Source organism: Eulemur rufifrons, chromosome 30 (genome assembly GCF_041146395.1).
Source record: "Eulemur rufifrons isolate Redbay chromosome 30, OSU_ERuf_1, whole genome shotgun sequence".
NCBI lineage: Eukaryota > Metazoa > Chordata > Mammalia > Primates > Lemuridae > Eulemur > Eulemur rufifrons.
The window spans coordinates 41,047,160-41,191,338 of NC_091012.1; the positions used below are offsets into that span (position 1 = coordinate 41,047,160).

Genomic DNA, 144,179 nt, shown 5'->3' on the forward strand with positions numbered 1-144,179 from the left:
GGTTCCTCATACTCCATCCCCTACCCCGCTGTGATGTCTGATACCCTGGCCTGTCTGCAGCAAAAATCCCATTAGGTTTAGCCAGAATCCCCCTTACCCCTGATGTTTCCTCTTAGTAATTTTCCATCTACGGTCCTTCATCTTGCTACTTACCTATAAATTCCCTCTTTTCTTTGTTATATTTAGAATTGAACCCAGTTCAATACTGAGGTCTCTTTTCCCCTATGGCAATGGTCCTGAGTACAATCTGTTTTTACTGCTTTGAAGGCTATCCAGCTCTGCTTTTCTTTGACAACAGGTTACAGAAGGCAGAGGAGAAAGGTAAAGCTAGAGGGCAAGCCTAGGGCCAGAGCCTGAAAGAGTGCTGTGTTAGAGTGTAGACTTTATTCTATAGGCATCGAGGGGCTATGGAAGATTTTTAGGCAGGGAAGTAAAATAATCGGCTTTTAACTTTAGAAAAATGACTCTGGCAGTAATGTGGAGGACGGACTGGAAGAGAGAAGGGTCAAAGAGCATAGCGGAGAGTCATACACAATCATAATTCTTAAATATTATAATTTTTAGTCTGTTATTACTCAAAAGAGTTATTCTTAGACTGACTTTTCCTAAGCCACTCTAACAATATCTGAAGTTGTACGTTTTTAAACCATGAGAACATTTCTCCAGGATGTGGAGAATAGAGGAAAATGTGTCTGCATGTCTGACACTCCTTGCCTATTTTTCCTCTGGCCCTAGAATCTCATACCAGTGACTCTTGGGATGCCAAGAATCTTTAGGATCTAGAGTATTTCTGATGGTGTCCATCAGGAGAAAGGAGTTGCCTACTATGTTACAGCAAGTGTTACAGCGAGTGGTCCCGAGGACAAACCGAGCGGCACACGGAGAGTCGGAGAATCAAGGTTTATTCGCCGGCGGGCTCAGAGGGGTCTCGCTACTAAATTCTGAGCCCCGTCTACCCAATTTTTCCCACTTTTATTAAGTTGGGGTGATCTAAGGGGTGAGGTCTCAGGTGACTAATGTCTGCCAGGTAATAGGTTAGGTTAGTTGTTGTACCAGGTAATAGGTTTAGTGTTATGCTGATGTGCCAGGTGTTAGGTTAGTATTATATTAATGTGGGTCTTCTGTGAGGGGCGGGGGGGGGGGTCTCAGGTGGCTGTTGTGTTAAATAACAAATGGAGGTTTTTCTTATCAATTACAGCATTGGCTGGTGGCTCAGGCTTATGGTAAACACTTGCTGATCAGTGAGGTCCTGCACACTGTTGTGAAATTGGGGTGTGACTGTTAGCACAAATGCCTCATTTATTGGCATCCCCTACTGAGAGCCCCAAATTATGACCATTGATTGCCAGAATTCAGGTGTGTTCAGGTTTCCCTAGTGTGACCACCTATAAATGGATTTATTTAACTTGGGACTTTTCAAGTAGAAATTAAGAAGAACCAAAACACTTTGAATGAACTACACACACATTTATTAAATAGTTGAATAGTTAACAAAGGCACATCAATAACCACTTACAATATATATAAATATATATAATTAACACAGATAGAATTCTCTCTTAACTGCCAGTTTTCCCAACAAAGAATTACTCAGTTGCTCAAGCCATGAAGGCTAAAGGCAAAGTTTCAGTCCCGATCTTACTCTTTCCCACACTCTTCTCGAAAACCACACTGAACCTCAATGGGTTGATCATCATCTTCTGTAGCCACAAGGTCTCTAGAAGCATGCTGAGTGCATATACTCCTCAGATTCTTTATGCATTCCCTCAAGTCCTGTTTTTAAAGAACAGGCTGTCTGCTTTAGTAGGTGCCATTGCTGCTATTCATCCAGTCTTACTCTATGATTTTTTATCAACCTCTCTTTGCACTTGTACATGCCTGTGGCACCCCCGACCCTCTCATCAGGAAAACTTGTGATTTTTGTGTGTATGTCTGTTGCACTTTCCACCAAGTGCCCTGCCTGCCTATGCATTGTGCTGTTTTCATGTACAACACAAAAATGCTGGGCTACACTGACCACAACTTCCTTCTTATGCTGATTTCTGCATCCACTTTAGAAAAGGCTGTGCCTTTGCATTGGACATCTGTTTGTATGGAGGGAATTGACATTTGATACCTTTCACAAACCTCACTCTATATCCTGATGGCTGCCCTTTCTATCCAAAGTATTCTGCTTGGAGTTCTTGCCTTTTATTTCCCAGTCACCCACTGTCCTCCTGCCTTAGGGAGAAGTGTAAGTTAGGCACTGAAAGGAAAATCTGGGAGGGTTCAGTTAAATGGGCATTTCTAATCCAGGAAAGACCCAAGTACAAACTCAGAGTGTGTGTGTCCATCTGTTGAATCTTAGCAAGTACAGGCACTGGACTTCCCCAGAAATGTAACCATGGATCAGGCCTGTCACTATGTCCTGGTCTCTGCAGATGCTGACCATGTGAATGGATGAGGAGTATATGCACTCAGCATGGAATTCTGGAATGTTCACTATTTAGCCAGTATTTTAGGTTCATGATTCTACCAGAACTTTCCTGACAATAACAAAATTACGAGTCTTCATTTTTTGGCCTTTTTGAGGTGGTGAATGACCGTACCACTCATCCATAGGAATTCCATCACTGTGCCTAACTATTGAGATTCAGTGATTAGAAGCTTGCTTTAGTAAAACTCATTTCTCTTATGTATGCATGTGGCTATCTGATATTTGACCATTGGAGAGTCAAGCCTTTTTAAATACAAACACTCCCAGGAGGGGCAGCACATTAAGCACTGCCATTCTTGAACACTGTAGTGTGATTTGTCTCTCCCATGTCAACAGTGAGTTGCTTTCCATAGCCAGAGATGGCCAACAGGAAAGTTCTGAAGGGGAAAAATCCAGATCTACATGAGGAAGCAGGCCTGATAAGTTGCTATCATAGGGCTTCTACAGGGCCACAGGCCACCATGAGGGATGAGAAAAGGAGGGCCTTAGAAAGATGCTGTAGAAAGAAGTTGAAAAGTACCCAAGACAAACTTGGTTTATATCTGGTGTTGCCTGTGGTTCAGCTTTTTTCCAGCCTACAGAAACTCCAGTCTCCATTTTGAGGATGGTCGGGAATGCCTGCCCTGAACTCGTACCTATCATTCAGCAGCTTCAAGGAGAAAGACATCAACTGAATTCTGAAGAGGCCAAAGACCTCTTATAAATGTCTGTATACTGAACTGGTTTTAGTGCTGGTATCATCAGACTCACATGAACATGTATAATGCATCAAAAGGGTCAAAGTTGGCTTATCAATAAAAGCCATGGTGGGAACCACCTTGGAAATAGTAAAGCAGGGCACAAGGGGTAAGTCTGGCTGTATCCGACAGCTGACACTGAATAAGGACCCAGCCTCCTCCCTGGCCCTCTTCACTGTTAGAGACACGTCAATAATACTTTATTCTGCCACAGCCTCTGATCCAAACTTTCTTCACCTCAGTTTTCTATCAGCCCAACTCCGGAACGGTGGTTAATGCAGAGAACTTCCAGATTAGTATTTTTGAAGTATTTTTGAAATCTGACAGAATAAAGTATTACCAAGTTACATTTGCTTTCTTAAAGAACAAAAATGGTTATCCTTTTTATTCCTGTGCCAGTTGTTGAAAATAACCAATTTTTAAGTGAAAGAAAACATTTTAATGAAAAAATTCATGCATCTCATTGTTATGAAACCATTGATGCCCATCTTGAAAAGGGTGAAATGAACACTGGTTTCATATGTTACACTGAGGATGCAGGATAGAAATGAATAACTGGGAAATATAAACTTCTAATAATGTATCTTAGAATATGCCTTAGGGTTTCTGAGGCACAATAGAAACCAGTAAGCATTATTTAAAAATTCTTAGTTTTCTTTTACAAAAATACAAGTGTCTTTGTTGTGTTAGTAACTTCAATCTTATAGGTGTAATACATCTAACACAATGGATGTATTATCTACAAAATTCAAAATACTGAAGGTATATTTGGAAATAAATTTACTCTATGTATGAAATATAATATTAAGCCAAATCACAAATTTAAATTTTATATTAGAATTACTAAATATTAGGATTAATACACTAGAACATGAATAGCTTTTAAGTGAACTCCTAATGTGTGAATATGGATTCATAAAAAAAGACATAACCAAGAAATTTATACATTTTATTAAAAGAACAAAAAATAAACATGGATGTAGCATGCTAAAATGAGTTGCATAATGCATACTTTTAAATACAAACAAGCACTACAGCACTATAACTTGAAAAAAAACAAAAAAAAATCAAAGCATCTGCAGTTGAGGTAATGAGCTATTGAATTTTGGAGGCACAATATTATGGGAAGAGTTTATAATCATGAAATATTCTGGTCATTATTTAAAGCTATAATTGTTACACAAGGGCGATAATTTTCTTAACTATAAAGTATTTTAAATTGCCATTTTTTTCTGCCCAAAATATGTGCTTCTATATTCCACATTATTCCAAATTGTTGTCATATGAATGCATAAAATTAGCTCTTAAAAAAGAGTATATTTAGGAGAATCCTTTTTTCAAAAAAATCTTAATTTAAATGATTATAATTTGGGAGCATGGGAACAAATGGCTCATCTTGTAATTAAAGCAGAAATAATAATAATAAAATAAAACAGAAAACTTATTTTGAAATGGGCATTCCCAGAATCCAATGGTACGATGGTCATATCATTCTCTCAACTGCTAGACACAAAAGACATAGCAACAAAATAATTTGTTTCCATCACTAACAAATAGCATCTATATACAGAAATAAAGCTTTGGAACCATGCCATGACAGATAAATCTTTAGATTGTATGTTTGGGAGGAAAAAAGCACTGCCTAATGGTTAGGTTACTTTTAGGTCTTATTACAGAGGTATTTTAAAAAAGTAATATGACGTAGAAAATGACTAGCGAGGATTTTTGTAATATCTGCAAAGAGCTGTGACTTATTTAATAGTGATGCATTTTTTTTTTCTTTTAGGTATAGCATAATTGAAGATGGGTTCTATTTAAAGATAAAATTTCCTTGGAATAATCCAGCTTTTGAGTATTAATGAGTGATTCTCTTAGAGACAAGAACAAGTGCAGGGGCTGAAAACTATAGGAATTAGTCAAACTAAATCCCTTCTTGGGCTTAATAATAGAGGTTCTTTTTTGGCCTCAGCTATACACATCTGTTAAACTTCACTCCCTAATTCGTTTTACTTATTTAAAGATAGCCACTGTGTTTAAGCTCCAAAGAGTGTGATCCAGTGATTGTCAGCATGCACACCATGCCATGAATTCATTGAATATCTTTTGTGATGTTTCCAGGGTCATTCCCACTATTTTACAGATGATTTTTTCCTGACTTAAAATTTCTTATCTCTGTTGACCTTATGAAAATATATTCCTGGTGACTTACAGATTCACAAGGAAACGTCAAAACAAGAACATGGGTTAAATTGGGAAATTACATTGGTGATAAGGCTGAAGTTGGAGTTCCTAACTACAGAATGAATGAATGCTTACATTCTGTATCATTGGAAATGCTGGTCAGATTGTCAGGCTGTTTGTTGTATGGCTGGCTGACTCTAAGGAATTATGGGCTGAGGGGAAAAAAAATCTAGCCAAATGGCCCTGAGCTATTGGACAACTCTGTAAGGCTTGGATTGCTTTCTGGCTTTGGCTTATTTTTCTTTTTCTGTAAGTGAGAGCTATCAAAATGGGTAGCAATGCCAGTACCAGCTCCCCCAACCCCAGGTTGGGCTCCTTCTCTAGGGCAAGAACAACATGCCCCAAGATGTGAAGGACTCAAAGTACCTGCTGGTGATCCGATACTTAACCTTTCTAAGCTCCACCTTTTCTAGGCCTTATTGCCTGGGGCAAAAAGAAAGTTAAATGGCTATCTGTAGGTGGTATGGGAGCTAAAATTGGCAGAGATGGTCCAATTGAAACATTCTCTTCCAGCTCCTATAAGATTTTGGCTGGTTCTCTTCTGTTTAGTTAAAACAAAACAGTGGGAGGCTGAAGTGGCACAGTGAAGTACTTTGTAATCTGGTAAAGGCAGGTCAGAAAACAGCTTCTACTGAACAGGTATAATGTAAATAAAGCCATTTATAAAGTTGTGCCAGGAGCATTTTTCCCTTTGTTAAAGGGAAGGAATTGCCTTATGCTGACCACACTTAACTGTTAAATGAAATCTGTCAATGGTTGCTAATTTGCCTTTGGTTACTGAATCTTGAAGGAGGAATAGTGGTCAATGTTAACAATTTGGTTGTCACTTAAATACATATTAATTGATATACATATCAGCTAATGTATACAGCAGTTGATAAATTTCTGGGAAACATGAAATCTGATTCAATCATAATGAGACTATCTATCTTGTAATTTACAGGGAGGGTATTTCACTGCTTGCAACCATTGAGAAGAGAAAACTTCTGCCAGAAACCTGCCTGGTGTGTGTGTGTGTGTGTGTGTGTGTGTGTGCACGCGCGCGCGCACATGTGTTTAGGGTTGATTTAAAAAGCAAACAATCTTTGCTAGTGGTCTTGCTAAAAGACTAAGTACTTCACTCTTGTTCAGTGCTGTTAGCTGAAGTTGACCTGTTACCTGTTACTAGTCTTCTCTTTTGGTGAGCTGTAGCAAACTAGAAAGCCTCCACAACAGCAAAGCAACATCATGCTTTAGGTAAGCCTTATAACAAAAACACCCTCCTTCTCAAAGTCTTAGAAATAACTCTCTCTTACTAACTTTTCCACTATTATCACAGACTTCTTACATTTAAAAAAAAAAGCTCCAAGGATTGCTCTCATGGACTATGTACATAAGTGCAAAAAAGGTGTGTCTCACACATTCGCACCCTAACTGAGGCGATCAGTTAACTGCAGCATATGTCTCTTAAACACTGTTAAGGGGTCATTCCACAGTACTTTTACATATGGTTTTACAAATGTGAATTAATTTCAAACTCTGCTTTAGCCATGCTTTAATCCTCATGTAGATATATTTATGTATGTAATTCCAGAAACAGAATTTTTGCAGCTACAGCTAAGCCACTTGAATAGGGTAATTTTGAATAAAGTTATGAAAAAAGGTCAGGTAATATAAATGTGATGATTGTGTTTTGAAGTCTAAATACTGTGGAATAACCCTATCCACACGACAAATTCTATAAACAATAAAGCCTGATTCTGGAATCCATGTGTTGTAAACTTTGAGACCAAAAAGTCACACAAGGATACAAATTCAGCTTTCACATATGGGACTTTCATATTAAAAAAATTCAACCATATATGTTTTCTGAGTTTTGAGCTGTATCTTCTACATGATCATACTGTCACAAACCAAGTATAGTTTACAAGTAAAATTTTCACATTAAAAAAGTCTAAAGGTAGCCATGTTGTAGTTTTGTTGCCAAAGCAACGACTAAATATCATTAGTTAACAATTATTATTTGTATATAAACTTAAATTTGTTCTTAAACTGTGAACTGTAAAGAATAGTTTTGGACTATAATCTTTATCTTGTCATGCTTCAGTGTCAGTTTAGAACCTATCTAGGTGTGCTGAATATATGTAGTAAAAACTTAAACTTTCTCTAACTCTCCTTCAAAATTAAATCTATTAGTTACTTAGAGATATAAAAAAGTAATAAAATAAAAATCTTAAAAACTAACAATAAGAAAAATGAAAACGTGCACCAATTAGTGAGTTGGTGCTCAGAACCTATATTTGTAGTTATATTTACAGTTTGATTAGGCTACCAACTAAATTTGCAAAAAAGTTGTTATACTCTCTTTATGTGTTGTTTATTATATTGCCCTTGACAGGCACTGGTACAATTAGGCCACTATCTTACTAAATCTATTCATCAGAATTGGGAAATTAGATTTCCCTCATAAATTTTATCTATTTCTATTTTAACGTGTGTGAAATGTATAAGGGAGAAAAAGAATGAGGACTCCAGTTTCTAATCATTCTGTGTGTCACAGCCTTCCCTATAGTCTAAAAGAACTCAGAAAACTTGTCACTGTATTTTACCTAAGAATATCCTCATCTACACTCTCCAAAGAGGGGGGAAAAGAACCAAATAACATCTCAAGTAGCACATGAGCCTTCTCTTTTATTTAATAAAATGGAATGTAAATGTTGGTCCTTATCCAGATACCACTATGCCATTTAAAATAAATTCAAGCTGTAAAGATTAATTTCATTTGGTTCCTGCTTATGGCAGGAAGGAGGTACTTGCTTTGGTTTTTCCCAAATTGGAGAGCAGGTGAGCAGAGGCCTTCCATTAGTGAACACAGCCTAGTGGTGTAAGACAACACTTCTGGCAAGATCAAAGTGCTTTAGCATGTTCAAAAACGGATGGAGAAGATTGATGGAGTAGGGAGAAGATGGCTTTCAACATCACAATTAACTACAAATTAAAAGACTCTAATCTCGAAAAGTGAAATGAAATGCAACAGCTGGTTGTGGAATCATGCTCCAATTGCAAAAGTAAATACTGTATTTAAATAGCAATTTTATGAATCCATTTATTTTAATTTAATGTTAATCCCTCTTTAAAATATACTTATGTTATGGTCACATAGTTCTTTTGTTAAAAAATTGACACTACTAAAACCCTCTTAAGAGATTAGATAACTTTTAGAGTATTTTTTCTGTATATATGACCCATTTTATCCAAGTTCCAGCACTCTTGCATATTTTTGCAAAGGCTGAGAGAAATGGACAAAAGTAATAATTTTGGATAAATAAAAATAGAGGCCCTTGTAAAATACAAAGCTTATAAAATGGTAACTAAGAATCACAAGTGGTTAGAATTTTATATATACAGTTGATCCAGTAAATTTTTGTTTAGAGTCACTGATTAGTTTTGTGACTTGTCTTTTTTAACTGGAAATTTATAGTCTAATGACTTATCTTCTTTTCTTTTCTCAAATAAAGAGAATTTCAATAAGTCATTGCACAACCATGTTAATGAGTGCTATCTTAAAATTGCATTTTTCTCAAAGCTGTTGAATTTGATCAAAACTTTAGGGCTTTGAGCCTTCTTTCTTTAAATTCATTTACAAAGCAACTTTTAAAATGCCAACAATATAGAAAACTGTGGCACCACAAATACACCTACCCTGAATATCCCTCACTGAACCATTTCCTAAAAAATAAGTCATTATTAATGTCTTCCAGTGCTTAAAGCAACATGAAAATGGCTGTACTCTAGGTTTATTTTCTAAGTACACCTTTGCCAAAAGTTGAAAAAGTTACACGAGATAGAACGTTACATCAAAATGTCAAAGTACACAAAAGTTCATTTTGCACAAAAAAAATTGCTGTCTCCTCTCCTTTAATGAATACATCCAGGGTAGCTCAGGTGCATCCTTCCTGGATTTAAGTAATCAGATCTGCCCTTCTGGAGAGGCTCTAGCACAGATTATACTAAACTGAGTTCCATACACAAGGAATTTCAAAAAGGCATACTCTACTTTCTTCTATGGCAATGTTAAGATTTCGGGAAACAGCAATTAAGTGGTTCAAAGAGTCCACAGGTAAAAGGACAATTCTTGATCTCTAACTCTAGGCAACGCTATTAACAGATGACAGTGACCCAATAGAAGCAAGACTGTTTAGATATCACTGTTGATCAGGATTTAGATTGATAATTAAGATCAATAGTACACCAACTACCGGAGAGCTAAATTTGCTCATATATTCTGAGCCAAACCTGCTTTGGCATAGAGTCTCAAATGTTCTTAAGCACAAACAATGTGAAAAGGAAGAACAATGGGAGTCAGTAGATATTCCTGGGTCCCCCAATGGCTAGGTGGCCTTGGTCAAGTCACATACCCTAGGCCTCAGTTTTATCAAGTGAGAAAAGGTTTTTGCCAACTCCATTGTTCTCTGATTCAAACACTACTAGCTGGCTTAAGGTATTCTAAGTCAGATTTTCTCTTTGCTTGTCATTTTCATGAAGGAGCAAAACAACCCTTTTTTATATTTCAAATTTGATGGTTTTATACTTTCCAGTAGGGGAAGGTGTATTTACTAGAAAATATTAAATCTATCTAAGTTGATGTAAAATATGTTTCCACCACTGTATAATAGTAATGTTAATAACTGGCTAGGGTGGAGGAGATCAATTAATTACTATTTTACTTGGTTGTAAAATTATTTCATAAGTATTAGTAATGTGAATTCAGCTCAGCTCCGTGGAGTATAGCCACTGTTTCATCCAAAGGGTGCTAAAACCCCTCTGTATTATAATTTTCAAACACATATAAAGGCAAAGGAATCCAAACAAAAAGAGAGGCTTTGTTATGACGTGAGAAACTCTGATGTTAAAGTTTGGGCAGGAAACACTTGCTGTATACCATGGGTGCTTGTTCCTCCTCTGAAGTGTTTAACAAAACTGGAAACTCAGTTGAACTGAAGCTAAAGACAACTGCAGTTATCTTTCCTAGTTCTTCTGAATAAATCAAAGAATAATTTTAAACCCCTCCTGTCCCCTGTCCCTGCCATTTCTCCAAACTTGTACTCAAGCTCCCTGTGATTAACAGAGAAGATTGTCCATTTGGGGAGGAAAGGCCTCATTTGGAACCAATTCTCTTTCACCCTGACTGACCTTTGCTAGATTGCATCTTATTTATTATTCAAAAATAGTCTAGAGAGCACGAGTCATTTCCATTTGGAAAATGGCACTTGTGTAAAAGGTTACATTGCAATGGTTTTACACACTTTCCTCCAGTATGTATGAACTATCTCCACACCCCCACCTCTCTGTTTGATTTATAATCTGTAATTAGCATACCTTTAAGCTCCCAATACCAGTTTCTCAGCTGAAGATGACAAATGGCTCAGTGTTAGACACTCAACCTAGGAGATAGGATTTGTGAGCCACAAAAAAATGTAATGGGCCCTTTACATAATTTTAAATTAAATGCCAAGAAATTCAATTAAAGGTAAGTTCTTGTTTTTCAAGCTATTTAAGAGGAGTGAATTAGGGGTTAATGTTTTAAGAAGTTCCTTCCTTTGTGCAGGCAATTATTACTCTCTCACAAAAAATCTAGTAATTTGATCGCATTATGCAACGTCAGATCTGCAGGTACAAATTATACACATGCATGCTTATGAACAGGTTTTGTGCATACTCAAAAGTGAGGCCTTTTAAGTGTCTGCCCCAAGAAACCTACAGAATATTCTAAAGAGAGAGACAGAGAACATATTAACATGAAACTGTCATGTTTCTCAAGCACATATACTTTTGTTCCCCACTAATAATGTTTTAGTTGAAATCAAACACCATACATATACAGCAAAACACTACAGTATGTGAAAACCTAACACAACACAACACAATACGATAACAGGCAAAATGGTACTGAATATATGTGTTACATTCTAAATCAACCCAATAGACTATTATGTAAACAAAATAGTAAGGTAACATTTCAAAAACAGATAAGCATTTAACCACCAAGAATGTATAGTAAGCCAACAGTTCACTGTGGAAATTTATTTAGCATAGTTACTAGAAAATCACAAAGAGTAATGTAAAAAGTTACACAATTTTATGGTCATGTTCTACTTGATAATTCAAAAAAGATGAATGGTAGTTATTAGTTTTCTATTTGTGTTTTGTTTTAACATCTCCATTGATTTGTAATGCTTTATTTTTTATCTGAATCTGTTGGCTAGTATCTTTGCTTTGCTTAATATATTGACTGCACCACACTTATTGTTGTGTTAGTAGAAGAAGACACACGAGAATATATATAGAAAGGCCAGACAGAGGTTCTCACGGAGAGATCCCGATACTCCATAATTCTGCTGTTCAGAACTTCAACTGAAATGGAAAACAAAAGAAAGAGTGAGAAATATTGAAGGGTTATTTAACTAGGAGTCAGGAGACTGTGGTTCTTGTTCCAGTTCTGTGGGTGAACTATGCCAAGACATCCCCCACTCTGGGTTTCAGATTGTACATCTGTGAAAATGGAGCTGTTGGAAATGATCGCTAACAAGCTGTACAGCTATGATAGTCTATAGTTCCCATTGAGTGCTAATGTGGAGAACTGCTCTAGGTTAACAGAGATGCACTCCGTTGTTGACGGCATCATCTATTCAATGCCAAAACTTTTTGCTGAACATCCACCCATTTGTCCACCTCCTCCAACTGGCATGTATTGAGAAAATGTGTTTGATACCAAACATTTTAACATATGCAAATATTAAATAAACTTTAAACTTTTTATCTGAATGTTTTACAGCCATGCAGAAATTGCCCAAGTGTGAAATCTAGGTATAAAGTATTACACAAAATTACATTTTTGAACTTTGGAGAAATTTTCAACACCTGTTACACATTGAAGTGATCATGTTCTGCCAAATACACATTTTCTAATGGAACCAAGCAAAAATGAATCACTCTTCCCAAAAATGTTCTGTTGGAAAGTTAATTATATTTGACAATTTTTTGTTTACCTTGATGTGAAGCAGCCCATTAGAACTAGGCAAGTGTTGGTAAAATCCCACATTCTCATGTTTGGTGCTATTCCCAAGTTGCCACTATCCCAAATGACACCCCTGAAAATTACTTCAATTTATAGCCTCTTCAGCTTTCCCATGTACTCAAAGGTGTCTTTTTAAAACATTCCTTATAATTGAAGGGACCTATTTATTTAATGTACAGTCAACTATCAGCTCTGTCTAAAACAGTTAGTGCTCTGGGCCTGTGTGTCTTCCGCAGGAAAGAAGGGCTATCTGGATCTTGACAACTAGTCCATCAGGGGACAGAACTGCTACCTCCTTCAACCAAATGAAGTTCCCCAGGTGTGGGAACTTCAAACTTTCAATGACTAAGGCATACTTATTCAGTGTGGGTACACTATTTTAATAAGTTCCTAGAATTAATTAAGATACCTAGGAGTCTTAAGTGTCTTCAAAAGTCATACGTTCCAAATGAACGACTGAGCAAATTAAATGTGTGTCCCTATGAGCTCTGGACCAGGCAAAGAGGAGATTAAGGGTGGGGGCGGAAAAATCCAACAACAACAATAACAACAACAACAACAAAAATTTTTTTTAAAAAGAAGACATGATTCAAATGAAAATAATGGGTACTAAATTATGTCACTCAAAATTTAAAACAGCTGGAGCAATCCTGATTTACATGGGAAGCAACACAATGCAGCAGACTGTAAAAGCACTATTTTCTACCATGTCATAGGAGAAGCATATTGCTTGCTGTCTTTAAGATGATGATCTCAGTCAAATCCTGACAAAATTATTGTTTTAACTTCAATAAAATAATGAAGCTATAAAAATGTGAAAGAATTAAAATTGAAAAGTGATCTGTTAGCCTTTGGCTAACAAATCATACGCCTTTAATAACAGGAAAACACTTCAGAATTTGTAAGCTTATTGGGAAAATACAGTACCAGCTGTCATTTCCATACTAAAAATTTGTGTATGTGCTCTCACATTTCAGTTTGGAAAATTTAGAATGTGTAAATCAAGCTCTAAGTTACAAGCAATATCTATTAATGAAAAATAAAAATATTTACCAAAGCCTTTAGCAAATGCAATTGTGTAAATAAAAATATATAGCCTATAAATATTATTTATATTAATACTTAAAGAAACTTACTGTTCTACTGGTAACTTCTACATCTGTGAAACAAACATGCTGCTATTCAGTTCATCTACTGATAATTGGGGTATCTATAGTAGTAAAAAAGATTTTAGATTAAAATAGTTTCTTGAGAGAAGTCTATTTTGTTCACTGCTTGGACATGGTAATCAATAACCATAATCAATTTCACAGAAAATTTTAGACATATTAACCGTTTGCACTAATATGTAATTTTACAATGCAAAGCTTAGAAAGTGGTTTGTTCCTTCAGTGAATTAATTGCTCTGTATGCTTTATGATTATCATACTTGTAATTTAAACAGCAGTAGAACTTACAGTCTGTAAGCAGGGTTACTGCTTTAATAAGGCAAAATGGCCATAACATTATACAATAATTATTATCTGTATCTGCTTACAATTTTAGGACTCCCTCCAAATTTATAATTTGCTTTGTGACTCTGCCTGGAAAATCAAAATAATACAAGCACACCTAGTGTCCATATGAGAAGGAATTTCTAATGTAATCACTGAGAAATGATAAGTATATCTATGCCTTGGAAAGAAATGAAATGTGATACCTTGCTTTCTTTCCAGTGGATCTGAAGGTAAAGGTGATGATTGCACTGTTAAAGCTCAAACACAATAACCAAAAATGGCAGTGAACTAAAATAAATTCTTCTCTTGACCAATGAGGAAGCATTTAAGAAATATTAAGTATATATTTGAGGATTGATGCAATAGCAATAATCAGATATAGAATATCAAGATTAACATCTAGTAACTAATTAAAAATGAGTAAAAGTCTGCTGATTAATCTCAGGATGAACAGCAAAGCTCTATTGCTGTTTCATCACTCTAGAATATACACAATAAAACTTCTAAGGCTGGGTGCAGTGGCTCATGCCTGTAATCCTAGCACTTTGGGAGGATCGCTTGAGGCCAGGAGTTCGAGACCAGCCTGAGCAAGAGCTAGACCCCGTCTCTACAAAAAATAGAAAAATTAGCCGGGCATGGTGGCGCATGCCTGAAGCCCCAGCTACTGGGGAGGCTGAGGCAGGAGCATCAGCTGAGCCCAGGAGTTTGAGGTTGCAGTGAGCTATGATGATGTCACTGCACTCTAGCCCAGGCCACAGAGCATGACCCTATCTCAATAAAAAATAAAAATAAATAGTAAAAAACTTCTAAATATGACACTTGCTTAAGAAACACGTAAGAATATGAAGTAATGTCCCTTGCCAATCCAAAAAGCATATACTATGCCTTACCCACACATTATAGTTATCTAGGTCTGAACAGGTAAAATAAATGGCCAAACCTGATTGCCTGTAGCTGTTGCAGCGAAGGGAACGTTGGTGGCAGGTGTTGTTGCTGCAGACACAGTGGTAGGTGTAGCACCGTGCATCATGGGCACTTTCAGTAGGAAACCATGGAAGCAACACACAGGAGAGTGGAGCATTTATGCAACCATGACATATACGATGGAATGGGGCGTGGTAGGTATCACAGCAACAAGCCATGTGACATCATCATGATGGACACATCAGGGTGCAGCATGCAATCACAGTCAGTGCAAAGCAACACAGCATGGAAGGGGGAAAAATTAAAAAAGAGAAAGGGGAAAGCCAATTATAGTTACCATTAAGGAAAACAGAACATTCTCAACATTTAGTAAATTTTTGAGCAGAATCACATTGTAGTTGACTCAAAAGGCCAAATTTTTGGAAGGGGTTATCATTTTAATGATTACATAAGAAAAAAAATCTGATATTACCAGGGCTTTCTATATGAAGCTAGTTAAGCAGACAAGTAACTGGACTGCACATTTACAAGGGGATTAGGGAATTATAAATTGGTGTTTGGCCTCACTGACTTACAGCCATGAGTGATGTCACCAGACTTGCAGGTGCAAAGGGACAGTTATATGTACACTTACCTGATCTGCATGCCAAAAAAATGGTAGTTTGATTCTGAGTATGTGGTAGGGGAGCAGAGATGAAGAATATAGTGAACTATGTGTACAGGTTTTTAAGTACAACTCTGGCAAACTCTTGGAAACTTTGGCTATGTATCAAACAAATACATGGAGTACTTCATAGTAAATCTTGTCTTCAAAGCAAATATTACAGCTACAATGGATAGCAGCTGCAAAATCTCTTTCAGGATGTTTTCTCTTTGCTTTTTCTAGTTTCTATCTCATTTTGAAAGCTTTTTGGATGCTTTTCTAATTTCTAGCTCATTTTGGAAAGCAAACCGGGGAATTAATGTGTAAATGGCAATGTGTGAATGGCAAGTATGCATATATAATAATTTATCATGCCTACATCGATTGAATTCAGATTTTCTGAAAGTCTACAGAGAAAGTGAATGGCCGGAGAGAGAAAAATTGACATATGCAATGTCATAGAAACTGAAAATGTACCCCAAATGGTGATTAAAAGCATCTCTGTAGTAATCTCTTCCACTCATCTCTAGTTACCCATTACCTGTAGCCATCCCTTATTGTCTTACATGCCAATTCTAAAAGCACTCGTTTTCCCTTTGGGATTGTGGCAACTGTACAGGAAGCAGCACCACTAAAGCATGCACTTTGCATTCCTAAGCGGAGCTCTGAAGGTGAAATGACAAAGGAACATCCCTGAGAAAACAATCACAAAATGTGAAGACAGAGACACATTTTTCAAACTTGCAGAAGTCTGTTCTTAGTTAGTTCCTACAGGGGACAGCCAACCCCTTATAACAGAGGTCTCACCCCCATTGCCAGGGTTCAGATATTGATAGGTTAGTGAATGCTGCCACTACGTGGTTGTCATTTCATTTTGATCTTTTGTTTTATCTCAAGAAGCCTGGTAGTAGTGCCTTCTGGGCTCTGCATCTACTCTGGTCCACTAATGGGATGGAGGTCAAGCTGTTGCAAACTCTCAAAAAGGACGGGAAGAACTGGATTGATATGAGATAGTGGGGTGGGGTGGGGTGGGATCATTCCTCCCTGCGTTGAACACAGCTATTTTCTCCTGGTCTGTTCCTGGTGCCCACGAGGACTACAGGAGCTGTGAACTTCCACTTCCTGTCTCATCCTCTTCAGTGTTAGTGATTGTATTGATAGGTAACTAAAAGATCTGCATGCAACTGGTTGTTAAAAATCACATAACACCCAAAGAAATGATTCTGTTGTGCCTAGTTTCTGTGTAGTTGGTGCTTCGGCCTAAAACACTACAGAATTCATAATAGAGCACTGCAGAATGCTCTAGCTTTGTGTAACTTATCCTTTCTCACCATCTGAGTACTGACTGGTTTACACTGTATGGATAACTTTTGGGGGGAGGCATTGTTTCATTTTACTTTACAAATTATACATTTGAAGTATTCTATAATTTTTAAATAATAGATGTAAAGCTAAGAACAAAACTGCCCGGTCTGGCCAGGTAAAGAAATATGTTTAAATATTCCAGTTGCTATTTTTAGGGTCAAAATACAGAAATGACAGGGTCAGTATTTGGCCACAGTGGCAACCAACTAGGACTTGAAAAAGTAGGACTATTTTGATTCCACAAAGACATGAAAAAGAAAGCACCATATTAAACCTTTAAGTACTCAGAAAAATTCTGGCCACATCTTTCAGTTACTCATCTATTTCATAGTCACAACAGAAAAACACGTTTTTCAGATTAGAAAAAGTTGAGAATTTTTATACAAAACCTACCAATACTTGAAGCGGGTGCCATGCACAGTATTGGCCCTGTACACCATGCAGAAAAGCGTGGAAAGTAAAGAAAAGAGATATTTCATTATTAAAGCTTTACTGATAGAAATAAATTTTAACTAGAAAGATATTTTCTTTTATCAATTAATCAGCACATGCAAATCCAGTAATCTCCCATGCTTACAATTACAGATTAGCTTGAAGATCACAAACCCAGGTAATCAAAGTAATTCTTGGATTCTTAGGTACAAAAAAGAGCTTTAATTTTCCTTTAAAGGAATTACATCATTTAAATGACATATTTTGGACAAATATATCCTAAATACTTTTTATCATAAAAAGGAGTATTTTAATTTATTATGTATTTTTTTCAAAATACGCTCCAGGATCTGTTATCTGTGCCCATATTTCTATTGAAAGCATTAATCTGTGAACACTGCTGCCTCCACTTCATTGTAACCGAGAACTTGACTATGAACAAACAAATAAGCTTTCCATTAAGAGGGGGCTCTCAGCTGGATAGCTTTTTATTTTGCTATTAATTAAGGGGAAGAGGATTTTTCTGGCATTCTTGCTTATAAATCTAGATTTTATATTAGCCAAATCTGGAACAGAAAAGTCTAACATCTAAACTAAGTAACTGCAGTATTAAGAAAACCTAGAATGAGCAACATAACTTTTATTACCTTCAACCACCTTGGCTAGATTTCCTAGACTACCAAATTCATTCCATAGCTGCAAAACAAATTGGAAGCAACAGGGGTGGAATGATCTCAGGTTTGGGTAAATTTACCACAATTTTTGAAGAAAAAAATGCCAGAAATAAAGTCACCTCAACTCACCTCATACTGGTTTTCTCTTTTACTCTGTGGACATTAATTTTTCTTAGGTTTAGGGAAAAAGTCTAAATTATTAGATATCAATAATTACTTATTACAAGTGATGTAAAAAGTGCTAAAGAATTCCATTTTCCCCTCAGAAATTATTATATAAATGCATAAAAACTGTTATTTAAATGATTTTCATGAAGAACTATTGTGGTTAGTAACTAAAGACTGGTTTTTGCATGGCTTCATTCAAAATTAATTAACTGATTAATTTACTAATTAACCAATGGGCTTTTTCAAGTCCAAGTATACAATACTATGTGTTTAGCATGTTTATATAATTATCATGGCTTTCTAAATTAATTTTTAAAACATATGTTAGTTTCATTTAATAATAGTTTCCAAACGAGGGCATTTAGGATTCTGGCAAAAAAAAAAAAAAAATCTAATGTACTTCTAGCGTATTTTCAATTTATTCCTAAGAGACTATATGCTCATTCGTAAAGTACTAAACCACTGGAAGAAAATTGTTTCTCCCCATATATGATATTTATTTGAATAAAATTCTGGCTTAAATTTTTCTATTCAATTTGGTGCAAAATTATTATGCTATTCAATATAGTTGAATGTAGGAGGAAATATAAAATATGCTGCAAAGTGTCAGAAAAATATAATAAACTTTTTTTATATTACCTGGTTCAAGAGTTAGAGGCTAAAACTACCTGTTTTATATATACTATACTATACTATACTATAACTTTAAGGGCAGTTTTATTATAACTACCTTTGGCATATCAATGATATGGAGACCACAGATTTTCATAAAACGGAAGCTGGAATTTTTTTTCTTTTTTTTTTTTTTTTTTTTTTTTGGACAGCAGACGACTGTCTGCGAAAGTGATACCTAAGAGTCAAGGAATTAGTTTGAGACTGAACCAAGTGACTCAATCATAAGAAGCAAAAAATAAGAAATGCTAAAAAGAACAACGTTGATACCTTTTCCTTGTTTGATTTCAAACCATTAGTTTTCAGGAATCATAGAAAAACAGGTTGTTCTAGATACCAGCAGGTCAAGCATAACTGACTAGTTTTATTTCTAATCAAAATATATGTCAACAGTCCCCTTGTAAAAGCTCTTTTGAAGCTGCTTTGGATTATATACATTCACAACATTACTAAACTCACCGCAGTGCCCAGAGCTGTGTACTCACCTGCTGGGATAAATGCTGGCTGCGGGAGCTGTAGGTTAGCCAGAGCCTGTTGGCAGTGGAAAACACTGGGATTAAAGACCGGGGTGGCTCCATTGGTCTTTTCAAGTGCCGATCTCTTTGGTATCAGTTGCAGTGCACCAGGCTGTAAAGCCTGTGGGGGAAGGGTGGATTAATCATTAGTACCAGAGAAAGTAAAACACATACACAAACCAAGCAAGCAGATATGGCCCAGGAATCCTCCGTAAGGGTATCCATTGAGTAAGACTTTGAATAAACAGTGGCCCCACAGCAAGGTAACCAACTGTGACTAACCAGTGAAACTAGAAGAGTAGATAGTCCAACAGAAAAAAAAAAAAAGCTTTTCAACTTCACTAATTTAGACCTCATTGAGGCAGGATGCAACAGAAAGCTATTACAGCAAATAATCATTTAAAATGAACATCTCAGCAATGCTCATCTATTAATCTACAAAGATGAGATTAGCAAAAGCAACAGATATAGGAGGAAACAGATTTCTGCCACTTAAAATTCCAACATGGATCTAGGAGAAAAATGGTAGATATGTGATAAAACAGATGTTGGTAGATCAGAGTCTGACACATAGCCCCATAAAATAAAATCCAATTAATACAAAGACTTTAGGTTCAAATCTTACAACTGTATATTTCTTAACTAACATGTAAGGACAAAGCAAATGAATCATTCCTCCCCCACTGCCTACCTTATCCAGGTAGTTAGCAAAATGTATACAGTTCTCATTTATAGTCGCTTACTGTGCATTTCGGTATGTACCATATGGTTTGTTAAGTCCTTGTAAGGTTTAATTCCAAAACTTATTAGCATTTTTAAACCTTCCTTTCATGTCTACAATCCTTTCAAAATCCCACTGTGCTATGATACATAGTCAAACTTGCCGCTGGATCAGATTCACCGGAGAAGTTTAACATTACTTTACATTTTTTTTTCTCAGCAAATTACACATTAGTTAAAAAACATGCCCCAGCAACAATTCAGTATGCTGGAAATTCTTAGGGAGACACAAACACTTTTGGTAAGTAGCCTTCCATGTGCCAAAAATGGTCATGCCATGATCTCCTTCCTGTGGATAACCAAGGCTTCAAGGTATCTCTATTTTCTTCTGGGAACTGTGCTGTCAGAAAACTATTGTGAGGTCTGTTATTTATTTCAGATAATTTTGACTGGTTTCTGACGGTGTAGAAAAGCTTAGACCATTTTCAACCAGATTTGACTGGTTTCAACCAGACAAAGCTTAGACCACTTTCCACTGGACTAAACTGGTCTAGACCAGTTTCAGTGGATTTAAAGCAGATTCAGCCAGTTCAGAACGGTTTCGGCTGGTTAGACCAGTTTAAGACAGCCTGGTCTGGTTACAGCTGGTATAGACTGGCTTCTTTTGGCTTAGTCTACTTTAGACTGCTTTCAACTGGTCTAAACCAGTTTCCCACAGTTTGGTCTGGTTTTAGCCAGTTTAGGCTGGTCTAGAATAGTGACATCTGGTTTCAGCCAGTTTGGGCTGGGTTTAGCTGGTTTGGACTAGTTTCAACTGATGTAGATCAGTTTCAGCCACTTTGGTCTGGTTTTAGTTGCTTTAGACTGGTTTAAACGAGTTTTAGCTGTTTCAGTCTGGTTTCAACTGCTTAACCTAGTTCTCACTGGCTCAGTCCAGTATAGAATGGTTTGGGCTGGTTTATACTGGTTCCAGGCAGTTTAGAGTGGTCCCAGCCAGCTTAGACTGGTTTCAGCCAGATCAGTTGGGTTTAGAATGGCTTCAGATTGTTCAGAACAGTTTCTGTTAGTTCAGACCAGATTCAGCTAGTTCAGAACAGTTTCAGCCAGCTAAATCTGGCCGAGGTTGGTTTCCACTGATTTCAGCCAGGTCAGACTGGTTTTAGCCTGCTTAGTCTTGTTTAGACTAGTTCCAACTGGTTAGGCTGGCTTAGACCAGCTTCAGCCAATTTGCACCAGTCTGGACTGGTTTAGACCAGGTACAGCCATTTTATTCTGCTTTCAGCTGGTTCAGAGTGCTTTATTCCAGTCTAGGCTGTTTTAGACTGGTTTAGACTGGTTTCAGCTGGTTTAGACCTATTAAGTCTGTGTTACACCCATTACAGCCATTTTAGACCAGTGCAGCAGACTGGTTTCAGTTGTTTTCAACTGTACAGTTTTCATGTGGTTTAGTCGTCTTTTGACTAGTTTAGGCCCTTTTTTACTGGTTTCAGTTAGTTTTGACTGGTTTCAGCCAGTTAAGACTGGTTTAATCTATTATGGACCCTTTTCAGCTGGTTTCAGCCAGTATCCACAGGTTGGAGAAATTAAGCATATTTGGCTTAGAGAGGAGATGTGAGAATCACTCTCATATGGGCTAGAGATTAACTTATATTGTGAAGTTCAAGTTGCAGCAAAATAAATTTCAACCCCATATGACATTAGCCTTCTTAATTTGGATGTTTGAAAATAAATGTATCTCTCTTGTGAAAAAATAAGGTCTCTGTCATAGAACTCTGAACTGTAAATGCACATGAGGAAGATTTAGCTCACAGTGCATCTTCTCAGCTTCAGGGTCATATAAGTGTTTTTTCCATAGCCAGGGAACATGAGGTTTCCTCAAGATTTTATCCCCTATTGTGGTTGTTATACCCTACTGCATGTGGAAATATCCAGGTAGAAAAAGAAATAAGTATCAATCAGCACACCAAAATAATTGACAGTTGTGACAAAGTTAAGTAATCATAGTTCTTTGTTCTCAACCTGTCATACTGTAGCATAACACAAATTTTTCCCTACTTCTTACCTTTCAGTATAATTAAACAGAACTAAATTTTCCCCACAACTGACTTGCTAGGGCAACTCAAAAGGCAGGCCTCTTCTCCTAACCATGTAGAAATTTTCCCCCAGCCTTAGCAGGCTGCTGCCTTTGTCCTCAGTACCATGCCTCCAAAAAGGAGAAATAATCTCAAATTAACCTTTGGGAAATTATAAACTACTTAATATCCCATCTTTCAAGTGCTCTGTTTTGGAAAGGCATTAAAGATATTAGTAGCAAAGTGCCCATGAAAGTGGCTCATGGAGCAGAGAGGCAACTTTCTGCCTTTCTAGGATATTATGAGTAGTTAGACTATAAAAGCACTCAAAAATAATTTACTGTTTAAATCATATAATTTAGCCTTTCTCTGAAAATGGGAGAAAGAACACAGTAAGTTAAGACCATTAGTAAAGCTTTTAAATAATTATCTTTAGAAAATTGTAGCAAATAAAGTAGAATAAATAGGTTCCCTCTTTTCTAGTTTATAACCTTGACTATTCATATTAAGGTCCACTCATGACTATCTAAGATTATGGTTACAGGATATTAGACAAATTGGGGAATATTTGAGTCATTTACCCTAAAGAGGCCACAAGTCCAGGCCTGTTCTTACCATCACAGGGGCAGCTGAATGGTTCATCTGGTGATGAGCTGCCTTGAGTTTGGCTTGCAAGTGTGCAGGAGGATGAAAGTACTTGCATTTCTCCCGGGAGCATCGACCTTTGATGTAATCCATGCAGATTGTCACAGTATTATCACTTGCTTCAATCATGGAAACATCTGTAGGGTGAGCATAGCGGCAATCGTTCTCCCCACGGGTACAATTTCCACGCTGAAATTCTCGGCAAACCTTAAAGAGAAAAACACACACACACATACATACATTGATGACTGGAAGCTGACTGGCTTATTTTGCCAGTGAATGTAAGAGTAATTGTGTATATTTTGTATATATTAGTTAGGAAAAAATCTAGAAAGATGAAGGATGATGTATAGCCATATTCAGTATGAGATGTAAACACAGACAGAATTTCTACTCCTAGAAAAAAAATTCCATTCTTCCCAAAGAAAAGTTGCCTGTTTTCCTTACACTGAAATAAGAGTACTGAAAAGTATTATCAAAAACCAATTTTAATCCTCCAGTTAATACACACCCTAAGTGTAATTCATTTTTTAAAGGTCTAAGATGAGTCTTTATCACCCAGCAATGCACTGTTGGTTTTCCACAGCCAACTTGTCAACCGTGACCGAGTTACGTGTACAATCAGATTCTACTACAATACATTAGCCAGGCATTTAAGGGGCTGCCAATGGAGCTGACTTTGTAAGAAATCAACTAATTATTTATTTCAATGTTCAAAGAATGACAAGGGAAGACTAAAAGATTTCAATAAATCAAAAAGCTGTTTGAAATTTCTTTTAAATTTTCTTAGGCATCAAGGGCTATTTATCATTTAGTGCATCATTCTTAAAATGGAGAAAAAGGTTTACACACTATGAGATTCATTTACATTCTGCATTCCTAGAACTTTACATTCTGCAATCGTAGAGATTGCAGTCTACTTTTTTATATCAGTCTACTTTTTTTTTCAGTTTCATTGTTCCAGCAAGTAAAGACTCATTAACAAACATCGTAATCCCATTCTGTAAAGCTGGAGTCTGAGTGCAAGGAGCATTTCCACTGAGACTTCCTGTGCCATAGCACCCAGAGGTGGGGAACCTGCAGCCTTAAGGCCACATGTGGCCCTCCAGATCCCCAAGTGCAGCCCCTTGACTGGATCCAAACTTCACAGAACAAATCCTTTTAATAAATTTGTTCTCTAAAATTTGGATTTGGTCAAAAGGCTACCAAAGTATACTATGGCTGGGTATATTTAAAACATTGTTTCACCTACTATATAACTGAATCAATGTACTTCATAACAGGGTATGATTACAGTAATAAAATGTTTAACATTTTTCTGAGGTTATATTCCATAAGCCCTCTGTAAGCTAAAAAACTTGGGTGCACTTATTTAAAACACTGAACACACTGGGCTCTGAGAATATTACTTTATGCATAAGGTTAATATTTATCTTACAGATATTTATATATTTTTTCATAAATACCTCCAGTTTATCTGAACGCATCACTTTTGGAACAGGAACTCCTGGCAATGCGAGAGGTGGGTTTCCAGAAATCAGAAAAGGTGTGTTTGGTAGAAGTTCGGCAGGAACCAGGCCCATCCCAGGATGAGGTAAGTAAGGGTTGAAAGCCATGGCAGGATTAGCTGCGAGTGATGGTGTCATAGGAAAAGAAGTCTGTATGTTTAAAAGAGAAAAAAAAAAGGTGTTAGATGCAAACAGATTCTTCCCATTATTACACAAGGAGGCATTCTTTCAGAAATATCAGAATCCTAAGCCATATCAACATCTACCATTGTTTCTTCTGATTTATTTTTAGTCTCATACTAATTCCCATACAGAATTTTCTTTTAAACCAACAAATCTCTTGAACAAATTTATTGATAAGTTGTTAAAACAAGCCACATGGTTTTTTACCAGTTGTGAATTGGCCAAATTAAATCTCATTGCTAGAGTATGTTCCACATGTATTTCCTTTTTTTGCTTAAAATCCCTGTCACCAATGATATCACATATAGGATGATCTTCCTTGTCTCCTTACACAGGCATGGCCTTTGCAGGCAGACTTCAGGTACTCCTCAATGCCCCCTTCCTTCCACCTTCTTCCCCTTTCTTCCCCATCAGTACTGCTTGGCTCAAAAAGGCCGCCTGTCCTACCACAGGTCCCATCTGTACTACCAAACACTGGCCTTGCTTCTCTCTTCTTGGCCCACTGACAATAAAGAGAACAAGAAGTCAAGGAAGAAAGGGATAGATTAGAAAAAGTGAGTGCTTTAACAATTTCTTGCCATCTTCCTATAATAAGATTGGTATGGTCATTATATGTCATTATTTTTTGATTAGATGTCCTGTTTCACAAACTAATCTGACTTGCCTAGACTTCTCTTTATCTAGAGGGCCAGATGAGACTCACAGTTCAAAACAAGGCCTTGGAAATGCCACAAGGATCCCTGCCAGGCAGGAAGAGATAAGATAACAGGATTATATGGTACATAAACTACAGTATAACATGTAATGAAAAGCCTGAGAAATGCAAAGGCATATTACCGGTTTTTCCATTTTTAAAAGTCCTGGACTCAAAGAGTTGAATATGTATATTGCCTTTATTATCTATAACTACATAATGTATCCCTTTACTGTACTGTTTTCCGGTTTGTTCCACATGTGAGCATCTTTTCTTCTCAATGTGGTTATACTTTCTTTGATTTCTCCCCTATATATCCAATATTTAGTGAATGACTGACAGATATAATCAATGATAAATTTTTAAAATAAATTTTAACAATTTAATGAATGAATAATAAATCATGATTAAATGTATTACATTTCTAATAGTGACTCTATAAGGTAGTTATTGTGGTGTCTGTGTATTACATGTATGCTTTTTTGATTTCCTTTCACTAAAAACATAATGAATCTGTTGCATTGTCAAGCTGAGCCCACGCCTGCTAAATCACATTAACATGAACAGCTCTAAAGACAAGTAGAATAGGAGGCTGTGGACTACAAAGTGAGGGGCAATATTGCCCCAGCCCCACACAGACTTGAAATTGTCAGCAGCACAGCATTCCAAGAAGCCCCTGTTATGAACCACATTCAGCTTGGAAGGAAGTCCTCCCACATTAGCACTCTACATTACAAGAGTTTATCAAATTAGCTGATTGGTACATTAGTAACGGTAAAGAAATCTAGCCCCATAAACTGGCAAGACTCACTAGGGTGAGTACAGAAGGCATGGTGGCCAAGAATCCGAAGAGGAAAAGGACAATACCATGTGCCAGAAAAGATGATGAGTAGTTAGAGGAGGGGCTATAAGGTTTGGGGCACAAATAGCCAAGGGCTGACGCAGCCCAACTAGATATTATGATTTAAGAGGCTACAAGGATATGGGATACTTTTCATCCAATGAGAAGTGAAGCTCAGGAATTAGTTGATGTGACATTATTTTATATGAAAAGGAAATCTCCTGGAAACAGCCACCCAGGCATACTTCAGCAATAACACAGACTTTCTCAATTCAATAAATCATAGTTGTCTCAAAATCAGCAAGAATGTCTGATGATAAAAACTCCATTTTTGAACCACACGATAGTACTCTTCATTTGACTTTCTGTTTTCTCTGTTTGTCCTAGTAAATTTCTCACTAAAGGCACCATCCCATTCTCCTGGATACTTTCTGCTTTTGCCTTTTACAAAACTGAGGACTATTATTGCATCTATCAATTATTGAACGGAAAGAAAGCCCTGGAGGTGGGTGAATTTTCCAGATTAAAAACATCATTAATCAGTAATAAATACTGATCGATTAATAATATTTAAGCTTAATGTACATGTAAGCAATGCTTTCTGTTTATGGTAGCTCTGAATTTCCGTAAATTTTTTCTTTCCTTTTTTTGGGGTGACTCACCAGGGAAATTTTCCTGGTTGAATTCTGCTTTCTTCAGAATACATTTTAACCTTGTTAGGTTTGTTATATGCTCCAAGTGTATGGGAAAAAAAGCTGTAAGTTAATTATTAGTCTATATAGAAAATGTAAGAGTCTTGCTGAAAATATTTAGATTTTTCTAAGGTTTCACCACAAACTATACTGTGCTATCTTTAGGTTTTAAGACTAGTATCCTAGCTTTTATAACCATTTCCTCCTTGAGTATAAATTTCATTCTATAACTCTGTTTATTGAGAAAAAGCAAGTTCTTCCATTCTCAACCCTGGGGCAGAGGCCGGAAGTCCTAAGCTGCTTATTTATTTTCAAATGGACATTTCTGTTTTCTCACCACCACCTCTGCCCCAAGGTAACTACTCTATTTCATGATTTGAACATTCCAGGGCTTAGCTTTGACTAACAGCCACAGGTTAAGTCAAGCAGCCTGCAAGCTCACAAGCTCAGCTTTAATGAGCAACTTTACCTGCCTCTACCCATATCGCAGCCCTTGATGTCAGTTGAGCTAACATGAACCTCTCTGTGGGTTAATGTTTGCTTTAAAGAAAAGCGTTCTTAATACATTGAATCTGGTTTCTCTTCATAGCCTAAAATGGTCTAGATGTTAAAATATGTCTCAGAGATTCAAATCTGAGCCTAAATTATTTACTAAATACGTGAAAATATGAGAAGGCTTTTCCCCCCATAACCAGAGGTATGAATTTGCATCTTTCTGAGTCCTGTAAAACCAACAAGAACGGTGAACATTCCAGGCTAATTTATGAATAAGAAGATCACCTGACAATTATTTACCCTCAGTGTCTCTGTTAGCAGTATTAGCTCCTACAGTAGAAATTCCCATGAGTTCCCAGTGACTTGCAGAGTGCCTAGGAACTCTCAGGCACTCAGAAAATATCTCCTAACAATTGACGAAGTATCTCAAGAATAGCGGCTCCTAATCTTTTTTGAGTCTGGGATTTCCCTGAGAGTCAGATGAAGGCTGTGGACTCTGTCCACAGAAAAAATTCATGTATGCACAAAACGTTGCTTGAGATCTCAGGAAGTTCAAGGACCCTATGACACTCATCCCTGGTGTGGGATTGTGGACTACTTACTGGTTAAGAAACCCATGTTCTAGAGTAAGGGTTCGAAAACTAAAGCCCCTTGGCCAAATTCAGCCTGCCCATTTGTGTATGGCCAGTGACCTAAGCATGGTTTTTACAGTTTTAAATGGTTGAAAAAAATTTAAAGAATAATATTTAGTAACACATGAAAATTACACGAAATTCTCATTTCAGTGTCCATCCACAAATTCAAATGTGCTCATTAATAGACCTGTATTACAAAAAATTATAGATATTTGTTTTCTTTCTTGTTATATAAGAACCTATATAATATCCTCAACTTTGCCTCATGACTCACACAGCCTAAAATACTATTCTAGCTATTCACAAGAAAGTTCACTGAACATGATTCTAGAGGATTCCAAAAAATAAAATACCCCATCAATTTCTGGAGTAAGGCACCAATTATATATAAATATATTGATATGAATTTAATATTAGTGGCAAGATTCCATAAGTTGAAAAAGTTTGGCTTTATAAACCAACACTAAGGTATAGGCATTCGCTAAAATGCTCTTTTCAATAATTACTAAAATTAGGATTCTTAACTATTTGTTTATAGAACAATCACTACTTAGCAATTAAGAATGAGGAGATAGTAGTTGAAATATTATAAAGGTAAAATTTTAGGAGCCACCACATATTGGTCTTCAAGGATTCTGAAGCACCTTTGAATAATAATGCAACTCAATAAAAAACTATGCCTCAAATAAATACATTTAGTTTGCACACATTTTAGGAACACTGACTTATTACTTAAAACAGGTTATTCCTCAAACTAGTATAAAGAAATTGAAATTAAATGTTATGCTAAATCAATCTTTGTGCCTCCCCAACAGCCTAGATCTATTTGTATTAATAGTTACTTCAATAATATCCAAGGTCAGTTACAATTATTGTTAGATGAATGAAAAATACTTTAAGTCACTTAAGCTAAATTCTTAAGTCGACAGAAGAGTTGGGGCCTTCCATCTCTGAGCTCCTGTCTAGAGGTGGATGACTAAATATTTTCTTTTATAGAAAGGTAAACATTTGGTAACAATTTATTGACTCAATTTTAATACCAGAAAAAGAGTACTCTTAAATTTTACTAGTACTCATAATACCTTCATTTTACTGCTCATTTGCAAGAATTTATATAGTATAAAAGGAAACCCCTTTTACCATCACCATGTATAGTTTCATCCTTAGATAATCCCAAAGTGCACTGAAATGCATAATTTTAGTTTCCAACAGTTTACTAACTGTTCACACAGAGCACAACCGAATAATCTTTGTTTCACAGTTTTTGCTTGGTCATTTCTACATTCCTTGAGTGATGTTCTGCAGGGACTGAAGTGGCCAAAAGGCAGGCTGCAGGAGGCCCACATAACCTCCAGACTAGTTAATTGGTCCCTCAATAATTGAGAGTTAACTTTATAAACACACACAAGCTGATAGTGGTGTTTATGTACTAATCATACTTGTTAATGAATAAGTCACTGTGGTCCTAGAGAGAGCTAAGGAAAAAAAAGTTCAAGGGTCAAAAGTGAATAAGTGTCCTCATTTAGACCTGGTTTTTCTGACCTTATTAATCAGAGCAATCTCCAGGCAAGAAGTATTGAAGGTAGGCAGGTAGGCTAATGATCAATAGATTATTTGTGGGTAAAAAAGTTATAAAAAATACCATGAAAGAGAGCACAAATCATGGTTCAGATCTACCCATACCTGGCAGGAGGAGAAACTGCAACAGCAGGCCAGGAATTACAAAGGAGTAAGTACCTAAACACAGATCAGCATAAAAACTAGGAAGAGAGCAAATGACTTCTTCCTTAGGCAGTTTAAGACCTCATAAGCAAGGCAATTTTGACTTTGTTCCCGAGGAGTAAAAAGGAGCTGACCTAAAAATCATTTGTTGATGACCGTCATGTAATAATAATGACAATCCAATTAACTTTAGTATTCCAGTAGGAAACAAAAACTATTTAAAAAATCAAGTTTGTGGCATGGATTGTAGTGATGATACAAGGTGTATGCTTGTCTCTGATCTCATCAAGTTGTATACATGAAATATGTACAGTCTTTTTGTCAATCATACTTCAATAAAGTGGTTTTTTTTTTAAATCAAGTGATTACTCAGCTTTAACAAAGGGTATAAACAAAATGTGTGTTTTGTGGGGGAAATTGGGAAGTGCTGCGTAAAGCAAGGAACCCATAATAAATCTGTAGACTATTTATAAACATGTCAATGTAAGTCTAGGATAAATGAGTGTTAAGAGTTAAAATTATCAGAGGTTTGACAAACAACCACCACCACTACCAAAACAATAACACAACCAAACAAAACTGTTGTATGGCTAATAGAAAGATAATCCTATAAAAATAGCCCAAAGCTATAAATATATGGAGGATCAGGTACAAATCAGGAATTAAGGGGATCAGAAAAATATTCATTCAACATCTTCCTATCGTTAGATCATAAAGTCCTAGAGGGAAAGGACTGTTTTTTTTTTTGTTCATTTTTTAAATCTACCCCTGACCCATTTAGATCCCCGGCACAGAGTATATGCTCAATAAATATTTTCTGAATTGAATGAAAAGGGAGATTGAATAAATCCATCAGTGTTGCTCTCTACTGAGGAAGACTTTAGGTAGATGGCTACCCCCAAACTGTCTTTTGATAAAGATGTGAAATACTAAATCAAACAGTATGAAAAGCACAGGGTATTTTATGCATACATATATACATGAATCATATGTTTGTATGTATTTTTAAATTGGAGTGGCTAAATCAATACCATAAGGTACCCAATGAAAAGTTCTGAAAAAAAGGTTTAGTGATACTATAGATCAAAATATGTAACTTCTTATCACAAAGTGTGTGGTTGCAGGGGACTAATAAATTGCTAATGTGACTGGTATCCACAGAAAGGTTCAAAAGAGGAGATTACATAAAGAAGGTTTTAAATTAATATTTAACAGGTCCTTAAAGGCTAGTAAGGCAAATTAGGAATGTTTGGGGGACCGCTTTAAGATTGTCATGTGGTGGGGCAGCCACAAGTTTTTACATGAGGTCTCCTGCTGGCCTTCTCGTTGACAAGCTACTGAACCACATCGACCTGCACAGGGGATGGTTTTGATAAGAAAAAAAAAATCACCCTTTATAGATGAGATTGTTAAGCATTGGCTTTTTTGTTGTTGTTTTGTTTATCCGTCAGGGAAAAAGATTTTCACAGAGTCCTCCAAACTCCCAGCCTTCATCTCACTTGTGATCAACAGCAAGCAATTTTGAGGTAGCTGGCTGTAGCTTAGACTGTGACCGTGAACAGTGAAGCTAACAGGCCCACATGGTCTCATTAGCACCAGGCTCTAATCAACTGAGCTAACCGGCCCCCGGAGGAGAAGGACACAAAATGGGCCAAGAGGAGATTACGTTTAATTTATCCCTTGGGAATATGTAAGGGAGGATAAAGGGAGAATGTGGAGAGTTGTTACTATCACAGAAACTAGGCACTATTAGAGATATCATGTACAAACGCCCTCTGTTTGGCTGCAAAAGTGTAGCATTTTCATTTATCTTTTGAGAAAACAGATGTCATATTTTGTATTAAGAAGAGTTGGGGCAAGGCAGCAAACCTACTGCTAGTGGATTTATTTTGTTTTAAGATAAAGGAGCTTTAAGCTGTGTGACACACACAGTCTCAGGAAACGGCCTGAATAACTATTCTCTTTTGGACCACTAATTGCAATGAGGAGCAAATCCAGGATCTGGGGGGGGCCTGAAGCTTAGATCATTGGGTGGGGTAAGGGAGCTTTGAAAACAAAGTACACACAAATATCTTTTGCATATTTTACAAAAACATTTTAAAGACATTGCTAGGGTCCCTCTCAGGGTCTTAGAAGGAGACCACCCAAATGAGGATTTCTGAACCCCTCAAGTTAGTCTCAGGGTAAGTCCACCTCAGGAACAATGTTTGTTGAACAAATAAATAACATCAGGCTTCAGTTGCTATATCTAAAAGTAAAATTTTGTCTAATGTTTTAGAAAATATAGTAAAATCCAGATGAAATTTTGAGCTCATAGCATGGTGGTACTCGAGGCACTCTTGTGATGTGATTTGGTCAACCTCAGTCAATGTGGAGTTTTATATGATAAGGACAGTTGTAATTATATTAAGGGCATATTAACCTTATAATTACATAATGCATGTCTTCTACTGAGTTGAACATATGGCAGAAATCACTTTACAAAACATTGAATGTCACCACATCAAGATGAAAGAACCAAATGCTATCATTTACCATGCCATGAGTAGGTAAACTGACAAACCTGCTGCAGAACCTTCATTAAAATGTATTGTAATTTCTGTACTGACCACAAGACTAGTGATGTGAAATATGGACATAGTTTCCTTTCCCATTAAAACTACAAAATGTCTAACCCACCTTTTTCACAATCATTTTTAAAATAGGAGCTCTGACCATATTACTCTTTTTTATAGTATAGATACTTCACAGTCAATAAAGTGAGTTTATGTGAACTACAAAAATCGTAACCCTAATATGAATTTGCAAAATGTAGAATATATCTTGGTAAGGGAAGGATATTATCCTCTTGTTTTCAACCACTAAATCATTTAACTACTTATTTTCAAAAATTAAAAAGTAAATAAATATTTTCCAATTTTATTTCTAGTCATTTAAAGCTGTTCCAAACCTAAGTTTCATAAAGTAATGTATACCTTAAAGCCCTTATTTAAGTAAACAAGGAAAACATTAAAAACACTGGACTTTAAAAATAATGATATTCATTAATTAGTATATCGTCTCTTCCTCTTGTCTACTTGGACTATTTTTTTTGGTTCTAAAGTGTTACATCACCTTGATTCATTACTGTATTGATATTAGATAAACATAGAAACCTCTTTGTGAGAAATATATTTGGCAAATAGAATTACAAAAATGATGTTAAAATGTGGGGAGGAGTCCAGACAGATATCAGATGATTAAATTTGAGATAAAGGAAAACTTAGAGTGGAACCCTTGCTCATGGCCCTCATGGTTTGGAACTCCATAACTTGGCCACAGGAATGTAAGCCATGAAAGGCACACAGCAGAACCAGAGGACCTGGCACACCCCAGTGGAACCTCAAATATGCTGAATCAACAATTTCTATATAAATCATCAAGTAAATACACTCAACTGGGTCAAGTTCACCTGGGTGTCAGGATCTGCTTCCATGTGAATCACCACATTCAAAGAGAGAAACTAAAGGAATTTCCCAGATACAGACCAGTATAGATGTGTAAAATGTCCAAATAAAAATATTTTAATAGCCTATAACATCATATCCACCTTATACATACATACCTCACATCCAGTAGTAAGAATTTTTCTTCATCATAACTAAAATTCCTAGTTGTCAATCTGAAATTTTAAAACTTTAGCTTTGCTTGAGAGTAAGCCAGTGTGTCTACTTTTCCTAACATTCTTCTATAGTGCTCATATTTGCCTCCTGATTATGCCAAGGGGAATTCTTAAACTTACAATTTTTTGCTGGGAACATCAGAAACAATATCTCTTAAACTGCACTGAAAAATACTGGGGAGTCATACCCTTTGATTCACTTGCTAAACTTCCTTAATAAAGCCAACAAAAAGCTTTCAGAGGTGGAATTTTATACTAGGAAATGTCAATTCAGACCTGTTAAAAGACAGTGAACAAACTTGCCTGCTACAGCAAGCATTCCACCCAAATTGACTAGGTGCAGCTTTTATTCATTGTTCATTCATACTCAATAGAATCTGTTCTCTAGTTACCATCCCATTTAGGTTGACATTCCCTTTATCTGGGGGCTTATAATAAGCAAATCATATTCAATTTTGCAAAGGCAAATGTGCTCTTCTGGTATCCTAAAAGCAAATCAAAGTGTGCTTTGTGGAAAGACCTGAAGTTCAAGCCAGCGATACAAATGGGTTTTAATATGCAACCATACAAATACCAGGACTAGAAATTTTTAAAACAAAAGCTTGACTATTTTAGGAACAAGAATCAGATTATTTGGTCAGGGGGTGATTAAAAGGGATAGAGAGTTGTTTACGGAAGAGTAGGTACCAGAGAAATTAAGTAAAATTATATGTTACTCCTTTAATCATATCAGGATTCATAATAATTTTTTTCCCAAATCAGACTTGTAAATGCCACTTAGAATTGCTCACACTAGCTCAATTATACCACATCTGCAAGCAGCTTCCTAGACCACAGAAGAGGAGCATACCAACCATCTTGGGTTAGATTTTTTTATACATAACAACTGCAGAAATTAATCTTTTATCAGTTTATCACATCACAACAGCTATCATTAAATAATCTACAAGGTAGAGAAGCAATTTCCAATTGTTCCCTGGGGTCATCTAAGTAATTCCTTGTATCTTGTTATATGCTGTAAAATAAATTGTACTCCTGTGAGTCATATCAGTCATCTTTTGCAGTCTGGAATCTGAAATTACCCTCATTGAAGAAAAGAAAGGGAAATGTATTCTCTTACGGAAGGCATGGAGAATCAAATTGGATAGCATAAGTCAAGAGGCTGGAAAACTCAACGGATTTCTTATTGGATTCTTACAAAGCTACTTCCTGTTCTCCACTGTGAGCCAGCATGATCAAATAACGCATGAAGGGTTAAGACTTGGAATGGAGAGACTCTAGCAGAGGCTAAATAGAAGGTGTATAGTTGATCCCTCTGTACCCCGACTATACCTCACACCTTGCTCTCTGATTCCCTCAAACAGGGCATTTGAATGGTGCCCTGAAGCTGTCACTTGACCTTTGAAAAGACATATGCTCCAGCTCCATGGGAAATGCATGGTTCAGGTGTCTGATAATAAAATCTGGCTCCTGTTCTTTGCTCAGTTTGATATTGGGACATCCCATGAGAGGCTGAGAGTAGTAACAGTGAATTAAAAGCTCCTGTGCTCTAGTCACTTTTGACCAACATCCTCCCATCCCTCTCACCTCCAGCCCCTGGCAACCACCCTTCTACTCTGTTTCTATGAGTTCAACTTTTTAAAGATTCCACATATAAGTGAGAGCACATAGTATTTGTCTTTCTTTGTCTGGCTTATTTCACTTGGCATAATGCCCTTCAGGTTCATCCATGTTGTCTCATTTCACACTGTATACATAAATCACCACGTCTTACACCTTAAATATATACAACTTTGTCAATTATACCTCAATAAAGCTGGGAAAAATAACAGCTCCCTTGCTTTATTCCCCATCTACTCACATTTTCTGAACTCACCAAGTATGTTCACTTCTCTGTAGTTTTGCTTATACTATTCTCAGTATCTATGATGCCTTCTTTCCCCGATTCCACTGTAAGTAGGGAGCAACTGAGATACGTCAGCATGTGAAAGCCCAGGAAAGAGTTTGAACGAGGAGTTCAACCATGTAAAGTATTACTGAGAGTCCAAGAGCTTTGAGGAGCTCACTGGCAACCTTCTGGGAACTAATTTATCAACACAAGTAATCAGCATTGAGTTCTAAGGCAAATATTTTTGGCAAACTAAGTAGTACAAGACATGAAATCTATTTATTTTACTTAAATCTGTCTAGACATTCTGGAAATACAGTATCATGGTGCAAAACTTTAGTGACTCATCAATGCTGTCCCCCCACCTGGTTTTGCATTTATCTGTAAAAATGTACTAAAGGGTCCATATCAACACATATCTCTTTGAATCCTGAGACTCAATTGTAAAATCAGATAAGCTTTGCTGAGAGCAGAGCATCCTACTCCCACATTCTTATTGCATCTAAATACTATATACATATTTCAGCTTTCAGTGTGTTTATTACATAGTCACTGATGAAATGGGTAACAAATAAAAGTAACATATAGACTTTTCAAATGTATCTCATTAATGGTTTAATGGAAGTAGACCTGCTGAAATTAGAATGAGGCACCATGGAGTTAAATTTGAGATCTGAAGAACTGCAGCAGAAAAAGTTTTCAATCTCCCCCACCCCACCCCCAGAAGTGTAAGAGCAAAACACAACATATTTTAAGGTAGCAGGACAAGGTGAATTCCCAACAGGACAATATGAACAGAAATAGCTTACTTACTTTTTAAAGGATCCATTTAAACTCACTGATTCACAAAAATACTAGACACTTGTCTAGAATGACACCATAATCGTATTAATTTCTGCAAAGGGAAACTGTAGCTATGTTAACATAAAACCACCAACCACCAAACACCTGGCTTTCCTCAAGACCGTGAAGGTCTTGGGAAATAGAGGAAGACTGAGAAATGGTCACAGACCAGAGGAGAGAGGGGAGACAAAATTCAAATAAAAGCAGCATGGTACCCTGGATTAGACACTGGAATAGAAAGATGACATTAATGGAAAACCTGGTGAAGTCTGAGTAAAGCCTGGAATTTAGTTGATAGTGATGCATGAATGCCAGTTTCCTGGTTTTGACAAATCTACCATGGAAATATAAGATGTTAACAGTGGGGAAAACTGAGTTGAGGCATAATATGGGAACTTTCTATACTACTTTTGCAACTTTTCTGTAAATCTAAAATTATTTCAAAATAAAAAGTTTATTGAAAAGCAACAACAAAACCCCCATCAAATAACAAGGAAATTTGTTTGAATTGCTGTCCTAGAATTCAAAGGTTTCCACCTAATAATAATCAAAGCTCCAATCCAACACACCTAATTGTTCCCTCCACATGCACGGCTCTGTGGTATCAATTAACATATTAACTCCTGTCCTAAATCTTGCTGCAGCTAACTTCCCCAAGTCCCTGCAAGGTTATTCCACTGTAGATAGATATTCTTTTTTAAAAAGACATAGATTGGCAATTTTCAAGATATAGCTGTGACTTACAAGTGATGACATTTGAGCGTTTTGGAGCATAAGCTGCATCTGCTGGGCGAACATGGCTGCGGCAGTCTTCTGTTGAATCAGATTGTTCCGTCCATTAATCTCCAGCTGCGTTTTTAAGTGTGGAGGAGGGTGAAGGTACTTGCAGTTCTCTCGAGTGCACCGACCCTAACAATGAAGAATGTGACAAATTTGCATTTAGTATTTCTAAAAATCGGATATGGTTGAGAAAATAATAAGAGTTTATTAAGCTCTTAGCACGTGCCAAGAACTGTAGTAAGCTCTTTACATGAATTAGCTCATTTAATCTTCGTACCAACTCTGTAAATTTGATACTCTTATAATCTTCATCTTCCAGGTGAGAAAACTGAGAGTAAGAGGGGTAAGTGACTTGCCTATGAACGCACAGCTAAAACGTAACAAAACCAGAGCTAAAACCCAGTTAGTCTGATTCCAGAATTCATTCCTTTAGCCACTCTGCTCTACTCTACTTTGATATGCATCAAATTATATTTAAAATATGATATATCGGGAATAGACTATCATCATAACATTACAGTTTAAATAAAAATTGTCCATTGTGAGGTGTAAAATCATGCATATTTAAATTAAATAAGCCTTGGGATTTGGATCTACATCTATAAATAATCAAAAAATTTCAGAGAAAATATTTAATTACACACACATAAATGTATAAAGTTTGGACTCTATTATTTGGGACAACCTAGCCTCCAAAGCTCTTTATCTTGAATCCATACAAGGTGAGAAACATCCTGAAATCCTCTCACATTCTGTTAAAGAATAAATCCCTATACCTGGCAGCCGTGTTGTTCTTTAGGTGCCGGAGGCAGTGACCCTAGATCACTTGCATAATGGAGAACAAAGTGTATTTTGGATCCTCAGCTATTTGAATGTTTTATTGATGGTTTAAGCACTTTTAAGACAGGAGAATATGTCAGTTCTGTGGGATCACACGTCTTTGTTGTCACCTAAATGCTGACATGGCTGCTGATTATGATGTTTACATAGTAGCAAAGGATGTCACTGGACTGGTTGTTTATCACGTTGTCATAATGGGACCTATTATTGTGTTTAACTCATAAATGCTACACAAAGCAGCTAATGATTCTCTCATTTGGATTAATAGGTCCACCAAGATCTTTTTAAGACAAGCACAACTGCATACAATTCTATTTCCCACAGATGCTAAGACTCTTTAAGGTACATGAAGTTATGGGGAGGGGAGGGAGAGGAAAAAGGGAGATTTTTTTTTTATTGGACCCAAGAGTGCAAGTTGCTGGGCCACCTGAATTCTCAGGAGAAAAATGAGTTTGTTCACCAAGTGTTTTCATTCAACATATGCTATGTATTTTCCTTATTTACGATGTCTTAAACGGTTTACGTAATCACTTTTCCATATTTAGTTATCTTGTTATTAAAGCATTCCTATAATTTCACTGAGAATCAGGGTGTGTCCTTCAAAACTTCTATAGAGCTGCATATAATGCAAACTCAGATGCATTGCAACTGCTCTTTTAAATATTAGATCACTGGGACAAGGTGGCTCTATTGTTTTCCCTCTGCTGGCAAGAAGCTGAGTATAACTTAACACCTAGTCTGAGAAATTAAAAGATACACTATTGTTTTCTGTTGAGTTTGTCCTTTGGTTTCTCCCATTGCTCAATTTACTTTTAATCAAATTAAAATGACTTACAAAATCAAATAATATCTTAGTTTCAATGTACGTTTATATTCCCATGCAAACCCTGGAAAAAGAGGAATTTATTGGTTGTATGAGTTGAGAATGGTATTAACCTAATCCTCCCGAGTTCATAAAAGTAGCCTAGGAATAGCTACATAATTTCAGCACATTTAAGGACTGTAAAGACATCCTAGTATGTGCTAAAAATCACAATAGGGGTCTTTTCCCCATTAATGTACCCCTAAGAGAAACCACAAGCTTCTTTTTACACCTACCACAACCTGCACCAAGGTAAAGAGAGTCACAAGGATTTCTGCCCCTTAGATTCTCCACCCTCCACCCTCCACCCATATAAGTGAAGTTATCTGGCTCAGAATTAACAGCCCAGAGGAGGCAGCGGCACTTGGTGACTTCCACAGCCAAGCACGCTAGTTTACCCATCCACTTCAGGGTTTCTCTTCCCCCTCCTATACCCTAACATTAAAGATTTCCCCAAGGCCCAGTTCTAAATCCTCTGCTCTCCTTTCTAATCTCTTTTCCCTGGAGAACTGAAGTTGTTCCAAAGTTTCATCTATCATCACAATTGCTCAGATCTTAAATTTGTATCTCTATCCCTGACCTCTCTTCTGAGTATCAGTCCTTTTTATGGCCATTTGCAGCTGCATTTGGAGATCCTGCCCCCTAACTAGGTATAAATAACTTACTCCTGACCTTCCTTCTCCTTTGACTATTTTTCATCTTGCTGCATACTCACATTTAGGGCCATCACTTTGATTCCTGTGCTTTGGGGTGGTCACATAGCAGCAGTGAGAAAAGAAATTAGACAGCTGCTGAGCAAGATTGCTTTAGGATTGCAAAGCCACCTAGATAGCTTGCCCACACAATTAGCATATGCAGCCATAGAATCCAAAAGCTATATGATGAGGACTTTCATATTCAAGAATTCCAAACTATTGTTTTTAACTTGCACTGTTCACTTAATAATTTATCATGAATATTTCCCATATTATTTCATATCATTGTACAAGAAATAATGCATACATTATGAGGACATACTGTATCTAACAAGATATACTGTTAGACTCTTTGATTCTGTAAAATAAAAAAAAAAAAAGAAAAAAAAAAAAGTAGCATCACAAATGAAGGTCCTTTTCTCTAAGCATTTAGTAACTATGTGCTGCCTGTCACACAGGGGAAAAGTGAATATGGTATTTTCTGTTTCCTAAAATGCCTAATAAAATGTCCTTACAAAAAAAAAAAAAAAAAAAGAATTCCAAACAGTGGATGAGTTTTAAAAAAAAGGAAAGAAAAAAGAATAACTGGGATTTTACAGTTTGTTACAATTTAGAGTTTTAGTATCATGTATGTTGAATGCAATCAGAGAGAGGGAAAGGGAGGAAGAGAACACAGTGTATTTGGCACATTTCCTGTCAATCTACTGATAAAGAATTTCAATTCACATGCCTTTGTGCTTTTATATCGTTGTCCTTTATATACAGTAACGTTTCTTAAGCTTTTTCTTGGGAAACTAATGACATGTTTACAAAGCAAAAACAGTATGCAGAAATAGGAAAAAAAAAAGAAAATTACACTTTAAAAATTACATCAAGTTGGGCTATAAAACTAAAGTATGGAATATGAGCCAGCATGAGATTTAAAGGAATTTATTCATCTTAGTTATGAGATTTTACTTGATTTATAAAGCATTCTTTTTTGAATGACAGAATCCATAATTTAATTCTATAACAATGCAAATGCATCGCAATACCACCTTACCAGAAACTGCTGCTTATGTTAAACAAAGCTTATAAAATAAAAAAAATCTGCATTTTCTATCCAAACAATAGATAAGGAGACCAAGTAATTTAATATCTATGTTATCTGTGGAATACAATGTTTCAAAAGAAAACCATATCTCTCATGTGTTTTCAAAATGACTTTAGAATTCAGGATAATGTATTTATATGCACAATACTTGGTAATAATAAATCTCCTCTGCATAGCATTCATTCTTCAAGAGGTCCAAACTTAATTTTAGGCCAAAATACTTTAATTGGCATTTGGAGGGGAACACACTTTGTTTTTGACATTTGTTAACACTTGTTTTTAATCTTTGTAGGAGATCAAGGCTTTGGTAAAGCAGGTTAGGATGGGACGCAGAAGGGGTAATGGGGGGATTATCCCAGCAGAGTAGGTAATCACCTATTATTTTTGTCCTTTAAAACTATGGACTAGAAAGCCCGCTGAGCACTGTGAATGGGCCACACGATGCCCTATCACACTGGGTCTCTAACAGCCCAGTGTGATAGGGTATCTTGTGCTGTCAATAACAGCCCAGTGTGATAGCCCAACTGCCATTTGGGGTCTGAAAAAAGTCACCCCTCAGGTTTCTCTAGACAAGCCAATGGTGTCCCAAGTCTCCTTTCTTCCACTCTAGACCCACAGGTTCTTAGATGCCCCATACTAGTGCAATCTTAGACTATATCATAAATGACTCTATAAATGTTGTACCTATGATAGTCACCATCCTCTGACAGAGCAGGCTATATCCTAAAAACAGCAGCTAACGCTAGTCAAGATATGTAAATCAATCTCTCCCCCAACCCCCATATACACACAAAATTAAAGAAACATTGAACAAATTAGAGTGCAAGGTCATTTATGCTCATCTCAATTTCCCTCCTTTTCCATTTCCTTTTGGCCTTAAAAAACATGTTATTCTCATTTGGTTCTTCACTATGTTACTAAGTTAAGAAAATAGCAAAGTGATTCAATAGGAAAGTGATTCTCTGCTGAAATAAATGCTACTACACCTATGAATCTTTCAGCTCCCCCTTTCCCATCGACTGTCTTTGAAAATGCACCCAAAAAGCAGCAGGAGGAGAAAATGGCCAATGACATTTCTGAACTAGATCTGCATCAAAAAGTTGATGACAGATAAAGGAATAAGTTGCAGAGCATTTATAAAACCTCCCAAATTCAATCTATTGCCTTTTTCCTACCTTCAGGCTTTTCACAAATGAGTACAAAGCCTTTGACTGAGAGAAAAGTAGCATTGTAGAGATTCAAATCCTACCTAAATCTAGGGAGTCAGAGTCTGTCAGATACAAGACTTCCCATGCACTTGGTGGGAGAAAAATCCTGTGAAATGTATCTTTTTATGTTCCTGAGAGAAAGCCCTACCATCCATCAGAATAAGAAAAGCAACCTAGGAAGCTGAAAATTACCCTTTGTCAGTCACAGTATCTTAACAGAAACAGCTGTTTGCAGAATGACTTGCTTCCTCAAATACACCTGGAGTTACGGGGGAAAAATACCCCTATATATCCTCTCTCAAATACAATTATAACTGGATTACTTTTTCAGAGACATAATCTCACTGATCTACTAGACTACCAAGAGTTAAAAGTTAAATTATTAAATAAAGGGACCAAACAAATGATTTATTCTATGAAGAAAAATGTTGTTATTCCATTTTAATGATTATGTGTTAAATGAAAAATCCTAGTGATAATACTGCCCCGTGGTAACATACTTAGGTGCATAGACATAGTTTCTCAGAGGAAGAAATAGTGATTTTAGAATTACAAATTGTATGTTCTAGGTTGCCTGTTTCCTGCTGGGAAAAACCTGAAAGAGCTAAAATTGAGTCAGCATCAACATAAATTGAGTATTAGCCAGGTATCAGTATCCTAATGGCAAATGTCCCTCTTTCTTCCTCTTAAAATTGTCTTTACAAAAATGGATATAATCTGCACCATTTTCTCCTCCAAATATTGTATCATCTATAAGTATTGATATATATGCACAAAGAGCACCCTTAAAATTCTGCATACAACTGTTAATTTAAATTTGAGATTCAGGCATGAAATTTAGGGGAAAAAGTCTTTAATAAACCATTTCCTAAATATATTGGAGGCAAAATTAATGAGGCTGAACGTAGACCCCATGGAGAGGGCCGGCCAAGTACCTCACCATTGTGGTCAGCACTACACCCCCCCTTCTCATACTGTCCCAACTGTTTTCTTGACACATTCCATACGCACGTATGCAGGGCAATGACTTCGGTGCAAACCAGGTATTGAATTTGAATACGCGAGAAGCTAGGAGGAGAGCAGAGGAATTTTCTTGCCTATGTGCCTTAAGAGAGCTTTTACACTGTGACCTCCAAAAGACGAAGGGAGGACTGGGCTCAACAATCACACTGTAGTTCTGAAATAGCCCACTAAGATAATTCGATTCCCAGAATCAAAACATTTTAGGGCTGAAGTGAATTTTAGGGAACAGCTTACTCACCTTTATCTTACAGAGAAAGAAAGTGAAGGCCAAAGGGGTGAGGTGACTCGTGCTAATGCACAAGCAGCTGGCAGTAAGCACAAATGCCAAGTTTCCAGACTCTTACTACCCAGTATGAGTTCACAGTTCAAATGACTTTTCCTCTGAAAAGATTTTCCTGAAACCATGTCCCCACCCCCACGCCCATTTTTCTCTCCCTTCTCTGTGCCTCCAACTGCACCTTGCACTCGGTTTTATCTTAGCACTTATCACTGTGTACATCGATAAACTTTTTGCATGCCTGTCTTCCCTATTAGACTTTGAGCCTCTATAAAGGCAAAACTACATCTTCCTCGTCTTTGGATGTCTAGGGATGTGCCTGTGCCTGGCATAGCCACTCCATACAAATTTGTTGAACTTTGTGAGAATAATTTTATAGGGCATAACACTTAGATGCCTAATTGCTTCTCTTGCTACTTCCTTTCATAAGTTCTTTCTTCTCCCTCCAAGAAGAGAACAATAGTCAACACAAGACTGAGGCTGTTCCTGGTTGTCTGTTCCAAATGAACCGTTATTCTATTCATGTTCAGAAAATAGCTAATGCGTGACTTTTTTTTTTTTTTTTTTTTTGCTATGAATATAAACCCTGAGGAATATGTGACCATAATGGCTGAAAAATCTCGGTAATTTAGTATAATTTAACCAGAAGTGCCATGAATCCATGAGGCACACAGACACAAACTCGGGTCTAATTCCAGGGGTCTCTGGCCACAAGGGCCCCCAGGATACAGGGCCCCACTGGCCGAATAAAGGAGCCAGCAGCAGATCCATATCTAATCAGCACTTGGGCCTGTCCAAAGAGAGCCCTGCGTTTCCAGGGTCAGCTTAGAAGAAACTGCATTATCCAACTCTCCCACTCCCACCCTGAATTTCTCTGAACAAGCTGCAAGTCAAATTCCCTGAAGCCACTTAGACAAAGGTGGAATACAAGGCTTTAGGAAAATCGCAGCAGGTGGGGGCCTTCTTGTGGATCTCCACTGCATATGCTGACTTACAAGAAAAAACGTTCCTGACTTTACTTCATGACCCATGTTCTGCTTCATTTACATAAAACATTCATTTTCAAATAATTACCAGCTTGAAATTTTTCTTTGAAATTTTTGAAGAGCAAATAACACTAAAAATTCTAGTTGCTGTTCACAGTGGAAAATCTGCTTTCTGCCCCCCTCCCCCCCCCACTTTTTACTCCTCCTGTAATCGAATACTTTCAATCCCTTTAGAAAAATATTAACTGAATGAATGGTCAATAATAAGCTCATCAAGAATGCATCATCTCTGTTTACAAACAGGCCAACCAGAATCAAATTAAAACCCCAAAGATAATGAAGCACATTGGTACCAAGTTATCAAAAGTCAGAAGGCATTCCTGATGCTAAGTATTCATAGAAGCTATCTTTAGAGCAGCTGACAGCTGCCAACATAAAATGTCATTAAATACAGAAAAAAGGAAAGAAAAAGTTATGACAATTTGTTACTCCAAGAAATAAAACACATAAAATCATGCAACTTCAAAAAGATACTTACTGCATAGACTTCATTATGAAATAACTTAAGGGGGTGTCTCTCTCTGGCCCATTAGCCAAATCTCCTGCTCTTAGGCTTCCCTCACCTCCTTTTTCTGGAAACCCCATCCAGTCACCTACCACAGCGATTTAGAAGCCAGGACAACGAGGATACCAGCTGCTTATACTCTTTCTTCCCAGCTGGGGCTTCTGCTTAGGATACTATCTAGAGATGCAAGATTGATCAAATAAAAATACAAGACTCCCAATTAAATTTGAATTTTCAGATAAACAACAAATAGTTTCTTTTAGTATAAGTATGCCCCATACCATATTTTATCTGGCAAACCTCTCCTTCTCTGTTCTTCTACCCTGGTGAGTAGAGTTAAATAAAGGCAAATCCTTAACAGTCATTTTACCCCTTTACCTTAAGGCCCTAAGGAGCCCCCTCCAGGAAACCAGCTCAGGCTCTCCTAGGCCTTCAGTTGCCCAGAGTAAAGCAGAGTGTACTCTCGGACCCAGCTTACCTGACCAGCTGCAAGGAATTTAAGGAAGTTGACTGTTGGAGAAAGCAATTTTTGATCCCATAGCTCCTCCCACCAAGAGCTTCACACGGCTCACTACCCTGTCAGCCACTCAACCTTCCCACCCACAGTGGTGCAACTGTATATGTCACTGTCCTTGCTGTCTGCGGGGGCTCCCCCTTTAGGCTAGGGTGAAGAGGGGCATGGTATGTGAGCAAGATCTGCCCACCCGTGACTCCAAATTGATAAAGGTTTTTGAGCATATGACGCAGCACATAAAGATGAGACTTTCATGCGGTTTTTTTTTTCCAGGTTTTTATTTATCTGTGTTTGCAGGGGTGAGGGGCAGTTTAGCATTTTTCCCCTTCAGCTCTGTCTCCGGAATACTCAAATGCAAGCAAAGGTCGTCTATTAAAGCTCAGGAAAATGACTGCTTAGTGTCATGTTTCTATATGCACACATAAGCTCTATGAAAGTACAGATTCAAAACACGCAAAATAGCCATTATTTGCATAGATACTCTTTTGAGTCAATCCTTGATTACTCATATTAAAAGAGAGTGAGAAATAGAGGGACATGGCTAATTCTAATGAACTAAATAATATATCTGGGGAAAATGGCAATCCATAATAGCCCTACATTAAAATTGTGAACAGTTAGGAGTTAATTGCCAGACACAGTCGTGAATTTATTTTTTATTCATTAAGAATGCAGACTTTCACTGGAATCATCAAAGATTCAGAATGAGTAAGATCAGAAAGAATGAAACTGTACTATGCTTGGGAAGTTTATATGTTTATAGACATATCATAGAAACATCAAATGGTATAGCTAGAAAGGCTCTTAGAGATCATTTATTTCAGCCTTTGCCAGAGTGTGTATCACAGAGCACTAGTCCCAAGAGAGGAGGCTCAAACACTGGGTTTCCTGGTCAAACAGTTGTAAGAAATGGCACACTATATTCCTCTCTTTGAGACCGACAGTACACAAGAGCATAATAAAGGCTCTCACATGTCTCACAGTAAAGAACTTGCTCCCTTTTGTTAACCCAGGATTGTTTAACACAGAAATCACCCCTCCTTTTTTAAAAAATCAAATGCTTGTAAATATCTCTCCTCAGTGTACCCTTACGAAAATACTGATCTATTCCAACTTCCTTATCCTACAGGAAGAAACATAAACTCAAACCAAAGTGTATGGTGTTTTATAGGTCAAGTTAGTTTTCCTTCATATTTTCATTTTGATTTCTCTCTTAAACAGAGAAATACAGTGAACTCCAAAGAATTGGATCTTCCATTAAAATGACATTTTTGCCCATACTTGACTTCCCAAAAGCTAACAATTAGATGGATGTTTTTCCTGTAATTTCTACAAAGTAACACTCCACAATCATCCTCCCAACACCACTTCCTGAGCCTGTAAGTTTCATCAGATCTTTCAAAATGACTGCTGTAGCTTTCTTTTGTTTGAAGGCTTCAGTCAAGCAACCTCTGAAATAAGAACTTCGAGCCTTCTGTCTAACTGGCTTTCCTACACTGTAACTTCTGTTCCTTGAAACCATGCCAGTACTTTATGTTTTCCATGACTTAAGGGTCTCAAGTGAGTTTTAACTGTACTAAAACTTGGTAAGCCAGAAGATATTGGGCAATCCCCTCAATTCCTAAGGGTTTTAGTTTTGCACTAGGTATAAACCTTGGGGTTTCCACTTTGCTAAATTAAATTTTCTAAATCTAAATAACAAGAAAGTTTCAAAGAATTTAATTTAGAAAAGTATCTTACAAACGTATAAGAAGAGTATAAGGTGAGAAAGGCACTGATTATTGTTCAAATTTAAACAATTTATCTTTGCAGGGCTCGGGGTGATGTTAAGAATAAATTAAATAATTATGTCTCTATAGCTAGCCACATATGCATCCACTCAAAGGTTATATAAAAGGCAGATGTAGTTGTTGATTTACCTCTGCATTTTGAGATTTGCGATACAAAGATGAAAATTAGTCCTTCTTTAGGTAAACATGAGTCTTTTTTCAGATAATGAAATGTAAAAGCATGATATCAAAATGGTTATTTACAGGGTTTGTTAAACTCATAATTGTGAAATCATATTTCAAATCCCCAATAGAGCCAAGTGTATCCACTTTAAAACAAGCATTTTCCTCACACTCCTACTACCAAACACAAAAAGATATAGAATTTCCAAGCAGAAAGTGTTTACTTGGTGACATGGATTACCATTAAAGTACTTTTGAAGCATGGACTAAATCTGCTAAATGAAACTGCTGAGATTACTTTTTAAAAAATATGTATTTGTGTGTGTGTGTGTGTGTGTGTGTGTGTGTGTGTTTTAAAATGGTCCTCTCCTGATCTAGTTTAGTAAATACAGCACCCTTGTTAAGCTTACCTTCTGTTTTTCAGCGAGCAGTTAATATTTGAAGATGATGAAACTGTTCCTAGTATTTAAAGAAACAAACAAGTCCACCCACAAGCAATGTAACCAGAAATGGGGTTAAAGAAAGTAAAGTGATAAAGTGAGGCATTTTGTTTCAAAACAAATCGATCCCCCAACCATAAATGTCTCATGGCCTTGGAGAGAAGAAGTTGAAATATGACCACTGCCAAAGGATGCCTATCTCTAAATCCCAAAGAAGGAAAAGATAAAGCAAAGAACAGAGAAATTTCATTAATTAGCTTTAAAAATCTATCTACTGTACTCCCTAAGTCAGTTTAAACAGCTGGAACAAGACTTCTTGGACGAGAAGTATGCATGCAAGGATGTGGTGTTCATTAAAAATGTGCATCCTCTATACTCAGCACAAAAAGATTTCTAGGGTCATTTGGCCATGGTGATAGCCTTATCAGTGACTTTTAATTGGTGGAATCCTTATTTTGGTGAGGAAAAGTATAGTAAAACATAAAATAAAATAAAACAAATCTACTCCAGCTCCATTGTGCCTTCCTGAAAATCAGCATAAAATTAGAAAACTTCAGAAAACATGTCTTTCTGAAAAAATAAAATGAGCGTTTATTAAGGTAAATCCAATTCCATTCTAGAAAATATTTGATAAAGTGGACACAGTGAAATTAAACTAGGTAAGATTAGTATGCCAATCTTTTACACTTACTTTTCTACTAAAGATAACTGGAGCATTTATTTGGTTTCACATTGTTTCATGTTTTGCATTGCCTTTGTATACTAGACTCTGGTATATATGGTCAAATGACCCTTCATATGTGAACTAATTTAAATCATTTGTGAGTGTGCTAGAGAATAATTGTATATACAGCTTTAGTCCATGTTACTTGGCATAGAACAACTGTTGACAGATATTTAAAGACCAGGCTGAGGCCCCTGTAAAATTATATTTTCCGTTAATATGAAAGTAGTCATAAAAACAAAACTCATTTGAGAGATTTATAAAATGTTGTGATCTGGTTTGCATTTTTTTCACACCAAGTCTGCCTGAATATTAATAGCTAACTTTATTATGTATTTACCATGTGCCAGGAACTGTTCAAAGTGCTTTATATGCATTATCTCATTTAATCTCCACAATTGAGGAAACTGAGGCACAGAGAAGTGAAGAAGCATGCCCAAGCTGACAGAACTAATAAATAGCAGAGCTGTTATTGGAATCTAGGTGCTCTGAGGCCAGAGCTCACACTCTTAACCAGGACACTTTGCCACACAATACTCTGACAGTGCTAAAATGAGGAAATATTTCTACTGTCTGGGCCACCATTTTCCCTCAAAGATTACAACACAAATTGCACATCAATCGGCTGTTAGGTATGTCCAGACACAATTTAATAGCCCAAATTTATGGCAAATTTATTTTGTTAAGTACCTAGGGATCTTGGATGACTTGAATATGAACAAGACAAGGTAGGTGAATGTTAAAAATACAGTCTTCCATCCTTTCTGAAGCAGAAACAATTAGTATAAAATTAATTAGTATAAAATGTTTCCTCTCTTAACACAGCTTTTTAGTAAATGTTTGCACAATAGCAATTTGCCAGTTGCTTTGGGAGAAGCAGCCTCAAATTATCAGGAGTTAGGTCACGTGAGCTGAAGCATAAATGGCCATGACCTGACAAAAGTAACATCCCAGTAATATCCCATGGAGATAGAGAATGGACGGAAGTAGGACTCAGTGAAAGAGTTGGTTTGTGCACTTCGTGACTATTATTACTACCATGAGACAAGAATCTTTTAAAAATGCATTAGTGCCATTCAGAAGCAGGTTTACTGAGTCCATAATAGTCTGAGTGCTATAGGTTTGACACTATCACAAAACGGAGAAAATCTCCAAATGATGACTGACGAAAAGATCGTCAAATCATACGAAGTGTTCTTCTGAAGCATGTCATTGCCCTAAGAACACAGGCAAATGGGAACTTACCTACACTTTACACACTGCCTCACAAAAGATTACCCCACTGAGAGCTCAGTTTCAGTGGGGGTTTTATTTAAATGACCGTGAAGTAGCTATACTTTGAGATAGTGCAAAGTGGAGGGTGATGATGTGTGGACCTAGGAACTAGGGTTTGACTTTTCCAATGCTTCAAATATACAAGAATTATGTTTGTTTATTTTCTTTTCTATATTGCCAATTTCTTTTTGGCTAAGTAAACATTATTCACAAAATAAAACTAAACATTGTCAAACACAAATGAATATGCAGCTGCATCATGTAAACATGTCAATAATATAAACATATCGATTCTATTCTATAATTTATCATTTACATTTTTCCACAGCTTTTGAAAGAGGAATTGTTATAGACATTTGCTGTGACAGTAGGGAATCTGGTTCTTTTAATATGTGATTAGACAACTGAGCATGCAGAATCCAAAAGTGTACTTATATACACATAATGTTAGAAAACTGAGGACAATTCTCTTTATTAATACTGGATATTATTGTTAAACAGTTGCTGCTCCCACAGCTTAGTGGTATAGTAGGTGAAAGGGCAGAAGATAAAGGAGCAGATCCAGGCTTTAATCTCATCCTTGCAAACAACAAAACAGAGAAAATAATCATTGCTCCTTTTTCTTTTCAGCTGGCAATAAGCCAGTGCCTACTTTGAAGACTAGTTTATCTAGTCAAGAGACACTCTTTTACCATCCATCACGAGCTTTTTACTTTAAGATTTAGCATAACAAGCATCCACTTTACAATCATAAGGCATAGCACATTCAAAATCATTTCTATTATATGAAAAAGCATGGAACATGCTTTAGCTGGCACTGTTTTTATTCTAACTTTGCCATGATTACTTTTACTCACATATTAAAATGATACAAAGAAATCAGGCAAGTCATTTTTTCCCAGTAAGTGAGAAGGATAAAGCAAAACAATAGACTGTAAGAGAAGATGTTAATGGTGTTGAAAATACTAAAAAATAATTATGGATAAGGGATTTTAAATATTATTTATTTTAATTGGTAAAATAATAAAATTGAATCATATTAGAAAACTCTTTATAAATGTTTCAGCTACTTTTCTTTTTTCTTATTTTTCATGTCAATAGGCTAACCTCTTAGAAGCCAAAATTGACTTATATACATGTGAAACATGTTTGAATATGCTTTATATATACATATACACATATACGCGCACACACATCCTTTTGTCCTCATGCTTGCTGCATAGGAAATTTTGAAGGTCTACTTGTGGCAGCTAGCAATACCTACCATAGATCTTTAGGGGTACAAAAAAATCACAAGTCTTTCCAAGGGGTTATAATAGACAAATAACTAAAATAATTTTATTTCTTTTTGATTTCACACATTTAGACACCAACATGATTCTTACCCAATAACTTATATAATATTCCATGACAAGTTTCTATATGCTCCACAAAAATAGGATTCTGTGATCAAAGAATTTTGAGAATATCTTGGGTCAAACAGAACTAAACTGCTGTCTTTTGTGCAGTACCTCTCAGAGCCTTATAAGTTTTGTGATACTACTTTGGAGGAAAAATATAATAGGCTCCCCAAGGATATATAAGTCTTCCGGAATAGATGCCATTTTCCTTCCACTAGATCTGAATATAAGCAATAACCCAAGAAAGGTGCCATTTGAACAAGTGGTGAGGAAGGAAGAGGCATTGAGGGAACAACACACAGTTCTGAGAATTCTGAAGCTTTAAAACATCATCCTTGGCCGGGCGCGGTGGCTCACGCCTGTAATCCTAGCACTCTGGGAGGCCGAGGCGGGTGGATCGCTCGAGGTCAGGAGTTCGAGACCAGCCTGAGCAAGAGCGAGACCCCGTCTCTACTAAAAATAGAAAGAAATTATATGGACAACTAAAAAATCTATATAGAAAAAATTAGCCGGGCATGGTAGCACATGCCTGTAGTCCCAGCTACTCGGGAGGCTGAGGCAGTAGGATCGCTTAAGCCGAGGAGTCTGAGGTTGCTGTGAGCTAAGCTGACGCCACGGCACTCACTCTAGCCTGGGCAACAAAGTGAGACTCTGTCTCCACAAAAAAAAAAAAATAAAAATAAAACATCATCCTTAACTGACACCCACCTGAACCAATATGGTTTTCTCCAAACCAGTGGTTCTCAAATTTTGGTGTTCATCAGAATCACCAGGAGGGTTTCTTGAAACACAGACTGCCAGGCCTACCCCCAGAGTTTCTGATTCAGTATGTGTTGGGTGGGGCCCAAGAATTTACATTTCTAACAAGTGCCCAGGTGAAGCTGGTGCTGCTAGTCTGCCCTGTACACTTTTCAGAGCCCTTGCTCTAAGGAAATAACGTGCCATCCAACAATGGATTTAACTATTTACTAAGCATTTTCTTATGTTACTGACAGTTCAATTTCTAAAAGGTCATATTGAAGGGATTTGGACAGCTTAATTTCACATCTCTGACATCAGTGATGATGTTAGCAGTCATGTAAAACTGTGGTCCCCAAATCTCAGCCATGGAGTGTTACCAGTCTGTGGCCTGTTAGGAACCAGGCCACACAGCAGGAGGTGACCAGCAGGCGAGCCAGTGAAGCTTCATCTGTATTAACAGCCGCTCCCCATCCCTCACATCACCGCATAAGCTCCACCTCCTGTCAGATCAGCAGTGGTATTAGATTCTCACAGGAGAGTGAACTCTACTGTAAACTGCGCATGCAAGGGATCTAGGTTGCGTGCTCCTTATGAGAATCTAATGCCTGATGATCTGAGGTGGAGCTGAGGCAGTGATGCTAGCACTGGGGAGTGGCTGCAAATACAGATTATCTTTAGCAGAGATGTTTGACTGCACAATAAATGTAATGCACTCGAATCATCCTGAAACCATCCCTCCTCTCCCCGTACCCTGGTCCATGGAAAAATTGCCTTCCATGAAACCAGTCCCTCGTGCAAAAAGGTTGGGGACTGCTGATGTAAAAGAAGTCCAGTGTAGGCCATGAAAAAAAAGGAATGGGCTTCTCAAAACCTATTCTACTACTCCTTGGAAATACATTCATTTTCTGTTTACAAGATAGAGCTATTTTTTATAACAGTAAATAAGTATATATATGAGAGCTCTGTATTGCATGTTGCTTGCATTTGCTCTACAAACTTCTCTAGAGTATTTTTCTAAATGTTTGCTATGCACTCAAATTTAAGTGAATAAAGAATTTTCTAATAAATTCCCTTAAACTCTCCAATAAATTCATGCCTTTACTCACCACAGAAACCCAATCATTTGAAAGCATTCCCCTTCTCCTCATCCCCAAAAAAAGATATCTGGAAAAGGACAAGTTAAAAGGAGGAAATTACTTTTCATATCAAATAAGTAAACAACCCAAAGTTGACCACAGCATTTCAGCATGGATAATCAAAAGCTGAATTATCAATACATTCCTAAACCTCAAAGCAAGCGCTGAATACAAAGTTCATCAGTTACACCCTGCAGTGAGGCAGTAAGAAAAAAAAATAGATCTCAAAGAACATTTTCTCCTTTTCATAGTGAAGAAAATAAACACCTAAGGAGTTCCAAGTATTTGTTACTCTTTCCTTTCTATATTAAGAATAGTCTCAGTTGCACTTAGTTTACTTCTGAGTATCACTAGAAGCCTATTTTAAACTGAGGCCCCCTGTATATGACACTGGAATGCCCAGAATACATTAACATGTGAAAATGAAAAACACTTAGATAGTTTAATAAACTTCAAATAAGAAATTCAGAAATAGAATTAGCCCCGTCTCTGGTTGACTTGCTCTCTTACTACTTATACAACTATCTTCTTCCAAAAGCCTTGGAAATGACATTCAAGAAAGATACTTTTCCAATAAGATCATTATACTAAGCCTAAAGAACAAAGATTGATATAATGGGGAAAGTGGGACAATGGGAATAATTCTATCAAGAATTTCAAAATTCTAGACTAAGGTTAATTGCTGCAACTGGGCCCAAAATGTAGCTGTGAGCTTTCTGGCAACCATAGTAAATAGGAAAATGTATTGACTTGTATTGTTCTTGCTGCCTGATAAAAGAAAGCATACTGTTTAAGAAGCACCTCTCACGTAAAAAAAAAAAAATACTGTGCTAAATACTGTGGAAGAAACAAAGAAGACTATGACATGGATAGCCGATTCTGAAAACCAGCACTCACTATCCAGGGATGGATATGAAGATGTAGAAGGAAGAGATTGGGCTTACTGCACAAATCTCAATATATAGTTTGTAAGCCTAAAGATGCTTCAACTCCCATCTTGAAATTACTTTGTTATTTTCCCATTTCTTTTAAAAGCAGATTGCTTGGACTAAATTCTAGTTACTGAGTTTTTTTTTAAGTGTCAATGCATGGGCTCTATTAGAATTTTTCTTTGTCTTTCGGTGTTCAAAGTCTTTGGACTTGGAAAATATCCCTGTGTATTTAGAACCAGAGCTATTGATTAAACTTTAAATATATACCTTTATCGGACTAGGCAGTCACCTTTTCCACAAAAACCCCTTTCTGCAGGTTGTGACCTTGTACTTGACTCAGAATGATCTTATTAGAACTAATGTTTCCACAAATACCTTGATTTGCAAGCTATCCATCTGCTATAAAATTTACTTTCAAACATTTTAAGGCAAAAATAAAGCTAGAATATTACTAGATTATCACACTAATTATTTTAAAGTAATATTTAACAATGACCACTCGGTAAAATTTTTAAAGATCCATATATAAGTTAAAAGCACTCAAAATGCAATATTTGGAGAGTATCCAACAGCATTTGGCCAAAGAACATGTCTATAATGATGAGGGGCAGAATTAAATTTGCAAATATCAGCAATCTGTAGGCCATCAAATCTAGGTTAAAATGTGGTTGAGTGAGGAAAGTTGGCACATGGATTTATACAATTTTCATCCATATTTAAGTAAAAATCGAACTCGGGGTTGAAGTACAGATGTAGATGAAGAGATCACTGGGAACCTCTCAGTTGAGCTCATATTTGTTCTCCCTCTCTCAAAGTGATTCAACAAGTTCATGTTTCATTCCACAAATATGTTTTAAGGTCCCAATATATGCTAGGCACAAAAGCTATGGTGGTGAATAAGACAGTATCTAACATAAAACAAACAAAAAGCATGGCAGACCTTCACTTCAGTGAAATCTGATGTTAAGATAAGCGTAAGAACAGTACGCTGGAGTGGAATGTTCACCCCCCTATACTTTACCCTGTTGGCTTCATCTGCATCTCAACTCCGTCGCTAACCTTCCCTTCCCACTGCCACCACCTAATTGAAACCCCTATCATTTCACACCTCCAATACTTCAACAGCTTTCTAAGGGGTCCTTCCTCTTGCTAGTCTTTTTTTTTTTTTTTTCCTCTAGCAATTTTCTTGCATGGTGTTATTTCTCTGCTTAAAAATGGTCAGACTCCTCAGAGCTACAAAATAAAGTAATCTCCTCACTGAATTTTGAGACCACTCCTCTGCAACTCAACCTCTATGCTCCAGACATTCTGACTTAGCACTCAACTCCCCAAACACATCACCATTTCTTTTTCCTCTCTGCCGTTGCTCAGGTTATCCCCTCTGCCTGGAATATCTTCCTGTCCCTTGTTAAAAGAATACCTCAAAGAGTACCTATCCCGTGACTGCATCTTTAAGCACCACAGCTGGATGTAATCCCAGTCCCTGCTTCTCCCCTTGGACTCTTTTAGCTGTTAGTTTGTAACTGGTTTATGGCACAAAACACAAGCAACCTCATACTAAGAGGTCAGGCAGGAACCACGTATTCCGTAACTTTGTATTCTGCACAGTACTGAGCCCAGTGCCTAACAAGTAATAGATTTCAATAAATGTTTGTTGAATGAATCATTTCTTTGGGGAATTGAATGTATATAGAACTCTTAATGGATTTAACAGGAGCTTTCAGCATTAAACAACCCCTGACATTTATAAAAATCCTTGTAGGAAACCACAACCAATAGTCCTACAAATTGAGTGCTGCTGCTTGCTCTTGTATGAAGAGAAACAGAGGTAGTAGGATTCCCATGACTTGCTCAAGGCCACACAAGTAGCCCTTGTTAGAGCTGTTATTATAAGGCAGCATTCTATGTTTATGCCACTTGCTGATACCATGTTTCATTCCATATATTTCAATGGCTAAATCTGTGATTCACCTAAGAAAGAGGCATTTTTCAAGCCTACTTCTCAGGCTCCTTTGAAAAATAAGACAATATTCCAAAGTGAAATTCTTCCTCCCATGGGGCACTGGCAGAATAAAGAGGGACATAATTTTAAAATTTTTCAGTTACACTGAAGTTAAGATTGAATATGTACAATTATTATGTATTAATAAAAAAAGATTGAATTTGTTTCTATATAGAATGTTTTCCTGGCTAATAAAAAAAGTGAAATAACCAGGAAATTGCAGACACTCAAGAGATTATATTTTTATAAAAGCTGGAAAAATTTTAAGTTTGTTTAAGTGGAGCATGTTAGATAAGCATAAACCTTAAAAACAGAAAAACAACTCTTGGGATAGGTATTTGTTAGATGTTTAAAACAAGAACACAGAGTTCCTGGAGATATTATAAATGCTCAAATTGTTACTTCAGTGTTACTACCTTTCAAAAATAGGAGGAACAAGCTTCAAGACAGTGTGACAGTGTGGTCTTAAAACAATGTGATTTTGAAAAACGTGGTCTCAAAAAATGTATTTGGAACTAAGAGATCATTGACACTATAATGCTATCTACTCACTGTATTTAAGAGGCATATAAAAGATAGTTAAAGAGTTTCAAGTCACAGGGGAAAAGGTTTTATGTTTGCATTTCTGCATGCTAAACACAGAAATCAGAACATTACTACCATATAGTTAGCTAGCAAATCATGGATGACAGAAAGGATAGGTCTTGGTTTAGGGAACTTGTCATACTTAACACAGTTTTATTATATTACTGTGGATCTCACATTTTCATATTTATGGATAGTTTTCACAGTGTGGAAACTGCTTTCACTGTCCACTATCTACCCATAAGAATATTACTAGAAGCAAAGGCTAATTTCTTTTCTACCAATTTCCAATGGTAAATAAAAATTGGAGCTTCAACAGAGAAAAAAGCCTATTTACTATAGAAAAAAAATCAATCCCAAGGCATACATTTAAATGCCTATGACCAAGTTAAACTGTTTTTAACAGATGGATCCTATAACCATATCTACTTAACTACATAACAGATTAGGCATGACACTGAGCAATATTACGCAAACTCATCATAAACAAGATACTGAAAAATTATTTACTCTATCTTTAGAGATAACATGGTTAAGTCCAAACAGTGGGCATCATTTCGAAAATAAAAGTTTGAAAAACAAACGGAATCATTTGCTGACTTTTAAGAAAACAATTATCAAGAAAGATGGCAAAAAGCATGAGTTAAACTTCTAATTACATCTAGCAGTAAAACTTAACCCTAGGGTGAGAATTGAAGGCCCAGAAATAAAAACATTGAAAACCCAATCAGGACTGTAAATCTGCATTAGACAGCAACAAAAAATACCCCAAACTTACAAAACTGGACACTGATTATATGGTGGAAGAAACACAGAAGAAAGCGAAAAGATTATTTGGAGATAATGACAAAAGAGCAGGCGGCTAAGATTCCTCTGGAATGTATAACCCCATAAGTCGAGGATCAAGAGACACACTGAGATAGTGGAAAACAGGGTCACTTAGGGATAGTACATGCAGAAAGCTAGTTGGTAAGGGCAAAAAGAGCTGCTAGTAAGTAAACGATGTTCTACGAACAATGTCATGTTCTCAGAAGAACTAAGTGCTGCTTCCAGATGCACAGAAGTACCTTGTATCCACATTTCACAAAAATCTGATATAGAGAAAAAAAGGCAATATTTGTAATGATTTTATAAAACTATGCTTGAAATAATTCAGGTAAAGAATCATTTACTGACCAAGTGGGATCAGGTATATATTTCCCTAACATGTAAGACTTTCCTCCAAACAAGAGTTGACATATAATAGGCAGTTCTCAAATTTCAGATTTTCAAATTTCTCCTACTTAATCGAGTTCCTATGGCAAACGACCAGTCTTAATTGTATCATCAAATTGTGGTTGGGGAACACATCCCTGGCCCTATCCCGAGTCCTTTCTAACCAGGTGCCCAACTGCAACTTGGCTGCGAAGTGGAGAGAGAAATGGTCTTGAACTATGATCCCATAAAACAACATTTTAAATAAGTCAGGTTAGATTCCAAGTTATTTTACAAAAAATATATATGACCCATGATAAGATTGAATTGCTACTGCAATATTTTCAGCCGATCTATGACAGGTCCCTCCCTAGCTGGCCAGGGCAGAATCAGACATCAAAGAGTTTTATGCAGTGAAGATGTATGTGATCCACAGTCCCACAGTCACAGTTGTAACTCCCAATTCTGGCTAGTTAATAGCGCAGTGTTTGGAGAGAAGGGTGGGCAAGGGAGCACAGACAGCTCAGTATTCTGGCATTCAGCAATTAAGCAAAGCTTAGTCTCACAAAGTTAGATAACTTTGTTCAAAAATTTAAAACACCCTGTTTCTCTTCCTCCTCCTTTTCAAAACAAATTGTCCAAATGACTGTCAATGAACTAAATATGAACCTTAATGTAAACTCTTAATCTAAATAAATTATCATGAAACAATAAAAGACAGAAGGATTAGGAAAGGAAAAGTTGGCTTCTCCGTGCCCCACTTTTAAGTACAAAAAGTAAAGGAGTGCCACAGAACTTCATAGGCAGTGGATCCCAATGTCATGTGGGACAGCATGACCATGATAAGAGCTGGATATTTATGGTTTAGTAAAACAACAGCCCAATTGATGTTTTCTCCATTTCCCTCTTCTCCATTGGAAAAAGGGATGAAATGATTGGGAGAACACTGGAGTCATCAGGCTCTTTTGATAACTGCATATGTGACCTTGGGCAAGTAACTCTCCCTCATTGGCTCTCCAGTTTACAATCTGTAAATGGTAAAATTTTGAACTGATTAGTCTTCCTTCTACAGCCAACATTTTTATTTCCTAGGTTTGTGGAATGCTGTTATAGGCATGAGTGCTTTCTTAACTACTTATTAATAGTTATCTGAGTTATCCAGCTTTTTGAGGTCAGTCCTGGGATCAGCCACTGCATGGATTCCAGAATTTTATCATTATCATACCCTAAGTTATTTTTTTTTAAAAAAAGAAGGAAAAATGAAAAGAAACAATACCCCACTGTATTTCTGAGCCTCAAAGGACAGGAGAGAAATGTAAGATTAAAAAAGCCAACTTAAAAAAAAAAAGCCAACTTTAAAAAAAATAAATAAAAATATTTTATTTTGAAATAATTTTGAACTTAACAGAAAAATGGCAAAAATAATACCTGGAGTCACAGTATACCTTTCACTCAGATCCCCCTACTATTAAAAACTTATGTAGTATAACCATAACACAATTACTAAAACCAGGAAATTAACACTGGCATAGGACTCATAACTAGAGAGATCTTATTTGAATGTCACCAATTTTCCCCCTGATGTCCTTTTTTTCTGTTCCAGGATCCACTCCAGGATCCCAGATGATATTTACTTGTCATGTCTCTTTAGTTCCCTCTAATCTGTGACAGTTTCTCAGTCTTTTCTTGTCTTTCATGACCATGACACTTTGGATGAGTACTGGTCAGTTATTCTGTAAATGCCTCTCCTTTGGATTTGTCAAATGTTTTCTCACGATTAGACTGAGATCATGTGTTTTGGGCAAGAAAACCACAGAAATGATGTCCATCATATCTGAGGGTATGCAATGTTAATTATCTCTTATCATTCATTATGTGAGCCTTAATCACCTGGTTAAGGTGGTGTCTGCTGGGTTTCTCCACTGCAAAGTGACTATTTTTCTTTTTTGATTGATAGATATCCTCGGAGAGATGCTTCGAGAGTATGCAAATATCATGTTTCCCCTCCAACTTCTACCCTCCGATTTCAGCATCCATCAGTGGATCTTGCCTACAACCACTGCTACCACGGTGTTTGCCTAATGGTGATTTTATGTTTCCTTCATTTGTTCTACACTTATTCATTTATTCAATTTTTATATAAGTATGGACTCACGAACATCTGCATTATTCTATGGGCTATAATTCAACATTATTATGATTTAGTTCGTTGCTCAAGTTGTTCCAATTTCAGCCATTGGGAGCACCTTCATATTGGCTCCTGTGCCCTTTTGTCATGCCTCACCCCTTTTCTAGTGCTTTCTTACTTTTGGGCACCAAAAGACATTACAGCCTCATCTTGACTTTTCCCTGCCCTGGTTCCTTTATTGCAGAAAGGAATTGCATGCTAAGATGTGGGTGCTAGCTGTGCTCATTGCTACTGGGGTGTCATTGCTTCTAGTTCCTCTCAAGACAGAGCTAGGAAATAAAAGCATGCATACTAACCCATGCATACACACACATCAATATTAATTTCTGTATGTCTATCTGTAGACATCATTATGACTCCTTTCTAATCCACACCACAGAATTCATCCTAACCTTCCCTTTTTCTTTATTTTTAACTTTTCTCTTAGATGGTAAGAAAACAGCCTCTCATTTTCTACTCTCTATTCATGTATTTGTTCACCCCTAGTATCCACATAAAGTACTTGCATATGCCTGTGAGGAACAGATTTACTAACTAGAGACAGTATTTGTGTGCAATTCTTTTTATCTTTACATAAATATAGCACTTCTAGGTTTCTTTTGAAAAGTGTCAGCATGATATAGCTTTTCCCATATTTTTACTTCTAATATGTTTAACTAAAAAATGTCAAGAAGAACAGTATGCTATTTGTGTAAAAAAGAGAGAATAGTTATAGACATGTTTGCTTGTATATATTAATAAATACATAAAATATCTATGGGAGAGGGAAAACTAAAAATAACAGTAGGGAGGTCAATTGGGAAAAAGAGATGTGGGGGAAACTTCCCTGCATACTCTTTTATACTTAATTTTTTTACTTTTTTATTGAGATACAATTCACATTTCAGAAAGTTTACTCTTTAAAGTATACACATCAGTGGGTTTTAGTATATTTATACAAAGTTGTGCAACTATTGCCACTATCTTAATTCCAGAACATTTTTATCACCCCCAAATGAAATCTTGTACCCACTGGCAGTCACTTCCCACTATCCCCTCACCCACCTACTCCCACCAGCCCCCACAAGCCTCTGGCAATCACTAATCTGCTGTCTGCCTCTATAGATTTGCCAACTTTAGATGTTTCATATAAATGGAATCACACAATACGTGACCTTTTGTGTCTGGCTTCTTTCACTTAGCATAATGTTTTCAATGTCCATCCATACTGTAGCTTGTATCAGTACTTTGTTCCTTTTAATTGATGAGTAATATTCCAGTGTATGTATGTACCACATTTTGTCATCAATTGATGACTGCTTTTTTAAAATTTTTGAATCATGAAAATATATTACCCATTCAAAAATTAAACTCAAAAAAGAAAAGAAAGGAACAACTCTATCATAAAAAGTGGAAAAAAGTTTAAAAAATCATCAAGTAAATAATGCATGAAAAATAACAATGTATGGAAAAGCTTTGCTTGGCAATTGACCAGAAGAACTCATAGACTCAATAGCAACTTATGTTCACAGCTAAGGATAGCAAACTTATTACAGCAAAGGACAAAGAGCAAAAGCAGCAGGAAAAAGATTCACATCAGTGGAGTCAAGCGAAGCCCAGCAGACTTCCAATGTTCTTCCTTATCTGAGGCCACAGAGGAGAGAAACAAAGACTCTCTCTAGCAGCAAACTACAGGAGCATGTATAAAGTGTCTCCACCCTGGGAAGCCTAGTTCTAGTCTCAAGGTCAGAGGTCAGATGGGTCCCTGTCAGCATGTACACCTTACTACCAACTGGCTGTGGCAATGGAAACTCAGGATCCCAACAATGAAACAGGGATCACATTATCAATTTTGATCTTGAGCAAAGCAAACCTCCCTGACTTCATCTCCCACTGCCCTTCCTCCTCATCCCTCTCCTCTATCTGCGCTGTTGACCTTGAAGTTCCTCACACACGCCAGGCCCCCTCCTGCTTCAGGGCCTTTGCTGTGGCTGTTCTCTTTGCCCGGAGTATTCTCGGAGGTTTTCAGCATGTGCCTCCTCACTTCCTGCATGCCTGTCCTCAAAGATCAGCTCCTGGGAGGCTCCCTGGGCACTGTATCTAAAACAGCAGCCCCTGCCATTCTCCACGCTCTTTCCCGGCCTCAGCTATCTTCACACCTGGAAATATATCCTTAACCTGGATATTCACCTGCCCCTCCCACATCCCCCAAAGAGAATGTCTGCACCGTGGGGGCAGGGACTGCTTCTAGTTCACTGCTGGGGCCCGAGGCCTGGCACCGTGCCTGGCACACAATCGGGGCTCAGTAATTGGATATAGACAGACACTGGGTGGAAGAAGGAAAACATCTGGAGCACAATAAGAGTCCTTACTTTTAGCTCTAGACTATAAGAGGAAATACTCAACTGAATTATTAATTTTTCTCTCAGGATTTGAATATACAAATATTACAATGACTATAATAAAATTTCTTTTAGAAAGATGATTTTTGGTTTCCCTTTAAGAGGTGGACCCTAACTGTTTCTTTTTTTTCTGATTACAAGCAACATATCTGCAAAAGAAAATTAAACAATGCAGAAAGGAATAAAGTAGAAAGTGAAAGTCCTCTAGCCGGGAGGTTAGCAGGAGAGGAGGGCCAGGGATCACACCTTTTCACTAGGGCAGCTGTGACATTGGCTGCATCATAGCAGCTGTATCAGCAGGGCTCATCAATGTCCCCAGGGGTGAACTGGCCACATCATACTGTCTTGCTTTGCTGTTTATGTCCTTTGCCTGTTTTTCTAGGAAAATACCTTCAAGTTTTGTATTTTTTTATTTGTTCAGCTCTTTATATATTAAAATAATAGTCTTTTGTCTGTCAAATATATCACACATTTTTCTTCAAGTTATTGCTTGTCTTCTAACTTTGCGATGTTTTCTGCCATTTAGAAGTGATTTTTTTATTGTGTGATCACTTCTAATAATCTTTTCCTTTATTGTTTCTGCCTTCGAAATCATGCTTAGAAGGGCCTTCACTACCCCAGGATTATAAAAGTGTTCATCTGAATTTTCTTCTATTATTGTCATGGTTTGATTTTATTCTTCACATTTAAATTTTCAGGGTATCCAGAATTTATTTGGTGGTAACAGATTTACTGAGTGCTTATGATGTGCCAGGCTCTGTTCCAAGAGCCTTACATTGAACATTTCATTTGAAAGTTCAGTAACTCCAGAGATAGGTGTTGGCAGGATCCTTTTTTTCACAGGTGAGGAAACTTAGGGACAGGGAGTTTGGGCACTTACCCAAGACCACACAGCTGGTGAAATCTGGTCCATCTAATGCTAAAGCCTACACAGGGTTGTCATAAGGATTAGAGTTGGCATTCATAAAATTTCTGGATTATAGTAGGCAGTCAAAAGATGATAGAGTTTTCAAAATTACTTTTGCATAGTCCTCATAAACATAATTTCTGATAGCTGCATATTATTTGAAAAATTGTATCTTTTAAAGTATGTGTCTAAAATATTATTCCATCATAAGTATGAAAAGCATTTAGAATTCCATGGGAACAAATAAAACTTTTAAGAAATGGCTGTAAGTAAAAGAAATTTTGAAAGGATATACACTGACATGTGAAGAGTTTCTATGGGTAATGGAATTACTAGTTTGGTTTGTAAAAACACCTTTGTCTCTACATTCCAGTTTTCTAAAAAGAATATTTTTTTTTACTGTCTGGTCAGAAAAATAGCCATAATGACTACTGTATTTTCTAAACGGCTGTGAATGGGAGGAGACCAGGCAGTATCTGGATTTTTTTTTTGTGTGTGTGACCTAGAAAGAACAGGAAGTTGATAGGAAGGATAATGAAGGGGAGGGTGGTTCTGCAGGTGCAGCAAAGGGGAGTAGGGGAGTGAGTGAGTGGGAGAGGGAGGTCTGGAGAAGGCAGCAAGTAAGATGAGGTTTGTTTTGGGGGGTATTAATCACGTTTTATTTTTAGCAGCTTATAAATCAAATAACTAATTTATTTTTAGTGGGAAGTCATTTCTCTATGTGTTAATCCTCTGAACAATAATTTTTATGAAGTGTAGAATATGTTTTCTTAAACTGTGAATGCTTTTTAAAACTTCTTTTGCATTTTCCTTTCCCTTCATAAAGATGCATAGCTTTCAAATCAGACAGAAATGTTATCTATTGTGAAAACAGAAGCAAAAATTTGTTTCTCAATGCAGGAGGCTTGTACGTGAGAAGCGAGAAGCGGCCAAGGGCACCAACTCTAGCACAGAGGCCACCCTGCAGGAGCATGTGACAGGAACACACATGTCATTCATCTTCCAGGGCTCCCCACTCTGCAGTGTTCTGTCTTTCCTGTGGCCTGTTCCTGCTGTTTTCTCTATCATGCTCTTGGTCCATTTCACCTCACTCCCCTTCTTGATTGACCATAATTATAGAAGTGCATTGCCCATCACATCTAAGATGGAAACTTGTTCACCTTGTAATATCTAGGATTTTGGGATGTCCCTTATGATCAATGGCATATTTTAGGGGATGATGATTAAATGTGGAAGATATTTATCAATTTTTACAAAAAAAAAGCCTGGTCATTTTGCAGAAGAGAAACCCAGCAGACACCACCTTAACCAGGTGATTAAGGTTAACATAGTAAATGATAAGATATATCAACATCACAGACCTTCAGATATGATGCGCATCATTTCTGTGGTTTTCTTGCCCAAAACACATGATCTCAGTCTAATTGTGAGAAAACATTTGACAAACCCAAAGTAAGAGGCATTTACAGAATAACTGACCAGTACTTATCCAGAGTGCCATGGTCACTGAAGACAAGGAAAAACTGAGAAACTGTCACAGATTGGAAGGGACTAAGGAGACGTGAGGAATAAATGTCATGTGGGATCCTGGATTGGATCCTGGGAAAGAAAAAAGGACATTAGGGAGAAAATTCGTGTCCTTTCAATAAGGTCTCTAGTTAAGAGTCTTGTACCAGTGATAGTTTCCTGGTTTTGATAACTGTGCTATGTATGGTATGTAAGTTGTTGACATTAGGAGAATCCGGGTAAAGAGTATACAGGAACTCCCTATACTATCTTTTTAACTTTTCTGTAAGTCTGCAATTACTTCAAAATAAAAAGTTTAAAAGCCTCATTAAAAGGTGAGGCTGAGCTATCAATTATAGTTGTGTGAGTACTAATTATGATTCCATTTTTCTTTCAAAAGAGGTTTTTGTAATGTCCAAAATAGCATTAACTTTTACCAGTCAAGGATACTTCCCTTTTAAGGTCAGTATCAAGGAAGATAGAGATCCTCAAATAAAATGTTATTTTCCTTGATGCTGAGGATGACAGGGGCTACCTAGGTGTCTTTATAGTGCAGGCAGACCTCTCTGATGGAGCTTACAAATGGTGCTAAATCTTGCATAATCCTGTGACCCTTGAGATTATATTGTTAGGAGTCTACCTTCTGGTAAACTTTCCCTTAGCAAACAGGGATGAGTAAATATTCTGTCCAAAATAGGCAAATTTTAAACTAGTGAAAATTGCTGTGACTAGTGGTGCCAGCACAGAATATACCGGTAATTCGGGCCAAATTTGACCTGATTAATTCACATCCATATGCTTATACAACAGGTTTCCCTTGTCAAAATATTATTATTCTTGTGATGATATGTGATGTCTGAAGACATAGTATGTGATTGTTTTGTGTTCATTCCTCACCCAGTTTCCATTTTTTAAGAATGTGTATGGGTTGGCATGACTATTCTCTCACTGTGCCTGCTGCTATGGCCTTTACCAGGAAATTCTTGCTACAAAAGTATCCAAAGTGGTGAGTGAAGTGGGCAGATGTGATGGGTGTTGATCTGTCAATGAAATAATGACAACATTTATATCCTTCCTGGATAACAAGTGGCTGATACCATATTACTTCAAGTATGTAAGAGAAGGTTCAAGACATCATGATATTGCTAAAGTAGAATAATTTGTTTATGAAAAGAATCACAAACATTGATTTAGTTTTTAAAATGATGACCCTTTGTTAAATCCAAGGAGCATTCACTAAAATACCAACCTAATGGCAAACAGTAATATCAAGAGATTAGCATGGAATATTAAGCAGTATTTTGAAGAGAACTTTTGAAACAAATTGTGCCAAGGAGACAAGGCAATTGAGTCAAAAACAGCTGCATGCCAACATACAGAAGACTCTTCTATATAGCTGTAAATTAATCTATGGGCTGCACTCTCTAGATTCCTCTCTGAATATGGTGCAACCTTCGTCACGGAACAGTCAACATTCATGGAGTGATGGGCACAGTACTTCAGCACAATACACAATCAGCCATCCAGCTTGTCCTTATTTTCATAACATTTCCCTATTATGAGGTTAGTATAGGACATTGTATCTATTATACCTATTAGGAAGGCAAAGAATCATCATCTGATAGAGTATCTAGTGCTGAAAGAATCCTAAAAAAGTTTTTAAAAAACCAAAAATCAAAAGCTGCAGCCCCAAACTCATCATGTGATTACTTTAGTTTTTTAACCACTCATGAAAGAAGAAACAGTACACGGATGAATTTCAATGGTGTTTCAATTACACAAACTCAAGAAGGGTAGCAAATGCGGTAGTAATCACTGAGGTATGTTATTTGCATATTATAGGTATGATAGCAGCACAATCCACTTAGGTCAATTACCCTCAACTTTATGTAGCTTTCATACATATCATGGATAAGAAATAATATAAAATAAATTCCAATTTTTATTAAAAAAAGAAATAAAAGAGAACTATAAACCCTTCATGCAGATATGGAACTCTGAAGAATGTGCTATCTAAATGGCAAGTTAAATAATTGTTTAAAAGGCTTTGTATATTTGAAATATTAAGGTTTTCATTAAAATTTGAGAATGTAAGGATTATGTAAATCATTTTTATCCTGTGTGACTGGTCATCAAGATATTAACATACGGCAAAAATTATTTTAAAAACACTGGATACAGTGAGTAAACAGCTTGTTTGAATAATTAAGTGGTTTATTAATATTCATTGCCCATTATCTAGTTTGTCTCTGAATTAAATATTTCCCAAACTTTAAAGTGGTAGTGCAGTATGTATTTTGTAAACAAGCACCTTCCATATTATCATCTCCTTCCGCATTCTATGATGCCTGGAAAGACAGAATTTACAAAGCCTGCAAGGAACTCTACATCACAGAGTAAACCATAAAAACAGTGATATTTAGCTTTAAGAACTAATATCACACTCATGGCAACTGGATTTGGGCATGTCCAGTTGGAACATGAGTTTATAGTTTTAAATATTAAACCCTAACTAAATAGAACCTTTTTGAAGAACTCCTACAACAAACATTTAGTTAATAGGAAAAAGATAACCTTTCACTTAAGTCAATTTTTTTTTTTGAGACAGGGTCTCTGTCGCTTAGGCTAGAGTGCAGTGGCATCATCATAGTTCACTGCAACCCTCAAACTCCTGGGTTTAAGTGATCCTCCTGCCTCAGCCTCCCAAGTAGCTAGGACTTTGGGTGCATGCCACCATGCCCAGCTAATTTTTAAAATTTTTTTGTAGAGACGAGGGTCTTGCTATGTTGCTCAGGCTGGTCTCGAACTACTAGCCTCAAGCAATCCTCCCCAAGTGTTAGGATTACAGGCGTGAGCCACTGCGCCCAGCCTCAGTTCACTTTCATAGTGACACGTGGTTTTTCATTTGTGTTATCTCATTGGAATCTCCGCAGTAATCATGGAAGTAGAGAAGTTCCATCTTAAGTTCCATCTATTAGAGATGAAGTAACTCAAGGTTTGTGAGATGCCACCTGAGGTCAGATACCATAGTGAGGCTGGGACTGTACCCCAGATCTCCTGAAACAACATATGCAAAGTGCCTAGTGCAGTTCCTGACCCTCTTCATGGACTAGATGAAAGATGCTTCCTTTTTTCCCCTGACTAGCTCAGTGCTCTTTTCCATTTCAAGGCATTGCCCAGTCCTGTAGCAGCAGATTTAAATAATACACACAAAAAAAATTGTTGATGAAGCTTGAATGATACCGAAATGAAGAAAACAAAATAAGCCTGTTAGTCATAATATCTGCTGCAAATAAAAGCAACTCAGAGATTTTCAATGGTAGGAATTACCTTTATCTTTACGATAATAAGTTTCCATTCTTGAACCGGAATGGTCTGCAACAAAAACTAGTAACCACGAAATAAGTAACAGTAGCTCCTTAAGTGTTACAAATTGAGCATCCCTAATCGGAACATCCGAAATCTGAAATACTTCAAAATCCAAAACTTTTTGAGTGCCAACATGATGTCACATGGGTGGCTGAGATAGTGACAACTTGCTTTCTGATGGTTCAATGTACACAACTTTGTTTCATGCACAAAATTATTAAAAATATTGTATAAAATTACCTTTAGGCTATGTGTAAAAGGTGTATATAAAACAAATGAATGTCATGTTTAAACTGGGGTCCCACCCATTATGTATGTACAAATATTCCCAAATCCTGAAAAATCCAAAGTCCAAAACACTTTTGGTCCCAAGCATTTCAGATAAGGATACTCAACCTGTATATCACTCAAGAAAATATTTCCTGAGGAAGTATCACATCAAGGAATACATCTCCATTATCCAATGCAGCCATAAATAAAAATGTTAATGAGGTGAAATTGGTCATAATGAGGGTAAAATAATTATCAAGAAATTGAAAAGCTTAATTCATTTTGACACATTTTCAAAAAGAATCTCAAACACATCATAGCAAATTTTACTAATTAAATAAAAAATCCATCATTTTTTGCTTCTTTGATTTAATTTGTATATCTTTATTTTTAATTTAAGGATAACTATGAATAAAACATAAAAATCACTGCATTTTCTTGTTCTGCAATCATATATGTCCTATTCTACGTAATACCTCATCTGCCCTCGTACTTTGTTTATACTCTAGTACATAATATTCAGGTTCGATGACCTTGACAACAGGACTTTCCTTACAAAATGTACTCATAAATCTGAAATTGGTCTATCAGCTATTTAGGACGAAAATTAAGTGAACTTAGTTTTGTACCAATATGTTTAAGTTAAAGGTTGAAGATATACTCTAAGAAGCTTCAAAATGCCATCATCTTCCCCCTGGATGGTGAAATATTCACCTTTTACTCTCTCAATCTGACTTGATTTATCCTCTGAAAGCTGACTCGTCCCTTCCAAGTGCCTTTTGATAGTGTGGATAATAAGCTATAATTCAGTACATGGCTCCTCTGGGTTATATGAGGATTATGATCACTGTAGTTAAAATCTAAATAATATACAAAAAAAGTAAACTGTAGCAAAGCCTGCAAAATCCCTGACTCCTAGAAAAATTTCTGAACTTTTATTTTTTAAGTGTTATCTGTGTTGATAAGTGGGCTTTGGTGGAGTGAGCTTTAGACTTGACTTAGTTCTGCAAACACAGTCTTAAGAGCTTCTGTCTTTAAGACATCCTGTTTTGAGGACATTCTGTCTTAAGAAAAACAAGCAAAATTTACCGCTTTCATGCTATCATTAATTGTACTCATTTCAAAGCACATCATATTTCCAAAAACATAGAAATCAACACATTTAAATTATGTGCATTCAGATAGCACTCACCTTTAGAGAATCAAAACAGGCCACCACACGACCATTTTCCACATGGCAAACTCTTGGTGGATGGGCAAACTTGCAATCTGCATCAGCTCGAGAGCAAGTTCCTCTCTGAAATTCTCTACAGACTTCTAAAGTCAGCCACTTGGTATCTCGAATCAGGGCAACATTGACAGCCGTCATATTGAAAGCAAAATTAAAATCAAGTACACCCTCTTTAGGACAATATTACTGCCGATTGCTAAAGGCTTAAAAATGAATTCAAGCTAAATGTGAAGAGATAACAGCTTGCTTTGGTGAAATGTCTATTTGTTAGTATTTAGGTCTTCATTTAAGTCAAATCTGGTCTAGTCAAGCAAAAAGCCAATCATAAAATAAAAATTGTATCGGAATAACTAAAAATCAGATTAGAGACCAACTCCTAAGAAGGCAACTGTAAAGGCTAAAATATTGAATGTTTTATTGTGTTCCTTTGCCGAATTTACTTCCAATAATTGGCAGACTTTCAAAAGAACTCTGTGCTCTCCAGTTGATGTTTTCAATTATTCTTGCAAAAAGCATATGCCGCTGGCTGCCCTTCAATTTGTGGAATGGTCTCAGATCGGGGGGCGGGGGAGAAAGAACCCAAAAAAATTTTTTGATGCAAAATCAAGGGGAGGGAAAATGACTAAGAAAACTGAGAATCACAGAAAAAAAGAAACGGACAAGTTGCTGACAGTGAACTACAAGCACACCAGGTCTGGGGGGGAGAGGGTGGGGAATGGTATGGGCAGGGAGAGAGGTTTATAAAGAGACAGCTCTAGAGTAGAATCCAAGCAGCAGAGTTTTCAGAAAAGGCAATTTTCAGAACCTGCAAGAAAAAAATAAATAACATTAGCTAAAATAATACAATGCTTCCGTTTCAAACTCTAGATTTGGAAAAGAAATAACCATATCCTATTCAAAACAGGAAGCATCTAGATACTGACAGCGCAACATAGTACAGTCAGCTATTGTCAATAAGAAGGGCACTTCCCAGTGTAAAACTGTGCACAGTTAAAGGAAGCAACTGCTTAGATTTACTGTTGTAGTACAAGACTGGGCAACAACCTCATATGAGGCAGGGTGGAGGATGGAAATGTAAAATGTGCTTCAGATAAAGAAATAAATCCTTTGAAAAAATACTGGGTGTTTTCTGTGTAGGCTCTCTTAGTCTCTATGAAGGGAAACTGGAACAACTCAGAAGAAGGTTTCAGCATACACAAATAAATGAGACGGAAAGCATTGTTCAGTGGTACATTAAATACCATACAGCTTTAAGGTTTGCAGTTTAACTCAGTGTCAACCAGCAACAATTTTAAGCAACTCAGTTGAAAAGATACATGAAAGCTAAATTTGCCGGCATTATGCCATGAACACACAAAACAGAAACAAAAAAATACACTAAAGCAAAAGTAAGCTTGGAGAATTAGAAAAATCAGCTAATTGTTAACTTCGACAAAAGGTAGACTTAAAGTTCTTGGAAAAAAATTTCATTTAAATTTCTGAACAATATTCTCAATAACTTTACAAAATCTGAATTTTCTATTTGTATTTTCCATATTCAAGATGAAATTCAATATCACCTGATTTTTCAGATACAATTGAGAAATTAAGTATCTAGAAAATTCAGGCAAGCTTATCTATTCAAGAACAAAACATGTTGTTCTCTGAGTCATTCTTTGTGAAAGTTTTTCTAACATGTATTACGTGTAGCTTTGCCTTCTTAAAAAATATTAAACAAAACTTGGCCTGATTAAACACTTGGGGTCATTAATGTATTGGGAAGTATTATAGCTGTCTTCCTTCAGTTGCAGACTGTTCATTGTCACTTCCGTCACTTCTTTTACTGCCACAATATCTGCCACGTGAATTTTCCACTTTGCTTCTGGAAAACCTAATAGCCAATCATGAATGCTGAATAAAAGTAAGTTACTGAATGAGGAGCCTCAGGGACAAGATGCAAGACTTTCCTGCAGAAGTTCTATAACTGCTCTTACTGCTTTGGGGCCCTTTCACATTAAGATATATGCAGGACCAAGTTCTAGAGGGTTAAGGTTGTTAGGCAAACGATCTCTAGAAAAAAAAAATTTTAAATAGCCTGATGGGGAAATGCAAATCAAAACCACAATCTGATGACCACTTCACACCCACCAGGATAAATATAATAAAACAGACCAAAAAAAAAAAAAACTGGAGAAATTGGGAGCCTCATACATTGTGGGTAGGAATGTAAGATAGCGCAACTGTGGCAAATGGTCTGATAGTTCCTCAAAATCTTAGAGTTACCATATAAACTGATACCCCCATGTCTCAGTATGTACCCAAAATAATTGAGAGCAAGTGTTTAAACAAATCCTTGTACAGGAAAGTTCATAGCAGCACTATTCACAATAGCCAAAAGGTGGAAACAATCCAAGTGTCCATCAGCAGATGAATGGATAAAGAAAATGTGGCACATCCACACAGTGGAATACTGCCTCACCATTAAAAGGAACGTAGTACTCTACAGCATGAGGACCTTGAAAACATTATGCTAAGTGAAAGAAGCCAGACACAAAATGCCACGTAGTGTATGATTTCATTTATATGAAATACCCAGAACATTTCATTTATATGAAATATCCACAGAGACAGAAAGTGGACTAGTGGCTGCCAGGGGCTAGGAGGAGGAGAAAATGGGGAGTGACTGCTTAATGGGTAGTGGGTCTCCTTTGGGGGTGATCAAAACATTCTGGAATTTGGTTGAACAATTTTTTAATATACCATAACCCATTCACTGAATTGTACACTTTAAATGGATGAATTGGACAGTACATGAATTACATCTCAGTAAAGCTGTTAGAATTTTTTAAAAAGTCTAAAGAGACATGACAACTGAAAAAAAAAGCCTGATAAGTAATGAGATTAGCTATCCCAAGCTTTCTGAAATTCTCCTTAAACACAGATTCTTCTTAGTAGTGTTACTAAGCCGAATTTCAAGAGTAAATTAGTTCCCATACTGTAACTGACTTATTGTATTATGGAAATACTCTGAAAAAGTATGTTCTGGGAGTTTGTAAATTTATATTCAAAGATATATTCCAATTTACATACAACTAAATTATATAGGCTGCCTGAACACATTTGAAAGAAAAATAACAAAAAAAAAAAAAGGAACACACACACACACACATATATGTTGAAAATCTGCTCAAAACATAAACAGTGAGGGTCTGGAGAAAGATTTTTTTTCTCCAGAGATCCATCAAGTATAGAAACAGATAATAAATAATAAATTTGAATTTTAAACTTCTACACATGAAAAATACAAACAGTAATTGGTCTCTGGCCATGCATTTTATATAAGATCAGGGATGGGAAGAAAAGGAATTTTTGTTTTTCCTTTTTTTTTTTCCTGGTCTGTAACCTCTGATGGAACCCTGGCCAATTCCTCAAAGCAGTTCTAGCCAGCACATGCTGGAACTATTTTGGGGGCTGGCTCAGAAGAAACTAGGTGTGACAACTCAAGGAAGCTGGTGTGAGGCTGGAGAGAAATTCTCTTGTACAGCTCTGCTCATCTATGTAAAAAAGACAGGGAGAGGTGCCAGTTTTCCCTATATTCTGAAGATCACGTTTGTTTGGGGGATAATGCAGCTTTATCTTTACTACCTTAGACTTGAGTAATAGGAATCTAGTTTTGCCTTTTATGATTTATAGTACTCTAACGTAGAACATGAAAAGTTACCGTTTCTTAGTGCATTTGTACTTTATTGTACTTGCCATTTACAAGTGCTTGTATTTCATTGATCTTTGGATCTCTCAAAAATACTCTAAAGCATGAGTGATAACCCAAAAATGCTGATGATTGAAATGAAGCTCACAGAGGTTAAATTACTTATTTGAAGTTACAAGGCCTAAAAGTGGAGAGCCATGACTCCAGGCAAAATCTTCTCACTCCAAATTTCATGCATAGATCCCAGCAGAGAAATGTCATAGACATCATTTCTTATCTCCCTCGAGAATCTTAAACGAGGAAAACCAGTCATTTTGGTAGAGTACTTATGATTCTTTCTCAAAATTACATTCATGCCTGATGTATCACCATTTTCGTAATCTCCCTGTGTTGCTGTGCCAACATTGATCCAGCATCTACTATGTGCCAGCCACTGTTCTGGATACTGAACAAGACTGATAAGGTCTCTGCTCTCGTGGAACTTCCTATGCTCATTTAGAGAAGTAACCTAGGGCACAGAGAAGTGGAATGATTATTAGAGTCTATGAAGAGCTAGAAGTAGACACTAGCTATCTGACTTCAACAGAAGCCTCTAATTCACCATGAATGGTACACCAAGCACTATGGCTTAAGAATACTCTTAAACACACATTATTGCATAGAAATAAGTCAGAGAGAGGAATACCTGAGAATTACTCACACTAGGTCTTATTGCTCTCCAGATTCCTCTTGGAGAGGGTACTAATGTTCTCATTTTACAGATGGGGAAATGGAGGTGGAGAAAGGTTAAGTAATTTAACTTGCATAACTTCATGTAGCTAGTAGATGATCAAACCATGGTTCAAACTCAGGCAGTCTGATTCGAGAGCCCTCCCCCCCAACACTGTGACAATACTGTGTTACTCTTATGGTACATATCACATTTTTCCTCATTCTTGCTGATTGGGCCCCTTTATTCTTCTCCCTTACTGGACTGTAAAGTCCTTGAGAGTAGAGATCGTGTCTTACTCAGCTTTGCTGGCTCTATCTTGTCATCAGAGGTTAGAGTGTTATAGCATTCCCTGGGATTTTTATTTGGAAAGCTATAAAGATTAGATGGTGATTTAACATTAACCCTTATGTTGTATGATGCTAGAAAGGAGTTTGGTCAGCTGAGTACCCTCTGTGCTGGCTGAGCTTTGGCTACCTCTGTCAGTTTGGAATCAACTGGACCTATAAAGTCATGTATTTTCTCACAATTCTAGCCTTCAAACTGAATGGGTAATACCTGGGATTCTTGATATATAGTACATTCGATCTCCATAAAGAATGATCTATTCCTGCTCATTTGATAGCAGCACGGTCTTATAAAAATATGGAATACCCAAGTGACTATTGTCTATATCTTTGGACAATAGGTTAATCATTGGCATGGTTTGGCCCAACAATGGGTGTGATGAAACTGAACTGGTGGTGGGAGTGGGGTTGGGGGAGATTTCACTCTGAGCCATAGGAAGAAACCTTCCCTAAGTATTCTTCCTTGAAAATGAAATGATTTTGGTTTCTAACTGATGCTCGTTTATAAGAATCTTAGATAAGACACAATGTAAGGAAAATACAAACACTTTTGTTTTAAAATTACATACACACTAGATTCACTATTAAGTGTATTCTTTCAAAAAAAAGTACTGTAGATTCTATGTTTTTTAAGGATTCACATATTTTATGGTGAAAGTTATCTTGAAGGTAAAACAAAAGAAGAAAGAAACATTTTCTACTGATCTAATGGAAATAGTAACTTATTCCAGAGTGGATAGCAAGGCCACTGCCAGCCGCTACTTTTGCCCCACTTTTCCTATCCTTTCCTTATCTCCTCCTTTCTTTTGCCTTCCCTCCATAAGCCAGCACATAACATAGAAACACTGCCAATGCCTAGTCCAGAAGATCACAAAGATATTATTTGACACCTAAACCAATCACTGAAGAGGGCTTCCTTTAAATGCATTTATCAACCTTCTGAATAAAAAATGAAAACAATGTTTTCTTTCTTTCCATTTTAAGTTTTCCTTACATCTGCATTACCTCTGGATTTCTTGTGGCCATTTATTTTGGCTCTACAAATGTATGACACACCTGCTGTACACTGCTTGAATTGGCAGGACTTCAAGTTTTCAAATTTGCTTCAAGTTCTATTTCCCTCACGTGTTTTGGTTAGTGGTCCACCACCACACGTTCTTTAAGGCACGTGAGAGGTGCTCAGCACTGCAGATGGAAATCATGATTTCATAGGCATCTTATAGAAAACCAAGTCTTCTGTCCAGAAAAAAAAAATGGTCATAAAAATAAGGATATTTTGCCTATGTGCAGAACTTTTGCATTATGGGTTTTTTTTAGCTTCATTGCATTTTTTCACAATACTCCTGGGATAATAAATTTCATATACCTTTTTCAAAAATCAGGTAAGTTATTCTGTTTCATAAAGCTAAAAAATGCCATTTTGATATTTAAAATTAACCCAATTTAATATGAAACAACTAAAACCCTGGATTCTAAACATAGTTGTTATTAAATAACTCTAGTTTAAGAGCTTGCTTATGTACATAGTACAGAAATCTCAGTGCCATTAAAAGGACTTCTTTCACCAAAAACTGGATTTAAACTTAAAGACAACAAGAACACATTCAGCAATTCCAGTCCTATAACGCTCAAGCATTTGAGATGAGTGAAATACAAAATGAGTTCCAAGACCGACTGCATTTATTACATGCAGAGTGATTTTGCTGATGAGTCATTCAACAAGTATTTATTGGGCATCTTATACGATCCAGGTCCTAATCTAGGTTTTGGGGAAACAAAGGTGAACAAGACAAAATCCCTGTCCTTAGACTCATACATTCAAGTGGGTGGCAGCAGGTGAGGATGGCAAGGAGGGGCAGAAAATAAACAAAGGAACATATCCACTGTTCATTTTATCCATTCAACAAATATTTATTATTATCAAGGCAAGTGAGGCCTTTAAAAAGGCTCATGTGGGAAAATATCAATCAATCAACAAACATGTATTGTACAACTATTAGCACAGACCTGTGTCACGTACTTCTTGGAAATCAGAAGAACTTTGAGCCACTGCCTCTGCACTCAAAAAGCCCTTGATTTAGTTGGGGAGGTAAGAACAACATACATGAAATAAAAGCAAACAGTGCAGACAGCTAAGAACAAAAGTCAGTAATGTTAATAACAAATGTGATGAAAGTTCTAAGAAGAGAATGTCAGTAAGGCCCAGAGTTGTCAAGGGAGTTTTCAAGGAGAAAGCGGAACTGGGCCTTAAAGAATGAGACTAGGTGAGGCCAGAGAGGTAGAGAGCATTCCTGGAAAGAAGAATGGCATGAATGAGGACTGGAAGATCAGACTGGTTGCCAGGCAGACGTAGGATAGTGAACATACGTAGGATGGCAGGTTTATACTGGGGAAGAGAAATAAAGTGTGGGAGGTTTCTGAAGAACCTGGAAAGCAGCCCAAGGAATGTATATTTGTTATAGAAATAAGAGCCTCTTTCAAAGACTTTAAGCAGAGTAGAAACTTAGGGGCCATGGATGTAGAATGTTAACAATGATCTGCTCTTGGAAAATTGTTTTATTTAAGGAGCCCACAACACACAATCAGAGTAAAGTTCATGCATCCAACATACTCTGGAAGAACAAAAGATGAATGGGAAGTGGGTAAAGGTCAGAGTGTTTCTCTCCACTTCACAGGTTCTGTGAGGCCTGGCAAGCCAGGCAGTGATTCAAATCCAGCCAGCATAAAAAGTAGGTTGAGAAACAAACTGAAAAGTGCAGCTTCTTGTTTGCATTTTGCTAACTACCCATTTATCAATGACCCTAGTTATTAAGGACACACAACTGCATTCCTATTTTCTGAACTGACTCAAATGCCTTTCAATCTTAATCTCTATAATAGAAATTCCTTTTAAAAATGTAGTCTAAATTTCAACTAGGATTTTTTTTTTTCCAGTTAGATTTTACTAGAGAATAAATAAGCTCACACCAGGAGCTAAATTTGGACAGTAACTTTTTGGCTATAATGGAATCCTGTAAATTCCTGCTATAGGGCTTTAAACCAACACTCCAGTGGTTCAAAGTGTTCATTGAATTTAATCGAATTTTAGGGGCCAATGTTCTCACTGATAAGATGTGGTTGAATATTCACCGTTCACCACCACCGCCCCAAACCAACACAAACACACACACTGTAAAATAATGATCAAAGGCTATCACTAAATGTTTATTGTTCCTTTAAATACTTCAAAACAGTCCGAGTTGCTCTCTAGTCAAACATGTGAGTCACGTAAGGATGACTCTTTGTCAGGGAGGTGAATAAAGGTAGCATCTATGTGATTTAATGATGCCTCACTGTACCTAATAGGCACCCAGTGAAGGCTTCCTTACCTGAATTCATCATTGGCATTATAGCCAATAAATTCAGATTTTCAGTCTTGATACTAAACAACTATTCCTTATTAGGAACACTTATAAAACTAGTGAAAGGACAGAGGAAAAAAAGCTTTGTGGTTGAAAATGTTGGGAGAGTCCCAAATGTACCCTGATTTCAAATACTAATGCCAAATCTTCTAGTAGACTTGAAGGGAGTTTTTTGGGAAAGGGGATTTTCGAGGAAAGTGTATACAAGAGCTCTAACGTTTTATGTTTGAAGTTACTGTTTCTAGAGGTATTATTTCACATTCATATCACACACGAGTGAAATATATATCTACAAACCAATTGCCTAGAGTTCATTGGAAAGCTGGCTGCTGTGGTAAAAAGTTAAGAATGACGTGAGAGCATAGACGGGACAGACTCTTAAGTTCTACATTTCCCAATCTTCACACTGGCCTGAGAATGTCCTTCTTTACAGGTTTCTAAAATAAGAATTTCATTTTTCTCTTGATATTCCAGAGTGATTTATGCTGAACTAGAAATTACAAGTCTTTACAGAAAAATTTAGAGGAATTGTAAAATAGGCTGGCTTTTAAACATCTTTTAATTGAATTTTGGACAAGTAGTCAATGCCCTTGTTAACACTAAAGAAGAGTATATAACTATGATACAGTCATTATAAAGTCATCTTCCTGGCCCAGATAGCATAGTTCTCTCCTATCTTCCAAGGTCAATCTGAATAAATCTCAAGGGAAAGATTACAACACTCTCAAAGCAAAGGGGAGCTGGAAAGAAGATTGGTTTCATTATACCATGAGATTGGAAAGCACCACCTTAACCTTGTAATTTAATATTCATCTTTGGTAGGAATAATTCTATGAAATATATCAACTTCAACTCTGGTTTGCCTCAGTAAATGAGGAAATAACTTCTATGCTTACTTTTGTAAGGCATGCAATTTAAATCCAGATTTGGGTATTAAAAAAGGGGTATGGACAATCAAGTACAGATCAAATATGAGAATACACCAGATAACTCTAAATGAGCTCACAACAGAGTTATTAAAGCCAGTAGGAGACAAAGTAACCTATTGATTACTTCAACCTTGAACGGAGGCCCAGAAAAGTTCATCTATTTGGCTAAAATGCCTGAAACTTTTAGTGTACACAGAAGAGTTCATGCTCTAATTTCATCATATCTGTTATCTTTGCAATCTGTGATCAGAATGAGTAGGCGGATTCCCAAAAGTTTAACCCAATTGTCCTGGTTCATTTAGGTTCTTTCATTGACAGTTCATATCCACGTTGGAGCTTAATTCCTGACTAAGGAGGCATTTTCATACTACTGAAAACCAGAAGGGCACCCTCTTCAGCTTTAAATCCCTGGGGAAAGGCAATCCCTTCCTTCTGAAGTTATAAGGATTTATTGACCTCTGTGGGTCTGTGGCTTTCATTAATTTCAATGCAACTGCCTTGACATCCTCTTTGCACACATGGTTTTGTCCCAACTGCCTCTCTACTGTAGGTTGTCCAAACTTTGGACTCTGCTTTTCTGTCATGCTCTACCTGATCCTCTCTACTTTCTAAAACCTGTTAGAACCAGACTCAATTTACCCATTTATAACCATCTGACCCTCCTGGCCACGGTCTACTGCCAGCCAAAACTTGTACAACTTGGCACACATCTTCCGTTAAACAAATGTTTGGTTTTGTCCTCTCTTTTTTTCTGTTTCTACCTCTGAGAGTCCATTTTTCCTGCTATCCTCTGGTCAGCATAAATAGGCTCCATATAAAATATTCTCTATATTAATTTCTAATCAACTGGGATACTAGGAATTTTATTGAGTAAGAATTTCAAAAGTGCATTTAGGGTTCACAAAATAATAGCCAGAACACAATAAGGGGGATAAATATGCTTTGCTGAGTACATTGTATGATGCATTCTAAAACTAATATCTTGGCTATTAACTAAGGTGTTTCTAGGTGTTATAATAGCTAACATTTATGGAGCTCTTATTCTGTGCCAGACACTGTGCTAGCTATTTTATATTCATCACCTCATTCAATCATCCCCAATACCCTATGAAGTAGACACTATTAAGGAGCAATGTTAAAGTCTAATTTAAAACAAAATCTCTCTCTCGCAAATTTCAGTTCTAGACTTGTCACCAAATAGTTGTGAGTTTTTCAACATTGAAAGTTCTCAGAAATCATAATAGAGTCATGGACACTAATAAAAAATTTCTAACGTCTCAATTTTCTTCCCAGCTTCCTATAATTACAATACAAAAGCTTACTGCTCCCTATCTATGGAAGCCAGAAGATCCTGAATTGCTTAAAATTAAAATTTGGAGGGGTATATCTTCTCATGGATATCTGGCAAATAAGTCAGAAGATGCTTCACACACTGGGTTTAAAATCACTATTCAAAAGAACATGTGGTCCAGAAATCTGGCATCCAGCTGGCAGAAGGGAGGCTTAACAGCCTTTGGGCATAGTAAATTCCTCCTCCAATAATACAATTTTTTACCAAAAACAAAATGGCTATCCAAATCAAAGTGAAAATTTTGAACCAAGACTTAGAAATTATGAAAAAAACTATGAAGCTATAATACTATAACAAGGATGCCAGTACCTTCAAAAATTCAACTCTCTCTGTTGCTAATTTATTAGCTTACTATATCAAAATCTGGAGTATACAAGTCATAAAGAGAAGGCAAAATAAAACAGATTTCACCATAAGAGGGTTTCAAGACAAGGTCTGAGTAAGACCCTGCGAAGAAAGCAGGAATTTGAAAATAAAACTCAAGGGAAATGCTGAAGTCAAACCAGCAAGGAAGTCTGTACTCCAAGGTAAGTAACAACATATATAGAAAGTAAGAAGATATCTATAGATTAAGAATCATCTTAAAAAATCAACTCAGCTTAATTGGGCAGGCAAAAAAGGAGATAGAAGAGGAGGAGGAGGAGTCGTGGCTTAAACAGTAAGTTAAAGAGAGCATTTGCATTTATACTGCAGTGAAGGGAATGTCCATTAAAGCTGATGAAATCCTATACTATAGTTACCATGTGCATTAATCAATTTAAAACTGTGTGTATATACATTATAGAGGTGATGAGAAAATTAAGGTTAACATTATATCATCTATATCACCAAGTACTGAATGATTTAAATGATTAAATTTGACAGCCATATAATTCAACACATACACAAAGGGGACCAAAATGCCTTGATTCTATTTAAAATAACAGTATAATCTCACAAAAGATCATACAAGGTCTCAGCAAATACAAACTTCTTCAACTCACACTGACATAAAACTAAGTTTAAATTCCCACGGTCCTAATATGGATGGTATTATCAATTACATGTACTACTAAACATTTGTTCCACTGAAAATAGTCAAGCCTCAAGCAATAAAGCAGCTTTAACTTTAGTAATCACTGAAATGACACAACTCAGGTTTTAAGGTTTGTCAAAAGTCAAATAAAACTCATTCAGCAAGGGATAAGAATTTTGAGAATTCTAGAGTTGGAAGTAATCCTGAAAGGCGAAATCTAGCTCATTACCTTCATGCAGGTAAATGAAGGTCTGTAAACTATTCAAGTTTGATGGCTTATATACAATTATTGAATACATATCAATAGTTATCTATAACTAATCTTTCATAAATTTATTCACTAAAGAAATATTTATTAAGGACTAACTCAGGGCCACATAACTAGATGATGAGGGAACAAACGTGGAAAATCCACAGCCCCTCATGTTTACATTTCAATTCCAAATTTCAAACAGATTTCAAAAAAAAAAAAAAACTCTTAGTGGATAAATGACATGATTTTAGGAATCCTGATGTTATATACCCTTCATTTTTTAAAAAACTTATGTTTAGGCTCACAAGGTTACTAAAAAATCGGCCAAACCATAATATCATTAGAAATCTGGCTCAGTCCATTTTCTGTTGCTATAACAGACTACCTGAGACCAGCTGATTTATAAAGAACAGAGGTTTAATTTGGCTAATGGTTCTGAAAGTTGGAAAGTCCAAAATTTGGTGGCCCTTCTGGTAAGGGCCTTGTGCTGCAGTTCATGTGCTTCAGCTCATGGCAGGAAGCTGAAGGGTGAGTGGGTACATCCAAAAGGGAGGGCACATGTTATACCTGCTTTATAACAACTGTCTCTTATGAGAACTAACTCAGTCTCACGGGAACTGTATTAATCCATTCATGAGAATGGAGCCCCATGACCTAAATAATTCTTAAAGTCCCCGTGACCTCTCAATACCATTACAATGGCAATTAAATTTCAGCATGAGTTTTAGTGGGGACAAACTACATCCAAACCGTAACAGAACCTATCTATTCCTTGACCGTATTCCTCAGGCATCTCCCCATTATCTCTTGAGCTGCAATTCTGTCTCTCCAACAAACATCCATGTGTCTTTCCTATGCATCAACTCTGCCTCTCTCTAAAGGAAGGCTTCCAAAGCCTTCGTTGCTGGAATATTTTCCACCTGATACATCTGCTTTCTCACTCTTCCATGTACTACAATATGGCTTCCATCTCCATCATTTAATTAAAAATGCCCTAGATTCAATGACTGCATTCAAGAACAATACTAATTTGAATTAAATATTACCTACCCCAGCGCAGTACTTGGCACAACTAGATTCTCAATAAATACTAGCTGAGTTGAATATTATACAAATAATAAAGGTGGTATGCATCGTGTAGTAGTTACTCATTAAACAAAACTTCAAATTGTCAGTTATGTACAGGTAAGTGTCTGTATATTTACACAAACTAATTTTCCTTCATTTCTTTTCCAAATATGTATTAAGCACAATATTCAAGGCACTGGACATGGTTCCTGTTCTCATGAACTTTAATAGTCTGACAAACTATAATTTCCATGCCACACATTTAATAAACCTGATTACAGCAAGAAGAGGATAACATTTAAATTTGTTTTTAAAAACATATTTTAAGGTCTTAGAGAATTATGGAATGTGCTTCCTTAGAAAGGGAGAAATCCTACTTGTTCCTCTAGAGCCAACTTCTCAATTTCACCAAGCAAAAGGGATCAATGGGTGCTCAAAACACCGTTCAAACAGACTTCTCCACCATGAGCCCATTGTATGATAGTTGTGCATCTATATCTGTGAAACCCTTATCACAGGACCTAGCCTGGTACCTGACACTTAATAGGCTCTCAGTCTACTTTTTTTTTTTTATTTTGCAGATGAGGAAACAAACTAAAGCCCAGAAAAGTGAAGAAAGTTTGTTGTTGTACAGCATATAGAATAAGCTTTACAATCACAAAGACCTGGATTCAAACCTTAGTCACAAAATTTAATCTCAGTATCTGGATTTCATAGCAGGAATAAATCATATGTCAGATGTGTAAACACCTGGGGTGAGGTAGGCACTCAATAAACCCAAGATCCCAGTTAATGACATCTAACTGGTATTAGGCATGGTCGGTGGCTTGTTGGAAATTTAAAGAAATTGAAAAAAGGGGTAAGTTATGATATTTGGTTGGTGTTTTAGGTTCAATTTTAGCCAAAGGAAACATTTAAATCAATTCTGTGTGGGAGAGTGCAAAGGACCTAGATGGAAAAAAGTAAACAGCTGCCCTCGGGACAGAAAACAGAGCTGATGTAACAACATCCTTAGAGACTAGAGTAAAACTTACCTAGATATTAGCAACATCAGTTAATTAAATAGGCAAAAGTTTTATATAATGAAAAGAGAGGTATAATGCTTCAAGGTGGTACAAATATAATAAACAAAAGCAGGACCTTTCCAGATCTTTGGGCAGTATCTTTTCCAGATCTTTTAAAAGGAAGATTAATTTTAAAATAAGTAAATAAAGTCTCAGGAAAAAAATGGAAACTTTAAACAACTGACTACTTACTTATGAGAACAAAAGAGTGAAAAAATTAAATGTCCTTGATTTTTTTAAACCCATAAAAGATATCCCAGCATAGCGTAGTGGTTAATAACAGGATTCTGGAGCCAGAAGGCCTTGTTCTTAATTCTGACTCGCACCTACTAATTGAAAGACCTTGGGCAAATTACCTAAACAATCTGTACTTCAGTTTCCTCACCTATAAAATAGTGTCAATAATAGTATCTATCTCATAGGACTGTTTTGTAGATTCGAATGAGTTAATATTTATGAAGCACTTAGAACACTGTCTGGCACAAAGTAAACACTAAGTGCTTCTGAAATAAATCACCTGAACACATCTTGTTCAATATGGAAATAGAAATCTGACACACCTCACCTATTATTTTACAATGACTAAATTTTTTTAAAAAATGATCTCCTATGTATTTATTCTGGAGCCATCAAGTTCCTTATATAAATACTTACAGAATGAGAAACTCTGGAGCTGAACAAAGATGAACAAGAAAAATAAAGGCAAGTGATTCACTTGTTTTCTGTTTTTCTAGAAAGATCCATATAGGCAAACTCTATAGAGAGACACATTTTAGCTCAACACAGTGAAGGGCCTTCTTCTCATAGCTTGAGCTCTCTGACAATACCTTGAACTGCTTAATTAGGTGGTGCACTCCTCTTCACTGGGTTTCTGCCACACTGAATGGGAAGTTGGACTAGAACCCTCAAAATCATCACACAAGGCTAAGATACCGTGAGTCAATAAGTTATTATTATAGTATCAGAGAGGAAGTGCAGCACTAACTTGTATGCTACATGCATAGCACTGCATTTGGTTTTTGGGTGATACAAAATGCATACAAGGCAATCTCTTCCCTTAATGAATTTATAATCTCGTTGTGGAGATAATCTCATACTCCCAAACTATTACAGGCAGCATATGATTAAGTTTTGAATTACACCTGCTTTATACAACAAGCTTCTAGAAACATAAAATGATAAGCTGTGCCCTTTTAGAATACTCTCTCTTATCCAAAGGCAATATTTCTTGTAAATCACAATGATCATACATATGTGAACAAGAGAAATAACCACTGCAGGGTTCCTGCTGTTTTTTTTTTTAACATAAATGGGAATATGTTATATCTACCAAGATCTCCCAAATGCAAATCACTATATTGATACCAGCAGATTCAGAAAATGCAGTAAATAAAAATAAAAATAAAAATAATGAACCTACATATTTATATTATACATAAGAATCTGTGCATTTTTTTTTTTTTGGTAGTTGAGTTGTTCAGTCAGGAACACAAGCAGATCTGGAGCTAAGATGCATTCCACCGCATTTTTGCTTTGATACAAAGGCCTGAGTCGCAGACCCACAATGTGTGCAGTGATGATCTACAGGCCAACTCCCTCCTTTTTCAGAGAAGACAACAAGCCTACAGAGGAAAAATGACATGGTCACAGTTACAAAGAGAGCCAGCAAAAGAGCTCAGATCTGACAACCGGAGTTGAATACTTTGTTCCATACTTTGGAGAAAGTTTTAACCTCAATCTCTTTCCCAATCTCAATCTCTGTCCCTCTTCCTCTTCCTCCTCTCTCTCCTCTTTCTCTTCACAGTTAAACTCTTCATTTTCATGGCATGAAAATACATATGATCATAAGAACTGAAGCCACTATGTCTCTTCTTAAAAACCATTCTCTTTATTTGAATGGGAAGTTGAAATAAATGCTTTCAAAACTTCAGAAGACATAGAGTAATGGTCTCCTTTTGCAAAGCAGACTATAAAACTGCTGGGAACCTGCTAGGAAAGTTAATAGGTAATCTTCACTACTTAATGCAAACTAGTTTTTATACCAACCCAAGCATCAAAGTCCAAAAGAAAGCAGAAGTTAGAACGAGTGACAGAAGCTGGCAGCTAGCCAGTGGAAGAGTGAACACTACGATTTTTCAGAGACCAAGGAAAGACACAGCTACATGTCTTTGTGTGTATATTATATTGCTATAAACCAGTGTTTGTGTGGGGTAGGGAGTACACCTGTGGTGTCTGAGTGTGTTGTTGGATGAGGGGGTGGGATCTTATGTCTGCTGGCTAAAAGAGAGCTAAACCTACTGAGACATTGTACTGAATACATGACACAGTTCTTCCCTAAATAAAAAGTACCAGGGACTAACACTTCACCTGAAACCTAAAAAAAATCAGATTTTAGTCATAAGGGCAATTAGAACTAGTATTATAACAAAACAATTAACTAGGGCAGTAGAAGAGAAAGCTATAAGCAAAAAGCCTACAGGAAGCTGTCTGTATACAGGCAAATGACCCAGAGCTTCTTAATACACAAAGAATTTGAGGAAAAGGAAGAGAAAAGTTCTCCTTAAAAGAAAAACCAAAGCAAGCGCATGAGGTGATTTATAACATTTAAAGTTTATTGGGAGAAAGATATTCATAACTGTGCACTTTCATTTATTTACATATTATTAAAAATTGTGAATCACTCTCTATAATTGGTAACTGACTGAATATTTATATTGACTATTTTGATAAAGAATTAATTTCCATAAAAAAAACTAATTCAGTGGTGTACTATAAACCTATTCTTATTGTTATCCAAACACAGTGAGCCCATATGGTTACAATTTACAATTAGGCACCATCTTGTAGCACATAACACAATTGCAAGCACAGTGGCTAGCTGAAAATAAATAGCCCACATAAGGCCAGCTTTGCAAACACAATTTAAGAAGAAATATGTATCCCATAAAATGTTAAAAAAAATAACTAAAGCCATGCCTTTACAATAACTGCTTTTTCTCATTTTGTGGTATTTAAAGTATATACAGATTATTAAAACTGAATGAATTGCATAGCAATTCCTATCAATGTATAGGTTTAGAAATGAGTGGATTTCTCATTCATAATCAATCAAACAAATATGATCTTTTTATGTATCAAAGTTAACAAAGGTTAAGGCATCACTGTACCTAAAAAAGGGATGGCAGCAATTTTTTTAAGGGGTAAGAGAACAATGTGGCATGATATTATGAACATAGAAAATGGATGGATGAGAAGACAGTTTCTTCAACAGTTTTATGAAAAGATAAAGCACACTATTGTCTGAAATCAGTAGACATATAAAATAGATTCAATTAATGAAAATACTGGATTTTTTGAAGCATGTTACTAGAAACCACTTTTGATAGAAATCCTTTCAAAATACCAGTCTTCTTTTTTTGTCTTAGTAAACAGCATATAGTAAACCTAATTAAATCTTTCTCTCATTACTAAAGAACTTGGGTATTTTTTTCTTATACTAAATTTCTGGTAAATTCCTATTTTATTTTTCCTAAGGATCAAATATAGATAGAATTCTTATTGACTGTTGGTTTCAAACAATTGGGCTCCACTTCGTTAATATTTCACTGTATTTGAGAAAATGTATCAGTAGCCCCCACTGAGAAGTAAAAATATGATGCTACAATGTAAATGAATATATCTTATGGTATTAAACTAAAATCAAGAATATCTGCTCCTCACAATTGCAAAGGTTGATAAAATAACAGTGAAGAATGAAAGGACTTTTAATTTTCACATCTAAGTGGGAACTCAGAAAGGAGACTTAAAATCCCCAAAAAACATTAATTCCATATGTCATTTCTTTACTAAGTTATTCATGTCAATAGAAAAATCAGGAAGACCATTAGTGATAAGTGGAATGGCTCCATATCAACTAAAGATGGAGTCACAAAAAATGACCTATTGTATCCAAATATACTTGTTATGCTAAGCAGAGGTATGAAGAGTATGTTTTAAGAACCATCTGATCCAACAGAAATGCCATTTTCTAAAAGCAGATAGAAGCTGAAATGATACATCATGATTAAAAGAGGAAGAAGGAAAAAAGTGATGGAGGAAAATGGGAACTAAAACAGACTTTTTAGTGCTGAGCACATAGTGAGTTTTCAAAAATATATACTAGCATAAATAGAGGATTCTAATATGGAGCCTATCTTTTAGATGAGGGGGAGGGATCTTATGTCTGCTGGCTAAAAGGGAGCTAAACCTACTGAGACATTGTACTGAATACATGACACAGTTCTTCCCTAAATAAAAAGTGCCAGGGACTAACACTTCACCTGAAACCTAAAGAAATCAGACTTTAGTCATAAGGGCAATTAGAACTAGTGTAACAGCAAAACAATTAACTAGGACAGTAAAAGAGAAAGCTATAAGCAAAAAGCTTACAGGAGGCTGTATACAGGCAAATGACCCAGAGCTTCTTAATACACAAAGAATTTGCCTTCCTCTGGTAAATCACTTTGGGGAGATACATATATATATATATATATATATATATATATTTGCACTTAGAAAACTCTACATAGGGCACATCTTGTAAGCTACTATTTGACTATTTGTTTTGTTATGGTAGTGGTAATACTTTTAAATAAATTAGAATATTTGTTGCTCATTACACCTTGAATGGTACAAAACTGAGCTAAACTTTAAAAGCTATGATTCTGAAAAAAACACATGATTATTCCCCAAGCACACACAAGCAACATTTACACCTGTAAAGTATTCTATCCCCTATCTATAACACAGGTACTGTGAGCATTCATATCCACACAGCACTTGAAAATCCTCACATGATAAGCAAAGTGTTACTGATAATTGTAAAAAACTTCCACTGGTAAACTGAATGTCAAAAAATTTTTAGCGTGCTTCATCTTTATTTTTCTTTTAGTCTACATTTCTATTTTTAAATAATGCACAAATATTTTGGAGCATATATAATATTGATGAAGGAAAATAATTTTCCCTACAAATACAAATGCATATTTAAAAAAAATAAAAGGTGCACATGTAAAAATTTGGTGGTGACACCAGTTCATTTTAAACATTTCTTCAACAGCCTGCCTTATACTATTATTAGTGAGATATCTAATAATTCTCCAATCACATTTCATTTAAAAAGGGACAAAGAAGGTAAATATTCTATATTCTTTCACCTCTTTATAATGCTAGCTCTGGTCCTAAAATAATTTTCTCAATGCCATAATTTCTATGACAAGTAATTTTTTATTAATATTGAAGGTCAATTGGATACTACAAATGCCCACAAATTCATATTAAGGTCTCGTTACAATAACACCTCGTTTATTGGATAAGTGTCAGGCAAGGAGGGGATCAATAAAAATGAAATTTCAAAAACTGAAACACTTATAAATTATATCTGTCTCTTTTAATCAATCTACATAGAAATCTTTCTAAAATGCTTCATAAAACTTTGTTTCCCCTTTATACATAGGATAGTGGAAAAAATTATCCTTTTTCTGATAATTTTAGGTCATGATTAAGGTAATGATAAAAGCACATGATAAAAAGTAATGCCTTGAAGGATGTATTGGGCACTTGGTTAAATGGCCCCAAATACAGTGCATTTGGTGTCTTCATGTCTAGTTTTCACAATTTGTCTGTCTTCTTCCTCACTGGCAACAATTTATTGGCCATGACTTCAGTGTGAGTCTGCCTATGTTGAGTCTCCCACAAACACACTGATTAAATTTTCTATGGTTTGCAAAACCAGATTCAATCAAATAAAATGTGGCAAGCAATTGCTCTGTACAAGGTGTTAATCAAGTGTGTTAGATTTGTGTCTTTAAACACAAATGACATGGGCTCTGGAGCACTCTTGGAAAGGGCCTTGGGGGCCTCCCTATGAGTACAATTTAAAAGCTTTAGGAATTGGCTTCCATGAGATCTTCAGTGTCTGTTAGAAACTGAGGTCTGGAAGTAGTATCCCATCTCTTTATGGAATTTGACTCTTCTGTCAAAATCCTAGCTGACACTTAGGAAGCAATCAGGAGAAAACAGTCCAGGAAAAGACTGAAGGTCACAGAGCTCCAATGGCATGGGTGGTAGGGCAGGGGGTTGACCTCACAGTAGGCTATAAGCCAGGAATGATATTCAAAATGTTAAACAACATTTATAGCATGGCCACACATCAATCAGGACTGATGTTGTACTGCCAGGCATTGTCATTTTTGTTGCTGAATCATGGGGGGATGTCTGGGAGGTGAGCATTAGAAACGATACTCTGGGTAGTGTCTACCCACCAACCAGTAAGGAAGTAATTTATTGCAATGCTCTATGGCCATCCTCATGCACACTACCAGACCATCACACTGTTATTTTGTGCTGGGTGTTTGCTAATGCACATCACACATTCAAATCCCTTGGCATTACATGTATAACGTGAAGGGATACACAAGAGGTTAGTTGGACTTAAGTCACTGAGCAAGAGAGAGAATTAGATTTTCAGGAAGCTAACTAGGAGAAAACATAGTTTGGGTTCCTAGGGCCAGATAGAGCCCTCCTTTAGTCTAAAATATGATTAAAAGGCATGCCAATAATTAGGAAACACAAGAAAACTGGTTATTGCTGCTTCTGTTTATTTATCTTAATAAAAGCTCTGGAGAGTTAGTCACTGAACACATGAAGATTTCTAGAGATAATTACAGTAGGTTATAAAGACTGTTGGTAAATTTCTAAATCCAACAACTGCTTATATATTTTATTTAATGGAACTTCTTATTAAAAATTACTAATGATCATACATATAAGAACTATAACTTATTTACTTATTGGTACTGAGGAAGCTTTCTTAGTGGGCACAAGATTAACATGTTTATATTTAATGACAAAAATAAAATTGTGATCTAAATACAATAATGAGACATTATTAACAATTTGGTCCATAAAGGTTAAAAGAGCAAAGTGAATCTCCTCTGGACCCACTAGAACTGAGCTGCACTTAGTATAGTGTCTTGTCCCAACAGACTTGCAGTTTCTGTGCCAAACTGGCTTCATCACTTCTTAGTGCCATTTTTAATGTTTTTACCTGTGCTTAATCCTGAAAATGACTATATCATCACTGTACTGAAAATTATAAATATGAAAAAATATCAAAAAATGAAAGGTTATCAATAACATGCACTATGGCAAAAACAGTAATCTCGATGTTAATTTATTATCATTCTAAATGACTTTGTATGTGTCAATTTTTTTGGCCAAGTAGAAGCCATAAATACTGCCAAAAACATTTTTCAGCAAGAGAAGACTAAAAGTCATCACTAAATTTTGACCCCTAGACAGTATACTGGCCAACGATGCCACTGGGTGACTAAAAATAATACCTGTGTAAATCACAAGGCTGGCAAACAGAATGGCATAGATGCAGTTAAGAAGTGTAAATCCAACCCTGTTGTATGCTTTATTTCTTTGTGGATTTGTAACTATGCATCAACCATTCTAAAACCACCAATCCTTGGCATGGAATAATGTGTGAGCTACAGAGATTTTTATCAAACTGATAGGAGATAGGCATGTGATTTATTGTAAAACTCCGTGTCCATGTAAAAGGAGCAGAAAGGAATGTCAAACCTGGCCTCTCATTTCCAAGTACAGATGCCAGAGAACCTAGTTGGCTTTTGGTGCGAAAACACTGAAAGACTACAGCTTGCTGTGAGAGAAGCCTTCAATCTCCAGTGAATTGAATGCCATTTAAAGGTGAATGTGTACGATTTAAGAAGAGCAGACTAATAAAGCATGAAATATCAGTTGAATCAAAAGTATAATTACAGCAAATATGCACACTGTGTTTACTATGTACCAGGCACTGTTCTTAGCACTCTCACATATATCAATTCACGTACTGCTCATAACAATCCTATGAGGCAGTTTCCATTATTGTGTCCATTTTAAGATGAAGAAACTGAGACAAAGAGATTGAGTAACTCAGTTCAATGTTACACAGCACAGAAGTGGAAGAGCCGGATCAAATTTAGCCATGTTCCAAAATACCTTCTGTCAATCACTGGTCTGTATTGCCTCTCATGGGCACAAAAGTGCACAAAAATATACTAAAATTTATAGGCTTATTATCAGGGGGTTTGGCACATATGGAATAAATACAAGTACTTTGTATAAAATTGTAAGTTCTATTAAAATATAATGTCATTTCTGGAGGTGCCAAGTAATATTATCAACAGCTCTACTTCAGTTTTATTTGCAAATGAAATACATAATTGCAGTGTATAGATTTGATGTCAAAATACATGGGCATTTGGTAGATTAGAAAAATGCAATCTAACTTCACTGTCTCGGTAAAAAGTGAGTGTCTTGTTATTGGATATGTTCAGATGTAGGGTAGAATGTCCCAGATGAGATATGCATATCAGATAAGTGAATGAACTGAATCCAGATACAGAATTATACTCAAGGTTTCAGCATTCCCATCACACATTTCTGCCCATCTCCATCTCAACACTTGTCACACTATAGTGGAACTCCTGCTTAGCTGTCTCTCTCACTGTGAGCTCCTTGGGGGCACATCTTCTTCACCTCCAGTGTCTGGCTCAATACCTCATATTAGTAAGTTCTCAACAAGTATATGCTAAGTCAATGGAAGTAGTAACCATCTGCTATATGGAAGACACTGTGCTAGATGGTGGGAAAGCAAAGATTTGGTCCATGTGTGAAGCAGTATGGCCAAGTACCAAAAATGGAGGCACCCCTAAGAACAGAGATGGCCCATGTGAGTCTTCAGGTAAGAAATCAACTTTCCCCATAAAAGTCAAAGAAGAAATGGAATCCAAGCCAGGCATGGTGGCACACATCTGTAGTCTCAGCTACTTGGGAGGCTGAGGCATGAGGGTCACTGCAGTGAGCTATGATCCCACCACTGCTCTCCAGCCTGGGTGACAGAGCAAGACTGTCTAAAAAAAAAAAGAAGAAGAAGTAGAATCCAAAGCTGTTCCAATCCATTCCCTCTCTTTAAAAATAGATCAACAATCCCCTCAATTTAGCTGTTATTTAACTTTTGTAAATCTTAAAATGAGAATAATATAGCTTTCATCATATCTAAGTCAGTACAATTTTTAATAACTGCTTTATTGAGATATAATTCACACGCCATAAATTCACCCCTTGAAAAAGTACAATTCAATGGTTTTTAGTATAGTTACAGATATTTGCAACCATCACCTCAGTCAGTTTTGTAACATTTCCATTGCCCCCACTAAAGAAATCCCATACCCTTTAGCTGTCCTCCCACTCCTCCCTCTCTAAGCAGCCATGAATTTATTTTCTGTCTCTATGTATTTTCCTATTCTAGACATTTCACATAAGTGGAATCATACAGTATGTGGCTTTTTGTGTCTGGCTTTTTTCCCTTAGTAGAGTGTTTTCAATGTTCATCTATGTTGTTGCATGGATCAGTACTCAATTCCTGAATAATACTCCAAGGTATGGGTCTACCACATTTTATTTACCTATTCATCAGTTGATCAACATTTGGGCCATTTCCAATTCTTTGCCTATTATGACTAGTCAGTACAATTTTAAAACATGGTTAGGCTAAAGAAAGACATCCAAGGCAATAAAGATAATGATGCTCTGCGATGCTCAATTTATAGAAAAATTTCTAGGTCCTTTGCCTTAATACTAAACTTTGATTACTTGCTCAGGGTTATATCCTCAGCACCTAGAAACATGGCTGACTCATAATGTGAGCTCAATAAAGTATGCTGAACAAAGAACAAATGTAGCAAAAGAAACCTGAAAATGGGATGGAAAGGAAGGGGAAATAAGAAAGTCCTAGGGGGTCAAATATCAGGGAAAAATCAACCTGTGATTTAAAATATGCTGTGGATAGCTCCATGCATTCAACAACTTACATTAAAATCTCCTAAACAAAACATTCCTATAAAAACATCAGAAACTACCACTATTAAATAATAGTAAATGCCACCATAATACAACTTTTAAAAAGTCTGAAATATTTAGGGTTGCTGTCGCTGACAATATTGTGCCAAGTAGACTTATCCTGCACAAGTATATTGTTAACTGAACGATTCTTTCCCCCTCCACTTCTAATAGTTTACAATTCTGTAACCCAGAAGTGAATTGTAAAGCATCTGGTTCTTCCAGATGTTTACTTCATTCAAGCAGCACTATCTATCCAGTGCTCAGTCCTAGGTGGCTAATACATTGTGAAAGAGACAGGAAGCAAATTCAAGTTCCCAATCAAACTTTTTTATGTTTCCATAATATTAATGTAACCATGGGGGTTATAAGCATAGACTTTGGAGTTAGAACATTCAGCTCAAGTTTTGACACTATTGTTTACTAGCAGAATGTCTGTGGGCACCCCACTTACTCTCTCTGAGCCCCAGGTTCCCCATCTGTAAAAAGGAGATACATAAGAACGCCAACCTCTCAAGGTTGCTATGAGGGTTACATGAGAGAATGTGTGTAAAGTATTTACGACAGAGTCTAGCACAGAGTAAGCAGCTGTTACTATTAGAAAACCATACAAAATTACATCACCCCTTCCTGCCACTTCTTCATATGATCTCAATATTCCGTTTATTTTCCCTTCTTCTCCCTAGTGGATTGTTCTAGAGTTAGACCTACTCTGAAACTAAAAACTGGTTATCAGTTAATATTACATTTAAATAAAAAGGTCAGATTAACTGATTTATTTTAGGGCAGTTATTACATGAGAAGATACAACTGAAAAAGATTCATAGCTACAACACATCTATAATACAACTGCAAGGTACTACAGAAATCTGATTTAAATATTATAGAAGCTAAAGCTGTTCCTATGTATATTTGTGTACATACATGTTGCAGGAGGGAAGGGAAGGTATTTAGCACTTAGGATGCCCTGTTATAAACATCATAAATATGTAGTATATAAATATGCTTTTTAAACAAAAAGAAGACATAATGTCTAATATATTTTGTTGCTGAAACAATTTTCCAAGGTTGTAGGTATAGTGATTTCTTGGGCAAAGACTTCTTTGGAAGGATGCCAGGGTTGATATGCTATAGAAGATCAATTGCAGAAGTCATATACAACTGATATACCTGATTTTTCTCCATGTATTTTGTAGATTTTCTTTTCTCATGTGAAGTTGTGCAGCTTATTGACTGGAGTCAGATAAATTAGTGCCCTCTGCTTTGTGCCAACTGCTCTACACAAAAGGGTACAATTTTCAATTTGAATATTGGAAGAATCACACTCCTGCCAAGAAAAGAGGATACAGACCTTTGGATGTCAAGATGGATATTTAGGGATGCTGATGTTGTACCAGGAACTGAGGCTAAAAGACTAAATGTGAGCTTGCATTTTGAGACACGAAGAAGTTCTGATGATGAACAAACATAAGAGAAATGATAAGGAAGATATTTAGACTAGAAACCATAAACAATAAATCAAAAGCAAGATTTCTGTAGTCATTTCAGAAATGCATTTAACAAACATTTCTCCCTGGCATGGGGGGAATCTTTTAATCTAAGTTACTGTTGATTTTGCGCAATGTGCTCTCTTGGCATGAAGATCTCATTAAACTATTTTGATTCCTGTTGATAGAGTATTCTTAAATTCTTATCAACAAGTAATGTTTGCACAGTAACTGGAAATTCAGCATAAAAAGCCAAAGGCTGAAATTTAAAAAGATATACATACACACACATAACATATCTTAGGAATGTAGCTTTAATGCAATTTAATCCTCAGAATGTAGTATTCTTTTCAACCATCAATTCTCAGGCATTTCACCTAAGAAATCTTTTCTTCCCTGGAACATGTGCAAAATAAACAGTTTGAGAAATGCTGGTTCAGATCATTAGTATCTCTACAATCACTTCAAAGATTTAAGTTTTTCAACTTGTAACAAAATTTGCATCGTTCTTCTCTTCAGAGTAAAAAAGGAATTTGCAGAACCTCAAAGCAGCAACACTTTCTGTTTGACTACAATCAACCTAGCCATCAAATTCAAGGCTTAAGTTAGAGATAGCTTGTACTAATAATCATAAGCTTCTGAGAAAGGAGGAATAAAATATATTCTTCTAGATGGGACACTAAGGAGGGTGACTAAAATGAGGGGAACTGAATCTGGACCTGAGGTTTATTTTTTAAATTACATTTGAAATATAAAATCCATGAAAAACTGAAATGTCAGATGTGACACAACAGAGGTGCTGCCCATGGCAATTTCTAACTTTATGAAGGACAGATACTGAATCCTAGTCTAAAGGCAAATCATCAAGTAAAAGTAGATCCTTGGTAGTGATACTTAAATCCCCATTACTTTTTATAACTTCCCCACCCTCTCATTTTCATTGAGCCTGAGCTATACGAAGATGTCAGTCACATTTTTACTAATTCAGTAGCACTGAATTAGTGTTTTGAAGAGCCATTTATAAACAATGTTCTCTGTTATTGTGGCTGAATTCCACTGTCTTTTTTTTTTTTTTTTTGGTTCAAACCTATCCCAATTCTTTTATGACAAGCTTAATCCTGCACCTTAAGGGCAAAGACAATAAACAGGACCCCAAAACTCAGGCTCACCAGAGTTCTGCATGAATTACTTAATCAGACTGCACAAACTGTGCATGCTAACAGAGACATTGGGCAAGTAAGGTAGCCACTCAGCACATAGTTCGTGCTTGACAAACACTTTTTAAATTTTCTGCCTCCTTCTCATCAGTGAGTAAGCACAGCTATTAATAAGTCATCCCTACCCTAAAAACAACAAAGCTCTTCCTTCCCTTGATTCAATTTCCTTGTGAAGTCCCAACATTTCTCACCCTTCATCACCAAATACCTCAAAAAAGTCATCATTACCACTTTCACTTTCCAACTTTTCATTTACTCTTCAAGCCACTGTACACTGGCTTCTGGCCTCTAAAAGGTCACCAATGACCTCTTAAGTTCCAAAACTAGTGGCCTCAACTCACATAACTTCTGTGGTATTTGTTGACTTCTCCCCTCTTCTAGAAACTTTCTTTCCCCTTTGCTTCTGTGACACACAAAAAAATTCCTCCTCTGTTGCTCTTCTTGGGCAGCCTAGGCCACTCCTAAGGGTGAGGTATCGACTGCCAACATCTTGCCCTGTTATTTTCTCTGCATTCTGGACAAGTTTAATCCAACTTCATTCTAGATTTTTCTACATGGCTTTAACCAGCACTTTACTCCATATCATTTTGCACTCTTGACTCCCCACTCTTCATCCACCTCTCAAGCCCCCTCCTCTATTTCCCCTATCCTACTGCAGCACCCACCACCAGCCTTTTGTTACATGAAGATGGGTAAGTAAGATACTAATGTTGGTTTAATTTATAATGAAATAAATGTCTTCATGGATGGAAGAAGCAGGCCATGGACCATGGGATGGTCCCCAAATGATGAAGCAAGTGTGACTAGACAAAAAAGAAATTATCGTGTATTTGAGGGGTTGGGTTTATATGTAAAAAGTGAGCAGATACTTGAGGGTATGACTTTTAGCCTGATACCTATCAGATAACAAAGAAAGTAATTGCTAGCTAGAACCAATTGTATTTCATAACTAAAGGAAATTTTGTCATAATAAAATGAAACTACCTAGCAGAGCATCTGGCACACAGTAATTGTTCAATAAATGTCAGTTGACTTTGAATAAACACTTATTATAGGACCTTTTATGGGGTGTGAAAATGGGGGTTCAAATTTTATTCCTATATATAAACTCCTGCCTACAGATATTAAGATTGATTTAAAAGTATAATACATTCCTGGAGGTGAAGGTGGTTGTAAACACTCATTCTCCTGCCACCCAAGTGCTACAAGAGCCAATGTCACCCTGCCTGTGCCTGCCAGCATAAGGAAGTGTCAAGGGGAAGTCTCAAGCCTCTCACATCTTACATGGTTAAATTATACACCACTATTCATACCAAGCAAATCAGAAAAGCACCCTTAACAGCACAGAAGCAATAGTTGTTGATTTTATTTCTGACTTCCTATTTCCTAAGTCTGTCCTGCTCTAGAAAGCTAAAGTATGAAATCTCAGAAGTCTGGATCCTTTAGGATCCAAGGAAACCCAACTTATTTTTAACTTATTAAAGGTTATTAAGTATGAAATGTCTGATTTCCGTAAGTACTGAGTTTGACAGTAGATATCTCTGACATTTCACTTTGACACTTCTTGTTTTATTTTTATTGTGAAGGTACATCCTCATTCTTTCAAGCACACTGCTTGGCTTGGGATTATCTTTCAAAAAACTTCTTAGAACAATTTTTGTGAAACCATGGATAGGTCAAAAATTCAAGTTATTTTCAAATACGAGTTCTTTCGTGGAACCAATGCAGTGCAGACAGCTCAAAATATCAATGCAGTGTTTGGGAAGGATATGGCTAATGAAAGCACAGTATGTTGATAGTTTCAGAAGTTCCATTCTCGTGAGTTTAATATTCAAAATGAGCCATGTGGGCAACCTGAGACAAAGGTGGATAATGATGAGCTGGAAGCTATAAGTGGATGCAAATCCATCTCAACCTATGCATGAGTTAGCAGCAAGGTTTGACATTACTGTTCCAACAATACTGGACCCTTTCAAACAAATGGGCTAGGTAAGGAAGCTGGTTAGATGGGTTCCACATGAATTAAACGAGCATCAGAAGAGAAATCGTCTGGAAGCTTGCCTTTCTTTGCCGTCACGACATAAAAGTGAGAATTTCTACACCGTATTGTTATGTGTGATGAAAAATGGATTCTTTTTGACAATTGCAAGCGTTCAGCACAATGGTTGGATAAAATGAAGTGCTGAAACACAGTCCAAAATGGAATATTCATCAAAAAAAAGCTAATGGTGTCTATTTGGTGGTCCAGTGCTGGTATTATCCGCTACAGCTTCATGAAACCTGGTCAACCTCGTACAGCGGATGTCTACTGCAACCAATGGGATGAAATGATGACGATGCTTGCAATTAAGCAGCCGAGATTGGTCAATAGCGACAGACCAATCCTCTTGCAAGGCAACACTCACCACATGTCACACAAACAATGCTGCTCAAACTACAGCAGCTGGACTTGGAAACTCTCTGTCATCCACCGTATTCACCAGATCTCGCACCAACTGACTACCACTTCTTCCAGGCTTTGGACCACTTCTTGCATGGAAAAATATTCAGTTCTCAACAAGCTGTGGAAAACACCTTTCATGATTTCATCGCCACTCACTCTCTAGGCTTCTTCACAGCTGACATAAACAAGCTACCGTTAAGATGGCAAAACTGTGTTGATAATTTGAGCACATACTTTGATTAATTGTACTGTTTCTTGTTTGAGATATATAAACTACACTTTTGATTCGAAATCAGAAATTTCATACTTACTGGCCTAATTAAAAAAAAACTGCCATTTCAAGAGAGTTTTGCTTTAATTTTTATCCAACATGAGGAACAATATGAGCCAAAGCGCCTCTCCTGGAGCTGAGATGATCAGGCTTTTGTTTCTCTTATGTCCAATCATTGCAGGCTTTCTGAAAGTGCTAATAGTTACAATTCTTGGGACCAAGGGCTTTTCCTCACTTATCAGTAAGGAAAAGCTTTGCTAACAGCGATACCAACACCTTAACTTTCTTTTGGTTTTCACAAAAATGAGGAATGTGGTATAAGCAATTACCCAAGCAAAATGCTAGCAAATCATGCATCTCTTTCTCCCCTTCCTTCTTCCTCCTCCATTCTAGAAGGAAGTGTGCCCCCTACAGTCTCATTGCCTCCTGGGGAAAATTTCCACTCACAATAAACAAAATAAACTCACCTGTCAAAGTTCTTGAGTTCTGTGTATATCTTAAAGTTTCAAATGTAATTTGGAAGGTGTGTTACACAACACATCATAATATTTCCCAAACAGCCTGAGAAAAGCTAGAACACTGCACGAAATGAATGAATGATAGCTTAGGGGTTAGTTGGCTTGAACACACCCTCTCACATAGCTTTTGCTTATCACTATTAATTTGCCAAATATCCCATAACAAAAATCCCAGAAGGCTAAAGTGAAAAAAGTAGCTGACACCCAAAACAATGACTAATTTTGTTTGCCTAAAACACACAGCCAACTGCGTATTTGCTGCAGCTGAAAATCTCGAATCCTGAATAACTCAAACTCAAACCGCCCACACCCTATTCAACCTTCTCTATTCTACTTTGTAAATGTTATTTACAGTAAAATAGATGTTATAGGCAAAGGTGGCCTCTGTCCCTAGAACATACACATTATTGCTTTCTAAATGGCTTTAACAAACAGAATAACCTTTAACAAACAGAAAACCTTTAACTCCCAGGATCTGGAAATGCATGCAATTTTACCCATCAACATTTTTTTTTATTTTTTATCCTCATGAATAGAATAATGCATATAACATGAGGGTTTTGGTGATAATGTAACTCTTTATTATTTGTTTTACATTTCATTTCATAAATTGATTGCTAATTACACAATCATTAGATGTGTAAGCCTTTTTCTATTCTGAAGAAGTTTAAATGCTCTATATCTGAGGAGGGAGATACAAATTCATTTATAATCACAGTGTTTAGTTCCTAACTCATTAGAGCTGAGATTATATTTTATTTTCAGAGCAGTAACTTAAATTTAACATTTAAATATCTATAATGAAAAGCCTAATTGCATTTCAAGTCCTAAGAATTGAGAAAGCAGCAATGCTTTAAGGCTCTGAAAGATGTCCACGGGAAGAGAACTCTGGGAATGAATTCAACCTGTCCAGGGCAGAAAGGGATTTAATGGCACTAGGAGGGAACTGGAGGAGTGGAGAAGGGAAAAACAAGATCCTTATGATCCTACTGGAGATGCAACAGTACCCCAGAAGGCAATATTTTCCTCCCTCCAACAAATTATCTAATTGTAAGGAAATATGCACAAATTGTCCAGACTTCTAAGGATGATTTCAAGCTCCTCATGGTTAATTCACTACTTAACCTCATATCTGGTCATGTGAGTAAATCTTTTTTTTTTTCCCTACTACTTGGCTCAATTCTCATCAGTATAAAAAGTGATTGGAAAGGCTATGTGGCCATTGTCTTCTCTATTTGTATAATCATTCCCATTAATATGGGATAATATTACGTCTTCCATCTACAATTTTAAAATTCATTTCAGTGAGTGCCTTTGTTCACTGCAGAAAAAAAAAAACACCCACAGGGTTTCTTCCAGCATATGGTAAATATGTACATTTATATTTATTTATGAATGACCTTGTTTTATTTTCAAACATTCTCTCTCAGTATGACCATTTTTGATTTGTAAATGTCAAAACCAATTTTGAACCCTTTTAACTTACGTTTAACTCATCTAAAATAAGCTGTGGTTTTTTCCTACATTTAAAATTTTTGGATAATTATTTTGCTACTAAAGTATCTCACACCCAACTATCCCAAGATTTTTTCTAAAAATCCTTTTTTGGTTTCTGTTCCTAGCTAGTTTTATTTTCTGGGTCTCCTATTCTAGATTGGTAAATTCATAATACTTACATAAAGTTTCTCCCTTCAGGACTGCAAAATACTTTAGACATTAAATCTTATAGCTTATCTATAATAATATCTTACTTCTAAGTTTGAAAAACAGACACATGACTATCAAAGTACTTAACCAGAAGCATTCAGTATGTCATCCAAAGTCCCCAGCATCCCTTGACCACCTCCCCCTCAACAAAAGAGGAAAAAACATATCTGACCCAGTTGGAAATAACATCCGCTGAAACACTGACTTTTAAACCTTTTTGACAGCAACCAATAGTAAGAAACACACTTTACATTCTAACTCAGTACATATGTGCATGGATTTGAAATAAGTTTCACACAAAATATTTAATCTTACTACTTGATATATATTGGTATTTTCTTGCTGTCTATTTAGTGCATTTGTGTTTAATAGAAACGCTAGTTACAACCTACTAAATGGATTTCATTATGCACTAATGAGTTGTTGCCTACCACTTGAAAACTACAATGATAGAACAAATAGGCTTTTCTGATACCACAAGGTAATGTTGTTGGCACCAAATACAGTAGGATAACTCTTCATTAATTTTGATGCCACCAGTACAGACTGTGGTAACTGAACCTGAACTAGCTTAAAATATATATTTTAGATTATCTACAAAGAGTTTGCTAAACCAAATAACAATGTCCAGAAGATGAAATGGGTATTTAGCCTCTTGGAACAAGCTACTTGTAAAGATTTTGGATCATCGTTAAAATGCAGTTGTGTTGCTAATTATAAATGAGTGTAAATATTCAGGCTAATAGGACATCTACTTACAGAAACCTTGTTTGCTCTTAGTCCAAAACATTTTGTAAATCAGAATATTGTCTTTAACTGAGCTAGCGAAAATGTAGTATATGCTAACATTCAAACTTTGGAATGTTCAAAATATAAAATCGTGTTTTGAAATATATATTTTAGTTCGTCAGTCACTTTTTTGTTTATAAATCTGCTCAAGGCATCAATTTAATAATAACAACAGAAATGGGCATACGGTTTATTTGTAGAATGTTTTAAACTTCAGAAAATCCTTTCACTTTTGTGAACCGGTAATGACCAGCAATCCCTAGATTACTGAATATTTAAAAAGCATATAATGACATTTTCCAGACTCAAAAATGAAACTTAATATTTGGTTTGTTCTGCATGTGACAGATTACTCAATCCCATGAAGAAATCCAGGTGTCTGGCCGTCAATGATTGCCTCTATTTTAGAGGTCCAGCGCACCCCTGCCATCTCCCCATCAAATTTGTAAGATATGAAAGAAATTAAAATTTCAAGGTAAAGGGCCAAGCCAAGTTCTGGAGTCGGGGTAGGGGTGGTGTTACACAGCCTCATTTATGTGGAGGTATCTACCTAAGAATTCAGAACAGATGTTTGTCTTTTATAAACATTTCACTTTTTGGCAAATTGAAGGCTTAGGAAGCTAAGGGAGTGAAGGGCAGGCCAGGAAGTTAGGGATTCCTGGATGTGAACCCAACCTCGATCTTATTCTGTTTTTGCTTTAAATCAATGCCAAACTCTTTACACCTCAGCTGCTTTATAGCAGGCAAGAATTATACTGGGGACAAAACTGTTTCCTGGGAATGTCGTGGGTTAAATGGTTAATATTATAGCCTTCAAAGGTACTTCCACAAAAGGCAAAACACTCTTCTTGTATGTCATTTACCTTTATTACATTAGGGGATCAAAATAGAATATCTGTATCCTGCTAAACTGACCTTGAAAAAAGATCATTCTTTCCATTCCTTTTCAAGTTTTTGTCCACTTTAGTAATGATCAGTTATTCAACCAATTAGGAAATCCAATCATGTGATCCTAAAGGTTTTTAAAGTAGCTGTAACACTTCTGAGTTGAGAATTTTCTGGCAATTAATGGCAAGTTCGGGGCCCTCGTCTTTATTTGGCCCCTCTCCACTGGGCCATCAACCTAAAGGAAATGCCCTTCCCACCCAAGTCCCAATTTGGCAACCTATAGGAAAGAGTTAGTTTGTCCCTGTCAGGAAAAGCAGCTCCATTCTCTGTACCACGAGGCACCACTTACGTATCTAGCTCTGCCCACGCTGCTCTGGGTTCTTCAAAGGGCAGAATGTGGTTTCACTTTCTCTCCACCACTTCATGAGAAAAGCGGCTGGTCCCTTCCTGGCATTTAATGAATGGTCCTCTCTCCCTGGATTTGGACTGGTGGTCCTTCCAACCAGTCATTAACTGGCAGGAAATGCCCTCCTCAGCAATCACTATTGTGTAAATAAAGTCATAAACTTTCGAAGGCCCATGCAATCCCAGACCACAAAGCTGCACGTGGTGGGGGGGGGGGGGCGGGAAACCTTGATTGTAAAAGCACTGCCTTCCAAATTAAACTCAAACCACATGATACAGTTCATAAAATATACAAAACATGCAGGCCAGTGACAGATTTATTGTGGTCTTATAGAATAAAGCAAAAAAAAAAATCTCTATATGGAAAACACAGCTACTTTTGACTCAAATAGCCTCCAAACAGGAAGTTAAAAGTAAATCAGCCAACTGTGGCCTCACTAAGTTATGAAGGAGACCAGTGCAACCAGCATTTCCTGTCATTGCTTGTCACCGTTTCTGAGTGCCTCTGTCTGAACTGTTTGCGTAGATAGCTAAAAATATTACAGAGATTTCTTTGGGGATAGACACAAGGCAACAAGGAGGACTATTATATGACCTATGCTTGAAAGTGATCTATGCTTTACTAAAAAAAAAAAATCACTCAGCACAGGTCACACATCCAGTCACTTGAACTACTGCATTTTAATGAACACAGGAATAAAACACCGCATTTGTAAAAGTGTTTAAAATCAGACATCCGATAGCCTAGCTATTTCCTGTTAATTTAGGATCAATGTTCAGAACCGCAATTTTCATGCACCTGATTAGTAAGTGCTAGAACTGCAGACTATAATATCCCAGAGCATTGGCTTGTTAGAGTTGATCCCTTTCTCTCTCATCATCATCATCATTCCACAAAATGACTTGTGCAAGTTCAAAGTATGTGCATATATGAGAGTTCTCTAATCGAAATCACATTTTAGATCCTTTTATTATTATTATTATAATCATCATTATCAAACTCTTCACAAGATACAGAAGTATTCTCATCTTTTTTTCGGCACTGTGAAATGCCAAGCCCTAAGACACATTTTTTTCGCCTGTCAACTTCTCAATCACAAAAGAGCTTTGGAGGGGAAGTTTCAATAAGAAAGAAAAAGTATTTTGCCCTCGTATTGTTGCTACACTGAATTTCTCAGGATGTCCAAATGAATTCCCCAGGAAAACCAGGTTTATCACTCTGAGAAAGAGATCAACACATGGTAGAGGGGCAGCTAGTTCGTCAGTCAGAAGTTCCACCAAAACATGGATGAGCCTGGAGGACATTATGTAATATGAAATAAGTTAAGAACAGAAAGACAAATACAACATGTTCTCACTCATATGTTGAAGCTAAAAAAAAAAAATTGATCTCATAGAAGTAGTGAGTAGAATAGTGGTAACTAGAGGCTGGGAAGGGGGTTAGCCAAAGGTTGGTTAATGCATACAAAATTATAGCTATCTAGTGTTCTAGTGTTGTAGCATTAACAGCAATTTATTGTATATTTCCAAATAGAGGATTGTGAATATTCCCAATCCCCCAAAAAAGGATAAATATTTGAGGTGATGGATATGCTAATTACCCTGATTCGATCATTATATACTGTATACACATATTGAAATATCACAATGTACCCCATAAATATGTACAATTATTGTCAATTAAAAATATATATATTTTGTGTGCATTGATTTTGTAACCTGAGACTTTACTGAATTCATTGATCAATTCCAGGAATCTCTTGGTTGAATCCTTGGGGTTTTCCAGATATAACATCATATCATTAGCAAAGAGTGAGAGTTTGATCTTTTCTTTCCCTATTTGGACTCCCTTGATTCTGCTCTCTTGCCTGATAGCTCTCGCAAGGACTTCCAATACTATGTTGAAAAGTAATGGGGACAGTGGGCAGCCTTGTCTGGTTCCAGTTCTAAGTGGGAATGCTTTCACTTTTTCCCCATTCAGTATGATGTTGGCTGTGGGTTTATCATATATCAAGTAGACCTACCATTCGATCCAGTAATCCCATTATTTGGCATCTATCCAAAGGAACAAAAGTCATTCTATGACAAAGACACCTGTATCCGAATGTTTGTAGCAGCACAATTCACAATTGCAAAGATGTGGAAACAACCCAAATGCCCGTCAATTCATGAATAGATTAGTAAATTGTGGTATATGTATACCATGGAGTATTACTCAGCTATAAGAAATAACGGTGATATGGCATCTCTTTGGTTCTCCTGGAGAGAGCTGGAACCCATTCTATTAAGTGAAGTATCCCAAGAATGGAAAAACAAGCACCACATGTACTCACCAGCAAATTAGTTTCCCTGATCATCACCTAAATGCACATTTGGGAATGACACCAATTGGATATCAGACTGAGGTGGGGGGGGGAGGGGAGGGGATGAGTGTATGCCTACATGATGAGTGCGTTGCGCACCGTCTGGGGAATGGACACGCTTGAAGCTCTGACTCGGGGGGATGGACGGTACATGGGAAACATATATAACCTTTTTGTACCCCCATAATAAGCTGAAATAAAAAAATATATGTATATATTTTTTTATTATAGAATGTCTTTTTTTCCTTTGGGTAGATACCCAGTAGTGGGATTGCTGGATCAAATGGTAGTTCTACTTTTAGTTCTTTGAGGCAATATATGTAACCAAAGCATTTGTACTCCCGTAATATTCTGAAATAAAAATATATATATATTTTTATAAAAAGAACTTCCAGACCCTCCCTCTGCCCAATCCACAGGCTTCAGTCCTTCCTCCTCATCGGAATGGTGACACTGCCTTTCAGCCCATCTTCTGTGGCTGGTAGGACCTACCTAAAACCTCAGTTTAGGGGCAGGCATGGAGCCCTTCACTGCTCATGCTGGTTTCCTCCCTGGTTCTGATGCGATATCACGATGACCATTTAGCTGAGGCCACAAATTTACGAATGGCTTGAAAATGCAGATGTTTGGCAATATCTCCAGATGAGGTTATGTATTTAAGTCCCCATATTTTCATTTGCATTAAAATGCTAATTTAATAAATACAAACATGAAAAGTACACCACACAAAAGACGTCCAGCCAAAATCCAAGGTTGTTCTCAAAAACGGCCCTCCCTTGGGGAGCCTGTCACTCTGAGTTCAGCTCGGACCTGGCTTCAGAGAGCCGGCAGTGCGCATATTGACACAGCCTCTGTCTGCAGCTGAGGCCACTGCTATAGGCATTCATGAAACAGATCAGATTACATAGGCAAGGCACCCCAGCCCGCTCCCCAAAGATTTTATGTATTTTGAAGCCCTTAGACATAAAACGTGACTCTATTAATGTGTCCTATGTTTCACTTCATACTTCTGGGTGAGCTAACAAGGTTTCTGTTCATGTTGTCCAATTATTGGGGCAAAATGCTGACATAAACAAGTTGAGAGTTTAAATTTTTCTCACAATCACTTCTGAAAAGAAATGCTCTCCCTGCTTCTTTGGGATCCTCATAAATCACAGACAGCAAGAATGTTTTTTAAATATCAATGTGTCCTTTAACAAAATAACACCCACAATAGGGCCATTTATCGAGCACCTACTTTTCAGAGGACAAATGCAAACTCTTCACTTGGGTACTGAGGTGAAATGTGATCCCCACCCCTATGCCATGGGTCCTATTGAATGTATCACTATATATTTTAAGTAGAACTCAGAAAAACCACTATATAGCACATGAATCCAATCTTAATAAAGCAGCCACCTTAATATTATGTGACAATCTCATTTTCCCCATTTGTAAAGAAAATAACTGAAGAATTATACTATGGGATATACATTCAGCTAATATTATACATGGTGTTTTTGTTTTGTTCCCCCCCCCCCCCCCAGAAAGGTTGAAGACTACAAAACAGAAGGGGAAATGCAAGCTCTCTAGTTCTTTCACTCTCTCATTTTGCTAACAGGCCAGCCCTCCCACCCCACTTTCCAGCACACCCTCTTGTTTGGTTTCTTCATCCTGCCACATAAGGAGAACGTACAAGAGCTTTACCTAAAGACGGATGGTCCTCTGGGCACAAAAGATGATTGTGGTGGATGTGAAATGGTAGCTATTGTCTCTTCTACTGTGTGGACTTTGCTTTCTGGATACAGTAAAAAGAGGCACTATTCATACCTGTATCTTGGTAAATAAAAACCTATGCAAATCCAACCTCTAAATGGGTAATCAGTGTCTGACTGAAAATGAGACAGCTCTCAGTGTCCTTTTTGGTTTTCATCTGTGGCTTCATCACTTTCTAAACTATACATGACAGGAGGCATCTGAATGACAGACAGTATTTCCTATTTTGTTCCTTTTTTGATCTGGCGAAATGTTTTAAACAACTGCTTCTACATAACTTTGTGTTGAAGACTAATTTCCCTGGGATGTGGAGGAGGTATATTAAATGCATCTACAGGTGACAGAAAAACAGCAGCTGGCTTTGAGGCCAGTCGTCAAGGTCTCAGCCCAAAGGCTACCATTGCTTGCTTCTCCCTGAAATTGTTAGAGTTGCTGATGTAGCCAGCAAGACATTCAACCTAGTGTTCAGGATGTTTGTCGGTGTTGACTTTTTTGGTCAATAAAAAATAGAAATAGTGCTACCTAAAATCATAGCAAAAATGTTCATAAAATGCAGGAACAAGTTAGAAGGACTAATCTAGTCTTTCATTTATCTGACAAACTTTTCCTAAGAACCTACCATGTACCAGGTTTTAGGGATATGAGTTAAAGAGACTCAGTAAACTGTCTATTGAGGAGTTACTTGTACATTCCAGGAAACCTGAATAAGCCTAAAGAAACCTTTCTCAAATTTCCTCACCAGTTTCAGCCAATGCCAAGAAGCTCAGGATTCAAACAATCTGATGGGGACAATTTTAACCCAATTTAAATGATTCAAATTGGAAAACAAGATTCAGCAAACTATCAGTCTCCAGGATGCTCCCATAGCCTAAGGAGATCAAATAGCCTGTTGAAGTCTCTGGTGCCAGCCCCCTACATTTCTGTCCAGACTGCTTCTTCTCAATTGGAGGCCCTTTCTGGGCCCTTCCAGTTCACTCACTGTGCAGGCATAAAACAAACTCCCGGCCTCCTTCTCCTCATGAGCCAACTTAATGCCTATGCAAGTAGGACTTGAGAGTGGACATAATATTTTAACAAGCATGACTAATTGAGTCCTAAGTCTCTAATCGGGCTCCTTTTCCCCCTTAACACTTTGTTCTCATGGCTGTTATAAAGAACTCTGGGATTACTATGCTTGAGCTTCTTGAAAAGCACCATATACATATAAAAGGAGAAAACACACACACACACACACACACACATGCGCGCACGCACACAAAGATTTCAATCAAGCCTCCTTTCATTCTTGCTTCTTGAGTTCTGAGCAATGTATCCTTTTTCTGAAAGGGAACTGCGTGGAGTTGAACATTCAGAGCTCTGGCTCTTTTTCTGAGCCTCAGAGAGACACCACTTAGGTCAATTATTTATTATGGTTTATTGTAAACCTTTTTTCTTCCATTCTTAGAATTGGAAGAATGCTGTAAAAGTAGGTATTTTCCATAATCTTTTAGGGAGAAGTCAATGAACACCTGCATAAATTATTCTAAATTGACCACTAATTTTCACACTCATGTTCATGTGTATGTTTGTGTGCCCAGACAATTTGATAGTACCATTATTTTTCCAATAAAAATGATAAGATCCCACTTCCCAGATTGTATTATTTTCCCCATTAATCTTTTAAAAACACCATCTCTCAATTTAATACCAAGTAGAACTAAATAATGGATTTATATTGTGTCATTATTAGAATGACCTGAAAAAAATTTTTTTTCTTATCCCTTTCAGGTCATGTGGATGTCATGAACACCTGATAAGGTAACTGATACCTTATTTATCCAGTTTCAAAGCTGCCTTTCCAACACTGTCATTTGGCTATCTCGAGGCAATATATAACTGTTCGGGAAGAGTAGGACACCATGGAACCATGTGTTCTCCTTAACGTCTAAAAGCCCACATTAATATAGATCTAATTGCTTTCCTTTTGGTCATAATTAACGTTGGTTGGTTGACAATTAAACAACTTGCTCCCAGACAGTTTATTCTCTTAGGGGGAAAATGTCCATCTCATTTTAGCTGAAGCTCGGGTTTCTTTCTATTTTTTAAGTGAGAGCTGTATCACACCTAGGGAGAGTCAGAAAAATCCCACAAAGAATCACAACTTCTGATTTCTATTTTCTTAACATCACATACATTTACAACAGGGAAAATCTGTCTATTCCACTTAGCAGACATAAGAAAACTCAACAGTATGGGAGAATCGTGATGAAGTAAAGGTGAGGGCAGGCTTACAGACACTTGATAGTTTTAACATGGCAGCGACCATTATCTAACTTTAATTACAGGATCAAATTACTTGTTAAACATGTACTGTAACTTATGTACTATCTGGTATGTCCCCGTCCCTGTTTGTAATTCTATCAGAGGACGTTATTTCAAAACCGAAAAATCCCGCCACCTTCTTTAGTTTATTGTACTATAAGCAGGATAAGTGTAAAATTTTATGAATGGAAATCTTCACCACTTTAGGGCACTTCTTACTCCCTTCCTTCCCTCCCCTCCTCCCTCACACATAAAGACAGCTGGGTGGAGAACAAAATTGTACTTCATACTATATTGTCAACATCTGCACAACAGCCAAGAGACTGTCACTGTTCCAACATGTGCAGTACTGTACAGCCACTCAAGAGACAAAACCGTTTTTATTCCCAAGCTGCTGTGATTACTTTTTCATATTGTGAAGCTGGACAGATAATAATACACCTACTGGTCAAAAGCATGAATTACAGGAGTGCCTGGAAGTACAATGGGAGGCAAGAGAACCCATTTGAGCCAGAGAGAATGAATGTAGGCAGTTAGGGGAATGCACATTCTAATCTACTTTAAATTTTTAGATTCTTGCAAGTGCACAAAAATGTCTTCTGTTTAAAATGAATATTGTGCACAAAATCTGCTCCTCTGTGAGTTTATAAACTATCCATTTTTCTTTTTAATTCAACATTTATTAAACACCTACTTTGTGAAAAGCATTATTTAGGTAGAGGGTGGGTCAAGGGAATACCAAAGATACTTTGGCTACCAGCTCATAATCATAAAAAGCAGCTGTTGTGAAATGCCTGAAGTGGACAGTTGAGAAAAAAAGGTACTTTATAATAGCCCTGGGAGTCATTACGAGTGCTTAAAGCAGCAAAGGAAATTAGAGAAATGAAGTAGCTCTTAGAAGTACAGCAAAACATGCAGTCACCACCTCTAGCCCAGCACTGTATCAATTCTTTCTTAAAATATTTTTTTCTGACAAACTCCTTCACTTACGTTTTCATATAAGGTCCCATATCTCATCATTATGTGAGGCAGCAGAATGTTAACTGGCAAAATTTCCTCCTAATGACTCTGACATCAGTTTAGTTTGTCTATTCTGGCCCTAAGGTTTAGTATTTTCACTATTTAAAAAAAAAAAAAAAGGATGTATTTGGTCCAAAGTCTTTCAGCAGCAAGACAGCACATCCGGAAGCAAAGCTTACTGAATTATGATCTAAGTATGTAATCACTAAAATGGGAGAAGTTGCTTTTTGTCATCTGTGCAAAAATGCATGTATCCCTCTACCTGTAGGAACTCTCCGTTCTGCCCCACATTCTTCTCTCAACAATAATCTGAAAAACTGAGGCAAAATTTATTGTATAGTAAATTCCATTGTAAACAATGGTTTGATTCTTTGTTTCTAGGTAGACTATAGCACCTGGGCAGGAAAACTGCACCATGTTTAATAGGTGCAAAACAATCTTTTTCCCTACTTTCTGACATTTGCTAAATTTAGTAGCAAGACTGTCTGCCAACCAAGTAGCTTCTACTGCTTTGGGAGAAATAAGAAGTGGACAGAGGTAGAATAATACGAGCTGAGCTATGGGCAAAAGCCCATTTAGGCTATGTTTAAAGAAGTTTTGATAAATAGGAAATCCATCTCCCCAAAGTATTGCATATTAGAAAAAAAATTAAAAAGGACTTTAAGAAGTGCTTAAAGGACTAGCTTTGCACAAGCCAAAGAAAATGTGAATATAATCAGGAAAAATCCGAGGTCTCTGGTAAGCCTCATTGTCAATACACCTTTCATCAGAGGGGGAAAAGAAACAAAACAAAACTCGGATGAATTATATTAAGCACTGATGTTTAGTCACTTGTAAAGCTATATCAACAGTCTGTTTTCCAACCATTCTCTCAGTAATCACCCAAACATTTATTGATTAAACCAGAGAGCCAGCATAGTAAAAAATTACCAATCATTTCAAAATTAAATTTCACAAGAGTGTTGTTTTAATTGATGTTTTCCCGTGAATGCTATACATGCAAACGTAGTGTGGATTTGAGCTCAATTCACAAACAGCAATTTAAGAACGTCTATGAGAAAAGAACTCCTCTAAAACCCATTACTTTAATTAGAGCAACAACAAATTCATCTGTTGTATCTATATATGACAACCAGTAGACAGTGCTCAGAAAAACACACAGTAGGTCTACTACAGTAATTAAAACTACAAAAATGAATCACTGAAATGCCAACTTTCATTACTAGTCTGTGTTTAATTTCATTTTCTTCCCATAAAAGCTTATTGTGCAAGTGTTAAAAACTAAAGTTACCTTTTTACAGTCCTCCCCTAAAATCTACACTCATGCCCTTCAGACCCCAGTAGTAAACGAGAGTTGCCCAAATGTGTTGATCCTGGATAGGAGGAGACAAGGTTCTGCAAGGAAACTGTGGCACTGCTCACAGTATCACACAAAATAGGGAAATCGACTGTTAATAGCATTTGCTGATGACATGCCATGCAAGAAGTTCCTTTAAATTACAAAAAAGGAGAAGAAGAAAGTAGAAAAAAAAGGAAGGAAGAAAGGAGAGAAGGGAGAAGGAGGAGGAGAAGGAAAAAGAGGAGGAGGAAGGAGGGAGGAGGAGAAGGGAGGAGGAGGAGGAGGGAGGAGGAGGAGGAAGGAGGAGGAGGAAGAGGAGGAAGGAGGAGGAGAGAAGAAAAGGAGGAGAAAAATTAAAACTCTACTAAAATCACAACAAAGTTGCAGGATTACTTTTCCTTCTATTTGCCATTTGGTAAAATAAAGTTTAAAAGGCATTATTTCGTCCGCGTCCTAAAAAGGAAGCCACTATTACAAATCCCAACTCATCTCCAGCCTTACCTTATGCTGCTAGCGCAAACCCAGAGGCTAAGGGGCCCTGCTCTCAGCGGCAGCGGTAGGGGCAGCGGCAGCGACAGTGGCACATGCCATCTGTTAGCGGCAGAAGCAAAAGCAGCGCTGCGCGAGGTGGCCCGGGTGCTGGGGGGGGCGGGGGGAGAGCCTTTAGCAGGGGTGTATACTGAATGCCGCCATTTTAAAGCGAGGTTCCTGAAATCATTAGATATAAGCAAATTAAAGCCCGCCCCACCTACATAACTTCGGGGCTGGGACGTGCAACCCGGCTCCAAGTCGGCCGCTATGGGGTATAAAATGTCAAGTCTAGAGACACGCACATGCGGACTCTCGGACGGAGGCGACGGTCCCTCGCTCCCCTCTGCCCCCTTCCCACCCCGTGCTTTTGCAAGCCTCTTTCAGGCCCGGAGGAAAGAATATTTTCTTTTCTCCACTCCACGGGGGCCCTTTCCCGGGGCAGGCCGGTGGGCTGGGGGAGGCGACGGGGGACCCGGGCCGGCCCTCCCCTCTTCTGCCCTCCTCTTGGTTCAGTCCACTTGGAGCACACCTCGGAACGCCCCAGCTCCCTCACGGCGGGCGGGCGGGCGTGGGGTTCCCGCCCGGCTAGCAGCTGCCATGGCAACCCCGGCCCAAACCCCGCCTGGCCTGAGCCAAAGGCGTGCCCTGCACCCGGGCCGGTGCCCTCGACCAGATGGCCCCTTGCAGAGCCCACCGACCCCGGGCAGCCTGGGCCGGGGGGCCACGGCTCTCGGTGCCCGGAGCCTGACCCACGGGGCGCGCGGCGGGAACCGCAGTAGTGAGGGGGCTTTGGGCGCCAAAACGGCAACTCCCGTGAAACTCCGCCAGGCACCGGAGCCGCGCGCGCGGGCGGCCGGAGCGCTCGGCTGGGAAGCGGCGCGCGCGGCTGCCCGGCTCCTCCCCGCCCGGCCAGGTAGTGCGACGCGCCCCGCATCGCCGCTGCCGCCGCAAACCTTACCTGGCTCCGCGCGCGGCTGCCGAACGGGCGGGAATCCGGCCGCGTGCTGCCTCTGCTCCCGCGCCCACCCCGGGACTCTCTGTCCTCCGCCTCCCTCTCGCTGCTCCCAAAGAGCGCCAAAAAGTCGCGCTCCTGATCACGCTCCGAGTGCGGGCACTTTCTTCCTGTAGGGCGCTGTTTCGTCGCGAAATATATTCTTTGTGTGGTTCGCTTATTCGTGCATGGTTCTCCGAGAGCGCAGCGCGGGCTTTATTCTCAGGGGGTGTGGCGCCTCTCCCCTAGACCCGGCGGCCCAGCCCCCGCTGCAAATGCCCTTTGCCATTTCATTATTAAGGGAAAGGGGGACAAATCATAACTCTCGATTTTACAAAAGCGAAAACGAGCGGAGCATGCACACATCCCCAGAGGCGGGGGTGGGGGATGCAATGGGGGCAAGCAAAGTTTCTAGAGCTTTGGGAACTGGAGTGCCAGTGAGACAGGCAGTGTGTTTCCAAGCTGTACGCTTATAGATAACTTCAGAGACAGGTGAGGCGAAATAGGTAATTTCAAAAATGACCTTAGTCAATACATCAACTCATCGCAGGCCAAATAAATAAATACTCACCAGCTGCCTTCCTGGCTCCTCTCCCTTCTATAAATGCCCCAATCCTTTATTTCCCTCTAAGAACTTCAGAGAGGGAAATGTTGATCAGTGCAAATAGTTCCCCTACCTCCACGGAGTTTGTGGGGTAGGAGGAGCCCAGAGGTAAGGTTCCAGATACTTTTGAATGGAAACTGGACAAAGCAAATGCAATTTTATATTTTGATTAAAAAGTGTGCATCTGGACAGCTAAATTACAAGTTTCGATTTAATGCAAGTGTAATAGGAGCACCAGCTGTCCCTTAATTGGAGCCCCACAATAATAAACGCGTGCTTTTATTTAATTTTACGAGGACAATTGTAGTTGATAACACACACATATGCCGGATCGTCAGTGACAAGCTCATAGCAATTCAGGGCTGCTTTCCTGCAATCAACTGCTTCACCCGAGGACACAGTTCTACATGCTCTGCAGAAAGTGCAAAACCATTGCAGGAAATATTTAAGCAGCGGTTAGGTTGCAGAGTGGAGTGAATTCTCAGGCTAATTATACTTTTTAATTCTGATGGACCAATCCAAATAGAATTCTCCAGCTAATTTTAGGCAAGAAATCAATCTCTGTTTGTTAAATGCAAGATAATAGGAGCAGGATCAGAATAGTTGGAAGAAGAGTGGGTACAAACTGCCCTTCAAATAATCCAGAAAATCCCCGATGGGGTTGGCAAGTATTGTGAAAATCATCAGGGCAACGTGCAGGGATAGTGTCTGATGCTTTGTTTTAATGAGTAGAATCCTAGCATGAGTCAAACAGAGAGCAGGAGTTTCTGGTTACCTGGAAAAAGGGAAAAAAGACTATAATTCCTATCTACCTCTCTCCACCTTCCTTCAAATTTACCAAATTACCTGCACTACTGTAAAAGTCAAATTTGTCTGACAGATAGGAAGTGGCTTTGGCAGTCCAGGAACTACCACAGCTAAAATTAGGAGGTGTTGGCTACCACAGTAGGCTGGAGAGAAGGGCAAGGCTGAATTATATAACTTTATACCCAAGGATCTAACAAATGAGGAACTGTTATCACAGTGAGCCAACAAAGGAGTCTTTATACTAAACATAACTTAGGTCAACACCAGTTCTCTTACCTCTGTCCACCATTGCAATTCCCACATCCTGTGGAACACTTCGGGGTTTCCCTAATACCTCACAAACTGGCTCAATTTTATGGTTGTTGAGTTGCTGAAATAATTGTTTTATTATAAATTTCAGGCATACATCAGTCAATTTGCTAGTTCTGGGGATGGTACAGCTTCAGTGATATTGTCTCTTGCTTGAAATTCCTGGGCAGTGAAAATTGCAAATGATACTTCATTATTCTCTCTTTCCCACACTGGAGGGGAGAGCAACCTTATAAACAAATTTCAGCCTGGTAAACTGTCTTCCTTTTATCTAGGGTGGCATGACCTCCCCAAATGAAGCTAGGCAAATTTCCATGCCACTAAGCCACTGGGGAGTGTTTTGAAAGGTGCTAGGAAATTGCTGTTCCCTCCCCTCAGCATTTTAAAAGGCCCATTTGCTCTCTAGGATAGACTCACCCTGGAATTACTTTCCACTTTAGTAGAGTGGTTAGAGGTAGCCAACATTTTCTCTCTTGTTCTTCCTCTTAGGCATAATTGTGGGCATGACCCAGGAAAAATAGAGTTGTGTACTGACTGGTATACTAGATGAGTTCTTACAATAATGTATGTACATTATAGTCTCTGAATACTTACACCTGTTCCCATATTGCATTTTGGAATCATCTCAGAATCAATATCTTTTAAAAAAATTTTTTATTTTAGCATATAATGGGGGTACAAATATTTAGGTTATGTATATTGCCTTTGCCCCATGTGAGTCAGAGCTTCAAGCGTGACAGAACCAGTATCTTGATGTATCTTCAAAGGTCAGTGTCTTGCGACACTTGGATTTCAGATTTCAGTCCTGTACCTCTCCCTGAGTCAGTCAAAAGAAGTATGTAAGCAAACATCTCAATACACATAGGGAACGTGCTTCCTGTGCTGTAACTACGTATTTTTTTTTTTTTTTTTTTTTGACAGAGTCTCACTCTGTTGCTCCGGGCTGGAGTGCCGTGGCGTCAGCCTAGCTCACAGCAACCTCGAACTCCTGGGCTCAAGCAATCCTACTGCCTCAGCCTCCTGAGTAGCTGGGACTACAGGCATGCACCACCATGCCCGGCTACTTTTATATATATATATTTTTTTAGTTGTCCATATAATTTCTTTCTATTTTTAGTAGAGATGGGGGTCTCATTCTTGCTCAGGCTGGTCTCGAACTTCTCCTGAGCTCAAACGATCCACCCGCCTCGGCCTCCCAGAGTGCTAGGATTACAGGCGTGAGCCACCGCACCTGGCCTCTATGTTTTAATGCTTGAAATAGACACATAAAAATGTAAGGCTAAGACTCTGAGTAAGGATGTAGTAGCTTCCCAAGTAGCATGTTCTTCCAATAAGTATAATTAACTTTGACTGATGCAGAAAAGAATTCTAAAAGTTATGTAATGGTTTAGTAACAAAAGGATTATTGTAGTCCACTACCAAACAAATGTTTCTGTGTTTTTAAAGATGCCAGATAGGTGAAACACTAAACTCTCTCATATATCAGTGCACCATGGTTTTGAGGAGTTTCTGAACACTCCGTATATCCTACCAGAATTATCCTTTTAGTCTTCTGCTAAACCACATAACTCATTTATCATTCTTTTAAACAGATCGTCAACCTGTACTATTGGACATGTGGGCAGGGCTGTGCTATGGATGACAGGTGAAGAATCTCCCTACTGTTTTGAACCTGCGGATTTATTCTCACCAGCCTAGTACTATCAACGATAGTACTATTTGTTGCTGCTGTGTTCTAATGATAGCTCCACAGGCTGCAGCCCCATTTGTGGTCATTCCATTCAGAAGCCTCTGTACATTTAATGGTGGTTTAAGAGCTACAGATACCGATTATTCATTCATTCTGAAAAAAAAATCATTTTTCATTCAGTTGGGAATTCAGAGTTTGCAGTTCACGTGAGGGTTCTGATTCAATAAACAGAAAAAAAGCTGAATCTGGTTATTAAAAAGGTTTAGACAATCAAATAAATGTTGGATTCCAAGGCAAACTCTTTGTAAAATGATACAGACTCTATTTCTTACAGAAGAAAAGATAAGGCAATCCAGTAACTAGTTTAATGCCGAAATAATTGCAGCATAGATAGTAAATTGATCGACAATTCTCAGGTTGCAAAGACAATTTCTGAAACTGGTTTTTTTTTTTTTCGTGTAGACAAAACTGTCAGAATTATCTGGACAGATTCTAATAAATATAGAAGAAAACAAAACAAACATCCAAGAACTGCATCCCCCAAAACACACCTGGGCCTGATGGATTTACAAAGCGATTTTTCTCCCAAGCCTTTGAAGAATATATTATACAAATTATCTTTGATTATTGAAAAGTACAGCATATTTCTTAAAATTATCCTCAGTGGGAAATGTGCTAAGAATGATACAGATAAAAATGATACAAAAAGGTAAGAATAATACAAAAGGTTAAGCATGAAATAAAAAAGAAAAATAAGACCTAGTCTCACTCAGGAATATAATAATTATCTTAGCAACCATTTAATGTGGAACTACTTCATGCCAGGCACTGTACTAAACATTTTTCACATTAGCTCATTTAATCCTCACAACAATCCATATATGGTAAATATTATTATGTTTTCACAAAAATAGGAAAAGTGAGGTTTGTCCAAAGTAACAAAGTAACAAAACTATTAGATAGCAGAACAAGGGCATTAAATCAGTTTTCTCCCATAGCAGGGCCTATGCTTTTAACTACTACACAGTACTGAGGTCCAGTTGGATTTGAACTCAGACTCTTGCTTTATCTAGTATGCTACACTGCCTCTCATTGATGTGGATATTTTAACTAAAATGCTGCAAATGAAATATAGAAATGTATTAAAATGACTTTAAGTCTTGATCAAGTACTGCTTATCCAAGAAATATAAAGATAATTTCATCAAAAAATAGCAATGTTATTGAAAAATATATGATTATCCAGTAAATGCCAAAAAAAGCATCTGATAAAATCCAATTCCTATTTATAGCTAACATCAGGAATAGTGAACTACGTCTTTAACATAATAAAGAACACATATTCACAAAACAAAGAACTAATCACCTACCAATTTGGAAACACATCATTCTCCGTAAAATTGGACCAAAACAAGTGTGCTTTTAATAATTTATAAATCTAGTGTTTCTGAGAAATTTTTGTTTTGGCAATAAGATATGAACATATAGTAGTAATATTCATCGAGTGTCAGGCAGGCAGGAGGGAGGAGGAGGGGATGGGTATATACACACCTAATGGGTGACGTTCGCACGGTCTTGGGGATGGACATGCTTGAAGCTCTGACTTGGGTGGAGCAAAGGCAATATATGCAACCTAAACACCTGTACCCCCGTAATATGCTGAAATAAAATAAAATTTTTAAAAAAGATTAGAAAAAAGAAAATAATTACAAGTAAATATTGGAAATGAAGAAATTAAAGATAGAGAATTTTTAAATTAAAGACTTTACTTTTTTAGAGCAGTTTTAGGACCACATAAAAATTGAAAGGAAGATACAGAGATTTCCCATATAGCCCTATCCCTACACATGCGAAGCCTCTCTCATTATCAACATACCCCACTAGAGTAATATATTGCTACAATTAATGAATCTATAACGACAATCATTATCACCCAATCCACAGTTATGTTAGGCTTCACTGTTGGTGTTGCAGTCTATCCTTCTGGGCAAATGCGTATAATGACACACACAGTATTTTCAATGGCCTAAAAATCTGTGGTAGGAAATTTTTAGATAACATTATCATATACCTAGAAAAGCTACAGAATTAACTGAAAGAGAATAGATATTACTACAGTTTGGCAAAGTCACAAAACACAAGATAAATAGTCTTTGAAAGCCAATAATATACCAATTTATAAGCTAATAAAAAGGAGAAAAAGTAATACATTAAAAGCAAAACATTAAAATATTTGGAAATAAGTCAATATACACAAAATGTGTGAGAAAAAAAGAAATGATATAAAGCCTTAATGGCAGAAATAAAGAAAAATTTGAATAAATGTGAAGTTGTGCTCTGTATCTGAATGTGAAAACCAAGAGTATAAGATAATACTTCTTAACCAGTAGATTTATACATGTAGACAATTCAAAAGAAGATATCCACTGATTCAAAAATGATACACAAATTTATAGTAACAACTGCACATGACTGTCCTAGAAAAACAAAAGTCTGAAAGAAATCCCAAATATTAGAATCTATTATAAATCAACACTAGTTAAAGTAGCAGAATTCTGATGCAAATCAGAAATATAGATCAGTAAACAGGACAGTGAGACCTGGAAAAAGCCCTAATAAATGTAAGAATTGAATATTTGGTGAACAAAGCATAACTACACAATGGGGAAAGCACTCATTATTTAATAAATTCACCTGGGTAACTGCTCATGAATATGGAGAGAAATTAACATAAGCTTTTATCTCTTACCATATGTAACAATTCTTTCTACGTGAGCTAAAAAGTTAAATATTTAAAGAAAACTGAAAAAACTAAAAGAAACAGACTATTTAACTCAACTATGGGCATTTTTTAAAGTTATAAAGTAATAGAAAACATTATAAAGGAAAGACTGCTGAGAGGGTATAACATAATACAACAATGAAAAACCAGTATCAAACCTGAGATTAAGTGGTGGAAATGCTAGGAATGTCATAGATAAATTAATAGCATTTAAACTATATACAGAAGTCCTTCAAGTCGAAAAGACCTTCACCAGATGCCCAAGGGACAAATGGTCAAAGAACATCATCACACTAAAAGAAATATATATAGGTCAAAATAGGAGGCATCATTTGATACTAATTAAATTGCCAAAAATAACAATTTACAAAACCAAATACTATACAAGCTCTGGAAGAACAGGCTCATTCAAGTTGCTGATGGCATTGTCAAGTGAGCCAAGAATCATAAAAATGTTCATAGTCTAGGACCCAGAGATTCCAATCCTGGAAATTATCCTAAGTCAATAATTCAAAAGAAGAAAAAAAGCAACCTTAGTTTGAATACAAACAAAAACCCTTTCAAAAACCTTAAATATCCAACAATAGGGGAATGCTTAAGCTATTTATTTTATATTAATGCAATGAAATTATTTGAATACTGAAAAAAAAAACAGAAAATTTTATAGGAAATAACACTGATAAAAGGTTACAGTACAAAATTATTTTCTTCACTTTGATTGCATCCATGTATAGTCAGGAGAATAATTATCGGGTGAGCCCAAAAATTTATATTTAGATTTTTAAAACAGTTAATATGGGGGTATTATATTATTTATTTTATTATTTTGACATTCTGTCTGATAAAATGCTATTAAATTGAAGAAATAATTCAATGTGAGAATTAGACCTCTATTTCAAATGAACTACTATATCTCTCACCTGTTGCCATTTCTTTTTCTCTTCCCCTGTATTTATCAACATCTGTTCTTTTGCAATTTGTGACTATTTCTCTGGCCCATCATCTCTTTCTCCCTATTCCAACTGCCTTTCTTTCTCGTCTATCACCCTTTTACTCCACTCTTTTTTTTTCCTTTTTATATTTCTTAGCTCTTTTTGTGCCTCTGTTCTTGGAATGGTTAAAATATGGAGCAGGAATGTATTTTATTTATCTGTTGAATAAAACATTGCTTTTGTTCATTTTAAAAGTGAATGAGCTGAATTCATTATTTTTGAGTTTTTTAATAAAGGGCACTCAAATTGAATTGTCTTTTAATTATTTATGCATGGGCAAGACCAAATCAGAAGCTTCTTTAAGGCCCAACTATGTCAAGCGAAAAATACTCCATATCACAATTTCATTAGATTTATCATTACAGGAAGAACAACGACCATAAATATGAAAGATTTATATTTGCATGTATGGGAAACCCTGCTATGCCAATTTTTGAGTTTTCAAATATCTACCCTTTAATTATGCTAAAACATGCTCTAACCTTCATACAGCATGTTGATACAATAATTATGATCTTGTATTTTGCATTCATGATATTGTGAATGTAATATCAGTATGAATGGGTTCCCTTAATCATGGAACCTGAGATGAAACTGAATGGTAATACACAAATGCAGAGAATGGGCAAGAAGCTAAAAAATATCTATTGGTAGTATGGTGACCTTGTGCAAGTTATTCTCTCTCAATTTCCTCATAAGTAAAATGAAGAGAATACTACTAGCTCCTTGATGTATTGTAGGATTAAAATATGACAAGGTTGTGAAAGCACTTAACACAGTGCCTGGCACACAGTGCATGCTCCATTAGTGAGAGAAGGTGGAGGGCATTGCAGATTTAGGCACAGTGTGCACGTTGGCTTGAGAAGAGACTGGCTGGCGATAGTCATATTGGAGGGTTAATTTGGAGAATCTTCCTTTTGCTTTTAGAAAATAAGATTAGTCATGCTTCAGTTGTTTCTTATCAAACCTTCAGAGCAGCCACCGGGTCTGAGCATTCCTCCCCCTTTTGGGGTAGAATGGAATGGGAGAGTGAGGGCATGAGAGGCAGTCTTTTGTCAACCTTGTGCAGCACAGAAGGCAAGAGAGTGATATCAACCCCAGAGTAACTTAGGCTGCCATGAGCAGGTCAGCAGTGCCAGGTCAGTGGCCTGTCTCTGTCCTGCCAAACGTAGGCTGTGGCTGCAACATCCTGGCTGTGGGATGAGAGCATTTGCCTTAATGCTGAATTTCTATGAGCCAGTGGTTGTGTCTGATACATCTGCTGCTGCTATGCAGGAAAAGGGGACTTGAACCTGAAGCACTGATCTGGATAGCATAGTGATTAAGAGTACAGATCCTAGGGCCACACTGCCTGGGTTCACTTGGTAGCAGTGTAACCTTGAATGAGTTACTTACTCTCTTTGTGCCTCAGTTCTTTGTTTGAAAAGTAGGATAATGGTATATCTACTTCATGGGTGTGTGGTGAGAAATAAATGAGATAACATAAGTGAAGCACTTAGAATACTCCCTACTAGATCCTGAGTGCTGCCTGTTTTTATCCAGGTGCATTCTGAGCCCATTCCTCAGCTTCTCTTGTGATCAGGAGAATTTTTTTCCTGGGGCCAGGGAAAAAGTATTCCAAACACAAAAGAGAAGGATCATGCATTTTCTCTTTGACCCAAACGTAGGTGGGGGCATAATAAAAGCCATAAGGCTGTGAAGTGGCTTTGGGCCCGGGAAGACTTTGCAAATGACCATAGAAAGCAGACCGAGGCTAATCCTGAAAGCCTGGTTGTGTGGGGGCACTCTCTTTCTCTCCAGGCTGCAAAGAGACCTAAAATTTGCTGCCATCATGTCTTTATGTCTTCAAAAAATCCCTCTCGAAATGAACAAATTACCCAGGAAGAATAACACATTAACCTGTTAGCTGGATGAACACTTTAGCAGAGATTTCTTTTATCAGATTACTTAGCTTCTGAGAGTTGGACAGTGAAGCCAGCAGATGAAGGCTGGCTAAATGGTGTGGGGAGAGAAGGAAGAAGGAAAGAGCAACTGGAGGCAGCCTGAGGGCCACTAGGAACTAAAGTTGGGCAAAGCCAGGGGCTGTGTGGTCTCCTGGATGGAGCATAGAGCTCTCTTACCCCTACTGTCTTCCCTACTCCCTTTGTCCTGTAATGTTTTTCCTTTCCCCTATTTATTTTTGTATACCATACATCACCTAGCACAGGGCCAGACACACAGTCAACAGATATTTACTAAGTATCTGCTGAGTGAATAGGTGCCTACAGAAGACAGAAGTCTCCCATTGCTCTAGGGATGTCCTATCTTAAACACAACTAGGTCTGGTCAATAACTACTAGGAGGGGCTATAATCTGGAGGTTGACCTACTTTACAGGGTGAGGTAGGCACTTGTGGCCGGGAATATAACACGTACTAGGAAAGTACTCACAAATAGCTAGAATGAGGATATTGAATGTCCCTAACACAAAGAAATGATAAATGACCAAGATGATGGATATACTACTTACCCTGAAAGATCACTATGTACCCTATAAATATGTACCATTATTATATGTCAATTAAAAATAAAATAAAAGGAAAAAAAGAAAGTACTCACAAAATAGCTGGGGTATAGTGATGGGCACTCCAGAAGCAAGGATAGACAATCCAAACAGAGAGGCAGCATAGTACTCAAGGAAATAGCAAGGCAAATTGATTCCAAGAACCAGAATAAAGGTGAGTCTCGAAGAGAGAGGAAAATTTGTAAAAAGAAACAGCTTTTTATTGAGTGCCTTCTTTGTGCCAGGCACTTTCACTGACCTTATCACATTTATTCGTCACAGTGCAGTGACTGACTTTAGGTGCAGTGACTTGGATCCAAGCTGTCAGGGTTAGCTCCTGGTTCTGCCACTTATTAGCTGTGTGGTCCCGGGCAACTTACTTAACTTCTCTGTTCCTCAGTTTCCTCTTCAGTAAAAATGAGGACAATAATAGTACCTGCTTCATAGAATTATGTTAAGGCTTAAATGAGTTAATAATTATAAAGTACTTGGAATAGTGTCGGCCACATATGGAGTGTTAAGTAAGTGTTTTTTAAATAAATAAACTAGCCCAAAGTTATGCTGCTAGGATGACAAAGAAGCAGGACTTGAGCCCAGGGCCAAATCCTTTAGTTCTAGCACAATTCCTACCTTCCCCATGGACCTCAAATCTTACCTGTCTTCAGGGACTCCTTGAAGTCCCCCATGAAACTTGCCCTGACCACTCCTACTTTGATTCACAGCTTAATAATCAGTCACAGACTGCTTACCTAGTGATTTGAATTTTTCCTGCACATTATCGTGTTTCCCAAACTAGTTTATATATACCTCTTCTTAAGGCATTCACTTTCTTCTTTTCGCCCCTCCACAGGGCCTAGCATTTCCTCTGTATTTTGAGTTGAAATCCTGCTCACAGCTCTTCAATGGATCGACTGGTCTTCACAAAGTTTTGAGTGATATAAGCATATGGTAGGTCATAGTGGTCTGGGATCACTTGGTCTTATATAGCTCACATTTTCTACATCTTTCCAGCCATTTTCACAGTTTTGTTTTCACACTAACCAAAAGCTGAAAGAAATAACATTCTGATTTTTAACTCATTCTACATAAAATTTTAGTATTCTTTTCTTAAAATTTTTAAATGATTTCTAAGTTATCATTTTAAAGCATTTGCTAAAGCATAATTAATAAGAGAGAAAGAGAAAGGGAGACAGAGAAAGAGATAGACAGAGACAGAGATGCAATATGGTACAACCAAAGTTCCAGTAAAAACAGAATTTTCTATGTTATCCCTTCTCAAGTACATGAAACTGAGTCACAAAATAATATAATGGCAATGGAAAATGGCTAAGTGCACATTGGCGTACTCAAGCTAAGTACAAAAGGAGATATATAGTTATTTTAAAGATACACTCTATTTCTAAAGTATTTTCTGAGCCTTAAATGTATGGTACAGTCATATGTCTAAAGGGAAAGAAATGTACATAAGTTCAGGAAAACACTTGGTGAGACCGTAAATGAATGTGCTCTATTTTCCTGATCAGAGCCTTTCATTCCAATTTGATGCAAGCTGTAAGTGAAATGACTTGGCTGATTATAAGTCAGTCCCCCATGAACATTTGTTTACATCTGAAAACCGCTACACATAATTGCTGTCTCTGCTTAGGAGAGGCTCAGCTGGGATTACAAGAAGTGTTGCAAGGTTCTACTGAGGTGTGATCACCAGTTACGGCATGAAGCTGGCACTGCATGTCCACACTCTGTCTCCCTTGGCAATAGGATTCATCAGTCTTCCTCCTTCACACAACTAAAATTAGCCATAAGACAGGAGAAGTCTTGGGAAGAACATGGAGCTGTAAATAACATTCACATCTGGTATGTCATGGTCCAGGGACCCCAAGACTGCTTTGCTCCTGAGACATAGTGTGTAATTATATGGTAGTTACCGTGTTCTTCCAAAAAAACCAATAGTAGTACATTTTCATTGATGGAGGTAAGGGTGGGTTTGAGAGTAAGTCAGGATCAAGGGCATAGCATAAACATTTATTTGCCTGAAAAATGGGAAAAATTTGCGTTAATCATTTTTGTTGAAAGAAAAAGTGGGTCTGTTTGGTTTGAATAACAATGAGAGGTAAACACGTAACTCCTTCCCTTTATTAACAAATTTGAATTTAAAATAAACCTTTTTAATATCTGTACGTAAGTTGGGAATAATAATGGTATCTATTATACCTCAAAAAGTAGTTATGAAGATTAATGAGTTTAGAACTTTTATAAGTTTTAGAACAGTGCAAGCACATGAGAAGCCCTATAAAAGTGTTTGCCAAATAAATAAATAAATCCTAAGAAGAAAAAACCTAATAAGCATTATTATAGTCTTCTTTCATTTTGTGCAGCTAACATTCCCATTTAAGTGACAGTATGTAAAAAGCGGTTTCGTGGTATAATATTCTTTTGTATATTTTACACACACACACAAACACACAATTTACTTTCTAATTGTAATGTGACCCAAAAGAAGTTAAATCCTAGCTTAGGAGTCAGCATCATTGCCTCCAGCACTACCAATTTATTGCATATTCTTAGATAAATCATCCATCATCTTACTCCGTCTGATATACATCTCTTATCTCAAAAAGGGCTACGGGCCTCTATCATAAATATGCTTGAAATGGTCAAGGAAAGAGGTGAGATAGTAATTCCTTACCCTTGTCTTTATTGTTGACAAATAATAATAAAAACATATTACCAAATTGGGTCTGCTGTTACTGTTGTTTTTCTTTGTGTTCAAACCTTGTCAAATAAAACCCACTGATTAAGATATAAAAAAGCCCGTTGAAGTCGGTCATGTAAGTAATTCCAGTTACATTTCCAGAAGTTGGGCTGGTTGGGAATGAGAAAGGGGAGATTCTTCTCCCTTTATACAACAAAACTGCTCGTTGGCAAGGCTGGCCCAGCAGGGAGTAGATTATTTCCCTTCAATCTCGAATGAGGATACCACATGAGCTACGTGATCTGAGCTCTTGGCTATAGATGATTAAAAGCTCTCAGCCCTTTACTAATCCTAAGATTTCACTCTTGTAGCCAGGCTATCAGCCCTGGTGACAATCCACTCCAAAAGGGGCTCATAAAGACCCAAAGTCCAGGCTGTCTTGGGTGGCTTTGGCTGAGCACAATAAGCCTGAGGTGGGGGGAAAGGGGAGAGAGCACTGCATCTTTCTCTCCAACCATTCTCTCTAACCTCCCATGTCCCACAGGAGAATGTAATTTTATTTCTGTGGAATTCTTTTTTTTTTATTTCAGTGTATCATGGGGGTACAAAAGTTTAGGTTACATATATTGCTCTTGCCCCCTGCCCCCCGAGTCAGAGCTTCAAGCATGTCCATCCCCTAGACGGTGCACATTGCACTCATTATGTATGTATACACCCATCCCCTACTCCCCCACATCTGCCTGACACCGGATCAATGTTATTCCTAAATGTGCTCTTAGGTGATGGTCAGTGAAACCAATTTGATGGTGAGTACATGTGGTGCTTATTTTTCCATTCTTGGGATATTTCACTTAGTAGAATGGGTTCCAGCTCTATCCAGGAAAATACAAGAGGTGCTAGATCACCATTATTTCTTATAGCTGAGTAGTACTCCATGGTATACATATACCATATTTTATTAATCCACTCAGGTATTGATGGGCAGTTGGGTTGTTTCCACATCTTTGCAATTGTAAATTGTACTGCTATAAACATTTGGGTGCAGATGTCTTTGTTATAGAATGTCTTTTGTTCTTTTGGGTAGATGCCCAATAATGGGGTTGCTGGATCAAATGGTAGGTCTACTTGTATCTGTTTCAGGATTCTCCATATTGCTTTTATTTCTGTGGAATTCTTTGAGTAAAGGGTTCAGGTTTGCTTTGGTATTTACGGGGACAAGGCTGACCTGTTTTTACTGTACTGAGGTTTGATACCAAAGGCCTTTATGGCAATGGCAAGGTGGTGTCAAATTCTGCCTCCCACACAGACCTTAGGCAGCTCACCTCTCCTCTCCAGACCTCATTTTCTTCATCAGTAATGGTGTCACCTGATTTGCAAATTAGTATTATTTTTAACTTACTTTGGCAAAAGTGATCATCATTCCCTTTGTACCCCCAACTGTATGTTGGACACAACTCAATCCCTTCACCTTCTGCTCTGCTCTTACATTAGACCTTTAATTCTTTCAGAGCAGTGACTGTATCTACTTATATCTGTATCACTGTCACCTTGAATGCAGTGAGCACTCAAATATGTTGGATTAACAGAGGAAGGAAGGAAGGAAGGAAGGAAGGGAGGGAGGGAGGGAGGGAGGGAGGGAGGGGGAAAGAAGGAAGGCAGGCAGGCATGACTGAAAAGGGTTGGACTAGATATGTTCTGAGAGTGTTCAGCTATAGGCTGAATCAGAACTTTCCTACCCCAATTATAACCACATGTTGTGCAGGTTCAAGACTAGCTAACACATTGCTTCTATGAAACAATTCCTTTAATAGACCTAGAAAGGCAGACCAAGGTGGAAAGTATGAGGAAAGACACTGGAATTTAAATTAGTGATTCATAACAATGTATAATGAATGACTAAGGCTTAGATCAAATCCCAAAAGGAAAAGATCCATCCAGCCATGGCTGTAAAAGTCAAAAGTCAAACATGCATTAAGGGTGGCCCTCTATGGCCAGTGCCATCACTCTGCAGGGTTCCTTGTCCTTAAGGAAGCATATGCCATAGCAACAAATTCTATTTACAAATGGACATTCTTAAAGTAGTATTTCTGTGCTCCTTTACTGCATAATATTGCAAGTACTGAACCCCCTGACTGTGCCATTGTGCAATGCAATGGAAAAACTTGAAGCTGGCAGCCCTGGATTTGTATCTTCCAAGAACCCTAACCAAGGTCAATTATCAGATACTTGCTCTTTCCAGACAAAGTATTACAAGGAGAAGCATCAGGATCTTTTCACAGGAGCATGAAAATCTGGTGACCCTCTGGGAAGGCACTGAAAGTTCCCATCCTCTTCATTCTGATTTTGCTGTACAAGGTGCTGTGTGCAAGTGGGCTGCATGCCCTGCCACCAAGAATTGGCTGCATTTCAGTGGCAAAGAAGGGCGCCACAGAACTGTGATTACTCCTTAATATTTCCGAGTATGATTTCACCTGAATCCCATTAGGTATTTCTCAGTATGCTTCAGTCACTGGATCCTTGCTTAAAGTTCTTTTAACACTGTGACCACCTAGAATTAAAAGGATGTTGAATGTCACTGATTACATTTGTTTCTCAGTCCTGACCTGAGTCGCCATTCCTATCAGAACAGTAAAATCCACATGCATCTAGTCTCTTTACATATGAACGATTTGGAGCAAGTTACCTGACTTTTGAGATTCCTCAATCCAATAAACAAAGGCCATTCTCTTCACTAAGATGTTTCCTATACCAGCAGGACATGCAAATCATTCTTCAATTTGATCCTGGGGTAAATGCCTACTGAGGGGACTGAAGGTGCCAAGTGTTTTTTAACTCCGTGGGGACTAGGGTTTTCAAAATAAGTGATTCCTGCTGAGTGGTTCAAGGCTTTGTTTTATAGGAGGTGAGGTCAATGAAAGTAAAATTGCACTTAAATCGTTTGGGAACAAGTTGATCTACTCTGTAGTGACCACTGCCTGCCACAAAACAATGAGACTACTTTAGACAAAACTCTTAGCACTTTAAACATCCAAGTGACCTCTGTCTTTCAAAAGTAGCCTCTTCACTGCCAGTACTTCGCATTTTGGAACTCCTCTTTAGAGGAACTGTCTTTAGAGCCAGTATCTGAGTCATACAACAAAAGCACAGTCATTCCTTCAGATTCACACCTAATCATTGAACAAAAACAGCATTGCCCAGCTTGATCCCCACTCCCCATATTGCTCATCAGACTTTGCTTCTGGAGATCGTGTGTCCTTTCCAAAAAGTAAATCCACTCTCAAAATACCAAACTTTTGTACCACTGAGAGTCATAAAAATGGGCTCTGAATGCAGTTCCCAAACAGGAGGGCCAAAATCTTAGGAGTCCATTAACTATACTGTAATAAGTATATAATCCCAAAAGGGACAGCACTTATTTCTATTTAAATTACAGGAATTTAAATTTCTATTTAACTGATGGAGGGTGGACAAAGAAAGCAAAGTGGATTTTAAAAATGTAGGCTTTCCAGCTGGGCATGGTGGTTCATGTCTGTAATCCCAGCACTTTGAGAGGCCAAGGTGAAAGGATCACTTGAGGTCAGGAGTTCAAGACCAGCCTGGGAAACAGAGCAAGACACCACCTCTACAAAAGCTAAAAAACTAGCCAGGTGCAGTAGCGCATGCCTGTAGCCCCAGCTACGTGGGAGGCTGAGGTGGGGGTATTGCTTGAGCCCAGGAATTTGAGGTTGTAGTGAACTACAATCTCACCACTGCACTCCAGCCTGGACAACGGAGTGAGACCCTGTCTCAAAAAGAAAAAAAAAAATCCAGGCTTCCCCATTTCTAACAAAGGGGATAAAAACCCTGATTTCAAAGGGCTGTTGTGATAAATAAATGAGATATGTGAATACATTTTGTAGACCTCAAAGTGTACATTCAGGAATAAGGTGTATGCATATGTATGTAAATAAATATGAGCACTACATAAAACCAGTGCTTTATATTCCTGTCTTTTAATCCATAAGAGAAAAGTGAAGAAGAGTTAAAGAATATGGAGATGAATGCAATGAACAGTTGATCTTTGATTAAAAGAATAGAAATGTGAACATAAATTTAAAAGTAGAGTGGATTGGCTTGAATTTTACTAAGGATTCACTTTTCCTGTCTTAATGCCAAATGATCGTATTAAGAAAAGGTTAAACCCTCAAAGATAGGACCACATTTAAACTCAACAAAAGAGAAACTCTTGCTAATTACTCCCAATGACTTAAGATATTTTTATTCTTCTTATACTGATATTTCAACACAAAATATATTTAACCAAGGAAAGCTAAATTAATGAATTGAGAAGCATAATTTTAGTTCAGTTGAACAAAATTTTACTGGGTGAATTTCTTTTTTTAGAAATATAATACTTAATGCCACTCAAGACCCTAAAAATAAAGAGTCAAATGCAGAAATTCTCACCCTTAAATAAGTGATTAGGGCCGGGCGCGGTGGCTCACGCCTGTAATCCTAGCACTCTGGGAGGCCGAGGTGGGCGGATCGTTCGAGCTCAGGAGTTCGAGACCATCCTGAGCAAGAGCGAGACCCCATCTCTACTAAAAATAGAAAGAAATTATATAGACAGCTAAATATATATATAGAAAAAATTAGCCGGGCATGGTGGCGCATGCCTGTAGCCCCAGCTACTCGGGAGGCTGAGGCAGGTGGATTGCTTGAGCCCAGGAGTTTGAGGTTGCTGTGAGCGAGGCTGACGCCACGGCACTCACTCTAGCCTGGGCAACAGAGTGAGACTCTGTCTCAAAAAAAAAAAAAAAAAAAGAAAGAAAGAAAAAAAGAAAAAAATAAGTGATTAGTCTTAATATTTTTCTTTTCTTTTCGAAATCATATATTCAGAGGATCAAGAGGTTATTTCTCTAGTTAAAGTCAACACCCATCTATTGATAGTAGGTAAAAACTCAATTAATCAGAACTCAACCAACTGAAAATCTCAAGTTACTAGAATGTTGCTGTCACTATCTTTTATGCAGAGAGAAGCAAATAACAACAAACAAGTGAAAGCTGGCCAATTTGGTTAACAAATACTACTGAGTCTTCTGGAGGTAAGGGTATCTTAGTTTTACCCTTAAGCCCAGTTGTCCACAATTTTCCTATCATGACTATATAAACAAATAGGGAAAGGGATAAAGGTTTATGAGGTGCTTCCCACATGCCCATCACTTTATGATCTGGCCCTGCCTAACATTTTATACTTACTCCTTCTCATATCTGCTGTTACAGCCATTCTGGTATCTTTCATTTTGTTTAATCCTGACAACAGCCAAGTATAAGTTATAATATATTTTATTTTTACAGATGACAAAATTGAGGATTAGTGATGTTGAGTAACCGGTCCAAGGACATGAAGTTAAGCCAAATGTCCAAGGTCACATAGTTAGCTATAGTAGTACTGGTATTTGAATCCAGGTCAGTTTGAAACCAAAGCCCACACTTCAATGATGCCCCAGGAACACTGAAAAATCCTCAACAAATGTAGAAATATTCTATTGTATTCATTAGTGTCTATGTTCTGAGTAGCCCATGAAAGTTGATTGATATATATAAAAATATTTTCAGCAAGAAATGAAATTTAAAAGGCCTTCTACTTAAACTTCAGTTAACTATAGCATCTTCTAATTCTAAAATTCCAAGTTAAAAGAAAAACCTCCATAAATTAACAAAATAAAGTTATTCATATAGAGTATGTTCTCAGATCACAATGCAATTATGTCAAAAATCAAAAACAAAAGTCTCTCAAAACCAGATACTTAGGAAAATTGTTAAACATCCTTAAAGAGTGAGTCAAGCAGTAACATCAGCAAAAATGACACAGTGGAGACTTCTGAAATTTCTTTCCTAAAATCAATTTAAAAACTGACAACATTTTTCAGAGTCAACTTTTTTAGAACTCTGGATTGCTACAAGTCTTTGGTTAACTTCCACAGTTCTGGGAAAAGATATGCCATGCAAATGGTAACAAAAAGAGAGCTGGAGTGTCTATATCAGACAAAATGACTTTTAAGAAAAAATTGTTACTGGAGAAAAAGAGAGATTTAATAGTGTAAATGGGTCAATCCCTCAAGAAGGTATGACAGTTCTAAACAGATAGGCACCTAACAACAAAGTCCCAAAATACATAAAACAAAACTGACACAATTAAAGAGAGAAATGGACAGTTGGGTAATAATAGTTGGAGACTTCAGTATCTCTCTTGCATTAATGGATGGAACAACTAGGTTAGATCAATAGAACAATAATGGATAGATCAAGAATGAAACAAGACCTAAATAGCACTGCAAACCAAATACACAAAATAAAACTGACAGAACTGAAGAGAGAAATAGATAGTTCAATAACAGTTGGAGACTTCAATACGTCACTTGTGTACTAGAACAACTATGTTCAATCAATAGAACAATAATAGAATAAAATTAACAATAAAATAGAAGACTTGAACATCACTGTAAACCAACTAGGCCTAATAGATATCTATAGAGCCTGCCACCCAACAACAACAGAATATACATTTTTCTCAACCATAGAGAGAGACCATATGACTGTAAAACAAGTCTTGATCAATTCAAAAGGATTGAAATCATGCGAAGTATGCTCTCTGACCACAATGGAATGAACTTAGAAATCAATAACAGAAGGAAATTGGGGCAAATCACAATTACATAAAAATTAAACAGCATACCCCTAAATAAACAATGGGTCAAAGAAGAAATCACAAGAGAGAATACTCAGAGATGAATATAAATGAAAGCACAACAAACAAAAACTGATGGAATGCAGCAAAAGCCAAGCTTAGAGGGAAATTTACAGCTGTAGACATCTTTATTAAAAAACAAGAGAGATCTAAAATAAGTAATCTAACATTTCAACTTTAGAAACTAAAAAAATGACCAAACTAAACCCAAAGTACACGGATGGAATGAAATATTAAAAATTAGAGCAGAAATTAATGAAATGAAGAATAGAAAAATAATAGAGAAAAACAACAAAACCAAAAATCAGCTCTTCATAATGACAAAGAAAATTGGCAAATCTTCAGCTGGACTGTCCAAAAGAGAGAAGACTCATATTACTAAAATCAGTACTGAAAGAGGGATATTACTATTGACCTTATAGAAATAAAAAGATTTATTAGGAGTACTATGAAGAATTATCTGCCAACAATGTAAATAACATAGATGAAATGGGCAAATACCTAAAGGACACAAACTACAGAAACTGATTCAAGAAGAAATAGAGAATCTGAGTACATATATAACAAGTAAATAGATTGAATTAGTAATTTAAAAATACCACAAAATAAAGGCCAGCCCCAAATGGCTTCACTGGTGAAATTGCTCAAGTCTTTAAAGAAGAATTAGGACCAACCCCACACAAAATAAACATATAGAAATCAGTAGCATTTTTATATGCCAACAGCAAACAAACTGAAAAAAAATCAAGAAAGCAAATAGCAACAAAATAATACCTAGGAATAAATTTAACCAAAGACGTGAATGATCTCTACAATGAAAACTTTAAAACACTGATGAAAGAAAGTAAAGAGGACACAAAAAAGAAAAGATATCCCGTGTTCATGAATTGGAAGAATTAATATTGTTAAAATGCCCATACTACCCAAAGCAATCTGCAAATTCAATGCAATCCCTATCAAAAGACCAATGACATTCTTCACAGAAATAGAAAAAAAATCCTAAAATTCCTATGGAACCACAAAATACCTTGACTAGTCAAAGCAATCCTGAGGAAAAAGAACACAGCTGGAGGCATCACAATACTTGACTTCAAAATATGTTACAAAGCTACAATAACCCAAACTGAATGATAATGGCATAAAAACAGAAATAGACAAATGGAATAGAATAGAGAATACAGAAATATATTCACATATTTATAGCCAACTCATTTTTGATAAAGGCACCTAAAACATATATTGGAGAAAAGATAGTCTCTTCAATACATGGTGCTGGGAAAACTGAGTATCCACATGCAGAAGAATGAAACTAAATTCCTATCTCTCACCATATATAAAAATCAAATAAAAATGGATTAAAGACTTAAATGTAAAACGTGAAACCATGAAACTATAATACTAGAAGGAACATTGGAGAAATGCTTCGGGACTTTGGTGTGGGCATATATTTTTGTGTAAGACCTAAAAGCACAGGCAGAAAAAGCAAAAATAGAAAAATAGGGTTATGTAAAGCTAAAAATCTTCTGCACAGCAAAGGAAACAATCAACAATGTGAAGAGACAACCTATAGAATGGGAGAAAGTATTTTCAAACCATTAATCTGACAAGGGATTAATAACCAGAATATATAAGGAATTCAAACAACTCCACAACAAAAAGGACAAATAATCCAATTAAAATGGGCAAATGATCCGAATAGACATTTTTCAAAAGAAGACATGAAACTGGCCAACAGGTGTGTGTGTGTGTGTGTGTGTGTGTGTCTCCAAAAGAAAGGGAATCAAATATTGAAGAGAGATCTGCACTCCCATGTTAATCACAACACTATTTATAATAGCCAAGATATGGAATCAACCCAAGTGTCCATCAATGGATGAATGGATAAAGAAAATGTAGCATGTATACACAGTGGAATATTATTTAGCCATTAAAAATAAAATCCTGTCATTTGCAGGAACATGGATGAGCCTGGAGGACATTATGTAAGTGAAATAAGCCAGGCACAAAAAGACAAATATTGCATGGTCTCACTCATATGTGGGAGCTAAAAGTGTTGATCTCATGGATATAGAGTACAATGTTGTTCACCAGAGGCTGGGTAGGGGCTGATGAAGAGAGGTTGGTTAATGAGTACAAAGATGCAGTTAGATAGAAGGAATAAGTTCTAGTGTTTGATAGCACAGTAGGGTGATTATAGTTATCAATAATTTATTATATATTTTAAAACAGCTAGAAGAGATTTGGAATGGTCTCAACACAAAGAAATGATAAATGTTTGAGGTGATGGATATCTCAATTACTCTGATTTAATCATTACACATTGTATTCATGTATCAAATATCACATGTACCTCATAAATATATACAAATATTATATATCAATAAAAAATGCAAGATAGTCATCTGAAAAAAAAACACCTGTCCTTCACAAACTTTTCTAAAAACTCAAAGGAGAGGCTATACTTTTCAGCTTATTCTGTGAAGCCATTATTACCCTGGTAACAAAGCCAGACAAAGGCATCACAAGAAAACAAACTACGGACCAATATTTCTCATCAATATAGATGCAAAGGCACTTAACAAAATACTAGCAGATTCCAGCATCATATAGAAAGTGTTATATACTAAGTAGGATTTATCCCAGTAATGCAAGCTTGCTTCGCCATAGAAGAATCAATCAAGTAATATGTCATATTAATAGAATAAAGGGGAAAATTGCATGATCATCTCAATAAATGCAAAAAAAGGACTTGAAAAAATTCAGTGCCCTTTCATAAAAACACACATAATGAACTAGGAATAGAAAGAAATCTTCTCAAGCTAATAAAGGTCATATATGAAAAGATATATTAATAGTTAATATCATATTTAATGGTGAAACATTTAATCCTTTTCCCCTAAGATCAGGACAAGGATATCTCCTCTCACCACTTGTATTCAATATTGTGGTAAAGGTTCCAGCCAGAGCAATTAGGCAAGAAAATGACATAAAACTCATCCAGACTGGCAAGAAAGAAGTAAAACTATCTTTATTTGCAGATAATGTGATCTTATACATGGAAAAAAAAAACTGTTAGAACTCATAAATGAGCTCAGCAAGTTTGTAGGATACAAGATTAATAGGCAAAAATCAATGTAATATACAGTGAATCAACATTCTGTATTATTTTGACACATTTCTTATAAAATATATCACTTTTTGTGTTTCTAGTCTGTTTATATGCTATTCCTGAAGGGTAGACACCATAAGTAATTCTTGTATGTATGACACTTATTTATCATTCAATGAATAAATTTATCAACAATATAACTTGGTATTATGTCATAGGTGCTTTCCAAGGCTACACATGCTCCTGAGGTAGGGCTTACCTTGAAGTCTGTAATAGAATAAATACATTCTATTGTGTTAAATAAACAAAATTTTATTGGAAAAATATTCACATGTATTTCTATACATTTTCAATGAACAATCTGAAGGTGATATTAAGAAAACAATTCCATTAAAAATAGCATCAAAGAAATAAAATATTAATAATATATTTAGCAAAAGCAAAACTTATACCCTGAAAACTAAAAAAAAAAAAAAATCATCAAAAGGGATTAAAGAAGGCCTAAATAAATGGAAAGATATCCCATGTTCATGAATTGGAAGACTTAATATTGTTAATGGTGAGACTCTGCAAGTTGATCTGTAGAGTCAATGTAATGTTTATCAAAAATCCCAGATGACTTTTCTGGAGAAATTGACAAATTTATCCTAAAATTCATTTGGAAATGCAAGAGTGTCAGAAAATACAAATCAATCTTAAAAAATAAGAACAAGGTTGGAGGTCTCACATCTCCCTAGCACATAGCCACAATAACAAGGCTGTCAGCCTCACAGGTATGAGGAAGAAGGGAGTATTTCAGAGGAAGCCAGCACCAGGGATGAGGGGATCTGCCTGAGCTTGAGTCTCCTGGAACATTAAACTGGATTTGAGACTCAAATGATCTGTGCAAAGCAGTCAGCAAAATAAAGGATTTGCTGCAAACAAACAAACAAACAAACAAAAAACAAGGCTGTGTGGTACTGGCATAAAAATAGATACATAGATCAATGGAATAGAATTGAGTGTTCAGAAATAAACTTATACATTTATGGTAAAGACAATTCAGTGGAGGAAGGACTAGTCTTTTCAAGTAACCTTGCTGGGACAGCTAGATATCCATATACAAATGAATGAAGTTGGACCCTTAACCTCTCATCATATACAAAAATAATTCAAAACATAAATTGGATAAAGATCTATATTTAATAGCTAAAGTTATAAAAGTCTTAGAAAAAAACATAGGTGTAAATCTTTGTGAAATCAGGTTGGGCAATGGTTTCATACATATGATACCTAAAGCATAAGTACTCAAAGAAAAAATAGCAAAATTTTACTTCATCAAAATTAAAAACTTTTGTGTTTCAAAGGACAGTATCTTGAAAGCAAAAAGACAACCTACAGACTGGAAGAAAATCTTTGCAAATCATATATCTAATAAGGGCCTACTATCTAGGATCTATAAAGGACTAATACAAGTCAACAATAAAAAGACAAATAATCCAATTAAAAATAGTCGACAGATTTATAGAGACATTTCTCCAAAGAAGATATAATAATGGCTATGAAAAGATGCTCAATATCATCAGCCATAAAGAAAATGCAAGCCACAATTAAAATAAGATACCACTTCATACTCATTAGGATAGGTATAATAAAAAAGCAGACAACAACAAGTGTTTGTTAGAATATGGAGAAATTGGAACCCTCATATACTGCTAGTGGGAATGTAAAATGGCGCAGCTTTGGAAAATAGTCTGACACACCCTGAAAAAGTTCAACATAGAGTTATTATATGACTTAACAATTCTACTCCTAGGTATATAGCATATACCCAAGAGAAAATAAAATTTAAGTCCATACCAATATTTATAGAAGCATTATTCATAATATCCCAAAACTGTAAATAATCCAAAAGCTCTTCAACTAATGATGGATAAACAAAATGTGGAATATGCATATAATTAAATATTATTCAGCCATAAAAATGAATGAAGTTCTCCTTCCTGTTACATGGATTAAACTTGTGACATTATAAGTGAAAAACTCAGACACAAAAGGCTATATCTCATATAATTCCATTGATATAAAATGTCAGCAATAAATAAATCCATGGAGACAGAAAGATTAGTGGTTACCAGGGTCTGTGAGGATGGAGAATGGTTTATGACTGCTAATGGATATGGGGTTTCTTTTCAGTGTGATGAAAATATTCTGGAATAACAGTGGTAATGATTATAGAAACTTGTTAATATACTAAAACCTACTGAATTGTATGCTTCAAATGGCTAATTTTATTTTATGTGAATTATATCTCAATAAATAAAAGAAACTAAAGAATAATGAGTTAACAAGGAAATCTTAATGTTAATAATTAGAAAAATATACAAACTGAACAATAATGGAATAAATTATAATTTGTGAGATGCAGCTAAAGCAATATTTAAAGGAAAGATTTAACTTTATTTTATTTTTTTTTTGTTTGTTTTTCAGCTCATTAAGGGGGTACAAAAGATCAGGCTATATACATTGCCCATGCCTCCCCATCCCCCCGAGTCTGAGCTTTAGTTGTGTCCATTTCCTAGACAGTGCACATCACTCTCATCATATAGGTGTGCACTCCTCCCCTCCCCCCACCCCATCCCCCCCAGAGAGAACTTCAAACGTGTCCATTCCCCAGGCAGTGCGCATCGCACTCATCAAGTAGGTATACACCCATCCCTTCCACCCAGCCCCGACCTCTGTCCAATACCCAATTGGTGTGAATCCCAAATGTGCACTCAGGGAAACCAGTTTGCTGGTAAGTACATGTGGTGCTTGTTTTTCCATTCTTGGGATACTTCACTTAATAGAATGGGTTCCAGCTCACTCCAGGAGAACCAAAGAGATGCCATATCGCCATCATTTCTAATAGCTGAGTAATATTCCATGGTATACATATACCACATTTTGCTAATCCATTCATGAATCGATGGGCATTTGGGTTGTTTCCACATCTTTGCGATTGTGAATTGTGCTGCTATAAACATTCGGGTGCAGGTGTCTTTTTTACAGAATGACTTTTGTTCTTCTGGGTAGATGCCCAGTAATGGGATTGCTGGATCGAATGGTAGGTCTACTTGAATCTGTTTAAGGTATCTCCACATTGCTTTCCACAGGGGCTGCACTAGTTTACAGTCCCACCAGCAGTGTATGAGAGTACCTGTCTCTCCACACCCACGCCAACATGTATAGTTTTGGGACTTTTTGATAAAGGCCGTTCTCACTGGAGTTAAGTGATATCTCATTGTGGTTTTGATTTGCATTTCCCTGATGATTAGAGATGTTGAACACTTTTTCATATGTTTGTTAGCCATTTTTATATCTTCTTTTGAAAAATTTCTATTCATGTCCTTTGCCCACTTTTTGATAGGGTTGTTCGATTTTTTCTTACTGATTTTCCTGAGTTCTAAATAGATTCTTGTTATCAGTCCTTTATCTGATGTGTAGTATGCGAAAATTTTTTCCCATTCTGTAGGTTGTCTATTTACTCTTGTGACTGTTTCTTTGGCTGTGCAGAAGCTTTTTAATTTGATCAGGTCCCATTTATTTATTTTTGTTGCTGCTGTGATTGCCTAAACCCAGCAGAAGGAGAGAAATTATTAAGCTTAAATCAGAACTAAATGAAAAGGACAACAATCAAACCATAAGGGAGATTAATAAAACCAAAAGTTGGTTCTTTGAAAAAATAAACAAAATTGACACATCTCTGGCTAGACTAACCAAGAACAGAAAAGAAAAACCTCTTATAACCTCCATCAGGAACACGAAAGGAGTAATCACGACTGATGCCACAGAGATACATGATACCATATATGAATTCTACAAAAATCTTTATGCACACAAATTAGAAAACCTGGAGGAAATGGACAAATTCCTAGAAACACACAGCCTTCCCAGGCTCAACCAGGAAGAAGTAGAATTCCTAAATAGACCGATATCTAGATCTGAAATCGAAACAGCAATAAAAAACCTTCCCAAAAAGAAAAGCCCTGGACCAGATGGGTTCACACCTGAATTCTACCATACCTACAAAGAAGAACTGGTGCCCATCCTACATAAACTATTCTCCAATATAGAGAAGGATGGGATTCTCCCCAACACTTTTTACCAAGCCAACATAATCCTGATACCAAAACCAGGAAAGGATGCAAATAAAACAGAGAACTATAGACCAATTTCTCTTATGAATATAGATGCAAAAATTCTCAATAAAATTCTAGCAAATCGAATCCAAGTGCTTATCAAAAAAATAATCCATCACGACCAAGTGGGCTTCATCCCAGAGATGCAGGGAAGGTTTAACATACGCAAATCTATAAATGTAATTCATCACATAAATAGAAGCAAAAATAAAGATCATATGATACTCTCAATAGATGCAGAAAAAGCATTCGACAAAATTCAACACCCTTTTATGATAAGAACACTCAAAAAAATAGGCATAGACGGGGCCTATCTAAAAATGATACAAGCCATATATGACAAACCCACAGCCAACATCATACTGAATGGGGAAAAACTGAAAGCATTCCCACTTCGAACTGGAACCAGACAAGGCTGCCCACTGTCCCCATTACTTTTCAACATAGTATTGGAAGTCCTTGCAAGAGCTATCAGGCAAGAGAGCAGAATCAAGGGAGTCCAAATAGGGACAGAAGAGATCAAACTCTCACTCTTTGCTGATGATATGATGTTATATCTAGAAAACCCCAAGATTTCAACCAAGAGACTCCTGGAATTGATTAATGAATTCAGCAAAGTCTCAGGATACAAAATCAATACACACAAATCAGAGGCATTCATATACGCCAATAACAGTCAAACGGAGAACCAAATTAAGGACTCAATACCCTTCAAAATAGCAACAAAGAAAATAAAATATCTAGGAATATATCTAACTAAGGAAGTAAAGGACCTCTATAGGGAGAACTATGAAACTCTGAGGAAGGAAATCGCAGAACATGTAAATAGGTGGAAAACCATACCATGCTCATGGATCGGTAGAATCAACATTGTTAAAATGTCTATACTGCCCAAAGTTATCTACAGATTCAATGCAATCCCTATTAAATTACCAACATCTTTTTTCACAGACATAGAAAAAATAATTTTATGCTTTGTATGGAACCAGAGAAGACCCCGTTTAGCAAAAGCAATATTAAACAACAAAAACAAAATGGGAGGTATTAATTTGCCAGACTTCAAACTTTACTACAAGGCTGTGGTTCTAAAAACAGCCTGGTACTGGCACAAGTGCCGAGACACAGACCAGTGGAACAGAACAGAAAATCCAAATATAAAACCATCCTCATATAGCCATCTAATCTTTGACAAAGCAGAAAAAAACATACTCTGGGGAAAAGATTCCTTATTTAATAAATGGTGCTGGGAAAACTGGATATCCACATGTAGAAGACTAAAACAGGACACACAGCTTTCACCCCTCACAAAAATCAAATCACGGTGGTTAACAGACTTAAACCTTAGGTCAGAAACTATTAGAATACTAGAAGAAAACGTAGGTAAGACTCTTACAGACATTGGCCTAGGCAAAGAATTTATGAGGAAGACCCCTAAGGCAATCACAGCAGCAACAAAAATAAATAAATGGGACCTGATCAAATTAAAAAGCTTCTGCACAGCCAAAGAAACAGTCACAAGAGTAAATAGACAACCTACAGAATGGGAAAAAATTTTCGCATACTACACATCAGATAAAGGACTGATAACAAGAATCTATTTAGAACTCAGGAAAATCAGTAGGAAAGATTTAACTTTAAAGTGCTAAGAAAGAGGTTGAAATTAGTGAACAAGACAGTAGAGTTAATCCAAAGAAGGTAGAAGAAAGAAAATAATAAACAGCAAAACAAATCAATGAAATAATTATCGAAGAAAAAGAGAATGGGCCATCAACAACAAAATCTGCTCATTTGAAAAGACTAATAAAATGGATAAAACTCTAAAAAATCAAGAAAAAAGGAAAAAGGGAAAAATAGACAATATTGAAAATTGGGGGATATAGTATGAAATAATAAGACTAAAAACAATACAGACCACTATAAACAACTTTATGCCACTAGAACTGGAACCTTAGATGAAATGGACAGTTTCCTTTAAAATATACAAGGTCAAAACAGACTTAAGAAGAAAGATATTGAGACAGAGAGCCTTATAACTATTAATGTTATTTAAATTAGATATTAAGTATTTAAAGCCAAAGAAGAATGGTGGGAGGGAGCACACCAATCCTGTATAATTGCATCAGGAAGTTCTACAAAACCTTCAAAGAACAGATAACCTAATCGTATACAAATCATCACATACATACATAGAAATTGGTGCTTACATAACTTCCATAGCAAAAAAAAAAAAGACAAATTATTCAAGAAAGGTGCTCCAATATAGCTTAGATATACACATGGTATTTTTAATGCTAAGTACATATTGAAAGTAGAGAAAGTCACATGTGTAAAAAGAAACTTGTGTACAAGGATGTTCATTACAGCACTGTTTGAATTAGTGAAAATGGAGAAACAACTTTACTGTTTCATAGTAAATAAATGGATAAATAAATTGGTTTGTCCATACAATTCAGTACTGTAAAGCAGTTAAAAATGAAAGATCTAAAACTATGTTTATGGATATGAAATAGTTCACCAAATTTTGCCGAGTGACAAAAACAAGTTAAAAAAGGATAGGTACAGTATAATACCTTTAATTAATGTTTCAAAGTGCATAAACTGACTATATACTGTTTGTTGGATGTATACATATGTAGTGATGGTTATATAAAAATATGAACTAATCTCAAAACCTCCTTGGCAATTTGTCAAATCAAGTAGATATTTTGTAAATCAAGATAAATACTTGTTGAAAGAATACAGCAATTAAAATATACTCTGTCAATATAGATCTCAAAACATAATGTAAAATGAAAAAATGTTGCAAAAGAATACATGTAGTATGATTTTCTTTATATAAGGATTAAATATACAAAAAATCCTGTGAAATATTTATGAATATATATATGTATAGTAACAGTATAATATGCATAATAATTATACATACCAATCTGTAGAGAAGAAGAAAAAAGGAAAAGTTGAGGAGCACAACTTTAATTGCTACAGCAATATTTTATTTTTTAAAAAGGAAAAGAGTTCTGAAGCAAATATGGCAAATTGAAAATTCTTGTTAAGTTTAGTGAATATATAGGTGTTTATATTATTTTCTGCACTTCGGTATGTTTGAAATATTTCATAATTAAACAAAACAAAAAATAAAACTGGAAGTCCTATTAATCAGAATGTACATTCCTCAAATTTCAAATAAGTTGATATTTTGATCTAAAAAGATAAATTGGAATCTTTTGATTGTTAAAATGTACACCTAACCCAAAAAGTTATTGAAATTAACCTGAATTAACTTTCTTTTTTTTTATTTTTTGTTTGTTTTTCAGCTCATTATGGGGGTACAAAAGATCAGGCTATATACATTGCCCATGCCTCCCCATCCCCCCGAGTCTGAGCTTCAGTTGTGTCCATTCCCTAGACAGTGCACATCACTCTCATCATGTAGGTATGCACCCCTCCCCTCCCCCCACCCCATCCCCCCCAGTCAGAACTTCAAGCGTGTCCATTCCCCAGGCAGTGCGCATCGCACTCATCAAGTAGGTATACACCCATCCCTTCCCCCTAGCCCCGACCTCTGTCCGATACCCAATTGGTGTTATTCCCAAATGTGCACTTAGGTGATGATCAGGGAAACCAGTTTGCTGGTGAGTACATGTGGTGCTTATTTTTCCATTCTTGGGATACTTCACTTAATAGAATGGGTTCCAACTCTCTCCAGGAGAACCAAAGAGATGCCATATCGCCATCATTTCTAATAGCTGAGTAATATTCCATGGTATACATATACCACATTTTGCTAATCCATTCATGAATCGATGGGCATTTGGGTTGTTTCCACATCTTTGCGATTGTGAATTGTGCTGCTATAAACATTCGGGTGCAGGTGTCTTTTTTATAGAATGACTTTTGTTCTTCTGGGTAGATGCCCAATAATGGGATTGCTGGATCGAATGGTAGGTCTACTTGAATCTGTTTAAGGTATCTCCACATTGCTTTCCACAGGGGCTGCACTAGTTTACAGTCCCACCAGCAGTGTATCAGTGTACCTATCTCTCCACACCCACGCCAACATGTATAGTTTTGGGACTTTTTGATAAAGGCCGTTCTCACTGGAGTTAAGTGATATCTCATTGTGGTTTTGATTTGCATTTCCCTGATGATTAGAGATGTTGAACACTTTTTCATATGTTTGTTAGCCATTTTTATATCTTCTTTTGAAAAATTTCTATTCATGTCCTTTGCCCACTTTTTGATAGGGTTGTTTGATTTTTTCTTACTGATTTTCCTGATTTCTAGATAGATTCTTGTTATCAGCCCTTTATCTGATGTGTAGTATGCGAAAATTTTTTTCCATTCTGTAGGTTGTCTGTTTACTCTCGTGACTGTTTCTTTGGCTGTGCAGAAGCTTTTTAATTTGATCAGGTCCCATTTATTTATTTTTGTTGTTGCTGTAATTGCCTTAGGGGTCTTCTTCATAAATTCTTTGCCTAGGCCAATTCTATTGCTGCTGTAATAAATTACCATAAATTTAGTAGCTTAAAGCAACACAAATTTATTCTCTTACAGTTCTAGATGGCAGAAGTCTGAAACGAAATGAAGGTGTCCACAGGACTGGTTCCTTCTGGAGGTTCTAAGGGAGAACTCTGTTTCCTGCCTTTTCCAGGCCACCTGACTTCCTTGCATCTTGGCCCCTTTATTCATCTTCAAAACCAGAAGGACAGCTTTAAATCTCTCTCTGCTTCTCTTGTCACATTGCCTTCCCTCTCATAAGGACTCCTGTAGTTGGGCCTACCTGGATAAACCAGGATAATTTCCCCTTCACAAGCTCCTTAACTTAATCACATCTTCAAAGTCTTTTTTGGCATTTAAGGTAGCATGTTCACAGTCCTCAGGGTTAGGA

The 144,179-nt window shown here is 36.9% G+C and overlaps 1 protein-coding gene across 2 annotated transcripts; it reads right to left on the reverse strand.

Moving 5' to 3' along the window:
• Window positions 1-13,664: 13,664 nt before the first annotated feature.
• On the reverse strand, window positions 13,665-69,213 carry MBNL3 (muscleblind like splicing regulator 3). Of its 2 annotated transcripts, none has more exons than XM_069462879.1 (8): window positions 69,037-69,213; window positions 36,744-36,908; window positions 24,304-24,495; window positions 22,808-23,044; window positions 19,371-19,416; window positions 17,333-17,368; window positions 14,948-15,042; window positions 13,665-13,721 (listed from the first exon to the last, which is right to left on the reverse strand). In XM_069462879.1, exons 1-8 carry the CDS (start codon window positions 69,211-69,213, stop codon window positions 13,665-13,667), a joined length of 1,005 nt encoding a protein of 334 aa, XP_069318980.1. The 2 variants fall into 2 exon arrangements, with proteins under 2 accessions (XP_069318980.1, XP_069318979.1); XM_069462878.1 differs by having other exon boundaries at window positions 19,371-19,521.
• Window positions 69,214-144,179: the final 74,966 nt, after the last annotated feature.

Excerpts from the sequence above, each read along its gene's own strand:
- MBNL3 (XM_069462878.1), bottom strand. The coding sequence starts at position 69,213 with ATGACGGCTGTCAATGTTGCCCTGATTCGAGATACCAAGTGGCTGACT. Across the intron at positions 23,045-24,303 it reads TGCGTTCAGATAAACTGGAG|GTTTGCCGAGAATTTCAGCG; the intron begins GTATTTATGAAA and ends TTTCTCTTTAAG. Across the intron at positions 15,043-17,332 it reads GGCACCCGCTTCAAGTATTG|TGCCCATGATGCACGGTGCT; the intron begins GTAGGTTTTGTA and ends TCCTACTGAAAG.